Genomic DNA, 144,179 nt, shown 5'->3' with positions numbered 1-144,179 from the left:
AAATCTAGAGGAGGGATAGCTCTTCCTATCCCTTTAACGAGCTGGAAGGCCAAGGACTCGGCAATCTTTTCATATTTTACGAGTCAGTTGAAAAGAGCTTAAAGAAGACTCGTCTTTTGAGGAACGAGTGATAAACAGGGTTAGCAGCTGATTCCAGGTACAGGTTGGAATTTTCCAATCACGGCAGTGTCACAAGGATGGCTAGATGAAATCACTCTTCGCAGCTGTTCCTCAAAATGGGTAAACAATCATATGGAGGTGAACGATCGGCCAAATAAAAAGTGGAGGTGACGGTGCAAACACGACCAAGGCTTTAATGGCCGATAAGGTTACATTCACAGTGGTTATTTACCGGGATAGTTCATTTTTTAACGAGCTTAAACGTGGGTGGAAACATTTGCTCGATCTTATGTTTATTTTTTAACGAGCATGAACTATGCGCTAAAACTGCTCAGATCTTGCGTTTATTTTTTAACGAGCATGAACTGTGTGCTAAAACTGCTCGATTACCCAGTCATATGATAAGAGTGTCTTATTGAAGATGCTATTTTTTATGGAGCTTCATCTCACTAAGCTTTGCTCTGGATCCTTTCTTTATGCAAGTTTGGAAACGACTAATCCTACGAGTTTAAAGGGTTAGAGGTCCTAAAAATTTAAAAAATAAATAGCCGCCCCTTGCTTGCACTCCAAAAGGTTTGCATGCCCCCATGCATAAAGTACGATTTCAAGGTTACCTCTACTTCATTTCCATCAAAACATTCGTTTCACCGAGAGAGGCCTACCTCTTTCAGGTTACCCAAAGATTGTCTCGTTAATCTTTCAAACAAAACACTTCCTCAACAATGTCTACCGAAATAGACAAAGGTGAGCGACGGGTCCCGCCCTCTCACATAACTTTGACAAAAGAATCTTATTCTAGAACAACCCCTCTTCCTAGACGGACGGGGTACGGACTAGTCATATTCTCCCGCGGAAACCTACCCTATACCCATAGTTTTCCTGCCGAAGCAGACCAGGACGCATGCCCCCTGGGTTCCAGTCATATCCTCACGGATTACTCGCGCTCATCAAGAGGACGGACCGTGGGTTGAGACACTTCTTGCGTGAATAGACCATTTAGGGTTGGTACATGACTATTTGCGATGCGTGATCTGGGAAATGAAAGTTGGTCCACGAGCTTGACCACTCTTCCTTCATGTGGAAAACACATTACTCTAAAGAGTGAGGAGACGATGGCTCCCATGCAATATATATAGTCTCGTCCAAGGAGTAGGTTATAATCCAAGGGTCCTTGAACGACCATCACGTTCATTTGAATGGTCTTCCCTTTCAATGTAATGGGCACATTGGGGAGGATCCCTAAAGGTCGACTGGTTACTTTATCAAAGCCTGATAGATTTCTCATTTCAGGCAAAAGTGCTGGCGAACCAAGCGCTTTCCAAGCAATAGAGGAAAGGATACTCACAGATGCCCCCTCATCAATGATAGTGCCAACCATTACCATTCTGTATATTTGAACGATAATCCTGAATGGTATGCTTGCTGGCAACCGGGGTCTGCCTAGTTGGTTCTAGTCGAAGGACACAACCAGGTTGCTTGGTGGTGGGACCAAATAGACGGCCGGATATCGCTCTGATGAACTTCCTTCCTACGATAAAGGAATGGGGGCATTGCCCCCTTGTTCATCAGAGTCAGTGTTGATGAAGAGAATTTGGACGGTGTCGTCTTTATTCTCCTCTGTGATGGTATCATTCGAAGATAGAGCCTCTGAAGGCAAAACCGGGTCAACTGCCGTCTCAACCTTTTGACTTTCGTCAGGCATGGATCCAGACAGTTCATCTTCAATGATAGGTGCTTCGGTTGACCACCTGGGTGGGCCAGCCGAGTTCTCAACTAGTGAAGGACTTGGCAGGAGTTTTTGATATCCAGGAGGAAGTTGCGCTCGTAGAATCGGGTGATCTTCCAGAACTCTTTTAGCCTCGTCTAAGAAGGGACAACAGTGGATGGCATGATCGCCTTCACACAGTTTGCAGGGAAATCTAGCTTTCCCTCTCTGTCCTGGGACTTCACTTTCACTAGTCGACGGTGAGCAGTCAACATGGTTATCAGAGGTTGATGCTACCGAATTGTGCAAACGGGGAGACCAGTCCCTTAGTATTCGAGGGATACAGGGACAATCTCTATGGAAATGGTCTCCCTTGCATATGACACATGGCGATTTAGGCCTGGTCAGTGCTGTGTGTGGATTTTTGTCAGATGACACTTGTTTGCCCCTAGTCGCTTTTGGCTCCTTCTTCTTCTTTTCCTTCTTCTCCTTAGGAACTTGGTTTTTTGTTTTACCAGTTCCGTCAAGCGAAGAGGAAGGAGGAGAGGAAGAATTAGATGAAGTATAAGGCTGGTTGGCAACTCTGGTCTGGTCTAACTGTTGACTCGACTGTTCAGGGATGGTGGTGTTCTGAACGACATTGGTTGAAAAGAGCTAGACTGGCAGGCCAATTGTCAGTCCTGGAAGTGACAATGTGGCCATGTGGGGCGCACCAACATCTCCCCAAGAGGAGAAGGGACTAGGATTTCCACCAAGGGGAATTCCTTGGTTGGTGTGCTCCATTTTTTCAACCTAAAGATCAATGCAGGAATTAAAGGGTTATTGTTCCGTTTAAAATAAATTTTAACGACACTTTAGACACAACTTGCTTTTTCAATTTTAAAGAGTCGAGAAAAAGCTAAAGATGACTCTAGTCTCCTTCGATGTTTTAACGAGCCTGAAGTGACAAATGCTCGGATGGACTTTTTCCGTTATAGAGTCTGAAAAAGGCCAAAAGGAACTGCTCTGGAGTTCTAGGCAGAGGGTGTGCCAAACTTTTCGCAAAACCGCAGAATACTTTTTAAGGTACGGGCGGTCGATCTTCCTGAATGCTGTGTTCAGTGCATTGCGATCAGTAGGGCGGCCGACACGGCTTCCTAAGGATAAAGGTTATATGCCTATAGGGGTCTCCCAATATATACGCGACGGTACGTGGGAGCACAATCCGTACTGGCGCTATTGTCCCTCAGGAGGAATCACCCACCATCCACGAGATCGACAGTCACCAGGCTTAACGACGCCGGAACACGTCTCTAGCCTAGACCTCTATGTTGTGCGTTATGTTGCAAAGCGTTGTTAAGTTCATTCAATTTATTTTAGGTTGATCTTTTTAAAGTTTGCCTTTCAAGGTTCACCATGAGACGTATGATACAAATTCCTAAATGCAGTCTAAAGATGATAAGCAAGCTTTATATCTTTTCAACTTTGAAAATCCTAGCTACTAAGGGAAAAGAAAGACACCATCTTTTCTCAAAGAGAAATCAGCACACTCTAATGCACTTTTCCTAAATCCAACATGCAAACTATCAAATGCAAATGCACATTGCAGGTGTTTGTTTTCCGCTTTCTTAGTATTGATGCCTACAAAGAAAGCTTTTTGTACAATTTTGAATTTTCTTTTAAATGATCAATACAAACAAGTTTACTTTTTCGAAATCAGAGAGGGTAGAAGAGATTATAACACTTAACGATTTTCGAAATAAAGACTTGTTTAGACACTTAAAAGAGACAAATTCAAACCAATAAGCAAAAGTAAATGTATAATCAATCTGCAAACAGCCAATGAACTCTCTTCTAAGATCACAATCAACAGATCTGAATCAAGGGCTACAGGATGACTATTTCACTCATGCAAAGGAAAACTGTAAATGACGCCACAAACACATAAAAACACTCACAGTCTTTTTGTACAAAAGGAGGCGGAATCTAAGCAGAGAAAAGGAGTTATCAGACTGGTACCTATGCTAGTTATAGGCTGCAAAAATCAGAGATCAAAACAAGGCAGAACAGAGCAGAGAACCCCAGCTGCACAAGGACAAACTGGTTCAGCGCAACCTCAACACAGGGGTTTTGACATTCAGCGCAGGTAGCCTTCACGGGACCTGCGTTGAAATGCAGAATCCCTTCACTGGGTCTGCGCTGAAGGAGAAACTCTCGTTTCCCTTAGGTTCTGGGTCACAGATTGCTCTTTAATTCACTGTTTTAGGCCAAATAAAAGCAACAAGCAAGGTGTAATCAAAGGGATGCTTTGAAGGGCTTCTAAGATCTATCACAAGGATCATCAAATCATTTGTGAATCCATTGTTCAGATCATAGACAAGTCCAGCAATTGGATCAAAGCAGCAACTGTCTACTTTGCATCCGGGAAAGATGCAGTTCGATTGTTGCTGTCAAGTCTATGAAATAAGCAATGATATAAACACAAATAAAATGACTAAAAAAATCTCCCTAGTGGAGTCGCCAATTTGTTGTGGGGAAAAATGCCTATGCAGGACGATCCTATCCACCTAAGGTGTGACAGTGCCTTAGCAACAAACGAGTACAACTATTCTGGTTTCTTCCTTTATGAAATGTGAAAGAAGAGAGATCAATAGACTTACCGGTGTCTTCTGTTTGTCCCTCGATCCGGTCTCTCTTCTCTTTGGGAGTTCACAACTACTTGCCTTCTTGCTTGTCCAGCTTCAACGGGTTCCTGCAAGATCACAAGAGAACAGCTACTTGCGAAAAGAGAAGAACTCTACTCAAAGACAGATGTTCACATTCATAACTAGTTTAGGATTAGAAATAAACTAAACATGCTAATACATTCATACATCAAAAATACATCAACATATAGGAGAAACCAAGATAGCTTTATTGATGAATAACAAGGTTTAGGAAGAGATACAACCCAGAGGGCTCCAATCTAGCATCTCCTTCCCAGCAAATGGAATTCCTCTCTTTTCCCCCTTCAAAGCATTAAGCACCCAATGATTCCAGTCTCAAACCAACAACAATTCTTTGCAATAACAAAATTCCAGCCTCTAGATCTCATGGAGGAGAGATCCATATATAGATGTTTGGAGAGAGGATGAGCCAGCTTGAGATCTGACTAGTGTCCTCTCCCTCTGTCAGTTCTTGAGTCCACTTGGAGGTTCTTGCTTCCACTTGGAGATTTGGAACCTCTTACTCATCACCAGTCGAATTCCCTGAGGCAAGTGTCATTTTGGAAGCTTCCTGGGTTTTGACACCTTGAGAAATGAGCCTGCCACATGTCCATTCTCGTTTAGCGCAGGTAGCCAGTGTTCCCTTTGACATTCAACACAGGTAGCCAGTGTTGGCTTTGACATTCAGCGCAAACAGCTAGTGTAGCCACTAAAATGATCCTGAATTGACTTGTTTTTGAGCAGTTTCTGGTGGAGAACTTCTTTGAATTGCTGTGGTTTGTTAGCCTTGTTCCTCTAGGGGTAGGAACAACATGTTTAGGGACTTTGGATCCCTTAGATTATGGACATTTCATGCTCAATGCTGTAAGGCACAAAAATTTCTATAACAAGTATATAAAAGCTTCCTCAGTCAATCTTTATTCAGTATTAATTCTCATATAGTTCTGCTTTAGCTGAATAGTCCTTGTCAAAGGATCACTACCTCCTTAGAAATTCTCAAAAAGAAAGTTATAGAAGCTGGCTCCTAAGAAGAAAACTCATCACACAAGATCAAACCCAGATCCTGATCCAGCACTTGAGTTTCAAAATCCAAACTTGATTACAAGAAACCTCAAGAGACACAAATCAGAAGGCACCTTATCAGATTCAAGTTTGGAAGCAGGTCTCCAAACTGACATTCCAACCCCTGCTAAGGCTTCTCTACATCCTCATACAACTGGCCCACAATCTCCTAGTTCTTCATCCACTTCACAAGGTATCCTTTCAACCACTCCATCAAATACACACACCCTTTCCATCCCATTCCCTCCACTAGTCCCAATCATCCCTGTTATCCCTGTTGTCCCACCAAACATGGCTAATAGATATGCACCACTATAGTTACAGGCCAATCCAGCTCCTCTGCCTCAAGAGTACCAAAGAAAAATCTCATACTTTGATGGTACTGGCTCATATCCAGCCCTTCAGCATACTAAGAAAATGCAGGACTACTTTGAAAAATATGAAATAGATGATGATGGGGTTAGGATGAAAATTTTTGTGCAAAGCTTAACGGGGGATGTAAGAACATGGTTTAGGTCACTTACACCAAATTCCATAGCTGACCCTGAAGCCCTCTATCAAACATTTATTAACAGATGGGAGAAGAAGAAGGATCCACTCCATATATTATCTGAATACAATACTATCAAAAGGGGTCCCCAAGAAACTGTCCTGGACTACTGTGCCCGGTTTAACAATGTCTACAATGCTATTCCCCAAAATCTTAGACCCCCACTAGATCTAGCTCTATATACCTCCCCTGATGGGTTTGATTCAGATATGGCATATCAATTAAGGGAAAGGGCTCCCAGAACTTTAGCTGAAATGCAAGATATAGCAGTAAATGTGGAAGCCAATCTGATAGCCAAGAGAAATAGGACAAGAACTGAGAGAAAGACCACCTTCAAAGAAGAGCCTTCAGGCTGGGATCAAAAACTGGATGCAATAATCACTGGTATGCAAAGATTAGGTGACGGAGTAGAATCAGTTGAGAGGAAGTCATCATGGGAAGCACCACAGAATAACCCTGTTAGGAATCCTAATTTCAGAAGAAACCAAAATCCTAATGTTGGTAAAGCCAATTCTGAACCAGAAATTAGACCTCCATTCCAAGAAAACTATACAGAAGCATCCACTTCTAATGAACAAATAGATGACACCCACATTAACCTAATGGGCCTGAATGATGATCAACAAGTTTTCCTAAGTCAAGAAGATCATAAGGATGATGATACTAAACAGTTTCAAACCAAGTCAGGGGAGTCATTTGACTTTAAACAAGGCTATGACACAGCTGTTTATGAAGTTCATAAACAATACAAGCTAAGGAGCAGAACTATAAATATGACACAGCCAGAGAAAACAAAGGACACTCCTCTGCCTAAGAAAACCATGGGCACAGAGCCAATTGAAAAAACTGATTCCATTACAAAGGAAGTAACAGTTGAAGAAATAACTGAAACATCTTCCCCAAAACAACAAGCAATGGCTACATCACCCTTACAACCTAATCCAAGCATGACTCCGCAGAAGATGAGTAAGAAGGACAAGCCTCAAGATCAGAGTGAAAACCAAGAAGAAAATTTGAACAACAAAGAAAGGGTTGTCAACCACAACACCAAGGTACAATCTGAAAAACCCTTTGACTTAGAAGCTGAAATAGGAAAATTGAAGATATCCATTCCTCTTTTAGAGCTAACCAAGCATGACATTTACAAACAACAAATCAAAAAGTCCCTTCAACTTACTCATAATAAAGATGATGTCAATGTGTTGGATGATACCCCAGAACTACTTTTCGGTCCAGAGGTTGATGGAAAGACAACAGTTACAGGGATCTTACCTTTTTATGTCAGCTTGCATGTTCATGACAAAATATTACACAATGCAATGTTTGATTCGGGTGCATCTCAAAACCTTATGCCTAAATCAGTGATGGAGAGACTCAACTTAGACATTACAAGACCCTATAAGGACCTATTTTCATTTGACTCCAGCCAAGTTAAGTGTTTAGGATTGATAAAATATCTATGTGTATCCCTGGTCCAGTATCCAAACAAAACAATCTTAATGGATGTTGTAGTTGTTGATATCCCACCCAAATATGGAATGTTGTTATCAAGATCATGGGGGGATAAACTCCAAGGTTCCCTGCAATTAGACATGTCATATGCCACTATCTCAGTGTTTGGTCAACCCAAGAGGCTATATAGAGAGTCACTTATGAAATACATGGTGAGCAGTGAAGAAAAGCCTCAGAATTTCCCCATTTATGCAATCCATTCAGAAATAGATTCTTTTATTATGTTCAATGATGATACAAGCCCTAAGAGTGATAATAAATCAGTCACACTTGAACAAAACATGCATGAGAGTAAGCAACCAAGTCCCCAAGAGATCCAAATTGAGAAACCAATTGATGAGTCTCTCCTAAAAGATAAACCAGATGAAAAACAAGAACTCCAGCTTATAATCCCAAGTTATAGAAAGAATGTTGAAAATCCCTTAAAACAGGAGATCTTATGATTCCTTGAGTTTGATGGATCAGTCAACAAATTAGGGGCAGGATCGGGGGTTTGGATACATAACAAACAAAACAGTCATGTAGAAGGCCGAGCTTATAGGCTAAACTTCAGGTGCACCAACAATATGGCAGAATATGAAGCCCTCTTACTAGGCCTTAAGATAGTAAAATCCTTACAAGCCATAAAAGTTTCAATCCTAGGAGACTCAGACCTAATTATCCAACAAGTAAAGGGAAATTTTGTCACTAATGACAAAAGACTAAGATCTTATAGGTTTGCTGCTACTGAAATGCTTAAAACTTTTACTGAATTTCAAATTACCAAAATTCCTAGAACCAATAATCTTCATGCTCATAGTTTGGCTACATTTGCAAGCACTTGTAAACTACCTTTTGAACCCCACCATTTCTTTACAGCTGAGATAAAACACAGACCTTCTGTCCCAAACAATGTCAAGGATTGGCAAGTGTTTGAGGATGATACCCAAATAAACAATTTCTTGACCTTGCAGCAAGAATTTTTAGGACTAAACATTGATACTGAGGCTGCAAGAGATTCACAAATACCAGGTGAACAACACCAAACAAATATCTCACTCAAAACAGCAAATCGAATGCTTCGTCCAACAAACTTTGACCAGGAGAAAATACAAGAACTTGAACAATTACATTCTGAGGAAATAGCTGATGCTGAAGATGAAGTTATACAATGGAAAGACAATTTTCTTCCAACAGGTCTGGCTCCATTAGAGGACATTTTTGACTCAAATGATGTCCCTAGAAAACCGAAATTGCAGCCCCTTAATGCTGCCATTGAAGAGTGCAACATTGGAACTATTGAAAAACCCAAGATAATTAAGTTGTCTGCATCTTTACCACCTGATCAGAAGCCTAAATACATTGACCTCTTTAAAGAATTCCAAGATGTCTTTGCATGGAGTTATGAGGATTTAAAATCCTATGACACCTCTATGATCCAACACACAATCCCTCTCAAGCCTAATCAAAATCCATTTAAGCAGAAATTGAGGAGAATCAATCCTATGCTTCTCCCTTCAATTGAAAAAGAGGTACAAAAGATGTTTAAAGCTGGCATCATAGCACCAATCAGGTTTTCTGATTGGATTTCAAATTTGGTCCCTACAAGAAAGAAAATTGGTGAAATAAGGCTTTGTGTTGATCTAAGGACAGGTTTCAACCAGATCTTAGTTCACCCTGATGATAAGGGCAAAACGGCATTCACGACCCCATGGGGAACCTTCAAATATGTCAAAATGCCTTTTGGGTTAAAAAATGGAGGAGCTACCTTTCAAAGAGCAATGGATATTGCTTTTGCCAAAGAAATTCATGATTTTCTGGTCATCTATTTAGATGACCTAACACCTTTCTCAAAATCTGACCAAGAACATTTGAAACATCTAAGGCAGATATTCATAACTTGTAGGAAATATGGAATTTCCTTAAATCCCAAGAAATCCCTGTTTGGGTTGGAAGAAGGCAAGTTATTGGGTCATATTATTTCAAAGGATGGCATTAGGATTGACCCAGACAGAATACAGGCCATCTTGCAAATGCCCCACCCAAGAAACATCAAAGAATTACAAGCATTCTTGGGGAAGATCAACTTCCTAAGGAGATTTATCCCAAATTTGGCAGAATTGAGTAGATTACTCAATAACATGCTTAAAAAGGATTCAAAAGTAAAATGGACAGTAGAAACAAATCAAGCTTTTGAAGGAATAAAATTGGCCCTTACCCAAACTCAAGTCTTAACAAATCCACAATTTGAAAAGGAGTTTACCATTTTCTCTTTTGCCTCCCAGCATACTATTGCTGCTGTCTTGTTACAGAAAGATGACCAAGGAAATGAGAGACCTATTGCTTTCTTTAGTAGAGCTCTCAGAGATGCACCCCTGAAATATCAGATCATGGAAAAGCAAGCATATGCTTTGGTCAAAGCTATCAAAGACTTTAGGATTTATATCCTATACTCCCATGTTATAGCTTATGTACCAAGTCCCATTGTGAAAGATATACTTACTCAAGAGAACTTAGAGGGCAGAAGAGGAAAATGGATTGCCAACATTTTAGAATTTGACATTGAAATAAAACCTACAAAACTGATAAAAGGGCAAGGTTTAGCCAAATTAATGTCTGAAACAAATTTCCAAGCCTTGGACATCAACCAACTGGACAGTGAACCAGAGCTGGCGACTCCAAAGATCAATGTAGCCTTTGAACAATATCTGTGGTATTCTGACATCTGTTATATATTTCAAAACCTGTGTGCTCCCCCAGGATTGTCCAGAACTAAATGTAGGTCCCTAAAAATGAAAGCTTCAAGATTTTATGTCATGGATGGCAATTTGCTTTGGAAAAACCATGAGGGTATATTGTTAAACTGCTTAATTGAGAATGAGACTGACAATGTCATGAAAGAATTTCATGCAGGTGATTGTGGTGGACACTTGTATTGGAAGTCCACTGTGGATAAGATATTGAAGGCTGGTTACTATTGGCCCACTGTGTTCTTTGATGCCAAAAAATTTACCGCTTCATGTCATAAATGTCAATTGTTTGAGGGAAAGAGAAAATTACTGCCACTTCCTTTGAGGCCTATTGCAACAGAGAGACCTTTTCAACAATGGGGCTTGGATTTCATTGGGGAAATTCATCCCTCATCTTTAGGCCAACATAGATGGATCCTCACAGCCACAGACTACTTCACCAAATGGATTGAGGACATCCCATGTAGACAGGAAAATGATTCAACAATCATTCAGTTTTTGGAAAATAATATATTGTCTAGATTTGGTTGTCCTGATAAGATCATAACAGACAATGCTGCTGCCTTTAGATCCAAGAAAATGGTGAACTTCTGCCACAAATTTCATATCACCTTGGGCCATTCTACTGCATACTATCCCCAAGGAAATGGCCTTGCTGAATCATCAAATAAAAGCCTTGTAAACATCATAAAGAAGGTGTTGGAAGAAAATAAGAAGAATTGGCATAAGAAGCTCGTCAATGCCTTGTGGGCAGATAGACTAACAACCAAGAGATCCATTGGGGTCAGCCCATATGAGTTAGTTTATGGATTAGAAGCCAAATTTCCTTCATCACTAGGGATCCCTGTCATGAAACTTCTTCAAGAAAGCCAGGCTGAACCAAATGATGTGCAAAGAAGGGTAAATCAAATTATATGTTTGCAGCAAACTAGAGACCAAGTTTATAGCAGAGTTCAAGTTTTGCAAGAAAAGTTAAAGAAAGCTTTTGATAGAAGAACTAAGGCTGAAGATTTCAACATGGGTGACAAAGTCCTTAAGTGGGATTCAAGAAGGGAAGATAAAGGAAAACATGGAAAATTTGATTCCCTTTGGAGAGGACCATTTGTCATCCAAGCAGTGCAAGGAAACAACACTTATTTCCTAAAAAATCTGGATGAAACTGACTTGGATGAAGGTCCTGTGAATGGCAGGATGTTGAAGCACTATTTTGACTACTTTCCATGAACATAGCATGGTTGTTCCCCTGTACATAATCTGTTGTATATAATGTTTTCTTTCAGCATGTGAATAGCTCACTTTGAAAGGTGTTGCAGAATCAGGAAAGGACTTTTAGTTCAGCAAGTTCCACAAGTATGACAGAGCACAATTTTGAGAGTTCAAAGGAGGAAAACTCCAAGTTTTGGTGAAAGAAGTCAAGGGCCAAGGCATTCTGACCTGCTGTTCTTGGTCTTTCAAAGGGAAAAACCATCCCCATGTGGAGCCACTGTTAGATACCTATACCAATAGGTTTCATATCTCATGATTGGAAAAGGAAGTTCCAAATATGCTCTGCTTTGGTGATGCAAAGATCCCATATTTTCAAGAGAAGGTAATATGTGTACATAGCTTGATGTTGACTCAATTTTGGATGGATGGTCCAACAGCCTAATCTGGATCATGCCATGTTTCAATTTCTTGTTGTAGAATAGAGAAAGAAGTCTGTCCAAACTGTTTAATCTTGGCAGACCAGTAGTTAGGTAGAGAAATAAGGTTCCCAACTGCTTAATCTGGGACCTTGGAAGCAATAAGGGTAGTTCTAGATAGAAAATCAAAAGAAAAATCCAAAAGAAAATAAAAGGCACATGAGGGTCTGCAAGTCTAAGTGCACCCTCCATGAAGAGACAAAAAATGCTAGGCAAAGTTAATGGGTAGGTAGAGGGGGTTGCAGAAATGTCATTCCTTTCAATTGAATTTTGCTGGTTTAAAATAAAGGAAACATCAGTGGATAGAGAAGTTCCTCTTCTCCATCATCTTGCAGTAATACAAAGGAGCATGTCTAACTTCCTGTTTCCCCCCTTCACTTTCATTGCTAACATCCCTACACCAGTTGTGTTCATGAAAGAAGGTCAAAGTCTTTGGTTGGTTCTTGTCTCTTTAAAAGCCACATTTCTTGTGTAAAAATCTTTTCATTTTGATCTACTCCCTAAACTAAGTTGATTCCATATAAAACTTAGTGTTTCCACTCCTCATCCACCTCTTCCACTCATATTAACCCCTAACTTCTATTATTTAACTCCCAATACCCCCTATTCCCCTTATTACTATGTAAATTGTACAAAAAACCCCAAAAATACCTATGTATCCCCTTCCCCGAGCATTATAGCTCTATAATTGCTTTCAAATGTTTTTAAGCGCTAAAAACATTAGAGCGTGACCCACAGAGCGCCATAAATTAATCCTGGGATTAATCCAAAATCTGTTTGGATTAATAACCTTAATCCGGCTTTATTAATAAACCTGTGCATAACCCATTTGTCCCGTAACACAGTTGAAAACCCACATTTCTAATGTTTCCGCCGGGCACGAATTTCACAAAAAACATTATTTTATTGGCCCCGTCTGACCGTATCGTCCGGCCACCTTTGCCTCCCGCCAGCCGTCGGATCTGGGTTTTCCCATCCGACGGCCCTTATCAATTTCGGAGCGGCCCCGATGTACTACAGTTAGCTTCCGAAATTTGTCAGAGGGTGACGTCAGGCCTCTGCCACGCGTCGCCCCCACATTGTATCGGGCCGCCCTCTGACAATCCCGCTTCCGTATAAAGAGCGGTGCGATATTATACCGCTTACCGTTTCCAGTTTTCCGCTGACCGGTCATGCCAGTGTCACGCCACCTCACCACCGCGTCAGCACCCCCGCCCACCATCGCTCTGATATGTCCTCCACCTATGCAGTCCTCGTGGACCACTCACAGGCCGCCACGTCACCCGATGACGTCATGCTGACGTCATCCGACCCTGACCCCACCTGATGATGTCATGCTGATGTCATCCAAAAAAAGCGCCAAAATCCCAAAAAGTCCATATTTTCGCCGAAAATCATGTTTTTTTCACTTTTGTTAAAACAACTATTCCTCTGCTTTGCATGCGTTTTACGACCAATCCATCGCCAACCTGCAGAAATCGACCCAGAGACCGTGGGCGCATCCAATCCACCTGCATTTGTAGCCATTGCCGGCAATTGAAGAGTTATTTATCGATATCATTCCCTCCGCACCTGGTTTTGTCCATTATTGTCCAAAGATAGCATAAACAGAGTGAGAAAACACTGTATTTACCAGAAAACCTCCAGTAACCTGTGTCCATTTCCAACTGTTGGGTCAGAATTCCTCTCCAGAACCTGCATTTAAACAAATTCCTCGAAATTCACAGTTAGTTCGCGCATTCGTGAACTAAGAACCCGAGCTGCACTAATTCACCGTGAAGAGAGTTTTTCAGGCCAAGCATTTGCTCTATCAGTGCTCTGTGCAGTATTTCAATTGTTGTCACTGCCATTTACCCTCTGTTCCTTTGTAATTCACCTCTCTGTTCCAAGAAATACTCCTCTGTGTTGCTCTGTTTAGTAACACCAGTTCTAATACAAATCATAATACTAATTAACCATGGATGCACCAGTAGCACCTGTGGCTCTGAATATTGCTCCATTGAATGCCCCTCAGAGAGAGTTGGAGTGGAAAGCATTAGCAGATCTAGATTATCAAATATCAGAGGAAATGCTAATGCACAGCAAGTACCACATTCACTTGCTAAATGAATTAAAGATCAAGCATGAGAGTGGAATGGATGTATTAGGCATTTGGGACTCTTTCCTCCCTATCTTCAAGCTCCCTCAGGTCAACCAGTTTCCTGACCTAATCCACCGATGTGCTGACTGCTATGACCCCACTCAGAGGGCTATGCTTGACCCTTCAGGCTCAGTTGTTTTTTATATCACCCCTGAAGCCATCAAAGAGATGCTACACTTCAATACTGATAAGAAATTAGTTCCTTTATCACTGGTAGATCTGATAAAGCAAGGAGCTAAGCTGACAGATGCTCAGGTCACCAAGATGAATCAATTGTACATTGACTCTGACACTGTGCAGTACCCTCCCATTTCTCATGTATACCTCAACCAATTGGGCAGAGACCTTGTAGACATGATTAGTCCCATATTGGGCTATAATTCAATAGAATTTGTTGATGAAACTGTGCTGGTGATGATGCTCATGTTTTCCCCTGGCAAATCCCCAATCTGTTATGACTATGCCACTTACATATCCAATAAAATACATGAGCAATTGATGAACTTGGCAAGGGAAAGGGTGTTCAGATACACCTCCTATATCTACCACTTAATCTTATATTATCAGCATGAGAAATTTCCTTTCGTTGTGAAAAGAGTCGATGCACAAGGCAATCCAAGGTCAGTGGTTTATTGGTCCTCTGCTTTCCGCTGCAGATCTTGTTCTCCATACACTTATTGTGAGTTTATAGACCTCTTCATCCACCCAGCCATGTCTCTGCTTCTGAGCTCACCCCCTCCAAGACTAACCGATGAGATGCAGAGGATTCTTCAGTTGTCTAAGGTATACAGCATTGGGGATTGGTATTATTACCAAAACCACACAGTTATCAGAATATATGGGTGTGAGTTGCCCCCATACAGATTACCCAAATATGTGCCTATGAGATTGTTTGCCCTCGAGTACTTCAGGCAATTTGGGAATGCTGATGTACTCCATTTTTCAGGCAAGGGCAAGAAAGCACAACTCAAAGTCAGAAACCAATTAGGCCACTTCATTTACAATAAAAGGGAGGAAGGTTGGCAAGAGGCAGATAGAATGCTAGAAGCCCTTGGCTTGCAGACCAGCTTCCTTTGGAAACCATATGACCCCAATCATTTCATAAGTTTAAGAAGGGTCAAATATAGGCTGGCCAGTTATGACCACATAAGGTTGCCTCACATAGAAAAATATGCAAATCAACTAAAGTGGAGGGAAGGCACCTTAGAGGAGGCTGCCACACAAGAAGAACTAGGTCAAAGAGCAGTAAAAAATTTCCAAAAGTTGGCTGACTTAGAGCTTTGTTCACAGGTATTTTCTCTCCCAGGCACTCAAGTGGGAGCAGCTGCCTCATCTTCTACAGCACATCAGCAAGCAGCCAAAGTTACTGATCAGGCTTCTAGCAAAGGCAAAGAGAAAGAGATGGAGCTAGAACAGCCACCTCATGAAGAAGTACAGCAACAAAAAGAACAACATAAAGAGGGGCATCCAATACAGCAGCAAGAACAAACAGCTGAACCCCCAATATCCACCGAGCAACAAGCTCAAGAGAATGTGCCTCCTAGGCAAGAAAAGACAGTGGAGGCCTCAGTGCTACAAACTCCACAAAAAGAAGAAAAGGGAAAAAAGAGGGATAGAGAGCAGGAGACTCCCCTCACCACCTCCACAACTCATGGGGAGAAAAGACACAGAATGAATCCCCTCTTTGAGGAAGAAATGCCTATTGGGCAATCTTTGGGCATGGGCCCACCAAGTATGGAGGCATCTGCAAGTTCCTTTCAGCAGGAACAGGAAAGAACAGTTGGAGGAGAAGTCAGCTCCTCAAGCCAGCAAAGGGGAGCTGAAATAGGCATCAAACAACAGTTTATTGATATTAAAAAGAGGAATGAGCCAATAAGGATACAGCTGTACAACCACTTATTGAAGATGGCCCCTACAAACCAGCAGAGATTAATGTCTGCATATGATGTACATGAGGGCAAAATGGTAATGAGTCATTTCATGCCAACCATGTTGCAGCCACAGTCTGCAGCTGATTACATAAGGACCAACCTTGAGGTCCTTGCAAAGGACATCCACCCTATGGATCAAATAGAATTGCACAAGCAAACAGGTGAGATGGTATATGCTACCCTAGCAGACAAAACATTGGTGAATTATAGGCTGGAAAATAGCCTAAATAACACAGCTGCCCAACTTGAGTTGGAGAAAGCATCCTCCCAGGCAAAGGACAACAGAATCAAAGCATTGGAGGATATCATTATAGAGCTTGGGCATGATCCCAAGGACACCAAAGCTATACAAGCGCTGTTGAAATTAAGAGATGCGGATATGGCAGCGTTAAGAAAAATGGTTAAGATCCCAGCAACTCTTCATCCTCAAACAGGAGAAGTGGCCCAGCTAAGGCATGACCAAGATGCAGCAGCTATGCTGGTATCATTATACAAACAGCTGATCCAGACACAAGAGAAATTGGGAGAGTCAGAGGCTGCACTGCAGGCAGCCCTGCAACAGAAGGAAGGAGGCCAAACATCTCAGCCCCCTCCACAAATAATCAACCTTGAGGAACCTCCTCAAACTACTGCTCCTCCAACAGAACAGACAGCTCAGACAGCGCCATCTACATCAGCACCAGCACCAACAACAGAGCAGGCTCCAAGCCTTGACATGCAGAAGCTAAAGAATGAAATTCAGGCCTTAGAAGCCCAAATGGCAGAGCTAAATGAAGCCAGGGAGAATTTGGCTAAGCTCAATGAAAAATATGACAAGTCAAAGCAAAGCATAGCTGAAAAGGGAAGAGAAGTCAAGGCTCTCAAAGAGAAGATAAAGGAGCTGGAGAAAGAGCTCACCCTTGACAAAGTGGTGGCTCAGCTCAAGACAGTCTTATGGGCCAACATTGGTCAATCGATCACAGACCAGTGGCAGTATATTGAGACCATTCATGAGAAAACAGAACTCATAGCCAAAGCACACAAGGAAGTCCAAAGATCAAGGGCATCTCTAGGCAATATGCCTGAGATAGCCAACAAAATGATCAATGTGCTCCATAACCGCACAGGTCCTCAACTGGCAGCAATGGGAATCTCCAATAGAACTAAAACCATCCAGCTGATAAAGAGGGTCCTCACATTGAAAAGCCTGGTACAAACATTAGACAGAAGAAGCCAGGACATGCAAACAGAAGTCAACAGGTTCATGGAAAAGTTTGTAGCATTACAGAGCAGAGGTCTTCCTGGCTTACTGAACAGTGCAGGGAGACTACTATCACATGAGAACTATGCAAAAAGGGTGAACACATTTGCCACCAATCAGATCACTCAAGGATCAAGTACCTCAGAGGTAACAGGGCCAGCAACTGGGCAAAGTCTCTACGACAGAGTAGAGAACTTATTTTTCATTATGAATGAGATTAGACATTTATTTGAAGTGCCTCCAAACTTCTACAAATACACAGAGGCAGATGAAACCTTAGATGCAATTTTGAGGCATCAATTGCCTACACAGGAGTGGTGGACCAAAATGATACAGATGTTGCTGTAAACAGGGAGGTTTTTTCATCAAAAGACATAAGTCATCACCTTCAGAAAAAGTGATGCACACAGTATGATTAGAGAAGAAGTAGACTGAGCCAACTCAGCAGAAAGATTCGGCCACTAAAGCAACACTGACAGCTGCAAATAACAGGGCCGAGAAAGCTACAGCATGACAAAGCATAAAGACACATCATTCAGCATTTATGCAGAATGCTCAAACCGACTCAGTGGCCTCCAAAGGTCAAAAGGATTTCTGACAGAATTAAAGAGCATTCATTTTGTATTTACAGCAGTAATAACTTCTTTATCTGCTATTTTGTAAAGTTGGTGAGCGTATTTAATTACCAGATGACTCAGCGGTTCAGATATTTTTGTAGAACCGATTGTATATATTCCCCCTCGCATAAGCTTGCAGGGGTTGTTGTTACTTGTTCAGAAAGAGAACTCGGCTGGATTTTGAGAAAAAATAATACAAAGAAGCTTTGGGATCTCAGAGATTGTCTTTTCTGATGTATGCTGTGTTGGAACCATTGAATGCTGTGGAATTCTAGTGCTATAGTTTGATACAATAAGTTTCTCTATCTCTGTCTGTGTTAAATTTTTTGTTTATTTTGTTTCTCATGTATGTGATCTAATCTTAACAAGAAAGTAGAAGAATAACTCAGGATTTGTCCATGGAGACACCCTGAATTCAATCTTTCCTTGTTATAAATGTTTTCCTCAGGTTTATCTGTTAAATTGGAATTCTTAAATGCTCCAAATTACTATAAATCTTTAACAGTTTCTGTGCAGTAATTCTTAGATGCTACTGAATAGAATCTGCTCTTTTCAACTTGTAGTCAGACTGTGTATAAGTTTTAATCTCACTCTGTTTCATTTATAAACCAAAAATTGTATCATGAATAGCTGCCTAGCTCTGCAGTAAATCTTTCTCCATCACAGACATTAGGACCTACTCAATTTCTGACTCCATATGCCCAATGGACTAAAAAATCTCTCAAACATTTCATGCCCTTCTCAAAACAACAGTTCACAACCAAAACCTTAAAAACAAAAGCTGAATTCACAACTAGCCTAAAATCTTCACAAACAGAGTTAAAACTCAAAGAGAGAGCCCTCTCTGATTATAGGTAGGCTAGGACCTATAATCCAAAGTTTGGTTAGTGGTTACCCCGGCCGTATTCCCTTGGGAGTCAAAGGGAACAACCTGGGTGTTAACAGATCCCTCTAAGTAGATGCAATTATGAAGTGGCTCAAGCCCACAAATGTTACAAAGGTCCGAAACTTTTTGGGTGCAGTACATTATTGGAGAAGGTTCATTGCAAACTTCTCTTTTATCGCATCCCCCTTACACACATTAACAAGTGTGAAGCAAGCCTTTTAGTGGGGAGGAAAGCAACATAAATCCTTCAACACACTGAAAGAGAAGATTAGCACAACAATAGTGCTAGCCTTACTAGACCTTCAAAAACCTTTTGAGATTGAAACAGATGCCAATGGATATGCCATGGGCGTTGTATTGATGTAACAAAGGAAGCATGTATGTTACCATTCAGAGACTTTCTCCCAGGGTGTTGTGAATTATCCCATGTATGACAGGTAGTTGTACACCTTGGTTCAGAGTGTAGAGAAGTGGAAACACTACCTGATCGACAAGGAGACCATCATCCATACAGATCATCAGCCTTTGCAGTACCTTCAGTCATTGACCAAGCTTCAACAAGCCCGTCATTTCATATGGATGGGATTCCTCCAATAGTTTCATCTAGTAATAAAATACAAGAAGGGCGCCAACAACAAAGTAGTAGATATTCTTTCTCGCCCTCCTATTTCTATATCTGTAGTTTTTCAAAATGCTTCTTTATTGTTAGAAAGTTATGCTGAACAATATGCTAAGGATGATGATTTTAAATAAATCTATGCAAAACTTACTCGTGGATCGTAGGTGAATAATAATATTTGCAAGAAAAACTATTATACCACCTTGGAAAACTATGCATACCCATTGTTGAAAGGGTACATGTAATTTGAGAGGCTCATACCTCTCTTGTGTCTGGTCATTTTGGGGTTGAAAATTTTTTATGTCATTTACAAAGGTTTTGTTTTTGGCCTCATATGAAAAACATTGTGACTCACTTTGTAAAGGGTTGTGTGTTGTGTTTTGTTTCAAAGCCCTCTAATAGAAAACATGGGCTCTACACACCACTCCCCATTCCAAGTCGACCATGGGAAAGTGTGTCCATGGATTTTGTAGGAGGTTTGCCTATGTCTATGAAAGGTCATGACTATTTGTATGTCATCGTGGACCATTTTAGTAAAATGTGTATTTTAATGCCTTGTAAAAAGTAGGTCACTGCTGAGTAGGCTGCTTATCTTTTCTTTCAGCATGTTTGGGTCCATTTTGGGTTGCCCACATCTATTGTGTCAGATCGATACTCTCACTTTCTTGGAGAGTTCTGGACCATCTTGTGGAGAATGATGGACACTAAGATGAAAAGAAGTAAGACATTTCATCCACAGATCGATGGGTAGATAGATGTCATCAACCGCACCGTGGTACACTTGTTACAAGGCTATTGTGGAAAACATCCCAAGTCGTGTGATGAACAAATTCCTTATGTGTAGCATGCATACAATCGAGCAACACATTCATCCACACAAAGTTCACTATTCGAGACATGTTTTGGTTATCTACCAAGGGATCCCTTAGACATGGCCTTTGGGAAAGATGAGGATGGAAATGGAAGAGATGATAGGGACAAAGCGCAGAAGTAGTTGATACAGGTGATTCATTAGGAAGTACAGGAGCAATTGGAGAAGAGTCAGGGTCGGTATAAAGCTCGACATGATAAGCACCGAGTTTACCATCAATTTCAAGTTAGGGACAAGGTATGGATCCACAATAGCAAGGATAGAATGAAGGGAGAAGGGAATAAATTGAGACCCATTCGATATGGTCCCTTCACCATATTTGAATAGATTGGAGACAATTTTTTTTGTCCTAACTTGCCTGCTTATATGCAAATGTACTCTGTAGTAAATTTTGAAAACTTGAAGCTTTATGAACCTCCATTGATTATGGATACCGAAGAGGTTGCACAGATTCCTAAAGTGGACAGTTTTGCACCAGAGTATCTAGACAAGTTGCCTGAGGATATCATTCTCGACAAGAAAACTAGAACTTCAGGATGGGGGATGTGGAGTACATTCATGTTGGCTTCAAAGGAATGCATCCGAGTAAATTTTGATGGATGGAGAAAGAGAAAGTGAGGGAGCAATTTCCTCACTTTCCAATTGACTGAAAATGCTTTTGGTGGTCCAAAAGCTCTTAGTGGGGAGGATTGATCTAGGTGGATCTTTAAAAAGTATTGGTGGCATGGTAAGAAGGCTCAAAACTCAAAGTGGTAGAAACTCTATAATCTTCGCATCATATCGAAGTGTTCGTCATCTTGATTCCAACGGTGTGAACGAAACTCAAATTTGAGTTCATATGAAGAAGATAGAGCAAGTCAAATTTCATGTTTGACTTGGACAAGTGGCAGGAGAAGATGACATGGCAAACAATCTCAGCGAATGGGGAAGCACCAAGTGGTAGGCCACCATTGGCCCCACATATCATAGAAGGAAAAGGCTACTACTTAAAGAAAATCAGCCCTAGGCAAGAAAAGTTGTGATGTGATAATCACATATCGCAATCACAAAAGGGGAAGTGCTTAAAGAATCAGCCTCGATAGGATCTAGGTTGCGGTTGTGATATCGAATATCAGGGATCGGAGGTGGATCAAGTGTTTACGAATCGGCCCCCAACAGTCAGGGTTATGATTGTGATATCGCAATCACATATCGCACACGCCGCATTCATAGACCGTAAGACCTAAAGGTTCCATCGATTTGCGATTTGCGATGAGGCTTTGGGCCTGATATATTATTAACTATGTTTAATAAGCTCATTGGGTCTGCTGTTATTGTAGGGCAGCTGTTCTAAAGGCTTGTGATGAGGCTAACTGTACGGATGGATTATTCCTTCGTTTGAGGTTTAATGCGAAAAAAGTCCATGGACTGTTTTTCTATGTTTAATAGGGTTGTTACCGTGTACTATTCAGAGGCCAAAGAATCTTTGCCTAAAACAAACCCACAATCTAATACTTGTCATTTGTTTGGAACTGTCCAGGAATTGAGGGGTTAGCCATCAAGTTATATATATGGGACGGTCCACACAGGAAGGAGGAGGAGATCAGCTGATAGTTCAGAACCTTATACGCAGCAATAACCCAACCTAGTAGTAGGGGCTGGAACCTCACCTTGAGCAGCAGGGAGGTTCCGAGAGGGTGTAGAAAGCCCAATTATCGGAATTGGGTATTCAGATAGGTGTATTTGCACGATTTCGGTGGTACTGTCTGTTTCTGAAGTTGGGATCTTCATTCTTCATCCATCTTCTAGCTTGGAGGTATAAGGATTGTAATTGCATGTTGCTTGTACTTTTATCTCTTTTTATGCCACTTAATGAAAGAAGGCCTCCCCATTATTGAGTAGGGCCTGGATACGTAGTCCAAATTGGATGAACTCCGTAATCAAATCTTTGTGTCATGGTTTATTGCTTATCGTGTTATTTTTGCATTGTTTTATGTGCTTTTAAGTTCCATGGTTAAGAAGCTCTCTTTCATGTAATTCTGATGCATCTATAAGTAAAAGATCTTGGATCATGTTGAGGCCTAATCACAAGTTAGTTGTGCGCTCTTGTTGGATCTACAAGATCAAGTACGTTGTAGATGGCAGTGTGGATAAATATAAGGCTAGGTTCGTGGAAAATGGGTATGTGTAGAAAGAAGGGACAGATTACGAGAATACCTTCACCCTAGTTTCCAAAGATACTTCTATTAGGTCAATCATATCCCTAGAAGCACAAATGGGGTGGTAGATTCACTAGATGAATGTCAAGAAAACCTTCTTGAACAAGGTGATAGAGGAAGAAGTATACATCAAATAGCCAGAGGAATTTGAAACTTTGGGAGACGCACACATGTGTGCAGGCTGAAGAAATCTCTATACCGGCCCAAACAGGGTCCCAGGGCATGGTATTGTCAGATAGGAAACTACTTGCAATAGATGAGATTATTCAAGGGTGATACAAATCCCAACCTTTACTATTTGGTGGTAGAGGATGAGCCACTCATCCTAGTATTGTATGTGGATTATCTCTTCTTGATAGGGTCATCAAGGCTCATAGAGGACTGCAAGAGAAACCTAGCAACAGAGTTTGACATGAAGGACTTGGGGTTGATGCATTATTTCCTAGGATTGGAAATGTTGTAGAAGGACGGTGAGATCTTCCTTGGTCAAGGGAGATATACTATAGAGATTCTGAAGAGATTCAGGATGCAGGATTGTAGACCCATGTCTATGCCTATGGTCACCAACTGGAAGAAGATAGATGCATCAAAGGACAAGGATGTTGATCCCAACTTGTATAGATAACTCATCGGTTCTCTCATGTATCTAATTAACATTAGGCCATATATCTTCTTTGCGGTCAACACTCTCAGTTGGTTTATGGTGGAATCGAAGAGAGTGCATTGGACAACAATGAGGCACATTTTGAGGTATTTTCATGGCACAATAGATTATGGGTTGAAATAAACCCAAGGGAATGATGTCAGACTATGTGGATTCACAGATGCAAATTGGGCAAGAAGTTCAGTGGATAGGAAATGTACCTCTAGGTATTGTTTCAGTGTTGGATCAGGGATGGTTTCTTGGTGCAGCAAGAAGTAGAAGTTAGTAGCATTGAACTCCGTAGAAACATAGTATATGGAAGCAAGCATAGATACATGCGAGACTATATGGCTTCAAAAACTGTTGTTGAGTTTGTTCAGGCAGAGGATGGAGGTGACCAATGCTTACTGTGATAATAATAGTTGCATCAATATATTTAAAAATACAGTGTTTCATGACATGTTGAAACACATAGATATTTGATGTCATTTCATCAAATATTGTGTGTGGCGTGGAGCAGTCCTGCTATAGTACATTTCCATATAAGAGCAGGTGGCATGTATACTCATAAAATCTCTGTGATGAGCTAAGTTCATATATTTCATAGAGCAAATAGGTACAGTGGAGAATATGTATTAATAGCAGGGACACAATATTTGGATGCTTCTCAGTTGTAGTAGTAGCAGCAATAGTGAGATGGATGTTAGTTGGGTTTCAGTGCAGATGCAAATTTGGCAGTGGTACAAGATGTATATTGTAGTGTCAGTAGCTACACAAATGCAACATTTTTCAGCTAGAGTCAGTGGCAGATGAATCAGAGTTAATGTAATGGTTGATGGACAATGGCATATAACTATAGTTGCCAGACCTCAACAATGTGTATGGAGGATGGTTATGGGAGAGAACACCTTTGTTGCTAAGAGGGAGTGTTAGTTTTTGTAGCATCCGGTGGTGTTCTAGTCTAGAAACTTTGTGGAGAAGCTAAAACACAAGAGTTCTCCAAAATCCAAAAAAATGTTTCTGAAAATTCCACCTAGTGATAACTCAATTAAATTAATTAATCATCATTTAAATTTTTCCTAAGTATAACTTAGGAAAACTGGTTAATTAATAGTAATTAATTAAGAAATGTGAGAATTATTTAGAAATTGACACAGATCAACTTGGAGATGATCTCAATCATAAATTAAGTTTTAATCTTGGTTGTTGGAGTCCCAACTTGATATTATAAGAGGAGCTTGATGGGTGGATGGAGAAGACACTAGTGGCAGATACTCAGTGATCAAGGCAATTTGATTTCCCAGTGGTAGGTGATTCAACAAAGATATCAAGCTAGTGATCAAGTAGCAGGTGGAAGAGGGGAAACATATATATTTTCTAAAGGATTTTCTAGTTTTGGAGGAGTTCAAAATTATTCTTTAAGAGGTTGCAAAGGGGCTGAGAAGAACCTCAAGAGCGAAGGCTTGATTTGGCTATGGAGCAGGTCGGTTTAGGTGTTGGAAGCTCGGAAAATTTCCAGTGGGCCTGGTCAAAGACTTATAGCAACAAAGATAGGTAGGATGTTTGATTCAGAGGGAGTTCCAAGCGGAGCATATAAGAGACTGCGTAGGGCCTGCACAAAGGTGGACACAGATCATTCTAGGGATCAATTTTTGAGTTCAGACTAAGCTAGGATTGCTTGAGGAGGATGATAAATTCCCTTAGATGTTTTTTATAGTATTTATCATAGATAGAAATGGCAATTTTTCATAATTATATTGTACTCAAAATTTCTGTTGTTGCATACTAATAAAATCCTCAACTGCTACACTGATTTTCCTGCATTGGTTTTTTGGTGACAATTGTCCAAATAACAATGTCATACTTTTTATGTGGTGTGTGCTAGAATTTCTTAGTTCCTATTTTTTCTTCCGCAATATTTTTTATGGTGAAGAAATTGCACTGTGAATAATTCATTATTTTGCCGTAAACAAAATAAACTGCATAATTAATTTTTTAGTTAGAGGAATTATTTCTAGTTGCTGCATTTCAAGGAATTTTCACAAGACATTTGGATTGTGGGCTGCTATAGTGCAAAACCCCTCTCTGTATCCACTCTCATCTAATATTCTCATATATGGAACAAAATGCACTCGAATAGAATGTAAACCCTTTTCCTCCTAGTGGCCTAGTTATAACATAACATGATAGCCAATTAGGGATTAAATTTGACCCATTCAACCCTTAATATGAGTTACAACTCGACTCTTTGTTATGAAACCAGCTCAAGAAAAAGATAGAAAATATAGATCAACGCCTTAGAATTAACCCTCTTCGAGGGGGCAACCTCCTTTACATTACATAAATGAACAATTCTTCGATGATTCAAATGACAAAACCTCCTTTCTATATATAGGAGTCTAAAGAGTCACAATATAACCCAGCCGACCTAACAATAATAATATAAAGCCACAAAAATAACAATAGAGGGATTCTATGGGGCACAATACTAACAATATGGGGACAATAGGGGCACAAAAATATTAATAAGGGGTACAACTACAATAGTAATGGGGTAATCATTAGTATTATAGGGACCCAACATGCCCCTCTCCTTCAAAAAAGTGTTGTCCTCAACGCTTGAGTAGTTATGGATGCTTCTGTATAAAATTCTCATCCTCCCATGTGGAATCTTCAGCGGATAAGTTCTTCCACTTGATAAGATACTCCGAAATTGATCGATTTCATAGCTGTCGAGTTCTTGTTTCTGTGACTGCTTCCGGTTCCAATATAATTTTTCCTTCCTCGTCAAGTTCTGGAAATATCGTTTGAACTGGGAGCTTGTCACCTATAACCTTCTTTAAACATGAAACATGGAAAACTGGGTGCAATCAAGAAGCTGCAGGAAGCTCCAATTTGTATGCCATAGTACCAATCTTTTGCAACACCTTGTACGAACCATAATACTTTGGTGATAATTTATTATCCTTCTTAGCTTGCTTGAGGGACATTTGCTTATATGGTTGTAGCCATAGGAATACCCAATCACCTACATCAAAACTTCTTTCACTGCGATGTTGATCTACCTGTTGTTTCATTCTATTTTGTGCCAACACGAGGTTATCCTTTAAGAGTTGGAGGACTTGTTGTTGATGTTTGATGTGATGTTCCACTGCTTGAAACTTAGAATTTTCTCTTAAATATGATGTGATGGATGGTGGCTGATACCCATAAAGTGCCATAAATGGGGTCATTTTTGTTGCTATATGGAAGGAAGTGTTATACCACCATTCAGCCAGAGGCAACCATTTGACCCATTATGTCTGTTTATCAGATACAAAGCAACAAAGATATCCTTCCAAACATTTTTTTACTATCTCAGTTTTCCCATCAGATTGAGGATGATAAGATGAGCTATGAGCTAACTGAGTACCAAGACAAGAAAATAATTTTGTCCAAAAATTTCCAGTGAAAATGGGATCTCCGTCACTTACAATAATATTTGGGTTTCCATGTAGCTTTTGAATTTTTTCCATAAATGCAGTAGAAACTGTACTGGCTTTAAATGGATGTGATAATGCACAAAGTGTGCATACTTGGTAATTCTATCAACTACCACCATGATGACACTCTTTCCCTCAGACTTCGGTAAACCTGTGATAAAATCCATTGAAACCTCCTCCCAACGTTGGCTTGGAATGGATAAAGGTTGTAATAGACCCGGTGTCTTAACTGTTTCAACTTTATTTTGTTGGCAAACCAAACATTCCGCCACAAACTTTTGAATATCTGATTTAAGGCCATCCCAAAAAAATTCCTTCTTAACCCTGTGGTAAGTTTTTAAAAATCCTGAGTGCCCTCCTAAGGGAGAAGTGTGCAATTACATAAGAATATTTTGTTTTAGCTGGGAGTTCTTATAGAGGTATAAGCGATCTTTGTACCATAACGAATCATGTTGCCAGCTAAATGTATCAGACGTACTGGAATCTTGTTGTAACTTTCGAATAAGTGCCCACACTTCTTCGTCATTCTTCCATTCCTCCCTTGCTTCGTTTATCCAATTTGGTTGGATAATATAAATGGCGCACAACAATGCTTCCACATCCTCATCCTTTCTTGAGAGTGCATTTGCCACCACATTTTGCTTCCCTTTTTTGTAGATGATTTCAAAGTCATAACCCAACATCTTTGTGACCCGCTTTTGTTGCTCTTCAGAGGATAATCTTTGTTCTAAAAAGTATTTAAGGCTATCATGATCCGTTTTTACCTTGAAGTGTCTTCCCATTAGGTAGGGTCGCCATTTCTTAAGTGCATGGAGTATTTCCAACATTTCCTTCTCATAAATAGCTTTGTGTAAAAACTTTCCCTTGATTGGATGACTTTCAAAAGCAATGGGTCTTTCATCTTGCATTAAAACGACACCAATTCCATTTCCTAAAGCATCACATTCCACAATAAAGGTTTTTGTGAAGTTCGGTGTAGCTAAGACCGGTGCTTGGCACATTGCCTCTTTAAGATGTTCAAAGGCCTTTTTTGCTTCTAGAGCCATGAAAATGCATCTTTCTTCAATAATGTCATTAGAGGTGCTGCTATTCTCCCATAATTCTTAAAAAACTTGTGATAATACCCTGTCAACCTAAGAAATCCTCACAGATGCTTTATGGATGTGGGGATTTTCCTTTCCTTAATGGCTTTAATTTTTCTAGGGTCTACCTTAACTCCTTCATGAGATACAATATGACCCAGATATTCTGCCTCTTGTACTCCAAAGAAACATTTGGATCTTTTTGCATATAGTTGTTTCTCCTCCAATAGTTGTAGCACCCTGTCAACATGTTCAACATGATCCTTCCAAGACTTGTTGTAGATTAGTATATCATCAAAAAATACTATCACAAATTTTCTAAGGAATGGTTTAAAAATTGAATTCATCAAACCATGAAATGTTGAAGGTGCATTGGTAAGGCCAAAAGGCATGACCAAAAATTCATAATGACCCTCATGAGTTCTAAATGTTGTTTTCGGAATGTCTTCAGTCTTCATTCTGATTTGATGATATCCTGAACGAAGATCCAACTTGGTGAAGTAAATTGATCCATGCAATTCATCCAGTAATTCATCAATGACAAGAATGGGAAAGTTATCTTTAATAGTGAGCTTATTGAGCTCCCTATAATCCGGACACATGCGCCATGATCCATCCTTCTTGTGCACTAATACTACTAGAGCATAGAAATAACTTTGACTCGGTTGAATTATACTAGCCTCTAGCATTTCTGCAACCATACGTTCAATTTCACTCTTTTGGGCATAGGAATATCTGTACAGCCTGATGTTTGGAGGAACACTTCCTGGAATCAGATGAATAGCATGATCATGATCACGAATAGGTGGGAGACCTTTGGGAGTCTCAAATACCTTGGAATGATTTTCCAAGAATTTTTGGAGATCTGGAGAAATAGATGATTCCAATGTGGAAATATCTAGCGAACATAATTGTGCAATTACACCTCTTTGTTCCTTTTTTAGAAGCTTTGTCATACCGTGGAGCTGATTATCTTTCCTGGTTTCCCTACAATACCCCTTAATTCAACTTCCTTTCCTTCCATAGAAAATTTCATGAAAAGTTCTTGAAAATTGAAAGCTATTGTACCCAAGGATTGTAGCCATTGGACTCCTAGTACAACATCAGCACCTCCCATTGGAATGGAAAGAATTGGGCTAGTCAATACATATTCTCCCATGGATAGCTTGATATTATGGAACTTTCCGGAGCAATTTATTGTTCCTCCATTTGCAACCATCACTTGACACTCTGGTGTTGGATATAAGAAGCAATTCAATTCTTTTGCTACCTTACAATGAATAAAATTGTGGGTACTTCCTGAATCAATCAACACTATTACCCTTTTCTTCTTGACTTGTCCTTCTATCTTGATGGTTTGAGGAGTGGTAATTCCCACCAATGCATTACAAGATATGGTCGAATTCATTTCTTCTTTATCTAGGCTTTGTTCCTGGAGTATATCCTCTTCTTTTGACCTTTCTTGCTCCTTTTCTTCTTCCTCTTCACAATTTATGTAGAATAATTTCTTCTCAGCACACTTATGACCTTTAGTGTATTTTCTATCACAACTGTAACAAGGCCCTTTTGCTCTTTTTTCTTCCAATTGTTGTGGTGTCAACCTTATAGGTTGTGGAAGACTAGGGGCAACAACACTTCCATCTTTATAGTTGTGAGTGGTATGCTTCCTGGTTGCCATAATTTTTCTTTCCATTTTTCTTGCTAACCTGAATGCCTTCTCTAATGAATCAGGTTCCCAAAGGCGAACATCATGTTGGATATTATCCTTTAAAGTCCCTATGAACACATCAATCCTATGCTCCTCTGGAATATTTTTTACCCTTATGTTCAATTTGTGGAACTCCTAAATGTGCTCCATTATTGAACCCTTTTGTTTGAGACTTATCAATTGGCTAAAAAAAGTGTTGCTTTTTGTATCCTCATAATGTGTTGTCAATTCTTCCGTAAAAATTTCCCAAGTGATAATTTGTTTACGAGAGAAAAGCCATTGATACCATACAAACTGATTTGGTTCCAAATATAAAGTTGCAATACATACCTTTTGTGTGTTTTACACATTATTGAGATCAAAAAATTGCTCCATCTGTAATATCCATGTTGTGGTATCCTTGCCATCAAACTTCCTCCTATTGATTTTTGGAATATGGTGGGTCTTTGGTCCCACATTATAGTCTATGAAATCATGATTAACATTTCTTTTGTTCGCATCATGAGTTTCCTTTACTACCTTTTCACCATTAGTAAGTATTTCTTGTAGAAAATTTGTCAAATCTGTCTTCAAATCTATCTTCAAATCGTCCATCTTAGCTTCCACGCCCTTTATCTTAGCTTCTATTAGCTTTTCTGAGAGTGACATTTGTTGCACCTGGTCTTGTAATTTTGATATATCATATAGCATTTCTTCCTCTTCTTCATGAGTCATGCTAGAGCTTTCAGGTTGCTTACTAGGTGTTTACATTTTCTTTCCTCGGGGCATCAGTTACCAATAATAATGCTCTACTAAGCCCTTTTAATTCCTTCAAAGTAAATTTTCAAACCAAGCTTAAGCAAAAATTTAAAAAAATCTACACAACTTTTTTCACTTGGAAGGAGCTCGATATTGCCTCTGATGTATCTCTGTACTTTCGAATCATCCAGTTATGAAATTGTGACCTATAGTAGCCCTCTGTGTCTTCTTCCAATGCCACCAGTGTGATCTAAATTGGATTCTCCAAGGAAGATTTATGCGAAATATCCCACAGTGACCTTCTTACGAAATTTCAATTCGATGCTCAGAGAGAAAGTTATGATGATTTTCCCCAGGTCACCTGTTTGGAATGTAATTTAGGAGTTTGCAAAAAGACCAACTTCCTTAGATCATATCTCCACAAATATAGTGCGAAAAGCTCTGAAATTCGGACTCGAGATTCAGCACAATGTCTTCTCAAATGGGTTTTCTTTTTAGCTTCTAAAACATCGCAGAAATAAAGTTATAGTGAAAATACCACAATGACCTGTTTGGAGCAGTGAAACCCTAGAATCCAAAGCTCTGATACCAAATGTTATGAAACCAGCTCAAGTAAAGGATAGAAAAGATAGATCAACGCCTTAGAATTCAGCCTCTTCGAGGAGGCAACCTCCTTTACATTACATAAATGAACAATTCTTCGATGATTCAAATGACAAAACCACCTTTCTATATATAGGAGTCTAAGGAGTCACAATATAACCCAGCCAACCTAACAATAATAATATAAAGCCACAAAAATAACAATAGAGGGATTCTATGGGGCATAGTAATAACAATAGGGGCACAAAAATATTAATAAGGTGTACAACTACAATAGTAATGGGGTAATCACTAGTATTATAGGGACCCAACACACTTCTAGAGTATTATTAATAGTTCCCACATGGATATCCCCTTTTCCATGAGTAACGAGGGATTATGTGGCATCCTCTCGAATTATGGTGGTCAATTTCGATGAGTCAACTTGTGAGAGGCATAACATTCTGATATGAGCTCCAATTTAGGTGATTCGTACGCCATTGGAAAGGTACTTGTGTGTATATTATGGAATATAGGTCCATAGTAAGGTTGGCACTCCAAAAAGTGGTATTTTAATAACTCAAAATGGATCCTAAATTTGTTCACCTAAAATTTTCCAAACTGGGACCGTCAATAAAAGTGACCTTGCAAGATTATTCTTCTAAAATTTCCACTCTAAAAGCATTGAGACCATAAAAGTGATCTTATAAGGCCTTAAAATGGATCCTAATTTTTTTCACTTGAAATTTTCCAAATTGGTATCATTGGTAAAAATGACCTTGCAAGATAATTCCTCCAAATTTTCCACTCTAAAAGAATTGAGATGGATGGAAAATCATATATTGATCCAATCAAGATCATACCTCCCCATTTTGGGAGGATTTTTGCCTCCAAAATATTTTATTGCATGAGGTGAGGAAAATTTTCATCTACCTTCTCCTTGGAGTACCATTTAACCTTGGTTGGACTCTATCATTTTAAACTAATTTTCCAAAGGTCATGTTGCCCCTGTCTTGTAGTTCTAAACCTCTTATGCAAAATTGTATCTGATGTCAACTTTTCTTAAGCATCTAGTGATAATTCCTTTATAGAAGGTAAGACTTATTACTCTTCCTGATCTAGCATAGAAGGATAGAGTTTCATATTATCTACATCAGCCATTGAGTAAATTCACATGTATGGGGGTAGTTTGCGTCTATAGATGTTATATCCCACCTTTTCTAGTATCCTAAAGAGACCATATCATAGAGTCTTTATTTTCTTACCAAGAGCCTCCTTGTTCAATTGTAACCATACTCTGTCTCCCACTTTAAATGAATTCTCAATTTTGTGCTAATCATGCTTGGTCTTGTGTTTTCCCTATGACTTGTAAAACATCTCATGTACGTGTAGATGGATTTGTCTTATCTTCTCAACAAATTTTTCTCTACCGTAAGGAATCACATATAATACCCTCCCTCACTCCTCTTTATTTCCCATATGAAAAATATAAAGGTGAGGGTCGAAAATATTCAAAACAAGTTTTAAATAGGGACTTACCAATATAAATGTGTATTGATATGTTATAAGAACGTTATATGTATACCATATTTTCATCCCAAGTCTTCATATATTGCTGATTATAAGAACCAAAACGATAAACCAAAATACTATTGACTACTTTTGTTTTCCCATCAATCTTTGGATGGAATGTTGTAGACCCCTTCAACTTCATGTCCATATTCTCCCATAATTTAGTTCAAAATGCAGTGAGAAATCTCATGTCCCTATCTCAAAGGGTGCTCCTTGGTATCCTAAAGCACACCCAGGCCTATCCAAAGAACAATTTTGTTGCTTCTTTCTATCTTATGGTCTTTTTATAGGGTGTTAAGACAAAAATTTTACTACACATTTCAACTACCATGTGTTGATAGTCATTTACCTTCCTAGTTTTTGGTAAACCTCCCACAAATTCCATGAGATACTTTCCCAAGTATGATTCGGTGCAGGAAAGGATGTTATGAACCTTGTTTCTTGTTACTAGGGATGTTTGTACAAATCCTATTATGAACCTAGCTACTTCTTCTTGCATCCTAGGCCAATATACATACCTATGCAAGTTGGTCATTATCTTCTCTATACCAAAGTTCCCTGCAAACTTGGAGGTGTGAGCCTCTCTAATCAGTCACATTCCCTCACCTTTAGGAATACATAACTTATCCAACTTGTAGAGTAACCCATTTTGGAGATGGTAGTCAATTGTGCTATCACCATTTTGCATATGACTTTGGATCTAAAACTATTGAAACACCTCCTTGATGTCCTCATCCTCTATATATGCCTCTTTATATGCCTCATGGATGAAAGGCTCCATGTACATCAAAGTTCCCAAAGTTGTTATCATTGATGTGGGTGGCCTTGAAAGCAAGTCCACCAAGTTATTTATGCTTCCCTTCTTGTAATTGATCACTAAATCAAAATGTTATAGAAACCCAACCCACTATTAGTGCCTAGTATAAGCTTACTCTAGTCTTGTAAGTACTATAGTGGTAGGTGATCAATGTGGATTACTCTCTACTTTCCCATCATATTGTGTTTCCAATTCTTAATAGCTTGTACCAGGGTATAAAGCTCCCTGTCATAGGTAGGTTAGTTAAGAATCACCCCATGAAATACTTCAAAATGGTAGCATATTTGCCTTTCTCCCTGCATCTCGACCACTCCCACAACATATCGCTCACATATGTTTCCACTTTGAAGGATTATTGCAAGTTTGATAATGCTACAATCTGTTCTTGACTGATCTTCTTCTTTAACTCCACAAAGGACCTCTATTGACCCTTTCCCCACTAAAAACTCTTACCACTCACTGTTATGGCATGGAAAGGTGATGCTACTACTAGAAATGAGGCTATTAATTTCCTCTAGTATTGTGCTACCCTAATGGAATTCTTGACCTCAAAAAAATTAGTAGACACTAGCCAATGTAACCAAATAAAAAAAGGACACATAGTTTTCATAAAATTTATCTCTTTAAGAGGTGTAATTAAAAGTATGAGAGGTGGGTGAGATTCAATTATCTGTGCTAGAGAGAAAATTGATTCCCTAGATCGATAATCTATTATACCTCGGTGCTTCAATTGTAAATAGACGCCAACATAGAACTATAGTTACTTCACCAAATGTCATTGACAGTATCCCACCACAATGGCACCTAATGGAAGAGTGGCATTCATTAGATTGCAATGAATTATATTGCACCAAGTAGCAATAATGCACATATCTTATTAACATCATCCTTGCTACAAGGGGAAAGTTTAACCTGCACCTTACCATATGCCTTAATGATTTGTTGTTAATTTGATTGATATTCATCTTATTGGAAGATTGTTGATAATCCCGGTCATTCATGATTAATTTCCCATCTCTTTTCATGGTGGCTAGATTAGTTTGTGCATGAACCATGGAGTTACGCTCTTTAAGGACATGATACCATTCTACTGGTTCAAATGAGATACAAATATATTTGATCCCAGATAAACCCACAGAAATGGATAAATAGAGTCAATAAGCAATGTACATTCTATGAAGAACGATTCATTCCTTATGAACAACAAGAAGATTCTATATTTGCAACTGTGATGGAACCTTCTTTGGGACTACTTTAGAAAATGAACAAATGTTAGTATGGATGCTAATTGGAAATATGATGTAAGGGTGGCTGAGGGCATGTGTTTTATGAGAATGTTTGAGTCACCAATCACAATTAAATTCCTTATATTTATATTGGTGAACAACTTTAGTCCTTGCAATAAAGTATAGACTTTATACATGTTGTTGGTTGTGACTCCAAGACCATATGTGAAGTTATAGAATATTATTCTCCAAGGGATATAAATAGCCCCTCCCACCCCTATCACCTTAGTGCCTCAAAAAAGCCATATATGTGTGTGTGTGTGTGTGGGTAAATGGGTGGAGTGGCCACAAAGAAATTGATATATTTCAAATCTTAATAAAAGGTTTTGATACCAAATATTAATATATAAAATACACCATCTAACAAAATGGGCACAATCTAAGTAATAAATGAAATAACTTTTTTGGTGGCAATGCAATTTTTTTTTTGAATGTGGATTTCCAAAGTTGTAATTCATAGTGAGAATAGTAGTTCCTGGAGAAAAATGTGTTATAACTAAGAATATAAATTTAAACTTAGTCGGTCATGGCAACCCACTATCCATTGTATCTCATATTCCTCCCACGCTTAACCTAATCCTTTAATGGTTCCCCTTCCCCTTCTTGTTTTTTCTCCATTCCTTCCTCGTTTCCTTCCTTTATATTCTTTCTATGATCATCCACCTTTTTTCCTTTATTATTTTTTCTTGACATCACTATCTTTAATTTTAAATTAGAGTAATAATTTGATTATTAATAACATTATTAACATTGTTACTTTTTAAACATTAGAATTATAATTTGTTATTAATAATATTAATAAAATTACCATCAATATTATTCTTTTGACATTATTCTTTTTAGTCTTATTTTTATTTAAAGTTTATTATTATAGTGATCATTATTTTTACATTAAATATTATTTTTCTAATATCTTAAAAATAATAATATGATACTAATTCCTTACATTAATACTATTATTTCTTATTTTATCTTTATATTATCAATATTATTAATGATAATACATTTAGTAATAACAATATTATTATAATTATTTTTTGAAATAAAAATTCTCCCCTCTCCTTCTCTTCAAATAAATTAAAATCAATCCTTCCCTTCCTCTCCCCTCCCCTTTTTATCCAATCTCACCTTTCTCTATAACCCTAACTTAATAGTTAATTTATGTTAATTCTAATAATAATTTTAGTATTATTAATTTTAATAATTTCATTATTCTAATTATATTATTAATTTCTTAGAAATATTAACAATTGATTTTAAAAAGTATAATAACATTATCACTAACGGTATTAACTTTACCTTAATTTTAATTTTAACTATAGAGAATCCATTTATTTGCAAAAGCTTTATAGTCAAAATTTTCATTCTATTCTTGCACAATGCAGCCTTTGGGCCAGTTTTCGAACTGGTGGTTATGCTACCATCATTTATGCTTCAAGGTCTTGATTTCTCAGGCATCTCTTTCAATTGCCCAAAATTAGTGCGCAGGGTCTGGTATCCAGGTAATTTTTCCATTTGGTTTTAATTGTGTCTCTTTGTTTGCTTCTCTAAAATTACAAAGGGGTTGACTTTCTTTCCCAAGATGTCGATTTGGGGAGTCTTTTATTTTATTCATGTTTACACAAGATTTTTCATTAACACGGTATAACACAAGTTGCGAAGTAATTGGCCTCGCTATAACTATCGTTTCTAGTTTACCCTCCTCCTCACGAACATTGGTCCCTCGCATCACTGTTCATTAGGGGAATTTTGAGGTCTAAAATGGGCCTCATAAGGAAATTATTAAATAATAGTGGAAATAATAATATAAGATTACATTGCATCATCAAATTTTAGAGGGAAAAAATAAAAAAAACTATTTTTTCAACTCGTATTTTCAGCTTATCTCCCTATGTGTTTACTCAAATTTCGAGTGACAACACTCATTGGATGTAGAATTTGATTTCTCATCCAAGGAGTACCCATGTTACATACTTTTGATGGACCCTGCTACACAAAAATGAGAAATACATGAAAAAACGTGATAGAATTAAATTTTGCATCCAACGAGTACTCCCGCTCGAAATTTGGGTAAAACCTTAGGGAGATAAGTTGAAAATATGAGTTGAAAAAGTAGTTTTATTATTTTATTATTTTTTATTATTTTTACTTTTTTACTCCAAAAATAGTGAATCATCCCCCATAGTTGACATCATCATCTTGAATCATATTGGTTCTTATAATGTTTGTTTTGGTTGTACATTTTTCTTAGGAGGCCCATTTTAGACGTCAAAAATTGCTCTTTGCTTCCCTTTCTTGGTTATTGCACTCGACAACATGGCAACATCGAAGTGTCAAGGAAGCTTAACATATGTTTCATCCTCCTGGTCATGTCGTTTTCAACCCCCTTTGAATTAGTGGTGAAAGGAGTCTTTGGAGGGTATGGGTTTTCTCCATCTTGATGCATTTCCTATTATTTTCGTGATGTAACCTTTTGTCGAAATACCTCACATATGCTCTTTGTCAATTTGGTTTTGCATTTGTTTCAAGGCAATCAGGGAAATATTGTAGTGAATTTACATTTTCCTTTTGGTGCACCTCTCCAATCGATTATGCCACCTCAATAGAGAATGAAAATCCGTAGGGGAGGTTCTATCAGCGGGTATATTTCTCATTCTAGGTGTTTGTTTGGGCCGAACTTCATTGCAACTGTGTTTGACACAATCCCCCTAAAAATCAAAAGGGAGATTCAACAACTTGAGTCTCAGGAATTTGGAGACAAAGCTTACTTTTAAGATTTTGAAGTGGGTAATTCAGAATTCAATTGGATTCTAGACCCTAGAAAATTCTGTAAGAGAAAATTGCATTTTCTACATTATGTTGCAGGCTATCAGTAGTTAGATTCTCTACTTCGTTTCGTCACTTGGGACAAACAAGTGGACCACTACAAGATATTTGCAGGACAAGAGGATTTGAAAGGCCTTCTCATAAGCATACAGTACTATTTAGATGATATTCTAATACGTCTATAAAGGGTGGAGAAGTACATTGTGTCAGATTTTGATTTTGATTCAGGGAATACCTCTGACACTCCAACAGTGATTAACGCTTCACATGTCAACATTGCACCACCTATTCCACTGGTCAACCCTGCACCATCTATTTCCATTATTCCTTCAGCAAATGGGGCTCCTTTTTCCATGGTAGTTATTATAACAACCCTGGTGAAAATTTCATGTAATAAAAGTTAATAAAGGCAAAATAATAACCATGATTGATGGGACACTTATTCCAAGATGAATGTTGGGGAAGACATCTTAGTGTAGGTGTTCATTTGGTTATTAATGGCTAAGGAAATTGGCAAAGACAATGGCTAAGGCTTTGGGAAGGCAAAATGGAATTTTTGGCAAATTTATTTATGAAAATTAGGAGAAAAGGGAGGTGAAAGGCCACAGGTTTCATGTGAGGAGGAAATTCAAGGAAAATAATGGAAAATGAAGAAACTAGAGGCCTCATTAATAAAAAGGTTTCTAAGGATTAGTTGGTAACCTTTTGTTAGTTTAGTTTTGGAACTATCGCATTATTCTCTCTCTCTCATACTCTTGGATACTTAGAGTTTCCTTGGAGCACTCTTGGAGGGTGTGGCAGACTTGAATTTTGGAGCAAGAAGGCAAAGGAAGAGCTAGAAAGCACAAGAGGATATCAGGATCAAAATCTACAACAAGATTTGTTTGTAGGTACCAAGTTGCATGTATGTTTTCCTCACTAGTTTTGGCATGCATGACATATGCATGTGGATTATTGGTCATGTTCTATCACTGGCACGGAGGATTTCCTTGATTGACAGTGGATTGCCTAGCCTTGCCATTTCTTGGACAACCATGGAGATTGTGGGTTTATTTCCTTTTTTTTGTTTTGGTTGGTTGTCATGTTTCCTTAGCTTAGGTTGAGTTATTAGTTCTTAGAAGCCCTAGTTGGAAAAACGCTCTAGAAGCCCTATAACAACTTGGGTTGAATTACTAGTCCTGGAAGCCTTGGTTGGATAAACGCTCTAAAAGTCCGACAACATCTATGGGTTGAATTACTAGTCCTAGAAGCCTTGGAAGGAAAAAACGATTTGGAAACCATGGAAGGATTGGACAGAGACCAATTTGACGATGGTTTTCTGATGTCCAACCATGAGGTGGAATCAATGTTTGATGGGTTGAGGTGGATGGCCTCTGGACTCCCTGTATGGTTTTGGATTGATGTGTTATATGAGATCCCAAATTCATGCTTGGAATATGGCATAGGGGTGAATGGATGAAGAGAGATTTGGCTCAGCCATTCTAGGGTTAGGTGGAACGTGGAAGTCCCATCCCGGGTTTGGATTTTGCATCGTCAATAAGAGGTTATTTCTCCTTGTATTTCTATTATTATCATACTATATTATATGTGGTTTATATGGCTATGATTTCCTTGGTATTTCTGCTGCTATTATGCTGGTTATATACGTGTTTTATGATAGTAGTTATGTATGGATTTCATCATGTTTTTACATGTAAATGAATGATCAATGTATATATGACTTACTGGATGAAATGGAGGTTGATGTGTTGAGGCATCAATTCTACTTAGCGATTCTGAACTAACTATGAGACCCCTATGATCAAATCTATTATTTACACTTGTATTACATATTCATGATATGTTTGATGAAATTATTTTCATGGCTAGTAGGGGTCCAGTCAAAGTCTCATTCAAGTGATTGCATTTATATTGTGATTTCCTTGTTATTTCATTGTTCTGAAGATGTGATTCAATTTTGGGCAATGACCTGGGCTCTCGGCCTAAAAAAGTGGCTTAAATTCCAGGGACGCTAGCATGAAATTGAAAAAAGGGTCCCTTGACACTGGCTTGCAGGCTTGTGAGAGTTTCTAGAGATCCCTGGACGCTGACATGCCCATAACATGAAAGCCTCCAATGGTCAAGTTGTTGAGAAGCTCAGTGGGATCAAGGGGTTGGTTGATAGAAAGGTTGGATTGGTTCCTAAGGATCCTAATGCTAATTTTGGATGTTTGTATGGTGTGTTTCCATTGGTTCCACTTCCTTAACATGATTTAGGAGGTTGAATAATATCATAGTGGCCTCTTGTTGCATGTTTACCCTGGCTGGCCGGTTGCTTCAGTAGATGTGGGAGGAGGGTGTTACATAGTGGTATCAGAGCATGATTCACCCCCTGGACTGGATGGGATATGTGTTGGTCATGCATGCATGTCAATTGCATGCGTGTCTCTTACACTTGTAGTCCATGTGATTGTTGCATTGCATAATGTTGATCATGGTCGTAGTAATTTTTTCATGAGGAACTTGTTGTTGTTATTGTGGAGTGCATTGTCATGAGTGTATGACTGGTTACATGTTGTTATATGTCACTTACTTGTATCATTATTGTATGTTTGGTTACATTCTTGTATGCTTGGTTGCATGTATCATTCTTGTAGGTTTGGTTACAAGTATTGTTCATTCATGCTTGATCATATGTGTTTATGCATTTGTATGGTTAGTTACACATTTCTTATGCATGTTATTGTTTACATGTGGTCAAGTGTACATTGATGTAATGATTGTTGTCATGCATGAGGTCATGATGTGTGTTGTTGATGAGGTCATGCATTGATGACTAGACCCTAGATAGAATGATGGTTGCATGGTTATATGCTTATGTGTTATGTTTCTATATGTTGTCATGATTATGTTATACATGTATCACATTTATTTGTTGATATTACAGACAAGTTATCCTCTCGAGCTATACTAAGGTACGTTGCTTTATTTTGATTTGGTTTAGCTGACATGATATACCTTGTAGGAAGAAATATCAATTGGCTAGCAAGATGCTAGACTACAAAGACTCCCTATGAATCAAGTGAGCAGTATGGTGTTGGGAACTCTTCCAATTTGGAAGATACACTAAGAAGCTTAAAGGAAGAAATAAGGAGTTGTAAGGTAGATAATGACAGAAGCATGCAGGCACAAGAGAAATAAGAAAAAGTAAATTTAGTGATACTTCACAGTTTTTTAGTTTTGCAGCGATAGGGACCACGTCAGATCAACTATGAGCAGGAGGCCAAAACTAATGTGGCATATGGTAGTAGTTCGCATGGAGGTGACAGGTCAGATAGAGATGACATAGTTAGAGATGGAAGATTGTTGGACACTTCGAAGAGGAGAGGGGATAGACACAGGTATTATTCTAATTCTGATTCAGATAGGCACTATGATTGTCATCATTATCACCCTTACAAGAGGAGTGATATGGGATACTTTTTGGATGAGTTTAAGAAAGCAAAGCCACCTATTTTTGATGGAGAGATGAAGAAACCATAGGATGCAGAGGCATGGTCGGTTGGAACGAAGGATTTCTTTAGGTTGCATGACTATTCGGAGAACATGAAATCCATAGTAGCTACATTCAGCCTCAAAGGTAAAGCAGAAATTTGGTCAGAAGATGTGAAGAATTTTGGGTGTATTCATGAGGAAGACTTGAATTGGAGTGAGTTTGAGTAGCTATTTAAGAAGCAGTATTTTTTAGAGAGATACTTTGATGACAAGGAAAAATAATTCTATGAGCTAAAGATGGGATCCATGATAGCTGATGAGTACACTAGCAGGTTCTTGGAGTTACTGAGGTATGTGCCTTATCTCACGGAGGAGAAGGCCAAGATTCAGAGGTTCATTAGTGTATTGTTAGTTGCATTCAAAGAAATGATTGAGTTTGATGAGCCTTGATCATTAGAGGATGCCATTTGAAATTTAACGCATTTCTATGAAAAATCAAAGCACATATATGAGACTAAGCCAAATTGGAAACGTAATGCAAGGAACAAAGGAAAATGGTTCTAGAAAATAGCAAGACCTCAGGGTACAACTAATAAAGAGAATGTTGCATCATCTAAGAAGTTCAATGCATTAGATAGAGGACATGGGCATCAATCTGAGGAGAAGAATAAGGTTGCAAGCTGGAAGCCTATAAAGTGTTGGACTTGTGGCAAAGATAATCACCAGATAGATTGTCCACAGAATCAGGGTGGTAGGCCTCAGATATATATTGCATAGGACACACAAACTGTTGGGGATGTTGGTCAGATCTTTCCTCATATTTATGAAACACTGGATAACAAATAAGTAGACCATTAGGCATCTATTATTGAGATGGATGGTAATCTTTGTGATCAAGTTATTTCTATTTTGATTAACCCTGGATCTAATTATAGCTTGTTAGTCCCGACTTGGTTGATAAGTGTGGTTTGAGTAAGGAATTGCATGTAGAATCTTGGTTAGTGTAGTTGGCTATAGGTACAAAGAAGCGAGTGCATCATTGGGTAAGAGCTTGTGCATTTGATTTGAATGGGATGTGTATCGTAGCACATTTAAATGTATTGCCATTGGGATCATACAATATGTTGTTGGACATGGATTGATTGTAACTTCACAGAACTAAGGTAGATTTTTATGAAAAATATATTGAGTGCTTGGATGACAATGAGGAACCAAGAGTCTTACAGGGTAAGAGATAATCCACATCAGTAAGGATGGTAACAACTATGCAAGCAAAGTGCAGTCATAGAAAAGGGCGTGTGTTATTTGCAGTGCACATTTCTAGTGACAAGGTTAAGGAAGTCGAGGATGCAAATGTGTTGAGAAAGTACCCAGTCTTACAACAATACAAGGATGTATTCATTGAGGACATTACAGAGTTGCCACCTCACAGGGAGGTAGAATTTTCTATTGAGTTGGTTCCAGGGGAAGCTCCAACATTAAAAGCACCTTAGAAGTTGAGGACACATGAGTTGGTAGAGTTGAAGATACAGTTGAAGGAAATGTTGGACAAGGGGGTACATTAGGCCAACTGTATCACTTTGGGGCACACCGTATTGTTTATGAAGAAGAAAGATGGTACTGTCATATTATGCATTGAATACAGGTAGTTGAACAAAGTGACCATCAAGAACAAGTATTCATTATCGAGGATTGATGACTTGCTCAATTAGCTGAAGGGAGAAACAATGTTCTCTAAGATCGACTTAAGATTTGGATACCACCAGGTACACATCAAAGAGGAGGAAATTTTCAAGACATCTTTCAAAACCAGATATGGGCATTATGAGTTTGTTGTAGTTCCATTAGGTTTGACTAATGCTCCAGCTACATTTATATGCTTGATGAATAGTGTGTTGCATCCGTAATTGGATAAGTTTGTTATTGTATTCATTAATGACATATTGGTATATTCTAAAAATGAGGAAGAGCGTATCGAGCATTTAGCAACAATGTTGAGGTTGTTGAGAGAAAATCAATTGTATGCTAAGCTCAATACGTGTAGTTTCTTTTAGACTGAGATACACTACTTGGGGCATGTTGTCTCCAAGGAGGGCATTGCAGTAGATCAAAAAAGATAAGGGCCATCATGGAGTGGGTAGCTCCTAAGAATGTGGATGAGGTGAGATCTTTTATGGGGTTGACAAGCTATTATAGGATGTTCATCAATAACTTCTCACAGATTGCTTATCCTATCACGTCATTGCAGAGGAAAGGTAAGAAATTCGAATGGACAGAGGAGTGTGAGGCTAGTTTTGAGTAGTTTAAGCAGTTTTTGACACATGTACCAATGTTAAAGATTGTAGATTCAGATAAAGAGTTTGTGGTATGCACATATGCTTGCAAGAAGGGACTTTGTGGATTCCTTATGTAGGATGGATAGGTGGTATTCTATGAGTTGTGGAAACTGAATGAGCATGAGTAGAACTACCCCACACATGATCTTGAGTTGGCAATGATTATACATGCATTGAAGATGTGGATACACTATCTTCTAGGCAGAAGGTTTACATTGATGAGTGATCCCATTGGTTTGCGGTATCTATTTGACCAACTGAATCTGAATGGTAGGTGTTAGCTACCTATACCAATAGGTTTCATTTTTCATGATTGGCAGGGGAAGTGCCAATATGATCTACTTTGATGATGCAAAGATCTCATATTCTTGTGGAAGACACATATCTACATTTGGTTGATGTTGTCCTACTTCTGAATGGGTGATCCAACAGTCTAAGCTGGGTCATGCCATGTTTCAATTTTTGTTGTAGATTAGAGAAAGAAATCTGTCCAAACAGTTCAATCTTGGCAGATAAAGTAGTTAGGTAGAGAAAGAAGGTTCCCAACTGTTTAATCTGGGGCCTTGGAAGCAATAAGGGTAGCCTTAGATAGAAAATCAAAAGAAAAATCCAAAGGAAAAGAAAAGGCACATAAGGGTTTGCAAGTCCAAGTGCACCCCCTTTGAAGTAACAAAGAATGCTAGGCAATAGAGTGGGTAGGTAGATGGGGTTGCAGAAGCATCATTTATGACTGTTCACTGGCCTAAGCAAAGGAAAAACATGGTGTCAGTGCAGCTCTTCCTTTTTCAGCAATATTATAGCAGCAAGATGAAGCATGTCTAACTTCCCAATCATCCCCCATCACCCTCCTTGCTAACATCCCAAGACCACCTGTGTTCATGAAAGAAGTCAAACTCTTTTGTTAATTCTTGCTGCATTAAGAGCCACATTTCTTGTGTAAAATTCTTTTCATTTTGATCTACTTCCTAACTAAGTTTGTTTCCTTGAAACTTAGTATCTATCACTTCCCATTCCTATTCCCCTCCAAATACTAACTACTAACTCTATCTACACTTAATTCCCTATGTTCCCCTTTCCCTATTACTATAACACCATGGTGTATAAAACCCCAACAATATGTATATTCCCCCCCCTTTGGCACTATAGCCATATGTCCAGATATTGGACAACCATGCAGAATCTAAGTCTGGTTCCAGATGCTTTGTGAAAAATCAGGGATTAAACTAACCCCACGTTGGTTTAATAACCTAAGCCCTACCCCTTTTTCCCTGTACAACCCTTTGAAATCATTTTCCCACTTTACTCACAAAAAGGCCTTGTAAAAACCCACTATTACCCCTAACCCGCGCTATTTGCAAAAAACACTAAAAACCCATTTTTCCGCCTATCCAAAGTTTTGGGTTAAAAAGCGCATTTTGCATAAAACATTGAAAAAATCCACAAATCTGCCAAAGTTTCCAAAGTCCCGCCTGGGCGCGCATTTCAAAAAATACAATAAAATATTCCCCGCCCTGCTGCCGTATCGTCCTTCCATTTTATCGACCCGTCGACCGTCGGATCTGGGCTTTCCCATCCGACGGCCCAGATCAATATCGGGCCACCCCCGATATCCGGACATTACCTCCCGAAAATTGTCAGAGGGTGATGTCAGGCCAGTGCCACGCGTCACTCCCAAGTCGTATTGGGAGGCCGCCTGCCAATACCGCCACCGTACCATAAGCGGTCCGATAGAACCGCTTACCGCCCTCCGTATACCGTTTGCCCGCGTCAGCGCCCGACCCGCCATCATTCCGACCTGTCCGCCACCTCACCACTCCCCGTGGACCACTCACAGGCCACCACGTCACCCGTTCGTACTCGACCCCACCTGGTGACGTCATGCTGACGTCATCCAAAAAGGCGCCAATAACCCAAAAACTCCATATTTTCACCAAAATTCGCGTTGTTTGTCACTTTTGCCAAAAAGAACTATTTCTGCTCTCTGCATGCAAATTACGACCATTCCGCCACCAACCTGCAGAAATCGACTTGAAGACCGTGGGCGCCCTCAATCTACCTGCATTTGTCACCGTTGCCAGAATCCACCAGGTATTTCTCCAATTTCCCCTCCGCACCTGGTTTTGTGCACAATTCACCAAAGCAAGCGTAAAAAGAGTGAAAAAACACTGTAATCTCCAATATTTCCCCGGTGACCAGCATTTATCTTCAGTTTTAAAGTCGAAATTCACCTGCAGAAGTTCACATTGAGTCGAGTCTCCATAAATTTACAGTCAGTTCGCGCATTCGTGAACTTAAAACCTTTGCTGCACTAATTCACCGGGAAAGCCACCTGTGATATCTCAAATGTCTGCTCAGTGAACCTCTTTCAGGGGCATTGTGACCTGTTTTCGCTATAATTCCCCTGTTTTCCTCTGCAAATCGCCCTGTTCTTGCAAATTCACTGCCCTGTGTTGCTGTGCCTACAAAATCAAGCTCAAATCCATTTCCAAGTGCTAGTGAAACATGGAGACCCCAGTTGCACTGAATGTTGCACCTCTTAATGCCCCACATAGAGAGCTGGAATGGCAGGCCCTGGGTGATGTAGATTACCAGATGACGGAAACACTCTCAATGCGCACCAAATATAATATTCATATGCTCAATGAGCTGAAGGCCCCTCACCTTAGTGGGACTGATATTCTAGGGATTTGGGACTCCAATTTGCCCATTTACAACCTCCCTCAAGTCAATGTCCTCCCAGATTTAATTCACAGATGCAGTGCCAACTATGACCCATGTCAAAGAGCTGTCCTCAATACCTCAGGTGCAGTCTTGTTCAATGTCACCCCTGAGGCTATAAATCGGATGCTGAACTTTCATTCTACAAGGCCATTGACTCCCCTTTCCATGAAGGACTTGCTAAAGAAAGGAGGCAAGCTGTCTAGTGCCCAAATTTTAAAGATTAATCAGCTATTCATTGAATTAGGCTCTGAAACTGTGAGAACCCCTCCTATAGGAAATGTATATTTCAATGAGTTGGGCAAGTTGCTTGTAGATTTGATCAGTTATGTCCTGGGTTACAGATCAGCTGAGGATGCTGATGAAACCATTATGGCAATGATGTCTATCTTCTCCCTGGAATGCCTCCTGCTGTGCACTATGAATATGCTGCATACATTGCCGATAAGATTCATGAACAATTAATGAATCTAGAGAGGGAAAGGGTGTTTAGATACACTTCATACATCTATCACTTGTTACTATTTTATCAACTTGATGGCTTCCCTATTCCTCTCAAGAAGTTTGATGCTCAGGGAAACCCAAGGTCTGTGGTATTTTGGACTTCAGTTTTTCACCACACATCTTATTCACCATACAACTACTGTGAGTTCATAGACCTCTTTATCCATCCAGCTATGTCCTTGCTGTTGGGTACCCCTCCTCCAAGATTGACAGATGAGATGCAAAGGATTCTCTAGCTCTCAAAGACCTACAGCATTGGGGATTGGTACTTTTACCAAAACCATACAATAATCAGAATATATGGCTGTGAATTGGCCCCATATAGACTGCCAAGGTATGTCCCTATGAGACTCTTTGCCTTAGAATATTTCAGGCAATTTGGAAATGCAGACATGGTCCATTTCCACAGCAAAAACAAGAAAGTACAGCTCAAAACAGAAACCAGCTAGGCCCATTCCTTTATAATAAAAGAGAAGAAGGATGGAAAGAAGCATATAGGATCCTATAGGGCCTCCAATTGAAAACCAGTTTCCTCTGGTCACCTTATGACCCCAATCATTTCATTAGTCTTAGAAGGGTCAAGCATAAATTGGCTAGTTATGATCATATAAGGCTGCCTCACATTGAAAAATATGCTAATTTGTTAGGATGGAAAGAGGGCACTTTAGAGGAAGCAAGTCCTGGAGAAGAAATACTACAAAGAGAAGCTAAGAATCTTGAGAAAGAAGCTGACTTGGAAACTTGTGGGCAGGTTTCCCCTTCTGGTCAAAGGCAACTTGGAGCAGCTGCCTCATCCTCTATAGCCCACTAGCAAGCAGCTAAAACTACTCATCAGGCAGCCAGCAAGGGTAAAAAAAAGGAGATGGAACAGGAACAGCCACCCCCTACAGCAGAACAGCAAAAAGAGCAGCCAAAACAGCAAGAACAAGTGGCTGAAGCTCCTATTTCTACAGAGCAACAGGTTCAACAAAGTGTGCCTTCCAGGAAGGAAACAATAGTGGAGACCTCAGTGCTCCAAACACCAGCAAATGAAGAAAGAGGCAAGAAGAGGAACAGAGAGCAAGAGACTCCCCTCACCACATCCACAACTCAAGGGGAGAAAAGGCAGAGATTAAATCCCCTCTCTGAAGAAGAAATGCCTATTGGGCAATCCTTGGGCATGGGCCCTCCTAGCATGGAGGCATCTGCCAGTCCCTTTCAGCAGGAACAAGAACGAACCCTTGGAGGAGAGGTCAGCTCCTCGAGCCAGCAAAAGAGAGATGAATCAGGCATAAAGCAACAATTCATTGACATCAAGAAGAGAAATGAGCCGGTCAGGCTCCAACTCTATAATCGCCTACTTAAAATGGCCCCTACAAACCAGCAGAGGCTTATGTCAGCATATGACATAACGAAAGGGAAAATAACCATGATTCATTTCATGCCTACCATGCTGCAGCCACAGTCAGCTGTAGATTATATAAGGACCAACCTTGAGGTTCTTACCAAAGATATCCACCCTATGGACCAGATAGAGCTTCACAAGCAAATGGGTGAGATGGTCTATTCAACGCTTGCAGACAAGACCTTCCTGGCACATAAGTTGCAAAACAGTCTGCACAATACAACTGCTCAACTTGAGTTGGAGAAAGCATCCTCTCAGGCCAAAGACAACAGGATCAGGTCTTTGGAAGACATCATTATAGAGCTTGGGCATGACCCAAAGGATCCCAAAGCTATAAAGGAGCTGCTAAAGATAAGAGATTCAGACATTGCAGCTTTAAGAAAGATGGTGAAGATCCCAGCAACCCTTCACCCTCAAACGGAAGAGGTTGCTCAACAGAGAAAAGACCATGATGTAGCAGCCATGCTGCTAACACTACATAAGCAACTGGTCCAAACAGAAGGAAAGCTGGTAGAGACAGAGGCTGCATTACAGGAAGCACTAAAGCAGAAAGAGGGTGGCCAGACATCTCAGCCCCCTCAAAAAGTCATAAACCTTGAGGATCCCCCTCAAACTATCACTCCTCCCACAGGGCAGACAGCTGAAACAACCCCATCAACAACATCACCAGCAACGACATCAGAACAGGCCCAAAGCCTTGACATGCAGAAGATGATGAAAGAAATTCATGTTCTAGAGGCACAGATGGCAGAGCTGAGTGAAGCCAAGGAGAAATTGGCCACACTCAATGAGAAATATGACAAATCAAAGCAAATTGTAGCTGAAAAGGCAAGAGAGGTGAAAGCTCTTAAGGAGAAAATAAAAGAGCTAGAGAAAGAACTCACCCTTGAGAAAATAGTGGCCGAGATCAAGAAAGTCCTATGGGCCAATATTGGCCAATCAATAACAGATCAATGGCAGTACATAGAGACCATTCATGAGCATATGGAGCTCATAAACAGAGCACACAAGGAAAGCCAAAGAGCAAGGGCATCTCTAGGCAATATGCTTGAGATAGCCAACAGAATGATAAATGTCCTTAATAACCGCACAGGCCCTCAGCTGGCAGCAATAGGGATCACCAATAGAACTGACACCATCCTGATGATAAAGAGGGTCCTAACTTTGAGAAATCTGGTGCAGACATTGGATAGAAGGTGCCAGGAGATGCAAACAGAAGTAAATAAGTTCACAGTTAAATTCACAGCATTGCATAGCAGAGGCCTTCCCAGCTTACTGAACAGCGCAGGAAGGCTCCTATCACATGAAAATTATGCTAAAAGGGTAAACACATTTGCCGCCAATCAAATCACTGCAGGATCAAGCATCCCAGAGGAAGCAGGGCCTGCATCTGGGCAGAGCCTCTATGAGAAAGTGGAAAACTTGTTTTTTATTATGAATGAAATCAGACATTTGTTTGAAGTACCTCCAAATTACTTCAAATATACAGAGGCGGATGAAACATTAGGCTCAATTTTGAGGCATCAATTGCCTACACAGGAATGGTGGACCAGCACGATACAGCTATTGCTGTGAACCAACAGGTATCCATCAAGTTTTTGCATAAAAATATATAATCAGCAGGTTCAGAAAGTTAATGCATTCAGTATGACTGAAAAGAATGGACTGAGCCAACTCAGAAAACCAATTCGTCCACTAAAGAAACACTGACAGCTACATATTACAGGGCCGAGAAAGCTACAGCATGACAAAGCCATAAAGACATATCATTCAGCATTAATGCAGAAACGCTCAACCGACTCAGTGGCCTCTAAAGGTCAAAATATTTCTGACAGAAGTAAAGGGTATTCAATACAAATTTAAGACATCAATAACTTTCATATCTGCTATTTTGAAAGTTGGTGAACGCATTTATTTATCAAATGACTCAGCGATTCAGATATTTTGTAAAACCAATTGTATATATTCCCCCTCGCATAAGATAGCAGGGGTTGTTGATTTTCTCTTCAGAAGAGCCTATGTTGTAAATTTCAGAGTCTAATACAAGGAGCTAATGGAATTTCCAAAGTTCTGTGTTGTTTGATGCGTTGTGATGTGTTTGCTAACTGCTCCAGGATTCCTGCATATTTCGTGGCACAATAAGTTTTCTTTAACCTTCTTGTTATGTATGTCATTCTTTCATAATCCGTTCATGCTCTATGTTTCACAGTTTAATAGCACAAAAAAAGAATAGTTTCAGGATTTATTCACTGAGTACCCTGAACTCAATCTATGCTGTTATGAATGTTTTTCTCCAGGTTATAGTTGTAAAAGTGCAATTCTTAATTGCTGCACCTTCAGACTAGAACTTTTCACACGGACTATTATTCAGGACTTCAAATCCGCTCCTGGGTGATATGCCTGTTTCTCATGTCATCAGCTTAGTGAAAAACTCTTAATTGCCTTTCACTGGCTATTCATACTTCATCACCACAACCTTAAGTTTGTTTCATGACATATCCAAACGCCCTGCAGTTTTCTGAGCAATCTCACTCAACACCTCAAGCAACCCACAATTACCGACTCCATTGCCCAATGGACTGAAACTATATGAAGATCTCATCTTAGGCACTGAAAGACATCATTCAACCAAAATTTAAATCAAAACCCATACCTCATAACTAGCCTAAGATCCTCAAGAAGTAAAAACTAAAAGAGAGAGCCCTCTCTGATTGCAGGTTGGCTAGAACCTGTAATCCAAAGCTTGGTTAGTGGTTACCCCGGCCGTATTCCCTCAGGAGTCAAAGGGAACAACCTGGGTGTTAACAGTAGGCAGGCTCAATGGTTTGCTACGATCAGTGAGTTCGATTTCGAGGTCAGATATATCAAAGGTAAAGAGAACAGGGTGGTAGATGCTCTTAGCATGTGGGTACAGGTAAGTCACTTAGAAACTGTGAGCTTGTATGGGATGGACTTACATGATAGGATCTTGCAGGGAGGTCAGTAGGATGTAAGACATATGGAGATTATGCATAGGTTATAGCATAGTACAAGTACAGGTGCAAGTGGTAGTATAGGTACAAGTACATGTACAGGTATAGGTGACAACACAGGTACAAGTATAGGTGACAGCATAGGTACATATATAGGTACTGGTACATGTACTGGTATAGGTGCACAGGATGTGAATTATTGCCTTACAGTAGATGGATTGGTTATATTCAGAGACACGATATATGTGGCGATAGTAGTGAGCTCAAGAAGGTGATCTTGAGAGAGTTTCATGCAAAATCATATTCAGGTCACCTATGTTATTAGAAGACATTGACTACAGTAAAGAAGTTTCATTATTGGCTGAACCTGAAGAGGGATGTAGCAGAGTTTGTGGCTAGGTGATTTGATTGTCAGCATGTGAAGGAAAAGTGTAAGCATCCAGGTGGACTGTTACAGCTGATTACGATTCTAGAACGGAAATGGGAAGTCATTTTCATGGACTTCATCACAGGATTTGCAAGGAAAGTGAGACAACACGATTCCATTATGGTTCTTGTGGACAGGTTGAAAAAGGTCACACACTTCATTCTGGTGAAGTCTATATTCTCAGCTAGCGATGTGGAACAAGTATTCATCAGACATGTGGTTAGATTGCATGGTGTTTTGAAGAAGATTGTGTCAGACAGGGATGCAAAGTTCACTTCCAAGTTTTGGAAGGAGTTATTTGCAGGTTTGGGCACAGAGTTGGCTTTCAGTACAACTTATATTCCGTAGATAGATGGAAAAACATAGAGGGTGAAAAAGATATTGGAGGACATGTAGAGGATGTATGTGATGCATTAACAGTGAAAGTGGGAATAATACCTTCCATTGGTAGAGTTCACTTACAAAAATGGGTATCGGGAATCTTTAAGTACTTGAGGCATTGTATGGGTAGAGTTACAATACTCCTATAGTTGGAGTGATCTAGTTAACAAGGTGTTAATTAGACTAGATATGTTGGCTAACATGGAACAGGAAATGCAGGTTATAAAGAAAAATCTAAAGGCAGCAAAGGATAGGCAGAAGAGCTATGCAGAGCGGAACAGGTTGTTTAAGGAGTTCCAGGTTGGAGAACATGTGTACTTGTGCATCAAACATAAGAAGAGCTCCTTACAGATTGGATCATGTGCCATGCTGGCACCATAGTTTTGTTGATCCTTTAGTATCTTTGAGAGGATTGGGCCAGTATCCTATTAAATTGCACTGCCTCTGATAGTGAATGTCCATGATATTTTCCATGTGTCATTGCTTAAGAAGTATGTTAAATATGTTGATCATGTGATTGATTCTTCTGTATTGTAGGTGGACCAGATGGAGAATTACAGTTGGATCCTAAGTGTATATTGAAGAAAAATATTCTCATGCTCTGAAATCGAGAAATTTAGCAAGTTAAAGTAAAATGGAAGCTCTTTAGGCCCGATGAAGCTACATGGGAGATGGTGGATCATATGCGGGCTATCTATCCTTCCTTGTTTTCTAGTTGAGGCAAAGAAGTTTTGGCATGGTGTTTTGGTATATGTTTGGTGATTTGGTATATGTACATTTGTATATGGATGTAAATACCGCCATGAGCTATGCTATAAAGATCGAATAAGCGGTATCAGTGTCATGTTGTTATGATGTTATGTTTTCATGTTGGTTGCTTCTCAGCAGGATGATCATTATAAATACTGTAACGAGATAAGTTATAAAGCTCCATCGACAATATATTCTTATTACAACAATTTTGTGGTTATAGGTGTTGTTGAACACTGAGGATCGTGTTCCCCCAAGGGGGAGGGTTTTGTAACAACTCTGGTGAAAATTCCATGTAATAAAAGTTAATAAAGACAAAATAATAACCATGATTGATGGGACACTTATTCCAAGTTGAATGTTGGGAAATACATCCTAGTGTGGGTGTTCATTTGGTTATTAATGGCTAAGGAAATTGGCAAAGGCAATTGCTAAGGATTTGGGAAGGAAAAACAATATTTTTGGCACATTTATTTATGAAAATAATGGAAATTAGGATAAAAGGGAGGTGAAAGGTCACAGGTTGCATCTGAGGAAGAAATTGAAGGAAAATAATGGAAAATGAAGAAAATAGAGGCCTTATTCATAAAAAGGATTCTAAGGATCAGTTGGTAACCTTTTGTCAGTTCAGTTTTGGAGCACCCTTGGAGCTCTCTCATTATTCTCTCCCTCTCATACTCTTGGATACTTAGATTTTTCTTGGAGCACTCTTGGAGGGTGTGTCATACTTGGATTTTGGAGTAAGAAGGAAAAGGAAGAGCAAGAAAGCGTAAGAGTACATCAGGATCAACATCTACAACATGATTTTCTTGCAGGTACCGAATTGCATGTATCTTTTCCTCACTAGTTTTGACATGCATGGAATATGCACATGGATTATTAGTCATAACCTGTCACTGGCATGGAGGATTTCCTGGATTAACAGTGGATTGCCTAGCCTTGCCATTTCCTAGATAACCATGGAGATTGTGGGTTTATTTCCTTATTTTGTTTTGGTTGGTTCTCATGTTTCCTTAGCTTGGGTTGAGTTATTAGTTCCTGGAAGCCCTGGTTGGAAAAACACTGTCATAGCCCTGTAACAACTTGGTTTGAGTTACTAATCCTGGAAGCCTTGGTTGGAAAAACGCTATGGAAGCCTTTGGTGGGTTGAGTTACTAGTCTTAGAAGCCTTGGTTGGAAAAACACTATGGAAGCCTGACGATAACTATGAGTTGAATTACTAGTCCTAGAAGCCTTGGGAGGAACAAACGATTTGGAAACGATGGAAGGATTGGACAGAGGCCAATATGATGATGGTTTTATGATGTTCTACCATGAGGTGGAATCAATGTTTGGTAGGTTGATGTGGATGGCCTCTGGAATCCCTGTATGGTTTTGGATTGATGTGTTATATGAGATCCCACATTCATGCTTGTAATATAGCACATGGGTGAATGGGTGAAGAGAGATTTGGCTCAGCCATTCTATGGTCGAGTGGAACGTGGAAGTCCCATCCCGCATTTGGATTTTGCATCATCAATAAGAGGTTATTTCTCCTTGTATTTTTATGAGTATTATATTGGATTATATGTGGTTTATATGGTTATGATTCCCTTGGTATTTTTGCTGTTATTATACTTGTTATATATGTGTTTATGACAATATCTATGTATGGCTCTCATCATGTTTTTATGTGTAAATGAATGATCAATGTATTTATGACCTAATGGATGAAATGGAAGTTGATGTGTTGAGGCACCAATGCTACTTAGCGATTCTCAGCTAAGTATGAGACCCCTATGCTCAGATATATTATTTACACCTGTAGATTACATATTCGTGATATGTTTGACAAAATTTCTGTCATGGCTAGTAGGGGTCCAGTCAAGGTCTCATTCAAGTGATTGCATTTATACTGTCATTTCCTTGTTATTTCATTATTCTGAAGATGTGATTCAATTCTGGGTAGTGACCTGGGCTCCAAGCTTGAAAAAGTGGTTCAAATACCCGGGATGCTGGCATAGAACTGACAAAGAGAGTCCTTGGATGCTGGCTTGTAGGCCCGTGAGAGCGGTCAGAGGTCCTTGGATGCTGGCATGCCCATAGCATGAGAGCTTCTAGAGGTCAAGTTGTCCAAAATCTTAGTGGGACCCAGGGGCTGGATGATAGAAAGGTTGGATTGGTTCCTTAGGATCCTAATGCTGATGTTGGATGTTTGTATGTTTCCATTTCCTTAACGTGACTTAGGAGGCCAAATCATATCATAGTGGCCTCTCATCGCATGTTTACCCTAGTTGGACTGTTGATTGGGTATATGTGGGAGGAGGGTGTTACAATTATCTCTGACTAGAGGTATCAACTCTCTAGTTGTTAGAACTTTTGGTTGTTCTTAGGTTGCTTGTGAAATTTTGGATGAGGGCTTACCAACATCCTCATCGCAAATTAAAAAGACTATTTACTTCCCTTCATGGTTTTTCCTTGGTTATTGTGTGCTCTCTATGAGGCTTTATATTTGGTTCCTTTTATACTTAATGACTCGTTACTATGCTTTGCATATTCTCCTGAATTTTTGGAGTAACATATATTTTGATGTTGTTAAAGGAGAATATAGTCAAGTTCTGTGAGAAAAAATTCACTCCAGTAGGTTACAGATGGTTCATATTAAGAATTTTGTAAATTTTCAGATGATGCCAATGATATCTATGTACTCTCTGTAAACACTTTTTGATTAATCAAATATTTTTGTGCTGATTTACCAAAAAAATAACTTTACCCTAACACTGATTTCAATATTATTAATATTAATAATAATACTAACAAATAGTCTAACTAATTGATGAAACTATCTTTTTCCGAACATTTTTCGTAGTCATCTTTCTTCAAAATCCAGTACATATTTTTAAAAATCATAAGTTTAAGTTGTTTAATTTGCAAATATCAAGTGCATCGGGGGTTTTTAGGTGGAAAATCCATTTATGCATTCAAAAGTGTATTTTGAACAAGAAGAAATCACAATCTCTCTAGAATTTATATTGTTTGATTTTGACCAAAAATCCCTTTCATCTAATAGTTAGACTATGCCATAATAATAATAGCAATATTATTCGAGTTATATTATTAATATCTTAATATTAATATTAAAATTTATTAAATTAATTTACATAATTATTTCAATAATATATTAATTTATTAAACATATTAATATAAAATATATTAATATTAAACATTAATAATATCTTAATTACAAAATCATTATTTAATAATGTTACCCCAATAATATTCTTTGGATTCAATATTAATAAAAGTTTTTGTTTTTTCAATCATGCTTCTTCTTCTTCTTCTTCTTATTATTATTATTATTATACTTAAATCATTTTGGCAAGCCTTGTGTACATCCAGGTGATTGAAGTTTAATCTCATGACAAGTCTCGCAAAAGGAACCTAAAAAAACAATCTTTATATACTTTTACAAATAATTAAATTGTTATTTATTTGACATCATCAACTTTAATTCCTCAATATTAAGATAAATCAAAATTACACAACATTTAAAGATCCTCGAGCATTTATTAACTTAATCAAATATGATTATTAATAAAATTATTTGTGGATGTGACACATCAAAAGTGTTATTGTGACTTTTATCTTAAATTATTTTTTGTATGATCCATCTGAACTCCAGATCTATCAAGCCATGAGAGAAATCAAATCTCTTTTGCACTCAAAAATAGGTTTTCACCTTGAGAGATTTGATGCCTTGGGGGCTTGATAGATCTAGACATAAGATGGATCTAGGCTAGTTTAATTTCTTAAATATATGATATGAAAAAAATTAATATGATAATTTTTAAAATATTTCCCACCAAAAAACATAACAATAGGTACAAATTTTTATTTTTCACCCAACATTGACTTGGAGTCTTTCACCCTTTAAATAGGCTATATTTTGCATGAATATCATGGGTCAATACCATGAGTTCTCATAAACATGTAGCTCAATACCAACTGTACAATAAAAAATAATTAAAAATGATGATGATGATTGATGCCCACTAAGGCCAATGTGGTCTATCTAAATTTTTTATCCTAGAGGAACCCAATAGCTGGCACTAGCTACTAGTAAACCTATAGGGGTCTATGACCTGTCCTGGAGATTTGAACCTTGGATCACTTAGAATTTTTATTTTATTATTTATGATTGAAGTTAATATTATTTTAACATAGGGTTAGACACAAAATGAAGTTAAAAATTTAAATTACGATACAAAATTATAAAATTATTCCTTGTTATCAAGTTTATTGGAAAAAATTCTTAATATTTTAAGTCAAAAGCCTATTATAATATATTTTTTAATTAAAAAAAATTACTATTGAAAAATATATATGTATTTTTATATTTATAAAATATGGTAAGAAAATATAAATTAATATAAAAGAAAATAAAAATATATATTAATTGAGTTTATTGTAGGTAAGTAGAAAGAATGACTATTATTATTTTATTCAAATTCAATTAATATAAGTGATTTGATAATATTAAATTTCCATAACGTCTTAATGTTATGAATTGGATTATGGGTTCTATTTCCTTGGTGAACTTTGCAATTTTGATAAATGGTAGACCTTCACAATTTTTCAAAGCTTCGAGAGGTGTAAGGCAGGGATGTCCATTATCTCCATTACTCTTCATTCTTGCAAGGGACTTAACTTACTGTTATTAAAGGCTGCAAACAATGGATATATGAAAGTTATACCTTTTAGTGCACAACATTCACTTACTCATCTACTCTCCATAGATGATGTACTTATGTTTGGCTTAGCAATTATAAGGGAACAAAGAAATATGCACAGGATCCTAAAAATAATTGTACTATGTCCGATATGTTGGTCAATAATGATAAGTCTTTTTGTATGTTTTCAAATATTGATCAAGAAAGAACAAAGCTTCTTAAATAAGTTCTTATAATTTTTAGATTTTGGATGAAGGGTTTAAATATTTGGGTTCCTTCCTTACACCCAATGGATATTGAGTAGCTTAGTAGTAGTGGTTGATTTAAAAGATGGAGGATAGACTTTGTTTTTGGTGCAATTGATGGTTGAATCTTGGGAGTAGATGGGTCCTAGTGAAATCATTTTTAGAGGTTATACCAGTTAACTGGATGACCTTGTTGAGATTTCCTAGAAGTGTTCTTAGAGGTCTTCAAAAAATCTGCAGAATATTTCTATGGGTAAGTAAAAATTCCAAAAAATTTAATGCATTAGTTAAATGGAGCAAAATTTCAACACTAGGTGTTTTGGTGGATGAGGATTTCATGATCTAGCTATATTTGGTAATACATTAGCAGCAACGAGTTGTTGGCGAGTTATTTTCTATCTTGGTTTGTGGAACGAAATCTTTTTTACAACATGCATTAAACATGACTCCATGGTTGATTGGATGAGGTTATCACGTAAATGTGTTAAGGAATCCTCCATTATTTGGTCAAATCTTGTCCATAAAATAAGGTTGAGAGTTGCATTGCATGGTATGTGAGATCAGGGCGTCAAGTATTACTTGGAAATGATCCTTGGATAGGAGGCGAAGGACATTTTAGATTGTCTGAATATTTATTGCCTTTCCTTCATAGAAAACGTATGTTTACTTTACCTGATGTTTTGGTTCAATATTATCATGTCTCAAATTCTAAAATTTAAGTAGACACAACAAGTTTAATACTTGATAAGACATGACAGGTAGAATGGGAGAATTATATTTATATGGTTAAATGCTTTGGGATTATATTATGGGAGCAAGAGGATGATAAAGTGATACAGTCTTATAATTTATAGACAAGAGATATTACAACCAAATTAGCGTATCAATCTTTTGTGGAGACCTCTATTCATTATATATCTTCTCAGTGGAAACATTTTATATGGAAAGGCCAATGACAACTTAAAGTTGGGATTTTTATGTGGCTTATATTGTCAAGCAAAAATATGACGTGAGATGTTTGTAGAAAAAGAGGATGGAAAGGGCCCAACATATGTATGTTGTGTAAGAGAGATGAAGAAACCATTCAAAACCTTTTTATACACTACCCTATCACATGATTTATCAAGTGAAGAATGAGTTGAGTTGTTGGGGAACTTGGAAGGGTTTTACAGTGGAAGAATGTCTTCGGTTTTGGATAAAAAGTTTTGCATGTTCTAGGCTAAAATTCCTTCCTTTATTTATTTTATGGGGATTATGGTTTTCCATAAATGAAATTTTATTTCAGAATGCTTATATTAATTTTAAATTGCTAGCTCACAAAATAAGCAAATCACTTCTGGAAAAATTTGAGCCAAAGAAGAAAAATAAAATAAGATAGGTACAAGCTTTTCAACATGAAGAAATTTTTCATTATGGACTTTTTGATGGAGCATATTCTCAAGGTCATTGCGGAGTAGGGATGAGTCTTTATCTTTCTTCTTCTCATTATCTTTTAATAAAATTGGGTTAGGGAAGGGAACAAATCAAAAGGCATAATTGATTAGTCTTTGGGGTCTCTTGTATTTAGCTAGGATGAAGAAGTTAAAGAAGATTAACATTTTTGGAGATTCAAAGACAAATGTGGAATGGGCCAACAAAAGATTTAAGTTACATTGTTTGCATTTAGAAGCTTGGCAACTTAAAATCCAAGCCTTTGAAAAGGAATTTGATGATGTCCAACTTTTTCTTCTTTTTAGGGAATCAAATGCTTTAGTTGATTTCTTATGAAAATAGGTAATTTTGTTAGGAAATGGGTTTGTGGAGATTGCAGAATTAAGGGATCATCAAGTGATATCCCGATCTTCTCCTTTTTTTGTTTGTTTTAATCTCTTCCTCTCTTTCTGTTTTTTTATTCTTAAGCCTTTTTTTTTTGTATTTGTCTAAATTGTTAGGATATTCCTACACATAGGAAATAGTTAAGTATAGCTTGGTTTAGTGTAGAGTTAGGTAAAATGTGTTTATTTACTATGTAATTTTGTAACTTACAATCCGAAGGTCATGAAATGTTCTAAACACGAAGTGATTTGACGGTTCATTCTCTCCTCCGTATTACCGACACTTGATCCGTGGCCTAACACCCGATTGGTCCATGATCTCTATTTAAAGAGCATGGAGGGTCATTTGTAGGGGGGTCATTCATGAGAGAAGCTTATGTAAATTTTCCTTCTTTTACATTAATAAATTGCCTGAAGTTTCCGCGTTGGCTTAGACCATTGATTGTTTCCCTCTTTGAGGGTTTTAACCACACCAAGAATACTAGTGTATTGATCTGTGATATGTTTGTGAGTGGTGTCCTTTGGTGTTCTATCTGAAGAAATTAACCTGTAAATTCCTATATGGTATCAGAGCTATATGAAGGCCACATCCGTTGGTGATCCAAATCCAAAGCCAATACAGCTACATCCAATTGTCATTTCCTAGATTTGCTATTTCTGACCACTTTCAGCACGAGAGGACTGCTCTATTGTGTTAGGAGCATCCGTTCTATTGAGGAACCCCTTTCGTTTCACACGAAAAGATTTCCAGTAGCCCTAGCTATGTCATTTTTAAGATCTGGAGGTATAGTGTCTTTATTTGCAGTTTTAGTTATTTAGCTCTCTGTTTGTTTCGGTTTATTTATCTCTTTATTTTTTTATTACGGGATCTATACCTTTCATTTCTGTGCATGATCTTTGCCCCACGACTCTGGACGATCTGGGAAAATCAGAAACAAAAAGGAATGATTTTTGTCATGCGTATGCTCTTTTCCGCCATGCCTTAGTGTGATCTTGGAAAATCAGAAACATTGAAGAAAATATTTAGTTTTCGGCAAAAGCTAACTTAAAGCCATAAGGTTTGGTTTTTTTCATGTTCGTGTTGGGTTGTGTGATTTTTTTTTTGTAAGCAAAAATGGATTTTTCAAGTAAGCACACACCCCAAAGCTTCAGTGACTAAAAAGAAAAAAAAAACTTCATCTTTTCCAAAATTGCTAACCTTTTGAACTAGCTCTCTTGGTCCAAAGTTACTTCATGAGAATAGAGGTTTTGAGTTCAAGTCTTTCTTTTTGTTGAGTTACTTTTTCAAAAAGCACATGTAGCTTATGTTTTAAAATTACTTTATGTAAAAATGTTCTCACCCATTATACAAAGTGAGTCACTTATAATTCTAAAGTCTCCTTATCTTTTATTTAAGTTACAATTTAGTGGGTAGCTCATAAAGTACCATTGTAAAAGTGAATTTCAATTATTTATAAAAGTGGGTCACATATTTTTTTTTTTTAAAGTGAGATAATTAGATAAAGTTTGGAAAGGGAGGGGATTTTTTTTAAATATAACATTATCATTCATTTCCACACATTCACGCACTTCGTCGGCATCTTCAACAACTTTTCTTCAGAAATACATAACTTCTTCATTCGGAAGTCGTTTTCAGAGCCAATTTTTTTTAATCGGCCTAATTTTTCGAGATCTGTCCATTGGAACACTTAGTTTTAGAATCTTCAACTTCACTTTCTATTAAAATAGAAGGTCCATTCCAGGTTATTCTTGACAACACCAACTACTTTCAATGGGTGTCCTACATGGAGGATTTACTTAGAAGTAAAGGACTTTATAGGATAGCCTCAGGCCAAGAGTCTAAACTTGAAGATGAAGATAAGCAAGCTAAATGGGAAAATAGGCAAGATCAATCACGTAGGTTGATAGGGATTTCCATTTCTACAGACCTTAGATTCCATATCACAAAACTTGATACCCTTGATGAAGCAATGAAACAACTCAATAAAGTTTTTGGAATTAAAAATGAAATTAGAGCCCATCAACTCGAAAATGAGTTGCTTACGTTGGACCCTAATAATTTTTCTTCCGTTGAATATTTTTTGTCCAAGTTCAAGACCTATAGACTTCTCTTGGAAGGTGTTAAGGTTAAGAAAGAAGATGATAGCCTTATTTATTCCATTCTTACTAAGTTGGGACCAACCTACTCTGTGTTTGTTTCCACCTTCCATTCTACTAGAGAAGACTTTATTTCTCAAGGACAAGACTACAAGTCCCCCTCTTTTGATGCCTTTTGTGATTCTTTAATAAGAGAATAAGAAAAACTCTTACAGATTGGCCTTCTTAATCTTGGAAACTATTCTAAGAAAGTCTTAGCCACCCAAAAATAACTAAGTTCAAAGAATACTAGGAAGCAACATCCTAAAAAGAATGGTCCTAAACAAACCAAGGGTAGCACTTTCAGTCTCAAAATTGAAAAATCAATTAAACAAAATGATAAGGCAAATAAAAACAAAGGGAAGAAGATTGATAGACATTGAAACTTTTGTAATCGAGATGGCCACTTAGAATCCAAATGCTTTATGAAGATGGAAGCCTTAGAAGCAGAAATGAAGAAGCATAACATCCATTTGGAGCACTCTTCAACTTCAACTTCATCTTTAGGAATAACACTTTCTACATGTATTTGTCAAGCATCTCGGTTTGGTTATGCACTAAATGTATCTTCTTCTTCTCATTCTCATGAGTGGCTCATTGATTCTGGAGCTTCTTATCACATGGCCAAAAACAAAGCTATGTTTTCTTATTTAAATTATTGTAACACCAAAAATATCTATGTTGGTGATGATAGATCTCTTAGTGTTGTATGGACTGGAGCTATTCATCTAGACAATGGTCAATTTAATGATGTATTATGTGTTCCAACCTTATCCTGCAACCTTCTATTTGTATATCAGATAACTCATTCAGGTGAAGGTAAAATCGTTGAATTTTCACTTCACGATGCTATAATTAAGGACCTAAGAGATTCTAGACAGATATTAGCTACTAGAATTGCTAATGATTCTACAAGGTTGTATAATTTTAACAACTTTGGGTCATCAAATATTCCCTCGGTATTTTTTGCTCATAATGATGAAGTGAGAAAAATTTGGCATGAGAGATTTTGTCACTTAAACTATTTCTCCCTTCAAAATCTATGTAAAGAAAATATGGTGACAGGTCTTCCTATGGTATCTTGCAGAGATGGTGTTTGTTCCAGATGTGTACTCAGAAAACATCATTAGGATAGTTTTGAAAAACGTGCCTCTTGGCACGCCTCAGCCCCTTTACATCTTGGGCATAGTGATTTATGTGGTCCACTTCCAGTTGTTTCATTCTTTGGATACAAGTATTTCTTAACTTTCATTGATGATTTCTCTAGATGCACTTGGGTATACTTCTTAAAACTCAAGAGTGAAGTCTTTAACATGTTCTTGGTCTTTAAGGCCTTTGTTGAGAAACAATCTGGACATCAAATTCTTAAGCTAAGATTTGAGAATGGCGGAGAATATATTAACAACAAATTCATCAACTTCTACACTGAGCATGGAATTAAAATGCAACATAGTATTCCATATACTCCACAACAAAATGGTGTAGCTGAAAGGAAGAATCACACCTTAAAGGAAATGGATAATTGTATGCTTCAATCTAAAGGACTTGGTCTTAATTTTTGGGCATAAGCAATTAACTATGCAAATTACATAGTAAATCGCACTCCTACTAAGGTTTTAAAGAATATCACTCCAGAAGAAGCATGGAGCTCAATTAAACCAGATGTAAGTCACTTTCGCATTTTTGGAAGTGAAGCATGGGCCCATATTCTAGCTGAGAAACATAAAACCTTAGAACCTAAGAGTGAAAAATGTATTTTTGTTGGATATTCTGAAGATGTCAAAGGATATAAACTTCTTTCATCTAAGTCCAAAAATGTTGTCAATAGAAGAGATGTAAATTTTGCTAAAAATATATCGACCTACGAGCTTAGTTCGGCGGATGTGCCACCTCTCTCTATCCCTTCTACTTCTGAAAATATTTCTTCTTCATATGATGACAGTAAGGATGAAAATCCTCCCCCATCTTCACAAGATCCTCCTTTAGCTCCTCATCTTCCAAAATGGGTCCATGCTACTCGAGATGCAGCAGGTGCTCTTGCAGGTGATCCTACATATTAGAGACGTACACGTTCTCAATTCGATAGAGCCTCTTCTTTACTGGTTCAAGCTTCAGAGAACTATGAAATTGAAACCTTTGCAAAAGCTTCAGGCCATCCAAATTGGGACGTAGCTATGAATGAAGAATATTGTTCATTATTGGCAAATGATATGTGGGATATTGTTCCTCTTCCAAAGGGATGAAAACTTTTTAGATGCAAATGGGTTTACAAAACCAAGTTTGGACCAGATGTAAAAGTTGATAAACATAAAGCTCGTCTTGTTGCTAAGGGTTTTTCACAAGTTGAAGGAATTGACTATACTAAAACCTTCTCCCCTGTTGCCAAAATGAACTCTATCTACCTTGTTCTTTCCCTTGCTGCCTCTTTCAAATGGGAAATCCATCAAATGGATGTTAAATCTGCCTTCTTACATGAAGAAATCTATATGGAAAAACCTCCTGGATTTATACAAACATAATCCAACCTTGTATGTCAGCTTAAGAAATCCCTTTATGGTCTCAAGCAAGCCCCTTGGGCTTGGTATGCCAAAATGGATAGCTTTCTTTTAGATACTGGCTTTTCTAGGTGTCATTCTGACAATACTGTCTACACCAAGAAAGTGGGTAAGTCTCTTATCATTCTTGTTCTTTATGTTGACGATCTTATCCTTACTGGTAGTGATCCCAACCTTATAAACCATGTGAAGTCTAGCCTTAAAAAGCAATCTGAAATGATAGACTTAGGACACTTGCATTATTTTCTTGGTCTTCAAGTCTTGCAATCCAAGGAAGGTATTTCCCTTTCCCAGTCCAAGTATGCCTATGATATTCTATGCCACTTTCACATGGAAGACTGTAAGCCAACCCCTTCTCCCTTTCAGTTTGGAGCCAAAATTCAGTCACTTTTACTTCCCTCGAAGTTAATGCTACCTTATACTATCAGCTTGTAGGAAAAATTTTGTATCTGACCCATAGCCGTCCTTGCATTTCCTTTACTATTGGCCTTATTGATAGGTTTATGCAAAACCCACATGAAAGTCATTGGAAAGGAGCTAAAACAATACTTCATTATGTTCAAGGTACAATTTAGTTTGGGATTCATTATAGTGCAGAAGCATCTCCTCTATTGGTTGGTTTCACTGATTCCTATTGGGCTGGTGACCCTGATGATCGGAAGTCTACTATAGGTTATGTCTTCACTCTTGGTTCTGGACCCATTACATGGGCTTCAAAGAAACGAAGTGCCATTTCTCTTTCTTCAGTAGAGGAAGAGTATCATGGCATTGTAGAAGCTAGTAAGGAAGCCTTGTGGCTTCGTCAGATCTTGTCAGAGTTGGCTTTCAGCAGCAGCATCCGACTACACTTTGGTGTGATAATCAAAGTACCATTCAACTATGCAAAGATCCAGTCCAACATCAGCGTAGGAAACACATTGAAATACACATGCACTTCATCAGAAATCTCATTCATGACCATGTTCTTGAAGTGCGATATTGTTCAACCGATGATCAAGTTGTAGACATCTTTACAAAGGCTCTCATAGAGGCGAAGTTTACTAAAATTCGATTTATGGTTGGAGTTCAGGAAGTTGTCACTAAGGGGGGATAGGCTCTAATGCCTCCTTCCTCCTCCTATTTTGTCATATTTTAATATCCTTCAATCCTATTCCAAGTTGTTCTTAAGGGGGGATGTTAGGATTTTCCAACACATAGGAAATATTGTTATGAGGCTTTTGCGATTTGTACTGTGTATAGAGTTTTCTTCCAGAATCATCGCATCCATAGTTGTTAGAACCGACATTTTGAGCCATCCACCATGGCTCATCATGAAGATAGATCTGTAAGTGTGTAGGACAGATCTTGTGGGAATTGAATAAATAATGGCATGATCGGCTAACAACATTCCCTTTCCACATAGCTCATTCCTCTATTTATTCAATTCCCATGAGATCTGTCCTACACACTTATAGATATATCCTGATAATGAGCCATGGTGGATGGCTCGAAATGTCAATTCTAGCAGCTATGGATGCGATGATTCCGGAAGAAAACTCTACACGCATAGGAAATAGTTAAGTATAACTTGGTCTAGTGTGGAGTTAGGTAAATTGTGTTTCTTTACTATGTACTTTTGCAACTTACAATTCGACGGTCACGATATGTTCTAGACATAAAGTGATCTGACGATTCATTCTCTCCTCAGTATTACTGACACTTGATCTGTGGCTTAACACCCAATTGGTCCATGATCTCTATTTAAAGAGCACGGAGGGTCATTTGTAGGGGGACTGTTCATAAGAGAATCTTATGTAAATTTGCCTTCTTTTACATTAATAAATTTCCTGAAGTGGCCGCGTTGGCTTAGGTCGTGGACTATCTCCCTCTTTGAGAGTTTTAACCACGGTGAATTATCGGCTAAAATAGAGTGGAGGTGATGATGAGAACACGACCAAGGCTCAAAAGCTGATAATAATGCATTCACAATGGTTATTTACCGAAAATTGGTTCATTTTTTAATGAGCTTAAACTCTGGGGAAAACATTTGCTCATTGCTTAGGTTTAATTTTTAATGAGCTTGAACTTCACATAAAAACTGCTTGTGATAGTCGTATAATAAGGATGTCTCATCGATAGATTCCATTTTTATGGAGCTTGCACCTTTCGAAGCTTTGCTCTGTATCCTTCTTTTATGTAAGCTAGGAACGACCAATCCTACGAGTTTAAAGGGTTTGAGAATCTACAAACTAAGAAAATAAATGGTTGCTCCTCACTTGCACGCAAAAAGGTTTGCATGCCCCCACGTATAGTGAAGTAGAGTTTCGCGGTTGCCCCTGAATAGGAAAACAAAACATTTTCTTTGTCAGGAAAAGCGTACCTTTTATAGGTTACCCCTCAATTTGCAAACAAAACATTTTTTCTATCAGGAAAGGCATACCTTCTAATGGAGGTATCTTATCCAGTCTAATCCCATTTTCCTATACGGGCGGGTGTCAGACTAGTCATATATCCTTTGCAGAAACCTACCCTATACCCAGAGTTTTCCCACCGAAGTAGACCAGGGTGCATGCCCCCTGGGTTTCAGTCACGACCCCTCGAATTACTCGCGTTCTTCAGGTGGACAGACTAGAGATTGATGAGACATTCCTTGCATGAAAAGACCATTTAGGGATGGTATTTGACTATTTTCGATGTGTGAGCCGGGAAATGAAAGTTGGTCTATGAGTTGGACCACTCTGCCTTCATGCGGAAAACACATTACTCGAAAGAGTGAGGAGACAATGGCTCCCATGCAATAAATATATTTACATCCAAGGAGTAGATTATAATCTAAAGGCCCTTGGACTACTATTACGTTCATATACACGGTTTTCCTTCTCAAATTTATAGGCACATTTGGAAGGATCCCTAACGGTCGACTGGTTCCTTTGTCGAAGCTTGTCAGATTTCTCATCTCAGGCATAAGTGATGGCGAGCTAAGCGCTTTCCAAGCAGTCGAGGAAAGGATACTCACAAAAGCCCCTTCATCTATGATAGTACCAACCATGACCATTCTGTAAGCTTGTACAATGATTCAGAATGGTACATTAGACGGTAGACGGGGTCTTCCTAGTAGATTCCAATCGAAGGAAACTAATAGGTTGCTTGGAGGTGGGACCGAATAAACAGCCGGATATGACTCTGACGAACTTCCTTCCTGCGGTAAAGGAAAGGGTAGATTGCCCCCATGTTCATCGGAGTCTATGTTTACGAAAAGAATTTGAATGGTGTCGTTCTCATTCTCTTCGGTGATTGTATCATATGAAGATGGACCTTCCAAAGACAAGACCAGGTCGACTGCCACCTCAACCTTTTGACTTTTTTCTGGTATGGATTCAGTGAGTTTATCTTCAATGATAGATGCTTCAATTGACCACAAAGTTGTGTCGGTCATATTTTCAACTAGCGATGGACTCGGCATGAGTTTCATGTATCTAGGAGGAAGCCACAGTGGTGAAGCAGGACGGTTATCCAAGAATCTTTTTGCTTCGTCTAGGAAGGGACAACGGTGGACGACGTGATCGCCTTCACATAGTTTACAAGGAAATTTACATTTCTTTTTCTGTCCAAGTGCTTCACTTTCACTAGTTGATGGTATACTTTCAACATGATTTTCAAAGGTTGATGACACTGGATTGTGCAAACGAGGAGACCAATCCCTTAAGATCCGAGGGATATAAGGAAAATCTCGATGATAGTGGTCTCCTTTGCAAATGACACATGGAGATTTAGGTTTGGACGGTGCAATGTGTGGATTTTCGCTAGACGATGCATGGTTACCCATTTTTGCCTTTGGCTCCTTCTTCTTCTTTTATTTCTTCTCCTTCTCCTTCTTCTCCTTCTTAGTTACTTGATTTTTGGCTTTACCAGCTTCATCAAGCGAAGAGGAAGGAGGAGATGAAGAATCGAACGAAGTAGAAGGTTGGGGGCTAACTTTAGTATCATCTAGTTGCTGACTTGATTGTTTAGGAATCACGGTGTTCTGAACGACAGAGGTCGAGAAGAGCCATATTGGCAAGCCAATCGTCAATCCTAGAAGCGACAATGTGGCCATATGAGGTGCACCAACATCTCCCCAAGAGGAGAAAGGACTAGGATTTCCTTCAAGGGGAAATCCTTGGTTGGTGGACTCCATTTTCCTCAACCTAAGACCAACATGGAAATAGTGATATTATTCCGATTAAAATAAATTTTAGATGCTTTGACACAACTTGTTTTTTCAATTTTTAAGATTCGAGAAAAAACAAAAGATGACTCTAGTCACCTTTGATTTTTAATGAGCCTAAAGTGACAAGTGCTCAGATGGACCTTTTCCTTTAAGGAGTCTAAAAAGGAACGAAAGAGACTACTCTGGAAATCTAGACAGAGGGATTACCAAACCAATTGAAAAAATGTAGAATACTTTTTATGGTACGACAGTCAATCTTCCCGAATGCTGTGTTCAGTGCATTACGATTGATAGGGCGACAGACACGGCTTCCTATGGATAAAGGATATAGCCTATTGTGGTCTCCCAATATATACTCGACAGTACGTGGGAGCACAAGTCCGTATTGGCACTTGTCATCTCAAAGAGGAGGAATCACCCAACCAACAATGAAAGCAATAGTTACCAAGATTTACGACGCCGAAATATGTCTCTAGCCTAGACTTCTAAATGTTGTGCGTTAGGTTCCAAAGCGTTTTTATGTTCATTGAATTTATTTTACAGTTGATCTTTCTTAAGAAATTTTCCTTTCAGGTTCACCGCGTGATGTAGATATACAATTCCTAAAATGCAATCTAAGATGATAAACAATCATTTAATCTTCTTTTTGCAATGAAAATCCTAGCTACTAAAGAAAGAGAGATGATATTCTTTCAACATAGAGTAGAGAGCACACACTAGATGCACTGTCCTAAATCAAACCAACAAGCAGTCTAAATGCAAATGCACATGCATGTATTTGTTTTCAGCTTTCTTAATGTGTGAATGACAAGAAGAATGCTAAGTACAAATCTGAATTATATTTTCAAAGCGACAGTAATAACAAATTTCTCTTCAAAAATGAAAGGAAGATAAGGATGACACTTTGCGACTTTGAATTGAAAACTACTTTCGACACTTGAAAAACTACTAATTCAAATCAAATACAAGAGTAACTGTATAATCGACCATCAAGAACAATAGAATTCTTTTCTTTGATTGAAAACGACACTTGCGACACTTCCAAATCAAAAGACGACAGTTTGATTACGCTACTTTTTGTAAAAGAGAACTGTAAATGGCGCACAATACATAAAAAAACATTCACAATTCTTTGTACAATGGAGGTGGAATCATGCAAAGGAAGGGATTTTCCAGAAGGTATACTGATCACAGACAACAAAACTCCTGAATAAAGCTAAAGAGAGTGAACAAAGAAACCAAAATCTGGAAGCAGAAGAGGTCTTATTTGATCATCGCACCTACAACACAGGGAAAGTGCGATGCAGCGCACCTACTGCACATGGGAGGTGCGATGCATCCAGATTCCCATGCGGAGAAGGTACGATGGTCCAGGGATGAGACTTCAACTTGGTTCTTGGTCACAGTTTGCAGCTTAGTTCAGGGATTTAGGCCGAGCTAATGATAGTCAGTAAATAGAAATCACAGGGGTTGATCTAATGAGGTTACTAGAGCCACCACTAGGGCAATTAGGATGTTTTCAAATTGATTGTTCAGTTTATAAACAAAACTCAGAGATAGATTGAAGTAGCATTGATCTACTTTGCACTTGCATAGAAAATGCAGTTCAAAGGCTAGCTGGCTTAACTTTAGGCTCCATCTGTAAGTTTATAAAGCAAAAAAGTATAAACAAGCAAACAAGCTATTCGCTCCCTAGCAGAGTCGCCATTTTTTTATCGGGAAATCTAGTGTCTATGTAGAGTTGCTAGTCGCACTAAGACGGGTAGCTATCTTAGAAACAAACAGATTAAAGTTACTTTTGCTTTCCTTTATGAGAAGTAGATAGGAGAAGATCAAAGAATTCCAACCTCAATCCTTCACTCGGTTCTTTGCTTGTTCCTTCTCCTCACCGACTGGTCTTTGCCGCTTCTCCCTTGACCACTCCGCTTCAAAGAGTACCTGTAAAGTCAAAGCAGCATAATACCTTCAAAGTGCAGAGATCTAAAATCATAAACAATATAGGACCAGATATATATTGACCACACAAATGCATATACTATCAAGCATACAAGAATGTGGAGGAAAACTTGAATAGCTTTATTAATATAAAGATTAGAAGAGAGGATTACAACCCATTGTTCTGACCTAGTGTCATCCTCCCAGCATGAAAGCCCTTCTTCACCTCATGAAAATCTTAGATCACCCAACACTATAATATTCCACTAGGAAACCAACAACACTTCCTTACAAGATACAAAATTCCAGCCTCCTTGGATCTTTGGGATGAGGGATCCATATATAGATGATTGCAGGGAGGTGAGTCAGCTTCTGGGATTTTGATTAGTGTCTTGTCTTTGATAGTTCTTGATTCCACTTGGAGATTGATGATCTCTTACTCATCCCTAGGTGAATTTAGAGAGGCAAGTGTCACAGGAGAAGTTTCTGGAAGATTCCATGATCATCCACCTTGCAAACTGTCTCTGCCATTTGTCCATTCTCGCCCATTGCACCTTACAGAAGGGATTTCCAGTATGCATCGCACCTTTTACACTGGGCAGGTGAGATGCATCGCACCCTTAGCACTGAGCAACCTATATGGTCCAATTTTGACCAGTTCTGAGCAGTTTCCTGTGGAGAACTTCTGGGAGATGATGTAATCAACTGACCTTATTCCTTTAGGGCATGAAAAACCACTTTTAGGGACTTAGAAGCCCTTGGTTTATGGACATATATGATTGGGGTTGCAGTGCCAAAAAATGCCTATAACAATGAGGGTAGATGAACAGTCACAAAGGGGAATTTCAAGAGTCACCCCATCCTTTGCTATATATAGTACCTCATAACTCATTGTAGAGGCTTTTGGTCAGCCAAGCTTCCGATAGAAGTATCTTAGAGAAAGCTTCGAAAGTATTGTAATGAGCCTTGGCTTCTCCACACTACAGAGCTAGTACATCTCTTTGGAGGAGTAGGCGGTAGTGACTATAAGGTTCCGTTATCGGGACTAGTGTTTGGTCATGGTTGTACCGTATGATTGGAACTTTTACATCTTAATATGACAGAGCCAACATGTTTCATGCATAGGTTTTTATTGTATTTCAGTTAACTTGTTTACTCTAATGATATATGTATCTGTTTTCTTACACATGTATGTATAGACTCTTTGATTATTAAAATGTGTTGTTGGTTTAATAATCACTTTGGATTATTGCTTCACCTTCCTTCTAGCTTGTGATGCATATTTTCTCATGTGTTCCCTTTCAAGCTGCGTGTTTACATAGGTTTCTAAGGGGCACACTCATTCCACCCTCCGTGTGTTAGAACCATTCATGAACCTTCCTTGGCTTGCTATGCATGTCACACCCTTGCTACCAATAGGGACACCATACTTTCCTCTATGCACAACCGTGATCAAGGCGATACTGTACGACCCACTGCTAGGACTCCTAAACCAAATGGTTTGATATCTAGTTGGGACATTTTACCAGGGAGATCCCCTAACATGTTGGTAGGTCCAACATCGTCAAAATTTTTGGTGCTATGTTATAGACATATTTGGGCACTGCAACCCCAATCTTATATGTCAATAAACCAAGGGCTCTTTAACCCATAAAATTTTTGTTTCATACCCTAAAGGATCATGGTCAACTGATTACATCATTCCCCAAACGTTCCACCTGAAAACCACTCAGAACTAGCCAAAACTGGACCATACTAACTGCTCCACTGTTAGGGTGCGATGCATATTGACTTCTACACTAGCCAGGTGCAATGCATACTGAAGAGGCCTTCTGTGGGGTGCGATGAGCAAGGATGGACAAATGTCTAAGACAATTTGCTAAGTGGATGCTCATGGAATCTTCTAGAAACTTCTCCTATGACACTGGCCTCTCTGAATTTGCCCAGGGATGAGTAAGAGATCCAAGAAATATCCAAGTGGAACCAAGAACAACAAGTGGAATGACACTAATAAAAAACCTAGAGATGACTCACACCCTTGCAGACATCTATAAATGGATCTCTCATCTGAGAGATCTGGGGGCTGGAATTTTGTAATTTGTAAGGAAGTGCTGATAGTTTGTCTTTGAGAAAGAGCATTGTATTGTTGGGTGATTTTTCTTTTCATGAGGTGAAGAGGGATTTGATGCTGGGAGGATGATGCTGGATCAGACAGTTGGGTTGTAATTCTCCCTTCTATTTTAATAAATTTCTTTGAGTTTTCCTCCATACAATCGTGTATTTGTGAATGATATTGTATGTTCAATATATTTCTGATTCTGCATTGTTTATGATATAATAGATCGAGATGCTTTGATGGTGTTTTTTTTACTTTGTTTCTATAGATATTCTCTAAGCGAGACAAGTAGGAAAGGAGTTGAAAACTATATCAAGGGGGAGAGAAATCAAGAAAGGAGTCAAGCGGAAGATCCAAGTTGGTCCCTTTGCTTCTCTCTTATCTATCATACATAGAGGAAATCGAAAATTACTTTGATTGTTTTGGTTCTAGGATAGCTGCCAATCCTAGTGGGACTCGTAGATCGAAAAGACACTAGTTTTCCCAGAAACAAAATGACGACTCTGCTAGGGATCAAATATTTTGTTTGTTTGTTGTTGATTTTTTGTTTTATAAACTATAGACGAAGCCTGAAGTTAGCTAGATAGCCTTCGAATTGCTCTTGCTCTGCAATTGCAAAGTAGATGAATGCTACTTCAGTCAATCTCCGGTTTAGTTTATGATTTGAACATATGAATTACAAGCATTCTATATGCCCTTTCGGTAGCTCAATAACCTCCCAAGATCATACCCCTATACTTTTTTCTTTACTGTCCTTAATAGCTCAACTTAACTCACTGAAATCAACTGCAAATTTGAGCCAAAACCCATCTTAGTTGTTCTCCCTGGCCCATCGTACTGTCTGTCATTGGAAGTAATTATGAATCACACTTCCCAAGTGTAGCAAGTGAGATGCATCCCTGGTTCCGTGAAGAACAGGTGCGATGACTGAGTAATCCTATTTCTTTCCTTGAAATCTGGGTTTTTTGTCCTTGTTTTAACTCTCTTTAATTGTTTTGATGCTTATGAACAGTATCTCATTACTAAAGCCTCCTTGCATTACATATACCAGCCTCCATTGATTAGGATTAGTAAATGTTTTTATGTATGTTTCCATCATTTAAAATCCTTTGTCGAAAAGTTGTTTAAATTGATCTGTCGTTTTGGTGCAAAAAGTGTTGTAACTGTCGTTTTGTGTCAAAAAGAGGAGTGTCATAAAGTCTTCCTTATCTAGATAGTTAATTGAACTTTTTGTCATGTATTTGATTTGATTTGTTGATATTTGAAGTGTCGAAAGCATCTTCTATTCGAAATTGAAAAGTGTCGTCTAAGTCTTCCTTTCATTTTGAAAAAGAAATTGTCAAAATGTCGCTTTGAAGAAAATATTTCAGATCTATACCTAGTTTTACTTTTTTACATTTCTCACATTAAGGGAATGAAAAACAAATACATGCATTTGCATTTGCATTTAGATTGTGTGCGAAAAATGATTTAGGAAAAGTGCATTTAGTGTTTGCTCTTTGCTCTTTGTTTGAAATAATCGTAATCTTCTTTCCTTAGTAGCTAGGATTTTCATTGCAAAATAAACAACGATTGTTTATCATTGTAGATTGCATTTTTAGGAATTTTACATATACATCACATGGTGAACCATTGAAAGGAAAACTTCTAAGCAAGATCAACTCTAAAATAAATTTCAATGAACTTAATAATGCTTTGGAACCTAACGCAACACATCTAGAGGTCTAGGCTAGAGACATGTTCCGATGTCGTAAAATATAGTAACTATTATTTTCATCGAAGGTTGGGTGATTACTCCTCTTCGATATGACAAGTGCTAGCATGGACTTGTGCTCCCCGTGCCGTCGAGTATATATTGGGAGACCACAATAGGCTTATATCCTTTATCCATAGGAAGCCATGTCTGCGCCCTATCGATCGCAATGCATTGAACACAACATTCAGAAGATTGACTGCTGTACATAAGTCCTTGGGAATTTCTCTTTAATTTATCACGAAGGTGTATTTTGCAGTTTTGTGATTGGTTTGGTAATCCCTTTGTCTAGAGTTCCAGAGTAGTCACTTTCATTCCTTTTTGACTCCTTAAAAGAAAAGGTCCATCTGAGCACTTGTCACTTCAGGCTCATTAAAAATTGAAGGGGACTAGAGTCATCTTTAGATTTTTCTCGACTCTTTGTTGGACACCTAATCTTCAATGGGTTAGTGTGAAAGCGGAATAGACAAAAGGAAGTCCAAGAGACCTTGGGATGTGAAACCCAACGGTCAAACCATGTACTATAAATGCATATCTCTTGTTAATAAAAATGTATTCTCATGTTTTATCTTTCCTATTTGTTGCTTCCCATGTGTGTTTTACATGGTATTAGAGCAGGCGTATTCCCACCCTACATAATTACTTTGAGCCATTTGTTTTATGGCCTTTATGTGCAGATCATTTCTGCCATCACTTATGAATATTTTCTCAGTAAAATTCTAGTTGCCATCTCTGTCTATCAGGTCTGCTACTTACATGCACCAAGCTGTTTCATCTAATTATGTCTCTGCCATTCTGAATCTTCTCAGTCATAATAATCTGCTCTTTGAGTGATAATATGGGTAACACTTGGTATTCCCTTTGAGTACCTGCTCCTGCAATGTTGTCAGCGTTCCATTAGCATTTCTTTGCCAGCTACTCTACTCAACGTCTCTCTGAATTCTGTTGCTCGGACAACACCGAAATTCTCCTGCCCAGCTGCCATCATCTCTTTTTCATCCACTATGTTATTCTGTAGAGCATAATAATGCCTCCCATATTTGAAATGGTTTATTTGTGCCTAGTGTTGTCTACGTCACGCTGCCCGACTCTGTAATCCAGTCCTCTGTGTATATTGATATCTAAATAGAGACTTTACCGAGTTGAATATAACTATATTAATTGCATTGGTTGTGAAATTTGATTGGTGACATCCGACATGGAATGAATTAGTCACTTAGTTTAACCTTTGTTGAATGGAGTTGTATACATGTGAGTTAGCAGGCGTCCCTTTGAAGCAGTACAAAGTCCCCAATTTTGTTGTATACGATGTGCCTCCACCTCCATACCATATATACCATTGTTTGGTAATATGATGTGTTTTTACATTGCTTGTGAATTTGTTGTGGTATATGCCACCACAAACTGTGATTTGAATCGATATTCAAAACCACACCCATTGTAATACCACTTTTCGTCTAGTCAAAACGCTGCTCCCTCTGCACACTATATTCTCCCTCCATACATAGTCAACCTCCATATATTACCTAAATTGATGATGAATATCCTGTCATAATGCCTCTTGTACACATAACACTCTATCTAAAAATCATAGCTTAGCTTCATCGGCCTCTCTGTAGAAGAACAAATCAACCATGATGTCCCATTTATGACTAGGAAGGATGGTTCCTCGCATCTGCAGAACCACTCTTGCAAGCATCCAAAACAGGCATCCAATGCTATGTCTTCCCTTGTTGTTGGAAGTGAGGATCAAAAAACGAGGTTCATTAAACAAAGTCTGCATCTGATTTGTAAACTTTCTAGGAGTGTGCCTGCTGACTATTGCATATGCTCTAGTGTATTGTGCTCTAGCATATCTCCTTGCTTCTACCCACGATTGATATTTCATTAAGAGAAAATGCAGTGGAGGAAAATAGTGACAACTGTATCAAGCATCACAAACCAACATTTTTTTGAACATATAGCAAGCCCTATCGAAATTTTGATTGAGAAACGAGATTTTCCCTTTACAAAAACTGCGTTACTACCTGCTGCTAGAGTTGGAAAACTCAGCTTCTTTTCAGTGAGTTTGGGTTCGACTGTTGAAATTCCCGACAAATTGACGAAATTTGGGGTTATTTTATAAGTTATAGTGTGATCTCAAATTTTAGATGTGTGGCAACCAACATCTAATATATATATATATTTGTTGGTTTATTCATTTATCTGTGTTTAACATGGTCTACCTACCGTAGACTGTAAGTCTCAATTCAAGGTGCATTTGGTAGAGAAATTGAAGCAACGCCGTGCTTTCTATGGAAGCCCCCATGGATGCGAATATGGGTAAGATTGTCGTTCTCCAGCAATGGAATGTGGATTTCAACCAAGAGATTTAATAAATGGTTGCATTCCATGCTTAGAAATATTTTGTGCAGAAAGAGGTGGCATGGTAACCGACCTTGAAATATGACAATCACGCCCACTTCCAGAGAAATGCTGTAAATTTTATGGCTCCAAAAATCTCTTCGGATGATTGTGAAAAATCGCTTGTTAGATAGCGTTGAAAGCATTTGCATTGAAATTTAGCTATTGGACAAATCAATTAGAAATAAATCTCGACTTAGATTCAGGGTTGTGATTCAAAGCGAATGAATTATTAATACTTAATAGTGGATATCCACAGAAGTATCCTAGACGAGAATGATCAAGAGTGTTTGTTAAATTTAAACCTGATAAAGGTAAATTTCATTGCAAATTCTTTCTCCTCAATTTTGATGAGTGTTAGAGTCTTCTTAGAGCAAGCGAACTCCAACGTTCATGTACATGTCAGCCTCGAATACTCAAAGAACATGTCCTTCATCTGCGATGCGATTGGGAAAAACACAAACCTGTCCTTCGGATTCATGCCCTCCATTAAATCTTCACCAAGATGCTCATCTTCTTCGTGGATTCTCATAACCTGGATGTGAACAGCACAGGCTTTCTTGATAGAAATCTACCTGTCTACCTGGATGTGAACAGTGTGGGCTTTCTTGATAGAAATCTACCCATCTATTGATCATGAATCTTCCGTCACCAGAACCAGAAATATTGACACTCATTTTCACTAGAGGCTCAGGCTCCATCTATTAATACTTTTGAAATATTGTGAAAATGCACTTGAAATAACTATTCGTGGACAAAAGATCAATAGTTTCATTTCATGGAGAAAATATGATTATTTCTTGTAAGGGCTGATAGAGACACCACAAGAGGCACCTATCAGTGTTGTCCTCCTGATTGTGTTAAGTTTTTGCGTGTTTTTTTGAGTGTTGTCATTCACTGCAATCTTGCTTATTATATATCAAGAAATTGATGATGTTGTAAGCATGTTTATAAAGGATATTGTTGTGTACTGTGAGTGGGTATTAATTTTCTGCATTGAGTAGTAGTTGTGATCAGTTTTTAAGGTGTAATTTTGACATCGAAGAAAAAAATGGCCAGAATCAATGAAGTATTAGAGTTCCTAAAAACTTTGATATTGTCTACTACTCATGATACATTAAAAGTCAGCAAAGTTTCTCTCACAGACATTCAGGTATGTCTACAAAATGCACAAGAGAAAATTGATTTTTTGTAGCTCGAATCTCAGCTACAACAAGAAGAATTAAAACAGAGGAGTCATTCTGAACATGTTTCTGTTCAGAACATTGAGACTGCAACCCAGCAGAAGCAAGTCAATAATGTTATAGTTGGTTCAGGTTTAGTACCCAATAAAGCAGCAGTTGTACATGCAGATGCAGAAACTCAGTCTGCACTTCCCAAGCCCATCATCGGACCTTGGGAACAACTTGTCCACAACAAGCACAGAACTGGTCTTGGATATGAAAAGGACCTGTCCTTTCATATTCCAGACTACTCAAAGCCCATTCAGTTTCAAAGTGCTGGATTCATTCATGACAGTTCATCGCCAGTTGTTCCAGATTCTACTCCTCTTCCACGACAACAACAACAACAACAGATTGTGAAATGCCAACACCGTGACCGAGTTGGCCATTTGAGAGATCACTGTTTTGATCTTCATCCATGTAAGCAATGTCATAAAACCACCCATTCTTCACACAGATGCTTAAGAAACAAATATCCTGCAAGAACAAAGATTCATCTTGGATGGATCGCTTCTTGGCAATGGGTATCAACAACCAAGAAGATATTCCAATCACATGTCAGAACTTGTTCTAGAGTATTGAACAGTCTTGCAGTTGAGTTTTCTCCATCATCTCACCTTGTATCTGACAAGGCGAAATGATGGTCATCTACAAGCTTCAAAGTCACATCAAGCAATCCTGAGCCACAACTTGCCATACAAGATTCAGAGTTGCAGCCAAAAACAAAGATGCCCCTGAGCATGCCTTCAGTTGGTAATCTAGGACACTTCCTCTAGAAGAAGACTTCAACTTCTTGCCAGTTTCGGAAGAACTCCAAGAACAAAATTTGGGAGCACTTCCTCTAGCAGAAGACTTCAGCTTCTTGCCAGTTTTGGAAGAGTTCCGGGAACTGCACTCAGCGTTCCAGTGTTGGTGGTCATCCTTAAACCACTACCCTTTATACCAACATTTCAGAGAGCACATTCAGCCTAGTGTTTCCATGCATTTTTTCACATTTTGTATTACAACTCTCTTCTTGGACTCATACAAAGCCCTTCGGATTAAGGGGGGGAATGTTCGACACCTAATCCTCAATGGGTTAGTGTGAAAGCAGAATAGACAAAAGGAAGTCCAAGAGACCTTGGGATGTGAAACTCGACGGTCAAATCATGTACTATAAATGTATATCTCTTGTTAATAAAAATGTATTCTCATGTTTTATCTTTCCTATTTGTTGCTTCCCATGTGTGTTTAACACTCTTAAAAATTGAAAAAGCAAAGCTGTGTCAAAGCGTCATTAAAAATTTATTAAATTCAGAATAACGTCCCTGCTTCCTTCGTTGATCTTAGGTTTGAGATAATGGAGTCCACCAATCAAGGAATCCCTCTCGAGGGGAATCCTAGTCCCTTTACTTCTTGGGGAAATATTGGTGCTCCTCTTATGGCCACATTGTCTCTGTTGGTCCAAAATAACATGATTCCTCAACAACCGAATCAGCAACCAGTTAATACTGAAGTTGACCCTTCACCTCCTTCATTGTTTGCTTCTCCCTCCCCTTCTTCCTCTTCACTTGGTGAAAATAGTGATAGTGGTAACCAAGTAGCTGAGAAGAAGAAGAAAGGGAAGGAGAAGAAGAAGTCAGTTAAGCAAGGGGGCAACCATGAATCATCTGGTGAAAATCCAAACACTAAGTCTCCAAAATATCCTTGTGTAATTTGCAAAGGAAACCATTTTCATTGAGATTTTCCTTGCCTTTCATGGATCTTGAGAGAATGGTCTCCCCGTTCACATCGTTCGGTGTCATCAACCTCTGGTGATCATGTTGACAACACACCATCAACTAGTGAAAATGAAATTCCTGGACAGAGAGGAAAGTTAAAAAATCCATGTGGATTATGTGAAGGGGACCATCACCTTCCCCATTGTCCTATTTTGGATGACGCCAAAAGAGTCTTGCGTAACCATCCTGCTTCACCACAACAAATTCCATCTAGATACAAGAAACTCACCTCAAGTCCTTTACTAGTTGAAAATATGACTGACATAACTCAACCGTCGGTCGAAGCACCTATCATTGAAAGTGAATCTTCTGAGTCCATACCAGAACAAAGTCAGCGGGCCGAGATGGCAGTCAACCTAGTCTTGCCTTCAGAAGGTCCACCTTTAGATGATATCATTCCCAAAAAGAGCGAGAAAGATACTGTTCAAATTCTTTTTGTTACTTCAGAGTCCGATGAACTCGGGGGCAATCCACCTGTTCCTTCACAACAGGCAGAGAATCCCCCAGTTCCCGCTACCCAAGGGGTTAATTCGACCATTTATTCGGTACCCCCTTCGAGCAGTCTGGTTACTTCCCTTGATTGGAATCGACTAGCAAGATCCCACCTTCCTTCTAATTTACCATTCCAGATCATAATACAAGTTTACAAAATGATTGTGTCTGACACTATCATAGATGAAAGGGCTTTAGTGAGTATCCTTTTGTCAACTGCTTGGAAAGTGCTTGGTTCGCCATCGCTTATGCCTGTTACACAGAATTTTTCAATCTTTAACAAAGGAACTAGTCAACCATTAGGGATCCTTCCTAAGTTACCGATAACTTTGGGAAGGAAAACCGTTCGCTTGAACGTGATGGTAGTCCAAGGACTATTAGATTACAATCTCCTCTTTGGACGTGACTATGTTTATAGCATGGAAGCTATTGTTTCCACACTCTTTCAAGTGATTTGTTTCCCGCATGAAGGCAAAATTGTCACTGTTGACCAGCTTTCATTTCCTGGTTCAAACACAGCTTCAAGTCAAACATCATCTCTAAATGGTCCTTTTGCGTCAAGAGTGTCTCTTCAACCTTCATTCCATCCACCTGAATGTAACGAAGCTTAGGGGGAATGCACCCTTGTCTATTTTGTGGAAAAACCCAGCTGTAGAGATAAGTTTCCCTATAGGTTATGTGATTGGTTTGGGTGACCTTTCACCTTTGTCTATTTGGCGGACGAAGTGTAGGAAGCGTTTTGTCTATTTTGTGGACGAAACCATCCTGCTTAACCATAGTAAGTTTCCATATGGTTATTGGAGACTCTCCTTTTCATCATGCTAGGGGCATGCAAACCTTTTTATGCAAGCTATAAACGACCATTTTCATTTTTTTTTAGCTTTTTAGCTTTTTAGCTTCTTAGTCTTTTAGCTTTTTAGTTTTTTAACTCCTTAGGTTAGGTGATTGGCCTGACACACCATTCACCTTTGTCTATTCTGCGGACGAAGAAAAGGAAGTGTTTTGTCTAAACTGCTGACAAAAAATCATCCTACCTAACCTCAGTGGTTCCTCAGCTTTTTAGTTTTTTTTTAGCTTTTTAGTTTGGTCATTTCTAGTTCACACAAAAAGGAAATCTAAAACATGAGAAATGCTTCCGCAAGGTTCAAGCTCGTTAAAAAATAAATCTACCAACTGAGCATATGTTCCCCTAGAGTTCAAGCTCGTTAAAAAATGAACCCACCTCTGGTAAATAACCTTTGGGATTGCCATTATATTAGCCTTTTGAACATTGGTTTTGTTCCTTCCATCACCACCATCCATTTGGCCGATCATACGCTTCCACTTGATTGTTTACCATTTTTAGGAACAACTGCAATGAGTGGTTCTGTTAGCCACCATCTTCACATCACCATGTTTTGAGAAGTTCCAAGATTATCTAGAACCAGTTGCTACCCTAAACGCCACTCGTTCCTAAAAAACAAGTCTCCTTTAAACTCTTTTCAGACTCAATAAATATGAAAAGATTGTTGAGCTATTCACCTCTCTTGTTCGCTAAAGTGATTGGAAGCACCATCCCTCCTATATATTTTAATCTTTTTCGGACCTGAGGGATTATCTCACAAAAAAGATTGTGCACTTGTCTTTTTCGGCTCGCTAAAGTGATCGAAAAATCATCCCTTTTGTATTATTTTAATCTTTTTTGGACTTAAGGGATTATGATACGAAAAAGAACTTCTGGAGTTTCCTTTTCGTCCCTTTTCAAACTCTCTAAACATGAAAAGGACCGAGTTATCTTTGTCGTTAAACTCATTAAAACAATAGCGACAAAATTGTCCATCCAGACAAGAATGAGTTTCACTGTTGCTAGGCTCGCTAAAACATAGCGACAGGTTTGCTCGAAGGGAAAATTATAGAACAATCATATGTTGTCCTCCTCAAGCTTGAAAAAAATAAAGAGGTATTGGTCAACAATGACTGGGGAAAAAGGGAAGAAAACTTGAAGAATTTTATTGGTAGCAGGTCGCTCTTGAACATGACACTTTCACTCCATCACCATGATTGAGTCGGGTTGGGTTATTCCTTTCACCGGTCATATTGCCATTGGTCTTCCATACCATCCATATTTTGGGGTTAACGCTATCAATCCATCTCAGTGTCGCCGATATGTTCAAGAGAAGTCATTCAGAGAATTCACCATCCAGTTAATGCCTCATCCACTGCAATACCTTCACCCTCCATTTTTCATGACCACCATTCCTGAACCTTGTATCATCAGATCGTTTTCACCTCCAGAAAATCATTTGCTTCGTTTTGTGTCGTAGATGTGGGATACATTAAGGCCCTCCTATGACGGGTCACTTCTTGTCAACATCAGCTCATTATCCAAGAAGTTGACTTAGAAACAACCCTTTCAGTACTTTGAAGCTTGCATGCCTCAATGGCAAGTTTCTCACTTTCGGCGACAGGTTTACATCAATGGCCTTCGACCGAAAGATTTTACGTGGTGTTCGACATCAGATCATATATTCACACCATGTGAATTGTATTGTAGTACCTTGAGGGTCATTATCATTATCAGTGATTCCTCTTGTGCCTGTTAACAACTTACGTTATTGGCTGGTAATCAGGCGATGTCTTTCCATGTTCCACTCCAGGACATCTTTTCACATGGATCAACTTGTACATCTGGAAAAGATTGAACGAGTTTTGAAGACCCTGGATCTAGTTTCATCCATCCGTGTTGTGATATATTCAGGAATATAAAGACATCAAATGTACACAAAAGCTGCACAGATAATCATCTAAGCCAGGGAAGATGACTCTTCATATGAAGAATCACCACTCTGCAACTGCAGACGATTATCTGTCCTATGTACATGAAAACGAATTTATAAAGCTGACCATGGGAATGCCTGCCTTAGTTAGATCACGAAAATAATATGATGATAATGTATTGTATTGTATCTTATACAGGTCACCTTCCAATTCGAATACCTCGGATCCTCATGATAAAGCATTTCACTTGACATCAAAAGATTTACGACTTCATGCTTTAGGGGGCAACTATTATAGACATATTTGGGCACTGCAACCCCAATCTTATATGTTGATAAACCAAGGGATCTTTAACCCCTAAAAGTGTTGTTTCATACCCTAAAGGATCATGGTCAACTGATTACATCATTCCCCAAACGTTCCACTTGAAAAACCACTCAGAATTGGCCAAAACTGGACCATACTGACTGCTCCACTATCAGGGTGCAATGCATACTGACTTCTACACTAGCTGGGTGTGATGCATACTGAAGAGGCCTTTTGTGGGGTGCGATGAGCGAGGATGGAAAAATGTCTAAGACAATTTGCTAAGTGGATGCTCATGGAATCTTCCAGAAACTTCTCCTATGACACTTGCCTCTCTGAATTCGCCCAAGGATGAGTAAGAGATCCAAGAAATCTCCAAGTGGAACCAAGAACAACAAGTGGAATGACATTAATAAAAAACCCAGCGATGATTCACACCCTTGCAGACATCTATAAATGGATCCCTCATCTACGAGATCTTGGGGCTGGAATTTTGTAATTTGTAAGGAAGTGTTGATAGTTTGTCTTTGAAAAATAGCATTGTATTGTTGGGTGATTTTTCTTTTCATGAGGTGAAGAGGGCTTTGATGCTGGGAGGATGATGTTGGATCAAATAGCTGGGTTGTAATTCTCCCTTCTATTTTAATAAAGTTCTTTGAGTTTTCCTCCATACAATCGTGTATTTGTGAATCTTGTTATTTGTGAATGATATTGTATGTTCAATGTATTTTTGATTTTGCATTGTTTATGATATAATAGATCGAGATGCTTTGATGGTGTTTTGTTACTTTGTTTCTACAGATATTCTCTAAGCGGGACAAGTAGGAGAGGAGTTGCAAACTCTATCAAGGGGGAGAGAAATCAAGAAAGGAGTCAAGTGGAAGATTCATGTTGGTCCCTTTGCTTCTCTCTTATCTATCATACATAGAGGAAATCATAAATTACTTTGATTGTTTGTTTCTAGGATAGTTGCCAATCCTAGTGGGACTAGTAGATCGAAAAGACGCTAGTTTTCCTGAAAAATGCTAGAAGGAGGGCCATTTGACAAGCTGTGTCCTCTGATCCTATTTTGAATCTTCACACATCTATCATGGATTTTATCACACTCATCCCTCCTTGATTTTTTTCGCATGATGAACCTCTCAACATCACGAGGGAGTTTTCTAATCTTTTGTTCAAATTCATGTATGATGGTGAAGGTGAAGTGGCCTGATCTGTGTACCTACAAGAATTCCTTGCCATGCTTGAAAAGTAAGATGAATGCTCTGATAAAGAGGCCAGCCTATTCCTTTCATACACACTTCGCAAATCCCCACTATGGTGGTGCTGGATTCTGCCTCCTGGCAGCATGCACTCACCTGAGCAGTTTTGTGATCTCATTGAATATAATTTCCACCATTTTGATCCATAAACTCTTGACAAAAAATTGTTACAACAATGGAAGCCCTCACATGAATCAACTATGGCTTTTTGGGACCGCTTCCATGTGTTGCAATTTCAAGCTCCGAAAAGTCAGATGAAATTCCAATATCTCATGGGCAGATTTGAGTATTTCCTTATGAAATTTATCAATCCTAAGAATAATTTCAAGCCCAAGCCCTGCTCAACATACTTTGGTGATGGAGTTGCACAGTCATAGACACACATGGTCGCTGTCACAGGTTACTATCCACCATCCCAAACAAATCCACCACCACAGAGTGATGTGGGAGAACAGACGCACACATCTGTTCAACTATCAAAACCTCCCAACTTCACTACTCTCAATTGTCATGTAGATTAGGTTTCTAATCCCATGGGTTGTCACATGTATTTAGTACCTCAACCTCCGTCTTCATATTATGATGATCCTCCAGATTGCACTGTCTTGTGCTCTTCCGTTCGAGACTCTACACCTGTTGTGAACTAGGATCAAGCCATTGATGGAGTTGGTGTTGCACAACCAACTTGCGCTTTCATTCATGAAGAGTATGACTGGGAGCTTGAGCATTAACCCTAAGTGAAGGATGACTCTTCTGTCTGAACCTCCTCTATGTTTTCCTGACATCTTTTTCGATTCTTCCATCCTTGATTTCGCATGTGTATCTCTATCTATGGATGCACCCATTATTGATCATTCATAGGACACATTGAATGTTAGTCCATCATCCATAAACAGAGAGGACAAATCATTCATTGAAGATCCACTTAATTTTTCATCTACCTTTTCTGGAAATAGAGAGGGTGAATTTTTCCACTTCTCATATACCCCTTTATTTTATTCATCAGACCATGAGGATGCCGATGAAATCGTTGATTTTGATGATCATAGCTATCATGATCTATTTACCCCTGTATACAATCACGATGAAGATTCTATCGCAGTTGATTTTTCCAAGCCACCTATTTATGATGATGTATCTGTCGATGAAGTTGAAACCCCACAGACTGTCGAGGTACTTTAGGCTGACCTGATGGTTATGTCAGGCCCACGCTGTCTTGAGGTTGGTTTCACTTCCGATCAGGAAATTGTTGAAACACCCAAGGCTCCTCATCACTCATTTGTATGCATTGAAGATCAATCTCACACACAAATTATGCTTCCTCCGCTCAAACTACACGATCCCATCGCTCATGCATTGGAGGAATATTACATAGCAAGAACATGTGTAGGCCACAATTTGTCTTTGTTTCTTTCATTTTATTGCATGTCACAGTCAAGAGTATGCGTATGCTTAATGGTTGCATGTTGTGTCACACAACTTCATGGTAAGTCCACAGATTGCATGTCATGTGCTTGCACTCACTTATGTTTTGTGGACGCATTCCAACTCGGAGTGTGTTTGTATTCATTGTTATATCTTTCATGTTTGCTGGTTCGCACAACTATGTTGTTCGAGAACCATGGATTCACCAACATGGGTCGACCAATGCGTTGGTGGCCATATTGGAAGTATCACTTCACGTGAGCCCACCCATGCACCATTATCTTAGGAGTAGGAGTAGTGTTTACTTTTGTTTTGTTTACTTGCATGATTGTTTGCTTCCTACTTTATTCATTTGCTTGCTTTTTTGCTTACTTGCTTTGCTTACACATTTACTTCTGCTTTTGCTTTGTTTTGTGTTCTTTTGCTGGTTTTACTTTCGTAGGTTAGTTTCGCATGAACCATGTACGACTCTTGAAACAAGCTGGGTAAAGTACAAGAGGACTTATTCAGTTACCAATACTTGGTTATCTGTCATCCTACCTCTGCATGAATAAGTTGTTGTCTTCAATCTATGATACGTTGATGGAAAATATGTACTGTTTGAAGTGAACTTTGGTGAAAACACAACGCTTGCGCAGTAACTAGTGTCACCTACTCTAGTCATTTTTTTGGGTTAATCCTTGTCATCTCAGTCAAGTAGAGTAAGGTGAGACTTAAACAAGCACGTCAAAGGTATATATAAGCTACTTCTCTGAAGCAACAATTTATTCTTCTCTCAATAAGCTGGGATCCCTCTTCCACCTCTCAAATGAATAAGTACTATACACTGTTACGAAGAAAGAAAAATGAAAAACAATGAAAAAGTGAAAAATTTCGAAAAATGAATGAGGAGAAATAAGAGAAAGGCTTCCTTCATAGAGAGGTGATGCAAGTAACTCTGCCGAGGTATTGACCGGGATCGCTGGCAGAGGAGCGATGCTTGTGTTCCTGCATGACTCCGACGGGGTACTGTCCAGGCCTGCTCACAATGGAGCAACACCAGAGATGAAACTAAAACTCTGATGACCACACGGCTTGTGCACCAATATACGCATCATCACCAATCGAAACAACTATGTTGGCTTGGCTTGGATTATGTGTCGACTAACCAAGAGCTTGGAAAATGCTACATCTTACAATCAGGCAAGTGTGGAAACCAAGATGAACAAAGAATTGAATAATACTTCTGGAGGTGTTAGAATTTTTTTCATGAACAATGTCCATTCAGAGAGCTAGAGTTCTACCAATGTGTCACCAAGTGTTGTAGAAGCTACAACCACCCTCCAAATTTTTTCCTTAGCTTCATTTTGGAGCCTCCCTACCAACCATCCTAGTAGCATGTCTTGCATTGTCAAGTACATAGGCTTCATTTGTTTTTAGCAGCTTGCCAGCCTGTGCATGATAGCTTGCTTCAATCCCCTCATAGGTTGCCATTCCAGACTTGAGCCAGCTGCTCGTTGATCACCTCCCTCAGAAAATTTCACAATTCTGGAGGGGAACCAACCTTCCCTTAAGAAATTGCACAAATCTACTAGGCATCCTTCTAGGCTTAGAAATTGCACAATGCAGTCAAACAACCTTCCTTAGGAAAATTGCGCAATCTAGCCCAACACTCTAGCTTAGCCTAGAAATTGTGCAATTCTGGGTAGCAATCACATACTCCTCCCAGAAATTTCACAATCCCTCTGAGATAGCCAACCCAAATCCTCCTAGAAATTGTGCAAAATTCCCTATCAGTCAAGCAGGCTGTTGCATGTGCCTTAAGGTTGATTGGTTCCACCCGGGACTGTGAAAACTTGAATTGCATGCATGGGCTACATTTTCTTGAAATAGCAAAAAGAAACATGCAAAAAGCATCCTTAGATATTAGGGAGTTATTTTTAGTAGTTGGAGGTTACATGCTTTTTCCTAGATTTGTGGCATGCGCATCATGAGCCTCAAAATTATTTATTCAACGCTTCAGAGCTCATTCTTCCATCGATCTTGGAGCTCTCACATCCCACAAGACATCTAGGAGCCTTCGACACATCCAACTCAACTATTTTCAGGTAAGTCCGCTTTACTTGTATTTTGTAGCATTTATGTCACTTTTGTGTTTTGGCTTGTGTGAGTGATGTCTACTTGATTTCTATGAACACTTGTTGTCATTTACATTCATGTATCTCACTACTGTCACATGCATGACATTATTTTGCACGAACGATCACTGATTCGGCGACTCGTTTCATACACATGCATGTTTTTCCATTTTTTGAATCTTTCATTCGTTGTTTGCATGCATGATCATTCACTCATGCTTACAATCAATATCACCATGCATTCACATCTTCATATGCTTTCAGTTACCCGTTGATGGGTCTGGGCAACCTTGGCCCAGACTCTGCCTTACCCCGATAGAATTACACAATTATGAGGGGGAAGGCTCTACCTTCCTCCAATAAAATGCACAAATATGGCCAGATAGTGTCCTCGAGTCTTACTTTGCGCAATTATAAGAGACAATGAAAATTGTGCAATGCAGTCACTGGGCCTGCATCACTTGCCAGTTGAAATTTCACATTGTGCAATCTCAACACTTAGTAGGCCAGTATGGATTATGCATTACACAATTCTAGTAATCAACCAACCTCCCTACTATCCAGAATGCCTTTTGCACAGTTCCTACAGTCAGTCTCCTAGTCTCCGAGTGAAATTTGCGTAATCCTTGCCAGCAGTCTCTCGAGTATGTTGCATGCTAGTCCTCAAGCTTGCTTTGGTTTTAAATGACATATTTCTTGCCATGCATGTCCCCATGTCTCCATATATAGCAGGTGTTTGTCTATCTCTCAACAGTTCAGGATCAACGGCCTCCGAGAGAGCAGGGTCAAAGTACGCCGACGGAAGTGCAACTAAAGATGTAGTTGAGTGAGTGTCTACGAGTTTGTTGATATACGAAGACCCCAAGCTGATCGTAGATAAAGACATTGAGCTAAAATGGTAGGAGGTCAATGATGCATTCTCAGGCACATTTGGGGAAGATCTTGAAGACCACAATGTCTATGTGATTATTCACAAGTCCAGCTTGTACTAAATTGCATGCAAGTATCCCACGTTCACATGCGCGGACATTATACATTGGATCATCTCACACATTGATCCCGAGATGATGGTATTGAGCAGTGTTAGAGGGACAAATACTGCTACCTTCAGGGCATAGGACTATCAGTAGATGTACCACTTTCCAAATCCAGTGATCATTATGGAGACACCGTTCAACATACCTAGCAACAATGCTAACTCTAGGGATATCATGAAGAACTAGGTGAAAGAGCCAGCCAAATTGAGGATGACACGCAACCAGATTTACAAGATGATGATATTGTGGAAGGAATATCAATACTTTGTCATATTTTCATTTCTCTTGTACGACCAAGAGAGCACATAAACCTTCCCATAGAGTTGTGTGATCGATTTGGACCAACTGGCCAGTGAAGGCAAAGCATGAAACTGGTTTGACATGTTGGCTTAGAGGGTGAAGGAACAAGTAACAAGAGCTTGACATCTGCCCAAAGGTTAGTGAGCACAAATCTACATGTCCGCTTACATCTTGGATGCAATATGTACTCGTCAGGAATTCCCAGGCCTTAAGTGGGCATGGACATAAACGAAACCTCTGTGAACACTTATTGTAAACTATTTTCCGAATGCATCTTCCATGGAGTCATCACACACCTATAAGACCATTTTGTCACCCCAGCATAAAAGATGATATTTGAGTAGGATCCACCTTACATTTCGAAGGTAGCAATGGAGGCACTGATTGACATAGCGGATTGGAATGCCTCACCTTTTTGCATCTTCATACGGATGTACAATGTGGAGAAGCCTCCACATGTTTTGCTGAAGTTTGCCATGGACAAGCTCGTCATGCAAGAAGTATTCTACCACATCTCGGCAGGACTGTTAGCTAGAATACACTGGAAGAAGAAGGCACCTTGTCCCACTCTTATATTGCAGATCGAGTTGTACGAGATACAAAATCTGAAGCATGCAGATGCCGAAACAGAAGAGTTCAAGAAATTTACTTTCAGCACTTGAAGCTTCAATCCGTATGACCTGCATTGCTTTATGAACGATCACTGTGCGACAGTGAAATTTCCGTGGATCCATGGGGTGTGTCAATGGGCTGAGGAAGACCCATGGAGATATTGTCACAACTTCTCTAGGCCGAATGAACTGGTCAACATCACTATGGAATGGTTAGCGAAGCAACATCCTGGAGAGCACCAGCAACAACACTAGTAGAGGTAAACATACTAGCGCGCGACAAAGGAAAGAGGAAGATTTTCGACAATGTAGAGGCAGAACAAAGCTACAAGTTCAGAGCGGACCTACTTGTGTAGAAAGAAGGTTTGGCAATAGAGGCGAAGAGGCAATAGCGCGATAAGAGGACTGCGTAAAGTCATATAGAAAAGTAGAGGATGGAGGAAATAGTGGAGCTGTAAGAGTTGAAGGAGAAACTCCAGAAGGAATAGGAGCTGTGCAAACAGGAGAAGGAAGCACAACAGGGACATATACAACAGGGGGAAAAACATGCACAGATTGATGAAATTGTGCCCATATAGGTGGTAGACTCATCCGAGTAGCTGGTGCATAGCAGACATGGTGAGAAGTCGTAGGAGCAGGACTTCACTCAAGAGATTGAATGAGTACTTGAGCTGATGGATACTGAGATGGAGTAGACAGAGTTAGAGAAAGACATTGACCTCATGCCTTACCACTAAGAGGTTGATCCACTGGCTTCACCGAATCTAAAAGAAGAGCAGGTCCCAAGTGACCAAGGAGATACTAAGATCCTTGGAGACAATCTAGAAGAAGAGATGCACACCATATCATTCGACGAGTCGCAACATAGAGTTGTGAAATCATGTAGAGTGTCTACTCCGGATGACCGCACATCTCCTGCAAAGTTTGAGGAAAGAGTGATTGTATTTGACATGCAGAAGCCTCCAGCAGCATTGGCTAATGCTACCATAGCATATGCCAAAGCCACTAGCTCGAGTGTTCGCTTCTTGATAGTAGAGAACGAGTGAATGGCCGAGGAGTTATGGATGACCAAGCAGGGTGGAGAACTGGTTACAGCATCCACCCGAGTAGATTTGAAGAAGGTGATACTGGATGAGGTATCGCCCCTTGAGACAGTCATGCAGGCATTGTATTCCAGATTTGGTATCGCGCATAAGGAAGTTGTCCATCTCAACGGTTGGCAGCAACGGTGTGCTAGGAGAGCACATATTTTGTAAACTTGCATACTTCTGTTGACCACATGAAAACATGGAAAATGAGACACAAGGGAGCCCCATTACACTTCCCCAAGATGGTGAAGCACAAAGTGGTTGAGTTGAAGGCACACATCCAGAGTGATATCTGTAACTATGAAGAACTCCCACATCTCGTCACTAGCTTGCAGGCTTCCCATGCACGGGTGTTCATAAGCTTGGATTTTTTTGTGCGCACACATGCGATCTCGTCTATTGGGGGACTCACCAAGGCAAAGACAAAGGTACAAGTCTGACTGGCACTAGACTCGTACTTTGATGAGTTGATGTGCATAGCCACTAGCACAGACTTGGCTATCAGTGTAGACACTATGCATCAATATGTCGTTGGTCCAACCTCACTCAAGAAAATGATGTGCGTGTTATCAGGAAAGAGTTTGTTTCCAGAAAGATGTCACCACAAAGTACACGGACACCATCATAGACTACCAAGCTTGGCATCAGTTCGCCATCGTCAACCATCATGAGGATGTCAAAGAATTGGTCTTCCGACAGTTGTACGAGTCATAGTGATGTCTTGCATGGCTTACTTAAGCCTATTTTGTCTCACATGGGTACATGTGCAGATTGTATGTAAGATCTTGTCAAGTGGAAGTTCAAGTGTCGATAGTTGAATGTAATAGTCGTAGAGTAGTTAAAGAGTCATGAGGGTAGATGAACAGTCACAAAGGGGAATGTCAAGGGTCACCCCACCCTTTTCTTTATATAGTAGTTGTCAATCAAGCTTCAGATAGGAGTATATTAGAGAAATCTTGGAAAGTATTGTAACGATCCTTGACTTCTCCACAGTGTAGAGCTAGTACATCTCTTTGGAGGAGCAGGTGGCAGTGACTGTAATGTTCCATTATCGGGATAAGTGGTTGGTCATGGTTGTACTGTATGATTTGAACTTTCACTTCTTAATATAATAGAGCTAACATGTTTCATGCATATGTTGTTATTGTATTTCAATTAACTTGTTTACTCTAACGATATATGTATCTATTTGCTTATGCATGTATGTATAGACTCTTTTTGTATATGTATGTATGAATCTTACTGAAATATGTTGTTGGTTTAACCATCACTTTGGATTGTTGGTTTCACCTTCCTTCTATCTTATGATGCATCTTTGCTCGTGTGTTCCATTTCAAGTTGCGTGTTTGCATAAGTTTCTAAGGGGCACACTCATTCCACCCTCCGCGTGTTAGAACCATTCATGCACATTCCTTGGCTTGCTACGCATGTCACATGGTTGCTACCAACAGGGACACCTTACTTTCCTCTATGTGCAACCATGGTCAAGGTGATATCGTACGACCCACATTTGAGACTCCTTCACCAAATTGTCTGAGGTCTAGTTGGGCCTTCTTACTAGGGAGATCTCCTGTCATGTTGGTGGGTCTATAACTGTCAATAAAATCTGAAGGCATCGAATATCAGTTTGGTTTTGTGATCTTGGGATTGATTTAGGTGAGATCACAATATGATGAGGGTGGAGGTGGCTTAACCTCTAGATTCCCTTGGTTTTTATGGATTGGTTTGTCCCATGAGATCCCTCATTCATGCATAAAATATGGCACGAGGGTGATTGGATGAAATAAATATCATGTTCAACCAATATATGGTCGGGTTGTTCATAGAAGTCCCAAATCTGGTTGACTTTTGCTTATGTTCAATAAAATCTAAGTTTCTCTTGATTTTATGAGTAAATGTACTTGTTATTATGTGGCTTTAATGTTTGTCTTTCATTGTTATTTATCTGGTTATATGCTGGCTGTAAGCATGGTTATATGACTGATCTTAGTCATGGCTGTATTCATGTTTTTACTTGTAACTGAAAGAATAATGGATGCAAGACCTCATTGATGTAATGACAGATAATGTGAGAAGGTAGAGACCCTTCTTGTTAAATCTCAGATAAGTTTTCAATCCCTTATGTTCAGATTTGCATTCATGACCTGTAGGTTGCATATCTACCAAGTGCTTGATAGAATGTCGATCTTGATTGGGGATGGTCAGGTCAAGTCTTGGTTCTAGTCTTTGGTTTACAAGAATTGTAGTCATGTATTTTATGAGTTTTAGAAGATTCATAGTTTTCTAGGAAAATTCTAAGCCCCATCCTTAGAAAACAACCTTAATTTGCTTAGTTTCTAGCACAACAATGGTAGAAAAAGGCCACAGCCACATTGATGCAGGTCTACGGGAGTGATTGAGAACCCATAGTTGCATGAAGGCTTTGGTAATAGAGTGACTGGGACTTTAGGTTAGGGAAAAAGTGATTTGTCTCAGGGGTTGGAAACCTGGAGGGGTTGGGTTACTCTTGGAGGTCCTATGGCACATGAGGGAAGTTAGTAAGGTATTGTTGTGTCGACTCCATTTCCTGAAGGTCATCTAGGAGGTTGATTCATATCATAGTAGCCCCTCATCTCATGTTTACCTCGGGTAAGCTGGTGAAGGTGGGTAGATGTGAGAGGATGCATGTTAAGGGTGGTATAAGAGCAGGTTGTGATCTCTTGGGTAAATTATTTGTCAAGTTTATGGTTGTTAAGCATGGGATTATGGTATACAATTGGTATGGTCATGCATTATGTTGTTATATGGATATGCTTATGATTATACATGTGCATGCTAATGTGGAATGATCTTGCAGATGAGATAAACCTCCTTTGAACATCACTAAGGGATGGATTTGATTTTGGTACATATTTGATTTATCTAACATGGTACACTTGCAGGAAGAAGAGAATCAAATATGACGAGAAAAATGGTAGACTAAAGTTCTTGTGACTCTCCCTACAAATCAGTTGGGAAGGAAGGAGAAAAATATTCTCCTAGTATAGTAGATACATTAAGGAGCTTGAGGGTAGAGATCAAAAGTTGCAAAAAGGACAGTGACAGGTTGGTAGAGGCTAAGGAAAGACTTGCAATGGCTCAAGAAAGGAAGGTATAGGTTAATGCAACAATCCTTTAGAGCTTTTTAGAGTTACAGAGACAGAGACAACTCATGATTAGTCAAGAGTAAGAAGAGAAAACTAATGGTGCCTATGGTAGCAGGTCTTGGTCCAAATATAGGTTGGATAGATGAGACACAGCTATAGGTGGAAGTTCATTGGATACATCTGACAGGAGGAATGGTGTTGAGGAAAATTAATTACCTATCATTTAATTGTCAACCCGAGCGTTTCTTAAAACTTGTGAATCATGCGTGCACTATATATGATAGAAATTAACTTTAAATTTAGATCAATATAACTATGAAATCAAATAATGAAAAACCAAATTCACCTATTCTAATTCAACAATCAACTCAAAATAAATTATAGTAAAATTATAGTATAGTGCGCGAAATTGAAATCTTAATCTTTAAATCTTGCAGGAATTGAAAAGCACACCACTCTTTCAGAAATGAAAGAAAAAACAATCATTCTTAACCTCTCACATAGGAAAAGATATGAAAGAAAATAAAAACAAATGCTCTTAACTTCTAGGTAGAAAGAAAATAAAAACAATCACTCTTAACCTCTCACACAGGAAAAGATATGAAAGAAAATAAAAACAATTGCTCTTAACTTCTAGGTAGAAAGCAAATAGAAACAATCACTCTTAACCTCTCACATAGGAAAATATATGAATGAAAAAAATCTTAATCTATGAAAACAATAAATCTAAACCTATGAAAAACAATAAATCTCACACATTTTTGGTGGCCAATCCAAAAGCATGAGAGATGGCAAGTTGAGAGGCTCCAAATGCAAGCATAACCAAATCAAGGTGAACATCACTCATGAGCATGGTGCCAAATCCAAATTCTATATCCAAAAGATGAGCATTTCCCCAACTTTACACATGCCTTTGAAAGGAGAAGGCTCTCCTATTTATAGAAAAACATAAGAAGCTACCTCATTAATGGCGGTCCACTATTCTCTCCCTAGATCCCTAGAAAATCTCATAGAGTTACAACTCATAGGTAATGATGAGACACATATCCTCTTTGACCTTTATCCAAATATTCTTCCATATCTTGAAGATAATTCGAATTTGAGTATTGGAGGCCACATAAGGGTGCCTTGGAAGCTTCCAAATGACCTACACATGTCATGAAACTCAAGCCACTTTTAAGTATGAACAAGTATATGTCATTTTTCTAAGTTTTAATAATTTAATTCACTTATAATACTAGAAATAATTAACTTTTGGAAAACACTAATGGAACCCATATAATTATGAAAATGGAGGCTAATGAAAGATTATATTGCTATGGAGTTCTGACATGTGAGTGAAATGGTGACGATAAAGGTGAAAGTGAATGATATTTTAAAGACATTTTGGAGGCTGTACATACCCCCAAAATGATGTTATTGCATGTCCTCATGCAATCTACTGCATTGCTTAATGATGATTTGATTTTGAATGAGCTTGGCTTATCATATGTCCTTAAACTTTGCATTTGATGGTATTTGACAATTTTATTTCGTTTTGCAAAGTATTCCTTGTCATAAATTGAATTGCAACATGTTTGGTTGGTTCTTGTGTGGCAACCAAATCTTAATTGGCATTGGTTCTTATGCTTCAATACCTTGTTTCTTTTTGTTGCAGCAAGATTCATTGAACATATTTAAGAATGGATCTTTAAATCAACCATATAATATGCTCATCATTTAGGAATTTATTTGCAAATCACATAACTTTTTAACCATAATGCAATCATAATTTATTAGGACAAGTATGTTAGGATGAAATGAAGTGATATGGATGTGATAATAAATGGATGTCCCTTCGCCCCAACTAAAGGTGTTTACGATTTTTTTCAAATGAGAAAGGAAATATGGTGAAGTATTTTCCAAAAATTATAACTTTAGTATTCAAGGAATTGTATGATTAAAAGCTAGAAAATAACATACCTTTACTTACGTAGGAATTGGGCAAACTATGCATATATAGAGAAGTTGTAGCTGCTGCTGGATCATGGAATAGAATGTAGAGTTTCATCTACTTCTTGGTTGCATAAATATTGGATGAGGTGGTGAAAGTGGATTCATTATTTCTGTTGCTAAATCTATTGTACCTGCTGCAAAATGTTGAAATGATATAGTCCTCACCTGCTACAAAACTCGATGGTACAATTCTAGTCATGCGAGTAAATGTGTTGTTGTCAAGCATGAAGAGAAGTCATTGGATTACCGGCCATTGATGAATGTCGTTAACCAATGCGAGGCAAACTCGCCATTAATGTCAAAGAGTGCCAAGGTACCTAAGTACATCTTGAAAAGTGTGAATAGATGAGTTGACGTCGAGCCACTTGCAAGATCCAACGATCAAGGGACATTGATGTATTCCCATGATTGTTAGCGAGAGAACTTGTCATTGATGCATACAAGCTTCAAGGTACTAATAAAGACTCTAGCCCTGAACCTAGATAATGTGCTGATGTCAATAGGACAAGACTTGTTAGAAGGGAGGCCTTAATGAATCCTCCATCATCTAACACGAGTATGAAATGATGATTTTGGAAGGACTATGAATGAAAAATTTTGCAGTGGATCAAGGTTTATTTAATGGAAATGAAAATGACAAGAGGGTAAACAAGCGAACGGAAAGAAAAATGACAAATCAACATGTAAGCGAGCTGAATGTCTCTATTAATGGGTTAATGAATGGAAATTATGGAAAACGTGAATGGAAAATGTAAATGGAAAATGTGAAGGAAACATGAGAGTCTTTGCAAGGAAAATGGTGATGACTATGCTTACCAAAAATGCTTGGATAGCTTGTGAGTTTGGAGAGGAAAAATGATGGCATTTATGGGTGATAGAAATGGATTCAATTGGTTTATGTTTCTTGAAATTGGTCATAGAAAACCAACCATGCATAAAGTGGCTTCCTTCAATTCTTCGATTGCCCTGGAACCTAAAGACAACATGGCACCAATATGGAAACAAACGTAAGTGCGTTCAAAGAGAAGTGAACAATTTCTCTAGGTACATACAAAAAATTTTCATAGTTGATAGGTTCATGACGTGTTTTCGTTTCAAATGGTTAGTCCAATTTCACAATCATGATAATAAATCCAATTTCTAAAATAAATGACGATATGCATAGGTAAATAATTTCCTCCATTTATGTTTGAATCATAGCATTTTATAAAGATAAAGAAATATTATTTGTGAATGCTTGATGATTCCTGCAAAACAATCTTTGATAAAAAATTTATCAATCGATCTTGCAGATAAAGCGTACTCATAGTTCTTCTTCTTTTTTGCATCATGCTTGAAAACATAATCATTAGACAAAACCAATAAATTTTTATCATGATTTTCTGATTAGAATGCATTGTTGACAAGTAGATCATTGAGTTAAATACATAGCTGCATAATTGTGGTTTAGTTGCAGAATTGTGCAGTTTCTATAGTTAAATCCTAAACAGACAATTAAGTACACAAAATTATGCATTTTTTTTTTTATGAACAAATAACCAGTCCAATCTTCAAATTGATCAATACCTCCTCCAGAAAAATTAGCAAATAAAACGATTTGTTTTTTCATTTTTTAATTGTTTTAATTTTTAATTTTTTTATTTCTTGCTTCGACAGGTGTGTAAGTGAATCATCTCAAAAGTTCCTTTTTTTTTTTTTTTACTTTGCTCCAATCATGAATTGAATTTCACATCAATTTTTATGACAATTTTCCATCGCAATTTTCTTAAAAAAAAAAAAGCTAATGAAATATTTACAAAATATAAAAAGTGAAATACATATACACAAAAGAAAAACATAACAAGAAAACATATATACAAACTAAAATATACATACAAACGTAACAAAACCTATAAATGTACAAATGTTATAAAAACACTTTAAAAAAAATGATAAAAACAAATATTACACAAAACATACAAAAATTATACACATAAAACACTAAAACAATATTCCACTAACATCAAAATATGCATATGCGAAAAATATTAATATGAAATTTTCCATGGTTAAAAATGAAAATTCAAAGCATTGCAAGTGAATATGTGAACTGATATGAACTGATACGTGGTTTTGACTCGGTAACAACACTGATATGTGGTTTTGATTGTAGCAGCAACCTATTCCAGAGCACAAGTGCTGGCACTGTGCATAAAATTCATAACCGTTTTCTTTGCTGAAGCTGCTCTCCTTTCAACACCACGACATCTTTCTAATGGGCTTAATCAAATTGGATTTGTTTCAATGATTTGCAGGATCAAGGCAGTAAGTAAAAACTGTTCTTTCCAAGTAACCTGGAAAATAAGGCTCTAAAGAACCTGGAATATCACTCAATCTGTTTCGAATATGAGAAAATCACTCATGGGTATTGTAACTGACCCCGTTTTGAAGAAAACCCACGTTTTAGTTTTTTGAAATTCGTTTTCTATTGGCTAAAAAACACATTTTAAAAAATATGTTTTGGAGCCCTTACGCATTCTCGCAAATGCTCGGGTAAAAAATAAATTCACTTGCTGGATCTTTCATGTACACCGCTAAGCATGGATAAGGAACGTATTAAATGAGGAACCATCGAAGATCTAAGTAATCTTGATAAGTATCAGGAAAAGTTATTTGGTCAAAATAAGAAGAGGGATTTTGTATACCTTCAAGACTGGATTTAAATAATGGTTGTTGCTTCTCCTGCAAGAAAATTTCCAACCTCACGTTGCTTTCGATTTCTTCTTTTTTTGAATTGGGTTCTGAAAATGATGATGGCTTGGAACAACTGGAATCAGTATGCAATCCTGAAATTAATTCTGTTGAATTGCAATTTTTCCAATGGTGGTTGATGGAGGAAATTGGGTTGAATTGCATTGTAGCTTGTTGTCGAAGGTCCCAATTTGTTCAAATCGTCATAAGATGGTTTTCTCTCCAGTGCCGCTGTGCTCAATTGAAGTTGAGGTGTGCTGATTCTTGATCTCCTTTTCATCAAATATTTCCATTTGTACATCATTGGAGCTTTCCTTATGCTCTCGTCCTAATTTCTAGCATTAATCTTTTTGCTATATATTCGACAGAGAACCCAATAGTCCAATCTTTGACCTATGGCTTCAAACAGCAGTGGGATAGAACTAAAGAAAGAGAAATTCGTCCTCAGATTTGATCCTTAACGCCTACTACTACCAACAATTACAGAAAAAGATGCCAAAACATTAGATATGCAGCAAATTCATGCTCTCTCTCTCTCTCTCTCTCTCTCTCTATATATATATATATATATAATGATGAATTTTGGATTTGGATTCCAAGCTAATGCAATTTTTTTCTTTGCAAGTCGCATGAGAGCCAGTTATTGATTTGTCAATTTGTCAATTCTCTAAAAAAATTGATAATTTTTATTAAAAAAAATTACATTTTCCTTATTCAAAAACATGAAGATTTTTTATTTTATTTTATTTTAATTAATTTATTTATTAAAAACATAACATGATTTTTTTATTTTTTTAATTATCAAAACACGAATTTTTTATTGAAAATATTTGTGATGTTAATGAAAAAAATGCAAGAAAAAAAATAAAAATCTAAAAATTTTAAAGTCTAAAAATTTAAAAAATTGCAATCAAGAACTTAAAAAAAAATGCAATCAAGCTTGATTTTATTTTCCTATTTTATCCACTTGAAAGATTTTTTTTTTTTTTTTTTTTTAAGTATATGAATATTTCCAATGGAGCCATTTACGGATTAGACCATCTAAAATGTTCATATCCAAATTTGAAAAATGTACCTGATTGTGTATGAAGACATGCGAAATCGTTTTAACCTTTAGATTTGCCGCAAAGATCTCTTGAAGAACGTATGAATGTCATGGCACAATAGTGTTTCGACACCATTCTTCAATGTAGTCCTTGTGCTCCAAAGAATGTTTGATCGTCATTCTAGATCCTTTGTTTATAAATGGTTAATATCAATTTTTTTTTATATTTTCTTTGTTTATAAAAATGACATGCAGCTAAATGATTTATGCATGTACCTGATTTAATCATGCATCTAGAAAAAACTGAAAAATGAACTCTAGACTGAAAGCTAGTTCCTATGCACACTTCCCCGGCAATGACGCCAAAATGTTGAGGCAAATTAATTACCTATCATTTAATTGTCAACCCGAGGGTTTCGTAAAACTTGCAAAGCATGTGTGCACTATATATGCTAGAAATTAACTTTCAATTTAGATCAATATAACTATGAAACCAAATAATGAAAAACCAAATTCACCTATTACAATTCAACAATCAACTCAAAATAAATTATAGTACAATTATAGTACAGTGCGCGGAATTGAATTCTTAATCTTTAAACCTTGCAGGAATTGAAAAGCACACCACTCTTTTAGAAATGAAAGAGAAAACAATCATTCTTAACCTTTCACATAGGAAAATATATGAAAGAAAATAAAACCAAATGCTCTTAACTTCTAGGTAGAAAGAAAATAGAAACAATCACTCTTAACCTCTCACACAGGAAAATATATGAAAGAAAATAAAAACAATTACTCTTAACTTCTAGGTAGAAAGCAGATAGAAACAATCACTCTTAACCTCTCACACAGGAAAAGATATGAAAGAAATAAATCTTAATCTATGAAAGAAATAAATCTAAATATATGAAAAAAAATAAATCTCACACGTTGTTGGTAGCCAGTCCAAAAGCATGAGAGATGGCAAGTTGAGAGGCTCCAAATGCAAGCATAACCAAACCAAGGTGAACATCACTCATGAGCATGGTGCCAAATCAAAATTCTATATTCAAAACATGAGCATTTCCCCAACTTTACACATGCCTTTGGAAGGAGAAGGTTCTCCTATTTATAGAAAAACATAAGAAGCTACCTCATTAATGGAGGTCCACTATTCTCTCCCTAGATCCCTAGAAAATCTCATAGAGTTACAACTCATAGGTAATGACGAGAGACATATCCTCTTTGAATTTTATCCAAATCTTGTTCCATATCTTGAAGATAATTAGAATTTGAGTATTGGAGGCCACATAAGGGTGCCTTGGAAGCTTCCAAATGACCTACACATGTCATGAAACTCAAGCCACTTTTAAGTATTAGCAAGTATATGCCATTTTTCTAATTTTTAATCATTTAATTCACTTATAATACTAGAAATCATTAACTTTTGGAAACCACAAATGGAACCCATATAATTATGAAAATGGAGGCTAATGAAAGATTATATGGCTATGGAGTTGTGACATGTGAGTTAAATGGTGGTGATAAAGGTGAGAGTGGATGATATTTGAAGACATTTTGGAGGCTCTACAATTGTTATGTATGGGCATCATTCTAGTTCCTCATCCAGAAGACATCATCACAATCATCACCATCATCATCCTTATAGGAGGGGTGAGTATTTTCCTGAGGAGTTCAAGAAATTCAAGCCTCCTACATTTGATGGAGAAATTTATAATTCAGAAGATACAAAGGCATGGTTTCTTTGGATGAAGAAATTATTCATATTGCACAACTATTCAAAGAGCATGAAAGCTAAGATAACCACTTTCAGTCTTAAAGGGAAAGAAAATATATGGAGGGAGGATGTAAATAATGTCAAAGGTATTCAAGAGGATGACTTGATTTTGGATGAGTTCGATAGGATCTTCAAGAATAAGTACTTTTCAAAGAGGTACTATGATGACATAGTTAATGAGTTTTATGAGTTACAGATGGGTTCCATGACAAATGATGAGTATACTAGCAGGTTCCTATATTTGTTGAGTTATGTTCCTTATCTCAAGGATGACACAAGGCATATTTCAAATTGTGATTTTAGTTATGATTCAATGATATATGATGACAATGGATCCAATTTGAAAATTATATGAAATATAGGTCCATAACGAAGTTAAATAAGGAGGTGGGTGCCTCCACTAAGATTTTAGTGTTAATAAGGTTGGAACCTAGAGTAGGTTGGAGCTTGTTCATTATTCAGGTTGGAGCCTGTTGGGTAAAATAATTTTTCTTTTAAATTACACATTAAAATGCCAATATAGGTTTGTATACTTATGAAGTACACTACATTATATGTGCTAGGAAATCAACTTTCAATTTTAATAGTAAAAGAAGAATTCTAATTTATGAATAGCAAGAAATGAATGGTAAACCTATGCAAATGAATCAAGAAGAATGCAATGGAGTGAAAATGAAATCTTAATCTAAAAAGAAAGTGAATTTTAAAGATTGTGAGAAATCTATGAGGTGAAATCTAGTCAAAGAAAAAAAACATACTTAACTTTGATGAAAGAAATGAAGCTATTTTGTAAGGTAGTAAAAGCAAAGGAAACTATTCTAAAGACTGGATTGAGTTTGATGAGCCTAGATCGTTGGAGGAGGCCATCCGAAAGTTGAGCATTGTTATGAGTAGTTCAAGCACAAATCTGAGCCTAAGCATGAGTTGAAAGGAAATGAGAAAGTCAAAGGAAAATAGCCACCAAAGTGGGGAAGAGCTTAGAATGTAGGTGAGAATGAAAATGTGGTTCCATACAAGAATTTCAACATAATTGAGAAGGGGCATGGGTCACAATCTAGAGAGAAATAGGCTAGAGGTGATGGTAGTTTACCATTGCAGTGTTGAATATGTGGCAAAGATCATCATAAGAAGGATTGTCCACTATACCAGGGAGGTAGGCCTCAAATATATAGTACTGAGGAGGTGTGGAGAATTAGGGATGATGGTCATAGTATTCCTTGGATCTATGTAGCTGTGGAAAACAAGCAGGAAGATCACCAGGCATCCATTATCAAGATGGATGGTAATATTTGTGATCAAGTTGTTTCTATTTTGATTGATCATGGATCTAATTATAGTTATGTTAATCCTGACCTGGTGGATAAGTGTGGCTTGAGAAAAGAAGTGCATGCAGAGTCTTGGTTGGTGCAGTTGGCTACAAGTACTAAGAAGAGAGTGCATCATTGGGTAAGAGCTTGTGCATTTGAGTTGAATGGTATGCCTACAACAAAACATTTGAATGTACTACCATTGGGATCATATAGTATGATTTTGGGTATGGATTGGCTATATCTTCACAGGACCAAAGTATATTTTTATGATAAGGCTATTGAGTTTTTCGATGATAATGGGAAAAAGAGAATCTTGCAAGGAAAGAAGAAGCCTACATCAGTGAGGATCGTTATCGTTGTCAATCTAAGCATAGTTGCACGAAAGGGTGTGTGATGTTTGCAGTGCATATCTCCAATGAAAATGGTAAATAGTTGAGGATGTAAAAATATTCAATAGGTACCCTATATTGCAACAGTTCCATGATGTTTTTCCACCAAATATTATAGAGTTACTTCATCACAAGGAAGTGAAATTTTCTATTGAGTTGGTACTAGGGGAAACACCAGCATCAAAATCACCTTGTAGGATGAGAACACCAGAGATAGTGGAGTTGACGTTGCAGTTGAAGGAAATTCTTGATAAGGGGTACGTTATGCCAAGTGTATCACCTTGGGGTGCACCAGTTTTGTTCGTAAAGAAGAAATATGGTATTCTCAGGTTGTGCATTGAATACAAGTAGATGAACAAGGTGACGATCAATAATAGACATCCATTTCCAAGGATTGATTAATTGTTTGATCAGTCAAAGGGAGCAACAATGTTCTCAAAGGTTGACATGAGATCAGGATACCATCAGGTATGCATCAAAGAAGAGGACATCTACAAGACTTCCTTTAGGACCAGGTATGGGAATTATGAGTTTGTTGTAGTTCCATTCAGTTTGAATAATGCTCCAACTACTTTTGTGTGTTTGATGAATAGTGTGTTATGTCCTTATGTAGACAAGTTTTTTTTATTGTAGTCATTAATGACATCTTGATATATTCTAAGAATGAGGAAGAGCATGCTGAGCATTTAGCAGCTATGTTGAGGTTTCTGAGAGAAAATTAGCTGTATGACAAGCATAGAAAGTGCAATTTCTTTCAGGCATAAGTGCACTACTTAGGACATGTTGCCTCCAAGGAAGACATAGAAGTAGATCTAGAAAAGATAAGAGTTATCATGGATTGGGCAGCTCCTAGCAACGTGGACGAAGTCATATCATTCATGGAGTTAGAAGGTTACTATAAGAGGTTCATCAGGAACTTATCATGCATTGAATATCATATTACATCCTTGCAGAGGAAAGGTAAGAATTTTGAATGGACAAAAGAATGTGTAGCTAGTTTTGAACAGTTAAAGCAATTGTTAACGAATGCTCCAGTGCTAAAGATTATGGATCTAGATAAAGAGAGTGTAGTGTGCAAAAATTCTTGAAAGATAGGGCTTGGTGGAGTCCTTATGCAAGAGGGATAGATGATATGCTATGATTCCAAGAAACTGAATGAGCACAAGTAGAATTATCTGAATCATGAAGTTGAGTTAGCGGCTATTATTCATGCCTTGAAGATGTCGAAACATTATATTCTTGGCAAGAGGTTTGTGTTGATGAGTGATCAAAGTGGGTTGAGATATCTATTTGACCAACCAAATCTGGTTGACCACCCTTAGTGAGTTTGAATTTGAGATTAGATACATCAAGTGCAAGGACAACATGTTTGCAGATGCTCTCAGCAGGAAAGTATAGTTGAACCATGTTGCAACAGTGAGCTCATATGGGGTAGATTTAGAAGATCAAATCTTACAGGTAGTACAACATAATGACAGGTACATGGAGCTTATGCACATGCTACAATAAGATACAACTGATTAGGATTTAGATTATTGTCTCATGGAAAATGGTTTGGTGAGATTTAGGGACATGATCTATGTGTCAGATGACAATGAACTCAAGAAGCTAATTTTGAGGGAGTTTAATGCCAAGCCATACTCGGGTCACCTAGGATACCAGAAGACATTGACAAGAGTGAACAAGTTCTACTATTTGCTGAATCTGAGGAAGGAAGTGGCAAAATTTGTGGCTAGATGTTTTGACTCTGAGTAGGTGAAAGAAGAGAGTAAACATCCAGGGGGATTTCTTCAACATATTCCGATTACATAATGGAAATAGTGGGTCATTTACATGGATTTCATTACAGGTTTTCTGAGGACATCGAGGTAGCATGATTATATCATGGTTGTGGTAGACAGGTTGAGCAAGGTAGCTCACTTCATTCTAATAAAAAATATTTATTTGGCCAGTGAGGTAGCACAAGTGTTCATAAAGGATATCATTATATTGCATGGTGTTCCAAAGAATATTATGTTGGACATGGATGCCAAGTTCACTTCAAAGTTTTGGAAGGAGTTGTTTCCAAGTTTGGGGACAAAGTTGGCCTTTAGTACAACTTATCATCTAGACAGATAGACAAACAAAGATTGTCAACAGGATCTTGGAGGATATGCTGAGGATGTATGTAACGTACCAGTAGAGGAGATGGGAGGAGTACCTTCTATTGGTTGAGTTTGCATACAACAATGTTATTAGGAGTCACTAAGGATGAGTCCTTTTGAGGCACTTTATGAGTGGAGTTGTAACACTCCCATGAGCTAGAGTCATCCAGTCAATATGGTACTTACTAGACTGGACATGTTGGAAAAAATGGAGTAGGAAATGCAGGTTATAAGGAAGAATATAAAGGCAGCATAGGACAGGAAAAAGAGTTATGCAGACCAACACAGGGCATTTGAGAAGTTTTAGGTTGGGGAGCATGTGTATTTGTGCATCAAGCCTAAGAAGATCTCCTTCAGGATTGGATCATGTGCCAAGTTGGCACCACGGTATTTTTGGCCTTTTGATATCCTTGAGAGGATTGGACTAATGACCTACAGACTTGCACTACCTTTGACAATGAAAGTCCATGATGTTTTTCATGTTTCATTGCTTAAAAAATATGTAAAGGATGTTGGTCACGTTATTGATTGGTTTGTACTGTAGGTGGATAAATAAGGTGAATTATAGCCAGAACCTCAGTGCATATTGCAGTGGAAATAAGTCATGCTCCAAAATAGATAAATTAAGTAGGTTAAAGTGCAGTGGAAGCACTTTGGGCCCGATGAAGCTACATGGGAGATGACTGATCAAATGCGGGCTATGTATCCTTCATGGTTTTCTAGTGGAGGAAAATGGGTTTTTGGTATTGTACATATTTATGTATAGTTACCATTGTAAATACTGCCATGAGATAAGATATAAAGTTCCAATAAGCAGTATGGTTTTTATATTTTCATGATGGTTTTTTCTTTTGACTAGATTATTCATTGTAAACATTACAATGAGCTAAGTTATAAAGCTCAATGGGAAGTATATTTTATTTTTAGCAGTTTTGCTGGGTATAGGTGTGGTTTAACACTGAGGATGGTGTTCCCCCAATGGGCAGGGTTCTGTAACAAACCCGGGTTAAAATTTCATGTAATGAAAGTTAATAAAGTCAAAATAAGACCATGATTAAGGGACACTTATTCTGAGATGAATGTTGGGAAAAATATCCTAGTGGGCATCACTTGATATGTTTGTGGTTAAGGGGAAAGTGTTGGAAAGGAAAAGAGGCATTAATTGGCATTTATTTTATGAAAATAAAGGAAATTAGGAGAAAAGGGAGGCGAAAGGTCATGTGTTGCATGTGAGGAGGAAAATGAAGGAAAATAATGGAAATTGAAGAAAATAGAGGCATGAATAATAGAAAGACATCAAAGGATTAGTTGGGAGCCTTTTTTTAGTTCAATTTTGGAGTTAGTTTCAGAAAGGAGAAGAGCACCAAGAGGAGAAGGAAAGAAAAAAAGCAAAGGAAGGACAAGGAAAGCAAAGGAAACTAAGGATCAAGCAAGGAAAAGTTGGATCAAGTAGATTCAACAAGAATACTTGTAGGTAATATGTTGCATGTATGATTTCCTAGCATGTTTTGATATGTATGGTATGTGCATGTTGGTATTTGGTTCTTTTGTTGTCTTTGGCATCGATTTTTCTAGGTTTTGACAGTGGATTTGAGCCTAGCCTTACCATTTTCGGATAGTCATGGTGTGATGGGATTCTTTATTGGTTTGAGATTTGGATTCTTGTATGGTTTTAGCATCTGGGGTGACGTGGTCTCAAGAAAATTCCCAGAGACCTATGAATCCCTTGACCGGTAATGACTGGATACACATAAAGCCTGAGGGTGCAGATGAGAAAATTCCTCAAGAATGGTGAAGAAATTCAGAGGCATCCAAGCTTGGTTTGGTTTTGTGATCTTGAGACCAGTTTAGGTGATATCACAATATGGTGAAGGTGGAGGTGTTTTAACCTCTCGATTCTCTTGGTTGTTTATGGGTTGGTTTATCCCATGAGATCCCACATTCATGCTTGGAATATAACACGAGGGTGACTGGTTGAAAGAAAGATGCAGTTCAGCCAATGTATGGTCAGGTGGTGCATGGATGTCCCGAACTTGGTTGGATTTTTCCTATTTATAAAAAAAAATAAGTTTCTCTTGATTTGATGAGTAAATGTACTCGTTATTATGTGGCTTTAAGGGTTGTTCTCTCATTATTATTTATCTAGTTATATGATGGTTATTAGCATGGTTATATGATAGATCTCAGTCATGACTCTATTCATGTTTTTACTTGTAACTAAATGAATAATGGATGCAAGACCTAATTGATGTTATGATAGCTAATGTGAGAAGGTAGAGACAATTCTTGTTAAACCCAAAATAAGTTTTCAGTCCCTTATGTTTAGACTTGCATTCATGACTTGTAAGTTGCATATCTACCAAGTGTTTGACAAAATATCAATCCGGGTTGGGGATGGTTAGGTCAAGTCTTGGTTCTAGTTTTTGGTTTACAAGCATTGCATTCATGTCTTTTATGAGTTCTAGAAGTTTGACAGTGTTCTATGCAGAAGCTAAGTCCCAACCCTAGAAGATAGCCTTAATTCACGTAGTCGATGGCACAACACTGGTATAAAAAGGCAACAATCACAATGATGCATGCCTATGGGAGCGACTAAGAACCCATATGTTGGCATTATGAATTATGTGTTGTCCTTGATGGAAACATATCTGATGTTTTTTCCCTGATGAAAACCTAATTAATGGGCTTTTCTTTGATGGAAACCAACTCGATACAAATGTCAATAAGATGTTTCTACAAATGTGACAGAGAGTTTTGAAAAAGGCATACTAGTTCAGAGGTAGAAGAATGACAAAGTTGAAATTGCAAGAAATATATGCAGGTTTTGTTAATCAAAGCCACGTACACATGCAGGTATCAAGAAGAAAAGGCACGTACAGTTTCCACACCATGGTATTCTAAATAGTAAGGATCCTTACCATAGTATTGAGCCCTGTAATGGATGTTCCGATCCCGTCTAAGAAAACCATCAAGTGGAGTATGTTTTTGACCTGTGGTGTTGGATAAGTTCTAAGCTATATAAGGAGATGAAGATCAAAGTGGTAGTGGGTATGGAAGTGATGAATATATTATGAATAGTTAGATCTGAAACAAATATGCATGTAATGGGTTATTGGTGTTTTGCTTAATCTAAAACTAAGTATGCACCTCAGAATTTGATGATGGGTCAGATCCAATAGATCTGCAATGAAAATCTCGTTTATGATTTGATTTGGTTTATGTTGATAGAGTCTTAATGTGTGATTTTTCCGTGTATGCCAAGATCTAGGTATGTCTGAAGTTTTGTGTTACAATGAAGGTCTGAATCAGAAATTGCAGATTCGTATGCGAGTTTTATAGTCTCCAAGGGGCATACACATGCTAGTGTGATACTGGCAAGTTGCGTACACGTGGTTTATGTTAGCAAATTAATCAGGACATCAATCCAATCATAGTACTATACATCTAAGGTTTCAATAATATTCTTTTAGAATTTCATGAAAGATTATACTAGGGTTTTTTTATATATCCTAGATTTCATTAATAACACTAAATCACCAATAATCAAGTTAGCATACTTGCATATACATATGTAGGGTCTCATTGTCATGCAATAGCATCTCATATCAATATCTTATAGTTAAAATCTAGATACAAACATAAAGACATCAAAATTAGATATCAACAAGTTAATTAGGCTAGGATTGAGATCATACAAAAGAATATACATCTAGGGTTTCATTCCTAAGATCTTACAATAACTATCACAAGGGTTTTGTTCATAAACCCTAATTCACCAAACTCTAAAAATATAGGGTTTCATTATATAACAAACATTAATAGCAAAAATTATGGGAATTTTGAGGTTCAAAATGGGTCTCCTAAGGAGATTATAAAATAATAGTGGAAATAATAAAATAAGATTAGATTACATCATCAAATTTTAGAGGGAAAAAAGAAAAAATTATTTTTTCAACTCGTATTTTCAACTTATCCCCTATGGGTTTACTCAAATTTCGAGCAGCAACATCCATTAGATGCAGAATTTGATTCCTCATCCAAGGATTACCCATGTTGCATACTTTCGATGGACCCTGCTATCAGGTATTTCATGTATTTATCATTTTTTGTGTAGCAGGGTCCATTGAAAGTATGCAACATGGGTACTCCTTGGATTAGGAATTAAATTTTGCATCCAATGGGTACTCTCGCTCGAAATTCGAGTAAAACATTAGGGAGATAATTTGAAAATATGAGTTGAAAAAGTAGTTTTATTATTTTATTATTTTTTAATCTTTTTACTTTTTCACTCCAAAAATGGTGAATCATCCCCCAAGGTTGACATCATCATATTGAATCCTATTGGTTCTTACAAAGTTATTTTGGTTGTACATTTTTCTTAGGAGGCCCATTTTAGACCTCAGAATTCCCCTAATGCCCTAAATAGCTTGGGTTTTTACCAAAAACCCAAACTTCAAAAGAATATGATTTAATTATATGTTCTAGACTTTATAAACAACCCAAAATTAGATTGGGTTTCATTATTAACATTGACATACCCTAGCATCAAGATTCTAGGGTTTTACAGTGAACCCTAAAGGTTAGGGTTTCATAAAACTGATCAAATAACAAGAGATAGTATAACAAGGGCAAATTCAATCTAATGATTAATCACCCTAACAAAAATCTTTATGATTCAAAACTCTACACGTAAGAATGTTAGTAATATAAAGAAAATTTCAAATGAGAATGATCATAACCTTTTGTATGAAGAGAATCTTGCAACAAATATTTTTCCCTAAGACATATCATTGTTCTTTAACAAACCTTGTAGGTCATCATTTTTCTCTAAAGGGGATTCCTTTTCAACAAATCTTATTTCATGACTCAAATATTTCCTTTGAAGTTTCCTCCATAACCTTTGTATATTCTGCAAGCTTTCCTACCAAGGAAAATATAAAGAAAAGGTTATTAGTATATAACAGAAACAAAATTTATTGTGTGGAGGAAATAAAACATAGAAGAGGAAAATAAAGAACAAGATACTTATATTTTGGTGGAATGGTGAAGGATCCCTCTTAATCCAATCTTTATGGGGGATACTTACAACTTATCAAATAAATTCAAAAGTTATAAAAATATATATTAGATAAAAAAACTCTAGAAACATAAAAGAAAAACATTACAAAACTTGAAATAGTAGACTTAGAGGGATATGTAAAAGAAGACTTAATAGTGTAATTATTTGACTTCATGTTCTTCAGTCTTATTTTTCTTTGGTGGAGCTTCATAAAAAAAATTGCATGTTATCTTTCTCTCTTCTTATCTCTTGGATTCTCAGGACATTGACTTTTGTAGTGTCCCATATTATAACAATTGTAGCATTCAAACTTTGATTGATAAACCTTATTCTTTGGTCCTTTGAACTTCTTGTACACCCCCTTCTTCTTGTGATGGGTAGAGTAATCATCTGAAGTGTTTTTTTCTTCATCCTCCTTTTTTTCACATATTAATGAGATGTGTGCTTCTTCTTGACCACATGCATTCCACATTTGTTCAAAGGTTGGTGCATATTTCCAGTTGTTAATTCCTAGTGCAAAAGAGATCCAATATTTTGGTATACCTAGTATTACAAAAATCACAAATTCTTTCTCTTGTACAACTTCATTAATAGCTTGGAGTTCATCTCTTATTCTAGAGATCCTTACAAAATAGGATGATACATTATCATTCTTGAGACTAACTATATGCCTAATGTTCTTGATGGTAGACAACTTAGAGAGGGCTTCATACATTTCTTGTGTAGAGTCTATATTGGATATGTATGGGATTAGATTATACTTAACCCCATATACTATTAGATTCATGGCCAATGTTTCATTTTCCTTGTAATTTTCCTTTCCTACATCATCTGTATCTTTCTTAACTTTTCCTTGAGAAAAATATAAAAATTTATGCTTCGCAAGAATAAGATCCATCCTCTTCTTCCCCGCCTTGTAGTTGGAGGTTCCTTCTAACTTATTTTTTTCTTCATTAAGGTTTCCATAGATTTTAGAATACCTCCTTTACTTGATATAGATAGTAGGATTTTATTCTTATATGGTCCTTTCCTTAATGACCTTCTTTTGTTCCTTTATTTTTAACCCTTATTTCAATATGCCTTCAAGTTTATTTTTTCTTTCCTCTTTCACCTTAGCTCCGGTACCATGTTAGAAAATGATAAAGGCAGAAATATTCTCTTATGTTTATAATTACTTTTGATATTATTTGTAATGTTAATAACATTATTTAGGTTCTTCCTTTTTCTTATTTTCATCAAGAAATCATCAAATCAAATCATGAATATCAATGACACTAGATATAGGCATGCAGTCAAGGCTAAAACACCTCTATAGGGGAAAACCCAGTAAAACTCTTCCACTAATAAACTCAAATCAAATTGAGACCAACCAAGACGTTACAAGAGACCCAAATACCTTCCTCCTCCACCAAGTCAACTTTCTAAGATGATTATGCAAACTTCAGTAGTCTCCTCTTGCCTTCTAGCTTCAACCTAGCAACAACAAAGATTTTTTGGCCCCTAACATCTAGAATTTTGGCCCTACACTAGATCTGAAATTTAAGCCTCCCAAGTAGATTCAGAATTCACATGTGTGAGTAAAAGAGAGAAAAATCTTATTTTTCTCGACAAATACTTTCTTCTCCTTTGATAGGATTTTCTCCTCCTTCTTAGGGATTTCACCCTCTTTTCTTCTTCCATCTACTATGGATCGAACTTACTTAATATGTGCTACAAATGAGGTCGATTTTTTGCCTTTATATAGTGGATTTTGCCTCTTAATTAGGTCGACTTTTCCAGGTTAAGGCTAACTTGGTGGAGTAAGCCTAAATAACTTATTTGACACTAAAATAAATTTCTTTCTTGACTGATAGAGCCTAAGAAGGGTATTTTACATGATGACAAGGATAAAAACTCTTGACATAAACCCTAGAAGCCAACAATGGAGGCTTTGACCTAAAAATCATTGACCCAAGCATGAAGCCCATGCTTTAGTAAGTCAATTTCTTTTACATTAAAATTTATTTTATTTCTTTTGACAAACTCATTACATTATGACTCAAATACAATTATGAAGACTACCACTAGCTACATTCTTTAATAGAAACTATGCATTTATGGTGTACATGTACCTTGACCACAAAGTGTTTGTCTAAATGATTTCCATGTATTTGAAAATTTTGAGTAGGAATTGACTCAATAAAAGTGAATAATGACTCTTCTTGGTGATAAGATGATTCCATAGAATTTTGGGCAGTTCTGGGCAGTTGGCCTGGAATTGGTCCTAAAAATCCAGATTAGGGTTTCTAGTTGCACCCTTTCAACTGGGAAACTTCAGCTATAATCACAAGGAGGAAGGCTTGTTTGTGTGGCTATATCTTTCTGTCCACATGCATAGCTTGGCATGTGTGCAGTTGGGCTATGAAGTCAGGTAAAACAAAAGTTCCAACTTAAGGTTAGATCACTAGTGGGTGTTGTCGGATATTTGGGTGATTAGGTGTCCCTCAAAGGTTTCAATGAGTTTCTGGTTAGTAGAACCCATCTCCATAACTAGAATTTGGATGTCGGGTCATTCCATAGTAACTATGAGCTCATGTTTACGTTGGAGAGCTTGTGAAAGAAAGTAAATGTGGGGTGGGGTCTTTCTTGGTTGTAAAAGATTTGTTCTATCCATGCATACCCTAGATTAATAAGTAAATTGAGTTATTCGAAATAACAATTGTATACATTCATGGGATTCCATGTAAGGTTTGAGAACCCCATCTATTCACCCAATAATTATAGTTCTCTAACGGAAATAAATTTAGAGGAAGATGGCCATGTGGCACACCATCATTGGTCTAAGCCATAATCTTCTGCCCCATAAGAGAGGGTTTCCTTCATATACAATGATTTTTAATCTTAAATGAGATACAAATTAAAGATGGGGAATTACTCATATAGAAATAACTATTTAATTAATCATATGAAGAGATATATAGAATATGGCATATAATTCCCTCACATTTGTGTGGGTCGTGAACCTACATGATGGGCAGAGGTATCCCTTATCAACAATAGAGATTTGTACTATTGTATTGAATCAATATTTGTAGTAGTATTTTAACAATTAATATAATAGTAAGATAACTTAACAAAGTTAGGTATCATAGGGCTCTAAACACTTGGCACCCTCTTGTTAGTGTGGTTCATAAATTGGTGACTAGGAAGTTGGGGCCTTTACAACTTTCAGATATCCTAAGAACTTGATGGATTCAAGATTGATAATGAGGATCTAATGAAGGGTTTGAATAATTATCTTGTAAAAATGCATTCCAAGATAGAAGGGTCCCTTAGACCTATAGTGATTTTAACCATTATCAATATTTATATCAATGTTTAAGGTTAATAATGTAGTAAAGAGAATTTTGGGGTTTAGATAAAGGAGTATATATGTTTTTTTTCCAACTGAAGAATGCCACATGGAAGGTTACACAGGGATAACAAGAAATAATGTTGGGAAAGAGAAAAAGAAAGGATGAAAGAAGGAAAAAAAAAGGAGAGAAGGAAAAGAAAAGAAGGAAGAGTACACACCAATCAATGCAATTTAAAAAATAAATTGACTAGGTACCCAAACAATAATAAGAATTAAGTTAGGAACTATATAAAGGGATTTAGGGGTTCAATTAAACCATGAAATTTAAATAAATGCTTCTAGGTACATGACAATGGTATAAGAGTATAATTTGAGAGGGAAAATATACCCCATCTCCCCAATATTATATAGAAGGGGTAGGGTATTACATTAGCCACCAAGGATCTCAGGATCTTATCGAAGTTCATTAACAGAATCTAAGCCTATAATTATACTTCTAAGTTACAATTATATATTTTGAAAACAAAATGATTACACATTATAAACTTGAAAACAACAATGACTTTTGTCCTCCACTATACATTCAAAAACAATTTACTATTCCAAACCAAGAATTTCAATCCTTTTGATGTTTTACTTGAGGTTAAGTTAGTCAAATTGCTCCTCTAGGGCTAGAAATGAAGATTATCTTGAAAAATAAAAATAACATCTTCTTTATGCATTTAATAACAACATGTATAAAGAGTGATAGGTTGAGAAGTCTTTGAATAAAGAAGGTGAACCTCAAATAGGGAACAAAATGACCAAATTGTTCACCAAATGGGCTTCTCAAATTTGATTGATGATTTCACTTATAACATAGCCAAAATTTTCAAAAAGAGACACATTTTTTACCTCCTTCATGATTGTTAATAACATTAAGCAAATCATGATATTTATTGAGGACCTAACATATCTTCATCATTGTAAGTTTTCCTACAATATATCATGCTCTTACAGAAAAACGTATGTACACTAGATGGGTTGCTCCATCGAAGCAAGCAGGGATAAAGGAAAATGGGTTTGACATTAATAATAACCATGTTTTTACCTAAGGTCATGTAATACACTCTAAAAAGAAAAAAATAATATCTTTATCTTAAACATGCTAAAGTAATGGAAGAAACTAAACATTATTTAAAACGCCATCTAAGTGATGTGACACAAATAGGTAGGAATCCTAAAAAGCTAAATAAAATCTTTAAATTGGAGATCAATACACATTAATTCCCCTTAAACCAACATTAGAGATTTATTAATATTACAGACAATAATTCTTAAAATGAAGTGTCTATTATAGCTCTTATAGCCATTATATTCCCTTGCTAGTTTTTTTAAGTAATAAAATGATTGGTGGTACTAAATAAATTGATAAATACTCTTGAAGATAAATCCATGATATGAAGACTTGAAAATATGCACAAATGAGTATCACTACATTTTTTTTTTTAAATAATAATGACAAAAACGTATAAATTCATATAAAATTTCAAGTCTTAAAAAATTATTAATTTAAATAAACAACTCAAGTATCTATCAACTTTGATGTACAACTCAATACTCCATAAACTTTTATCAATAAAAACAAAGTCTTGTTAATAATTTATATTTTATATGCTCTAACATCATATTGTATAGATTATTGTACTAAACAAAATATGACTAAATGACCAAACTATCATTATCATTTATTCATGTTGAGAGGGATATTTTAAAACCAAATTTTACCTAATTTGATATTGATAGATAATCCCTAATAATAAAAGTAAACATAAAACCACTAATATTACTATTAAATTAGTCAATTAAATTTAGTTAGAATAATTATTTCAAAAAGTTGAGAAAAAAGATAATTATCTTGTTCATACAGATTTAATTCATAAAATTAACCTAATAAATTTTATTATAATAACTTCACCTTATTATTAAACTTAAATACTCCTTATATATATATATATATATATATATATAATTTTATTTTTATTTTAAAAAATTATTAATATATAAAAATCATAATAATAACCGCACCATAGGGTCAAAATTTTAATATTCAAGTGAAAAATGACCATATATATTAAGCTTAAAATATATAAGTACTGAATCACAATGCATGACATTGACAATATTGGAAATGATAATTTCCATTGAAGAGAACACACGCCTACGTCTATATTATTATAAATATATTATAAAAAGTGAGGTTCAAGCAAGAGAGGACGTGCAATTGGAACTCAATATTAATGTTTGAGAAATTTTGTTATTACATAAGTGTTAAAGATATACGGATAAGTTTTATTTAAAAAAATAATTATTAATAAAAACAATTATGTGAAGGAAATTTGGAATTTATATTATTTTTAAAATTGAATTTTTAAAACTTTTGAATGTAAAATAATAAGTAGTTTTGATTAATAAAAATCACTTTTTTTAATAATGTTGGATAATATATCAAAAAAATATATGAGAATCAATAAAATTAATAAATAAAGGTGATTTTAGTCATGTTTAAGTTAAATAAGAAAAAATGAAATTTTAAATTATCAAATTTAAATTTTGTCACAAATTTTAATAGGATAATACAAGGTAATTATTGCAAATGTATATATAGGGGAACTATTTAAAAATTGCTAAGAATATATATGACATTAGAGGAAAGTTATACATGATCAAATAAGTATACATTAATTACTCACAATCTATAAGTTTGAAAAATAAAAATAAAAAAATGATATATTTAAAGTCAAGAAAAAATCTTAGCTAATTTTTCCTAATTAGAAAAGTGTTCTTTCCCTTAAAGAGATATCACTTCATTATACTTCTTATATGAAGAGATGCATATCCAATGACTATTGAATAAAAATTTGAAAAAATATTCTAATCAAAACAAAATAGCTAAAGATGAAATAAAATATATTAAATGGTTGAAGAGTATCATCTATAATATTCCATTGATTTAGTTTTGAAAATGATACACAAAAATCTTGAAAGCAATAAGATGTCAAGTTAACTAATCTACATTTTACATCTCATCAAGAATAAAAAATCACTCAAAAACTATCTCCACAGAGTAAAATGGAAAACACACTAATCCAATGCAAAAAGAATTTTAGTTAATTGACATTAAAAATAATAATTTTGGTGATCAAAAGATTCAATCTCTCCCTCCAACACAATTTTATTTATTGAAATGAAAAATAAATAATATATATCCATAATCAAAACAAAGTACAATCCCAAACATAATCTAAGTGAAAATAATGTTATAAAAAATAATTTAGAATTAGATAAAAGAATCTTTACATAATAATAATGTAATAGCAAAATACTTTGATTAGATAAAAGAATCTTTACATAATAATAGTGTAATAGCAAAATACTTTGATTCGATATAGATAATATATGCCCATAATAATTTCTTTTTTGCAATAGATGTCCACTCCCAAGTAAATTTCAATTTAACTAAGAAAGATGAAATACATATATATATATATATATATATATATATATATATCTATATTCATAATCAAAATAAAATTTATCATAAATTTAAATATCTACATTCAAATACAATTTTAGTGGAAAGGAGGTGATGGAAAACATACAAGAGGAAATAAAATTTGCAATAAACTTGAATATCTACTTCCCAACACAATTTCAGTGAAAAGGAGGCAATAGAAAATATATAAGAAGAAGATAATTTGGGATGGATAGTAGGTGGGTCTTATAAGTGTAAGAGGAAGATCATTTGGGATTAGTATGAGATGGTCTAACATGATGAGCAATATGAGTATTCTCATCTAACTTGATTGGAAATATGGGTTTTACATATAAATAATTTGGGTTGTTTCTATTAATTATAAGTTGGATAGTTAACTCCAAAAAAATTATAAGGTAGATAATTATTATTAAATATGTGAGAATAGCTAAAATTATTTTTGTTAAATGTGAGTTGGATAGTTATCACCAAATACGTATTTCATAGATTAGTATCGAGCTCAGAAGTTGAGTAATACTCTACCATCATCAAAGTTGAAATTTTACTCATATCAACTACAATAAAAAAATCTAAAAATCTAAAAAAAAATTTAAATATACAAAACATTTAAATAATATCCACTCATAAAAAATAATTACATATGACTGGATATGGATCCCTCCCTCCCTGCTAATATTAAATCCGTAACTAAAATAAATATTTTAAAATAGACACTTTACCTAACGAACATGGTTACTATTTATAACCCATTCGAAATGGCCACTCCACCTATCGAACATGAATAGTCCTTCACATAGATGAGTGATGTAAACCGTGAATAATGTTAACATTAGATTGTGAACATATGAGGAAGATGAATACATGGTCGGCCACTACCCACAGAGGGGACCAACTCGGATGGTGTATAGTGGGGTGGGCACATGTGGCTAAGCACAAGGGGCCACCTCTCAAATACCTCGAACTTCCGAGTGTCTACCAACAAAGTAAAGTGGGGCCAAGAGTGCCTATTGCTACATTAGCCACTAAAATATCAACCCCAGGTCACATCACGTAACTTCCAATGCAATTTAATTAATTGACCACCACGGGTATCCAGTCTCCCACTGAAATTTTTGTGCTCAGAAACAACAACGACTCGCCATTGCGTGCAGATCAAGAAATTATTTGGACCCTGTTGGTCTTTAATATAAAAACAACGGCCACAGCGCAAGCAATTATTCCTTGCATTAATTTAAAAAAACAGAATGAAACCACCATTATTATTATTATTTGTACCAGGAATTTCCTGGCAGAAACTAAACGTTTGAATAATTTAGTTTAGACGATCAGTGGCCAAGCAAATCCCACCATCTCTTTCTCGAAGACTTCACAGAACATTCCGCCAGCAATGGCGTCAGATGTTACTGTAGTCCAATCCACTGGTATAGAAAACAGAAAAGAATTTTTGCGCACACAGTATTGTCTGTGATTGTTCAGTTAAGCGCATAGAAACGCAAACTTGTCACTGTTTTCCATGTGCAACCATTAAGAAAAATTAACCGGTTCCGAGTGACGTAGAAAACATGATTGAAAGAGACGGCCTCTCTTTGGTCAATTACAGACTCCATCATTGGACATAAATTGATGATAACTATGTGTATATGGTATCCGAAATAGGGGAAAAAATAAATAAATATTAATATTATGATAAGATGTATCTGAAATTACTACATTAGAATTCCTTTACAGATTATTCTGAGGATGATGTTGTTGTGTGAGCATTAATACTATTACATTGAGGAATAATTAAAAAAAAAAATTAATAAAGAAATCTTAGAAAATAAAATTTCAATTATATGTATATACATGTGCTTGTTTAATGGATGGGAAGGTTTCTTGATATTTGATGACATAGAAACTGTGGAGAGAGATATTGGGGATTATTGAAGTGGAATTATAAAATGAAATCATGTGAAGATTTAGGAATGAAATAATATTTGTATATATGGGTATTGAATATTATAGTTTGAGTATGTATTTTACATCTTAAGTTAATTTTTTTGCATTTTATTTATTTATTTATTTTTTATGTTATGAATTATTGTTTTTTATTTTTTTGGATTTTATTTATTTATTTATTTTTTATGTTATGAATTATTGTTTTTTATAATTGAAAGAATGGTTGAATCACTTTGTTCATGATAAGTTTAGTTAATTGTGTTATTTATTATTATTATTATTATTATTTATGATGATTTTTTTTAGAAATATAAATGCTTAACAATGATTATCGTGACTCTTAATCTCCCAATTATGATTATTGTGACTCTTAATCTCCCAATTATGTAGTTAATCTCTTAATTCTAATTACAAAAGTGTGAAAATTGTAATGTATAAGTTAATTCTTTCATGCTTTCTTCCTAATTCTTCCTAATTATACATTGTGAAGCAAGGGATATTTAAATATTAAAAAAATAATAATTCTAGAATATCGATAGATATCATTCCTAGGGCACTCTTTCTACTAATTAATTGCATAAAATAGAATAATGAAAAGTTTAAATTCTTATAGTTCTTAAGAAAATATTTTTAATAAATTATTTTAATTGTGGTTTTTGATGTCAAAGAGAAAAAAAAAATTAAAAAGTAAAATTACATTTTACTTTAGTGAATATTCTATCTATCACAACTTAAATGATCAAATACTATTCAAGAATAAAGTATTATAATATTACAATTTATTTATTTCATAAATGTAATTTAAGAAAAATAAAAGAAAACAAATAAAGAACATTATAACAACCTATAGTTAAATATACAAAGTAGCTTAAATCCATCTTAATCCACATCTATGAAGTGTTTAAAAAAACCAAATCCTTAAAAGTGTAAACCTAACATGGAAGTGTGTTAAAGGATTAAATTTCTACAAATGCAAAATGTTTACAACCAATATGAGGAGGATGTTGTTATGCTATTATTAGATAATATTAGGCTAAAAAAATGTAAAATTGTTAAATAATAATAATATAAGTCTTCTCATATACACATATTAACCATATTTGTTTTTGTAGAGATCATGTACCAGATATCTCTCCATATTAAGCAACCTAGAAGGAAGATTTATCCTATGTAGTGACATAGAATTCCTTTTGACAAAGCTTGGGATCCCTCAAGTGAGTTGATGAAAGGAAAATACCAACACACAACATATACATTACACATGTTAAGTTCTCTTTGGATACTTCCTAGTATGTATTTTAGAAATAAGTTAAAGAGATAACTATTTTTGGATTTTTTCATAGGTTATAAATAGTTGTTTTTTCTACAACTAAAAAATTATACAAAGCATGAGCTTCTTTCTAGTTGAATTAAAGCATAAGTTTCTTTATAGTTGAATTAGTCATAGAAAAGGGAACAATTAAAATCTTGAATTCTTAACATTCAAAAAAAAATTATTGTAAGATAATCATAATAAAAAAATAAAGTCAAACCCTCTTTTACTAATATGGGTGTACTCTTTAATACAATTAAAAATATAAAATAACATTTCAAAAATAAAATACTACAATATTATAATTTATTGACTACATAATTTTAATTCAAGAAAAAAAACAAAAAAAACATTAATTGTTACTTATCTTACATTTACAATACATGTATTAATTTTTCACGGTTACTTTCTAATTTATATGTTAGAGCAAGGGATATTGAAAAATTAAAATACAAATGATGATAGAAGATTGATAAATATAATTGAGAGTCTTTTTTTCATGGAGAGATAGTTACATAGTAGAATGAAACGTTTGATTCTTACCATTATTCTTAGCGAATTTATTTGAAGTAAAAATGTTTTTTGCTCCCATGGACATAATTGTTTTGAGAGGCTCTCTACAACTCAATATGGGGGAGATGTGTAGGTATAATATAAAAAAAATTAAGAAAGTATGTATGTACACATTTTTTTTATCATATTTATAAATGGGTTAAAATTATAATATTCTTAATATAATATTTTATAATTCACAAGTGTCTTACTGTTAATCTAATTTAACAATGTTAGAGTTAAAACATTATAAGTTTGATTTAAGACACCGATATAACCATAATAATATATTTCTTAATATATTATTTTATAATTTATAACTATGGTTAATAAAATCTAATATACATAACATTTTTTAATATGATTTATATATCTATTAATTAGAGTTAAAGCATAAGGAACTATATAATATATTTCTTAATCTAATGTTTTATAATTTACAACTATAGTAGGGTGAATGTCATTTAATATATAAAACACTTGTTATGATATATAATTCATACCTATGAATTAGGGTTAAAGCACTATAAATTAGGTTTAGAGCATCAACACAGTCCAAAAGGAGAGGCAAGGCAATGAGCTCAGTCAAGTTGGAAAGGATACAGAAAATGAACATAGTTTGCAAGTCATTGAGAGGAAAGGATTGCACATAGACAAATCCAATAGCAATCAACCATACCTTTGTTGACCATGCTTTTAATCTCTTTTTAGAATTCTTCTCCCGAATATTTGTGGGTATTTGGAATAAGATTTAGGGTTCAATTTTGGGCATATTTGTGGAATGTTCTCTTGGGTTTAGTTTGTATGTGTTATTTCATTTTGCCCGATATATCAATTTCAGTAATGCATCATAAGTAATGACTATTTAATTTTCTTGGACTATGTATCTAGGCTCATAATCAAGTTTTAAATCAATGATGACTATGTTGACATTCAAAGTGACAACAATTAATTCTATATTACCAATATGTGAAAACAATTTAAGGTTAAGCATTTTTGTCTTTTTATATGTTTTATAATTGACTTAGTTATGCATTGTAAGCAATTTTGTTTATAAATTTAAACATAAGATTCAAGAGTGGGAAAATTATTTTCTTACTTATTAATGTAAATAAGATATTATAGTATATTACTATGCTTAGGATATTAATGTTTTCAAAGAGTTTTATAGATATTAATTGAGCCATTAAATTTTAAATATAAACTCTTTACCACATTATTTCACTTTTTCGTTATGCTTTTTACTCTCCTATTAAACTTATTCTCTAAGATTTTTGGGCATATTTGGAATATGATTCAGATTTTATGTTAGCCTTACTCTCACATTAAAAACAATTCTAAGTTCAAATAATTAAATTACTTAAAATCATGAAAGTTAGGATTTAATCCTACCTTTCTAGATTGAGTTTGTTCCTCATGGTTAGGAGTCAGTTTAGGCTTAGTTGGTTGAGAGATTCTCTCCAACTAGTTAGGCTCCTAGATTAGTGTGTTGTTGAGATATTTTCTCAACCATAGTGTCCAAGATAGATGTACTATCTTGAGACCAACTTCCTCATGTATTTATATGTATCATAAACATTATTAAATTTATGAGAATGAGAGACTACAGGAAAGTCTCTCATGCCTCTTCTGCCATGTTTGGTTTTTCTATATTTTTAATATTTATTTTATGAGTGACTGTGTTATTATTAGTTTGTTAGTTTTCTTCATGTGGTATTAGAGCTCAGGTTGGAGCTATATATGAGGAACAACTAAGGGGTGAGGATGGCAATGGTGTACTGGTTGAATTTGGCTCAGTTTGGTGTAAATTACATGTGCAATGCACCCTTGGTGAATCTGAGAGAGCCCATTTGAGAATGCGCTAAGAAGTAGTGCCACATCAGCAGAAATTGCATAGAAATTGGCGCTGCTGCAGACTCTTCATCTCCTCCCAGCTTAAGTAAATCATTATAATAGTTCTCTATCCTCTGTGTTCGCATTCCAACAAATGCTTGCCAAAGCTCTTTTCTAAGAGCCATAGGGACACCTCCACGAACAAGGCTCTCCAATTCTTCTTTCCAAGCACATGATCGTCGGCTTCCCAAGTAGTCCTAGTCCACTGGACTGTGAAGCATTATTGACCGACATTGCGGAGTTTTTTAAAGATGAAGGATTTCCAAACGATAGTGCACACAGTTTGTGGCAATTTGAAATGATATTTCCATGATAGAATGAAATGCCTCTAGAGCTTCTTCCACCATTGTAGTTTTGTTGGGTATGGGGAAAAGGAAGAAAAAAAGCAATTTGAAATGAGGGTAAAGCCTTGCTCATTCTCAACATCATTTTGTTTCCTCTTTCATGAACGCATGTTCCCTTTACTTGACTCTACTCTGCTGCCATGGCATCTGGCATGTTTCCAAAGCGTTCCTGCTAATCAACTCTGCTGTCATCATGTCTGACTTGCATGGAGAATGATGCACAGAGCTGCTGCTTGAAGGCATGGAGGCATGAAGCACAGTGTGTGGATAATCAAGTGGACCTCAAGAGATTTTGTAGGAAGTTTGAAAGTAGAAAAATCCACAATAGAATCCTCATGTTTCAATTGGAAATTTCAGATGCTCAGAAGCTAAAAAAAAAAAAAACATAGATGTCGATGATTTCCTTTTCTTCCTGCGTAAAGATGGTGTGTGGATCACTGCAAATTTTTAATCCAGCGGGCAGATCTGTATAGCACCATGAGGAGCTTGAGACCATCGTGGAGATCTGTAATGTTAAGGATGTCAACGTAAATCCCCGGCTACTCAAGATTTTGTATGGTGAAAAGCATCCAACTGAAGAAAGTCGTAGCACTTCTTTGAACACCTATGGTGCATACTAGTTTCTCCAACGAAAATACTTGCATAAAGTATGGCTTTATATTTTTACATGCATAAGACTTTTGAAAACAAACGTCAATTCACTTTTGATTTTTAATGGAATTTTAGAAGGGGATGATTTTGAAGTGTTTTCATAAATCATTTTAAAAGGAAACGTTACATCACTTTGGAGTGTTTTCTTAAAGTTAAAAATTTAATGGGATGAATGTAAAAGAATTTTTATAGGGATCATAAAATAATTCTTTTGGAGGAATAAGGTGGATTATAAAAATATTTTTTCAAGTATTTTGAAATTTGGAGCGATAAGGTGTGACTTATAAATCTTTGGAGTGATAAGGTTGTAACTTGTGGTTTGAAAAGTTCCTTTTATTTTTGAAGACAAGTTGCTTCAAGAATTTGTGAGTTTGGCATTCTCATTGTTGGAGAAATTTCATTCATGATGTTGTGAAGGTGAAGATTGATGTACTCCCATACTTAAATAAAAACATATATTTTTGGTGGTGATTGTGTCCTAGATCCTCCCAAAATTGAATAAGGGGATCTTAGGTACACCATGTGTAATGAATGAGTGTGCATGACTTGTGTTCAGATTACCAAAATGTTCTCTTTGTATTATGCTTAAACAAATACATGCACATAAGCAAGCATAAATATAAGAACGCTTAATCAAGATCCTGTAATCAAGCTTAAGTACACAAGCACAAAGCGTCACATCATCAACTTGTTAAGATGATATTCCAAGCAAGCACATTTCACATCATGTAATCAAAGAAATCAAGTTAAGGATGCTACAAAATCAAGCATTTCAAGCCAAGACGACATCAACATCATCGACACTTTTTTTTTCACTTGCAGATAAACATTTTTTAACTAAATTGTACAGGTGCATTCTCAGTTGTAACTAACACCCTAATTTCAATTGTTAAGGTGAATACATTAAGTCAAGTAAGTCTTCAAATGAGTCATCGAGATTGAACTTGTCATTTATCTCTTGGGTGCATTTTCGACAGTGTTCGACACCCTTCCTTTTTTAAAAATCAACACTTTTAGTGAGTACATTCAAGAAAGCACAAAGAGTCAGTAATCAATCAAGCAAGTTCAAGTAAGCCATCCATCAAGCAATCATCATCAACAAGTGTATTCTATTCTTAAAGTGAGCATCAAATCAAGCTAGTGTTTAATGCAAGTGCAATAAGCAATAAATCAAGGGAGCATGTCATTAAAACAAAAAAGCAAGTGAGTGTGTCAAAATCAAGTGTGAAAGTTCACAGCACAACATCTAGAACAAATGAGCCAGTGTGAAGTTGATTGAAGCATTCAAGCAAAGCGATCGTCATCAAGCGAGCGTGAAATCAAGAGTTCAAGCAACCAAGTTATAAAACTCTAGCAAGTGTTTAACACATAAGAAATAAGCAACAGTACATGTGAGCCCGAATTCAAAGTGAGCAAGCTAACATGGCGACACACATTCAACTATCCCAAATTCTTAACAATTTGATTTTATCATTAGCTGGCGACATGGTGAACATCAACAAAACAACTATTGCTAATATTCAAGTGCATCTTCAACATGCACATGAAATGATTAAGTTTCTTCAACTAGAGTCGCAACTTAAAAGAGATGAGTTGCAATTGAAGAGTGATGTTTCCAAATCTTTCATCCGTACAGATGAATATATAGATGTTAATTTCAAGTCACTGATCCAACGAACATCAAGTGTCGAAGTGGTCCCTGATCTAGTTCAACTTTCTTCCAAACGAATCATCAAGCGATGGGAAGAACTTCAAAGTAACAAAAATCGACGAGGATTAGGATATGATAGATGAAGACAACTTGCATATTCCCGATTATTCTAAGCCAATCAAGTTCATCAGTGCATGATTTCTTAATCCAATAACATGAACAAGCCATGAGACAGTTGCAGACAAACAAAAATACATGCAAACTGAAGTTGCAGTCAAACCAAACTGCCTTCATTGTCAAAGAACCGGTCATCTCGAAGATCAATGTTTTGATCTCCATCCTTGTCAGCACTGTTGCAAGTCAAATAATTCATCAACACAATGCAACACACAACAACAATCAAGCAGATTGAAGATCTATTATTCATGGATTGATCCTTGGGAATGGTCATCCACGGTAAGAAGATTGTATAAGTTTTACAATCGAATTCACTCACACATATTGTAGCCAACAGTAAAAATGAAGGTGGTACTCTCGTGTAGTTGAATGGGGGAGTACACCAGTGAAACACTCCTACACCTGAAGGGGGGGAGTTAAGAATTCAGAAATCAAGTGAAAGATTGTCTCTCCTTTCAACTAACGAAGGGGGGAAAATGTCAATGAAATTGACAGTGTTTGTCAGACTAAAAGTCTTGACAAAATCAACAAAGCAATGAGTAGGTGTTCTCAATATTTTGTCAGTGGACACAGGATGCTGATTTCAAACAAAGGACAGTTGGATCCTTTTGCAGCTTGGCACTGAAGGAGTTATCAAGTGACATTTAGAGATGAATCAAACATGCAACTGACTCATGGTCTCTTCATATCGCAGTTTCTTCAGCATCCAGCTTTGGTGGTTTTTCAGGCAGTGTTTTTTGAGGATCAACTTGAGAACTTGGAAGAGGGTTCCTTGTTCTTATTTTGGAATTATCTGTTGGGGGGGGGGGGGGGGAAATGTTAGCCTCACTCTCACATTAAAAACAATTCCAAGTCCAAATAATTAAATTAATTAAAATCATGAAAGTTAGGATTTAATCCTACCTTTCTAGATTGAGTTTGTTCCTCACAGTTAGGAGTCAGTTGAGGCTTAGTTGGTTGAGAGATTCTCTCCAACTAGTTAGGCTCCTAGATTAGTGTGTTGTTAAGATATTTTATCAACCATAGTTTCCAAGATAGATGTACTATCTTGAGAAAACTTCCTCATGTATTTATATGTCTCATAAACATTATTCTAATAATGAAATTTATGAGAATGAGAGACTACAGCAAAGTCTCTCATGCCTTTTCCGACATGTCTGGTTTTTCTATATTTCTCATATTTATTTTATGAGTGAGTGTGTTATTATTAGTTTGTTAGTTTTCTTAAGTTTAGTTTTGGACATATTTGTGGAATGGTTTTTTGGGTTTAGTTTGTATTATTTCACTTTACCCAAAAACAAAATAGATCAACTTCGACAATGGATCATAAGTAATGGCTATTTTTTTGGAATTACTATGTTTGCATTCAAAGTGTAATTCAATAGTGTTATCCAAATATGATTTTTTTTCTTCTAATTGACACTATTTTGTTGGTTGCATTGTATCCTACAAAAAAATTATAAATAAAAAATTATAAATTTAAAAATAAAATTAGATTGAGAATTTTTTATTTTGAATTAAATTAATGTAAATAAGATTTTATAATATTTTTTTGTTTAGGTTATGTTTTCAAAGAGTTCTATAATGGAGCTATTAAAATTTAAAATGTAAACTATTTGCCACATTGTTTTACTTTTACTGCAATACTCTATTATATTATGTTTGCAAATTTTGATATATTAATTCCTAAAAAATAAATATTATGTATATTTATAATATATTTTATTAAAATAAAATATATGAATAAGAATAAAATATTCATAGTTGTAATATGTATTATTCACATATTATCATTTATAAATAAAAATTAATAATTTGAAAAAAGAGACTAGATGGACTTAATACTAGAGGGGTTTTAATTTTATTTTATAATCATGAGAGTAATAAATAAAAATATAATAATAATAAAAATATATAAAGGTCACAATATATAGATATTATAAACTGGTATAGAACCATCTTAACTTTGGACCTATCAAGCCCCAAGAGTGACCAAATCTTTAAAGAGATTTGAACCTCCAGGGATTTGATTCCATCTTAACTTTTGATCTATAAAGCCCCAAGAGGGATCAAATCGTTAAACAGATTTGAACCTTGGAAGATTGAATTCCACTGGAGGCTTAATATTTATTTATTACATAGTTGCAATTTAAAATATCTAAAATAACACAAATATTAATTGTTACATAACTTACATTTACAATACATATTTGTCATTATGTTGAGAGGTACATTCTACAACCAACATTAGGGGATGTGTAATACCTTCCATGCTCCCTTTTAAAATAAAAATTAAATATTTTCTAAATAAAAAAATACGTCCTCAATAATAAAAACAAAAATTAATATACATGTTTCGTTAGTTTAAATTTTGTTTTTTAACCAGTGACATTTTTGGAAATAATGCATTAATAGTACACTCATTCACAATCAATTCAAAGCCCAATATATATTTAATTAGTTTTAGTTAAAAGTATTATAAAACATCAATATTATCACTCTTTGTGTTCCTTGGCTCTTTATAATATGAAGGAAATTGCTAAAAATATTTCAATCTATTGATATTACAACCAAGAATGAAGGAGATATATATGTGTTCCTTGAAGGAAATTGCTAAAAATATTTCACTCTATTGATATTACAACCGAGTATGAAAGAGACAAGGAATCATATTTCTCTCACTATCTCTCATAACAAAATATTTTGATGCCCATGTGAAATAACTTAATTTTATGTCATCTTTAGACATATAAATAATTAAATCTAATTAAATTTTAGCTTTTTAGTGAGAAGATATATGGTTCTTATACTTCGTAAAAGTATTTCAATGCACAACTTATATAAACTATTCACATATCCATGTTAACTAATTTAATTCAATTAATTTATAATAAGATTAACAAGACCGAGATGCTTAATTAGACCGAGATGTATAATTCAATGGAAATGAGTAAATAATTAAATTCTTAATATAAAATTGATATATAGCATGTAAATAATAATAATAATTTAATTTGGATTATAAATTAAATATTTTAATGTCTATATTAAGTAAACTATTTCAATCTCAAGTGTATATATTATTAGGTATTGTTAAAAATTTGAGAAAAATAAATTCTTATGGTTAAAACATTTCAAATAGTCTTATTTTACCATCAATTTTGTCTAAAATCTAGTAAATAATTGTTGGAATTGTAAGTTTAAGTTTTGTAATAGTAAGTCTAAGTTTTTAAGTCTACACACTATAAGTTTCCATGGTAGTGTAAAAGAGTTTTGCATCTCAAGAGATTTGGTACCTCTCTATGATTGTTGATGCATTTATACTAGTTGTTATGTTGAGAGGTGCATTATATACCCCAGTATTAGGGAGATTTATAATACCTTTTGTGCTCCCCTTTTAAATAAATTGAATTAGATTTTTATTTATTTATAAAACATTAATAATCACACTCTCATTGTGTTTTTCTGTTTGAAATGTGGTAAAAATATTTCACTCTTGATTTATTATTGTGATGAGAGATGCTCTACAACCGAGTATGAGGAAGATCTATAGGTGCAATGTAAGAAAGAATGTATGTAAATATTTTATATCATCTTTCTAAGTGAGTTAAAATTATAATATTCTTAATATAATATTTAATAAATTACAAGTGTCTTACTATTAATCTAACTTAATATACATAAGATTTATTATAATATATAACTTATAACCACAAGATAAGGTTAAAGCACTATAAGTTTGATTTAAAACACATAATAATACATTTATTAATATATTAATTTATAATTTATAACTACTATTAATAGAAAATATACATAACATTTTTTAATATGAATTCCAGTTTCCTTTGATATTTTATCCTTTTTTTTAACATCATATACTCTTTAATAAATAAAATACATTCATAAAACTAATACAATAACAATATTTATTAATTATTAATATTAATATCCCTATCATACTAGATTAACTTACTTTCATCATCATTATTTTATATATATATATATATATATATAAGGTAGGGTTATTAATTAATCAATATATTATATAATTAATCCTTAGTATTAATATTAGATATTTATAATAAAATATAAGACCTACTCTCTCTCTCTCTCTCTCTCTCTCTCTCTCTCTCTATATATATATATATATATATATATATAGATATATATATATATAGTGTGGCCTCAACCTCTCTCAATCCATTTAATGTTTTGAGAAATCAGAATGAAAATGGAACATCGGTTCCTATAGCTGCAGTAAAAAATCTAGAGGAAAATCAGGAAGAGGGACACGAGGAAGCAAAGGAAGGGGAGATCAATGAAGAAAACCCAATCCAAGCTTTAGATTTGTCCATATTTGCATCCCCAAAAGGATCTCTAGGTCTCTTCCGACCCCGAATCTCAAAATCCCCAAGTGAAAGTGTCACAGAGGAAATAGTAGGAGTGATAAAGTGGCATATGGCTCAGAATGATGTGTGGGAAGATCAGGGTAGTAGTCAAGAAACTGAAAGAACCAAGAAAAAATTAGGAAGACCACAGAGGAAGGTAGTCCATGAAAAAGAAGTAGAGAAAAATAAAAAACTCAATAATTTATTAATCCTTCTGATATTTAAAGGAAAAGGGAATAAAGGAACAAATAGATCGGAGGAAGGAGGGCTCCATAATCCCACTTCCAAATGATTGTGCATAGGGCCCTCATTGGGGGAGAAATACCATGCCACGTGCATTCATATTGGGGGATATATATTAAGGAAAAGATGACATAATATATTGGGTATATATTAGGGGGTAAAGGGTTTTTATATTGGTAGGTATAAAAATTGGAGCTCAAAGTTAATTAAAAAGTATAAAGTGGTATAAAAAATGTTAATGAAAAAATGGATAACTACAATATCTAGTGAAAGTAGGGATTTTTTTAAATTAGGAAGGTGTATTGGGTTCCTATTAGCAAGGGGCTAAATAATATGATTTTTATTGGTATTTTCCAATATGTTGTCAAATTAAGGGTATTGTTTAGTATGCCATGAATGCACGTGATACATTATAGGTTCATTGAGTGAATCCCCATGCGATTGTGCTCTCATGGAATATAAGGGATTTGGGGAGCCCTAAAATCCCTAGAAATAAAATATTTGTTGAATCAGGATAAACCATGGATATTACTTGCTGAAGAAATGAAATTGGAAGAAGGAGAGGCATTGAAGATGATAGAAGAAAAATTGAAAGGGAGAGCAACAATTCCCCAAAGCTCCAAAGGAGTGTCAGGAGGTTTGGGTACCTTCTAGTCAGAGAAAAAATTCTCATGTATTGAGAGCTTCAAGACACCGAATTAGATAGTGGTCCATCTTGAAAATAAGGAAATAGGAGAATGAATACGGGTGGTAAATGTATATGCCTCTATTTTGTATAGTGAGAAAATTGAATTCTGGGGCTCTCTAGAAGTAATCAAAGTTAAAGGTATGCACCAAAATGCAGTGAATGTTGGTGATTTCAATGTATCTCTAAATTCATCAGAGAAAAAAGGGGGGTAGTATTGTAAGTGGCTCATTCAAAGAAATAATGGAGGAAGTAATATACGATTGGGACTTATTTGGTGTAGTTCGTAAAATTGGAAAGTATAATTGGACCAATCAAAGGTCAGGAGATAATCACATAGCAACTAGATTGGACAGATTTATGGTGCATAGTAGCTAGTTACTAAAAGGCCTAGACTGCTCGTATTTTATTAAATCTTAAGGTGAATAAGATCATAGGCTATAACCCTCCATTTGAAAAAAACTAAAAGCCTAGGTGCAATCCCATTTAAATTTAACCTAGTGTGGATTCAAGAGGAAGGGTTTCCAGAGTTAATAAAGCAAGCCTGGCTATATTTAATCAAAGGATTACCATCCTTTGTCTGGGAAAGTAAACTCTAGTCTGTTAAAGAAGCTATGAGAAAATGGCTGAAATAAAAATTCAAACCTTCGGGGCATTTAAGGAAGGAGCTAGTAAACAAATTAGAGGAGCATCACAAGATGATGGAAAATGTTGTAGTGGAAGAAGCACATATAAGAAAGGAAAATGAACTTACTAAGAGTATATTCAAAGAAATAAGGAAAGAAGAGGAAGTATGGAGACTAAAATCAATAAGTTTATGCTTGAATGCTGGCTATCAGAATACCACCTTTTGACATAAACAATCCCAAGCCTGAGAAAATTGGAATAAAGTTAAATAAATAGCTCCCAAAGGGAGACCATGAATCAAATCCTTTGAATATATCACAATAGAAGCATTTAAATCATTTAAAAACCTTGTATGCAACTGAGGAAATTCTAATGGATGAGGCTGACGAATTTCTCTAGAACATCATTTCGGTAATCTCACTAGCGATGAATTCGAAGATCATCAAACCAATAGAAGAGCAGGAGGTGATGAAGGTAATATGGACTATAGACCCAGATAAGGCACTCGATCCTAACGGATTTACAATTATGTTTTTTAGAACCTTCTGATCTCTTATTAAGAAAAACCTCATGTGAATGTTAAATAACTCTAGAATTACAAAATAGTTGGGAGGTGGTATAAATTCATCTTTTCTTTCCATCATTCCCAAAGATTTCAACCCTGTCCATTTATTAATATTTTACCCAATTTTTCTCTGTAATACAGCATACAAAATTTTAACAAAGGTGTTGGAAAATCGGTTAAAGAATATGCTCTCATCCACCAATGTTTAGAACCAAGGAGGTTTCGTGAAGCATAGGAACATCCTAGATAACATTTTTCTGGTGCAGGAAACAATTCATTCGAGCATGAAAGAGGCAGGAGAGGCAGGGATGGTAATTAAGATTGATATGGCTAACGTTTTTGACAAGGTAAATCATTCCTTTCTATATCTAATTCCAATTTAGGATTTTGCATGGAATTCGTTCACTTGATTTGAACATGCATTGGTTCCCCTTGGGTTGCTCCACTTGTTAATGGATGACCAACTCCCTTCTTTGCAGCATTGAGATGGATGTGAAAAGGTTTCCCCCTTTCCCCCCTTCTTTATATTATAATGGAAAAAAATTTAAGCAAGAAATTAGAAGCGACAAGAGTAGATGGAAGTCTTCCGAGATTGAGTATCGCAAGAAATGTCAAAGAGATCAATCACTCCCAATTTGTAGATCATACTATTTTTTGGAGTGGAGCATCTAAAATTATAGTGTTGAGGTTTAAAAAGATATTGGATAAATGCTTATCTCTATCGGCAGGCTTGTGAACAAGAAAAAGAGTCAACTCTTTGGATGGAATTTCTCTGGGATAAACCTTCAATAGATATCTCACGCATTGGGATTTATAGTTGCTAAAATTTGGAAATCATTCTCTTGTTTAGGTGTTCCAATGTCTCTTGATTTGTCATTTGGTGATGAATGGGAACTGTTCATCAAGAAAATAATGATAATAATATTTTCATGGGGTGATCAATGGTTAAATGTGGTGGGGAAAGTTATGCTTATAAAATCAGTATTATCGTGTCTTTCGATATATATTGGTTTTGGACTTATATCCCAAAAATACATCTCCATGAATAAGAAATATGATTTAGAAATTCCACTCTCCTCATGTATTTGTGACATAATTGATTGTAGAGGATGACATCATGGATGGAAGAGAATTTGAAACACACTAGTGGATATTTCTGAATGGGATCTAGGTGGTACGTTAGTCCACTTCTCATCTCAGTCGAAAGATCTAACTAAATATCTTAAAGGGTCAATGCCTATTGTGACCAATAAGAAGGATAACATAATATGGACAAGAGGGAAAAAACCATACTACATAGTTAAAGAAGGATATGATATAATTATCTCATATTCCTCGTCTGGTATCATCTAGCATCTAAGGGAAGATATGGTGAAAAGATGGACTTCCTAAAATCAACAAATTCTATTGGCAACTAATTCATGGGAAAATAATGACAGTGAAGAATCTGAAGAAAAGGTCAATCCAAGTACCATCAAGGTGTGTACTGTGTAAAGAGGAGGAGGGAAATATCTAGCATGTTTTCTTAAGATGCCATTTTCTTGTTGCAATTTTGACCTAAGAAATAAGCCATCTCAAAACCATCCCATCCATCCCATAGTCTTGCAATGAGATGTTTGAAAGATGGAATCTCCAATATCCATGGAAAATAAATAATAATTATGTAAGTATGTGGAGCTGGGTAGCTCTACCAAAATTCATTTGTTAGTCAATTTGGTTAAATCACGTAATCAAGCCATATTCCAAAGTATTTCCATTGACTTGATCATCACTGCATCAAAAGCAACCCAATTTCTGTTTGAAAATATTTTAGCAAAAGGCTTTGACCCGACAGTCCTGGAAGATCTCATTTCTATGGAAAAGGAATAGTCCCAATTAATCAAACCTAATGATTAGGCTGGAAGCTTCAGGAAACAAAAGCTTCTTCCATTGTATGTCATAAGGCTCAAAGGAGAACAATTCAGGAAGTGGTGAAGTTCCTTGGGAAGGCACCAACTATTTTTTAATGGAGCATCGAAAGGAAATTCGGGGTAGGCAGGAGCAAGAAGGGAAATTTGTTTCCTTGGTGGAGAAATAGAGACTAAATATACCCGGGACTAAGAATTTCCACCAATAATCAAGAAGAAACGTTGGCTCCATGACTTGGTATGAAGCTAGCCATAAAAAAAGGTATTCATCAGTTAATTGTTCTAGGAGATCTAATGTTAAATATTAAAAAAAATATAAGGAAAAGGAGCCTATTGAGAATGTTTGACATCCCATGGATTTGAGGATTAGAGAACAAATAAAAAAGTTTGACTCCATTCTTTTATATCACATAAGAAAAGAAAATAATGGATTTGCTGATGAGAAGACAAACATTGGTGTTGGCCTAGAACAAGGTGATTTATTACTTAATCAGGATGAAAAAAACTATTATCATATATCATGATTCCTATTAATTTTAATAAAGTCATAATATGAATTATTCAGCGTTGGAGGAATAGACAAAGTGATATGGATCATAGGCAAGTCTAGGAAGATATTAAATATCTAGTAATTAATTCAATGAAGGACATGAAATGGCATCCTTCGGGATAAGATCACATGATAGGTAAGGTGTACAAATGTTCAAAGGTGATAGCACTTGGCTTCACAAGGTGCATGCAAACATTTCTCGTGCATAAAACCTAACATTCCTCTAGCGAGACCTATATTCCTTTGTAGTTGGAGTAAATATGGAAATATGGATTGTTGGAATGTGGTAAGGATGAAGGAAAAAGATAATCTCACAGAGTGAGGGATCTGTAAAGGAATTAAATGCTCAGGAGGGAAAACAAAGATATATAAGAGGAGTGAGCTTTGTTATGAATGGCCAAAATTTGGAGAGGACCTTCATCATGTCTCTAGTACAATGAGCTTGAAGCTGATACCAGTACCCTTTGATTCTGTAAGTGCAGTGGGGCTGGGAGCATCTCAGGTTGTGGTAATAATGATAGAGAATTCAATCAATCATGATGGTGTTGGGGCTCAGGTTCTGGAGGAGGAAGGATCCCACTTCTCGTTGTTCATGAGAGAAGTTTAAATTATGAGGGAAGACATGGATACGCTTCAACTTCTGGTGTAAATTTGGCAACGAAGGTTGATACTCTTTGAGGCAAGGTAGAAGGCATCAACGTTACGGTGGAAGTGGTTACAACCGAGGTTCTCAAGGAAGTTTTCAGTTTTGCAGGACCTCCCGCCTCCTAACTTGGACAATGCAAGTGATCCTGAGGAGTTGGAAGCTAAAGAGATTCCAATACATGTAAAGGTAGGACATGACACAATGATAGCTAGTTGAGAACCTATAGGAAATTAGTCCTTATGAGTCTAAATTTTTATTTTTCCTAATGTTATGTAAAAAAATGTGTTATAATGGTTTGTTCTGGATACTGTATAAGTTTAATATAGTTAACAAGTATAGTATATAGGCATGGTAGAAATAAAATGTATTTAGATCATTTTTGGTGTCCAACAGAAAATGAACAGTATGTGAATGTAAGCGTTCTAGCTCGTTCTCTAGTTTGATAATATAAAGCTACATGTTTTATTTATATATATATATAGATATAGATATATATTACTTTTATTTATATTAATTAATAGTATTATTATTATCATTATTAATTATAATTATAAATATTAATATCCTTTTGTTTGTTATCTCTCTCTCTCTCTCTCTCTCTCTCTCTCTCTCTCTCTCTCTCTATATATATATATATATATTCAACTTGAAACAACGAAATTACATTCTATAGATGTTGAAAGCATTTGATCATATAATCCTTTCAGCGTATGAGAAATAATAAAAGAGAACTATAATATTTACATGAAATATGTCAAAGTTAAGTGTGATAAAAATCACTTAACTTCTTTTCTCTAACCCCTTTTTCTAAACCCTAAGGGTTGAGAGTAATAGGTACCATTGCCAAATAATTTCCAACTATTTGCAAACGAGCTTCTTTTCTGAGCTTTAGCTCTCAGATATATGAGTTCTCTTTATACCCCCCATGGCCTTTTTGTTGTGTGTTTCCTCTTTCTATAGATCTTATGCTTGGATCTCTACTGATTAAGTACCCCATTTAACGTATGTATGTATGTATGTATGTATGTATATATATATATACATACATACATACATACATATACATACATACATACATACATACATACATACATATATATATATAAACATTAGATATTCCTCCATATTATAGGGTTTCTTATGCGTCAATTTTTCTACCTAACCCATTTCCATTTCCTACATATTACTACTTCACATGAACAATTTCTTTCAACATTCTCATCCTGATGATGAACCTAAAAATATCACAGGATCTACTGAGAAGAAAATTCTCAACAAAACTCACATCACAAAAGCCTCAAATATTCAATGATTTATATCTATTGGTTAGGATTAAAGCATGAGACATAGGATAATATATTTCTTAATCTAATATTTCATAATTTAAAACTATCTTAGAGTTAATCATATTTAATATTATATAAAATAATTATTATGATATATAATTTATATCTATAATTTAGGGTTAAAACACCATAATTTAATATGATTTATATACTAATATGTTGTCACTGCTACAACACCCTCCAAAATTTCACTACATTCAAATTTTGGAGTGTACTTCGTTGTTGTAGAGAGTGTCACCTCAATCATCAAGTGTCATTTTGTGTTGTTCTTGAATGTTCTCAAGTGTTGTCACATTGATTGGAACATATCTACATGAATTTCATGGTCATAATGCCTTTGTTGTTGTAAATGACATTTTCAGGTTGTAGTCACACACACTTCACTTGTTATACTTAGGGAATGTGCATAAAGTGGCATTTTGATGTATATTCATTGTTGATCAAGTTTTTCTAAGTTTCCTCAACGAGTTAGTGTGTGTCACACATGCTTTTCTATCTATAACTCATCTTGCTCACTCTTGACCAATCATCCAGACTTAGACAGATTTCAATTCTAAAATTAGCCCATTAAGGCCAAGAGCATATGAGTGCACTCTAAATCCTTTATGGGAGACCCTTCGTTGTTCAGAATTGCACCCAAAGCTCTCCTTCAGAGTTGGTCGCACTCCAAAAACATGAATCTCCTTCCTTGTTCCAAATTGCACCCTCCAAAATGACTAAGCCTTCCTTGAGCACACTCCTGCGACTCAAATAAGTGAACCCTCCTTGAGCGCACTAGCGCACCCTGAAGACTCGAATCTCAATCCTTCAGCCTTCTCCAATGTGCCATGCACCGTCCCAAACTCCTTAGTCACACTAGTGCACAATAAAGGCACAAAGTATCAACCTTTAGCCTTCAAGAGTGTGCCTTTCGCCCTTACTGAGGCCTCTTGAGCACATGAGTACAACCTGAAGTCATGAAGCCTCAGCCTTTAGCATTCGTGAGTGCACCGTGCACCCTCCCTCTCTCCGTTGAGAACATTGTGCACTTGGGAAGTTCAAAGCCTTCCCTTCATCCTTTTGACTTACGACATGCTTTGTGCCCTAACTTCCTTTTTCCTCTTGAGCGCACAATGAAGCCTTGAAGCCTCCCCTCTTCAGTCCTCCATCCTTTCAAAATGCACCCTTGCACACTGAATATCCTATGACCATTTTGAGTGCATCGAAAAGGCATGAACAAAAAAATCTGCATAAAATATGGTAAAGTAGAAGACTTTTAGACTAATAGTTTCTTGTCATAAGTGATTATAGAAATAGGTATTATAGGGACCTCATGGCAAGAACACACAAGAAAAAATAGGTAAAGAGGATAATTAAAGGAAGCACAAAAAGAACCAAGAACACACCTGAGATTTGATGATCGAAGCACCCTAAAGAATCTAAGATTGAAGACCCTTTGGAGGGTGAACACGTTATGGTAAAAAGATGAATTAAGAGCAGATATAGTGGCATTTTTGTCACCACTGAAGAAATTCCATGTCATCAGTCACTGGCAGTCCCAGTTATCCAAGATAGTGATGTGTCTAGTTTCCTCATATGATGACATGGAAGTCAAGATGTCTTATTTTAGTAATTGTAAAATACAAAAAAGTAGAAGTCCAAGTGTCATGCACGAACTCAAGAGTCACGAAATTCCAAAGGAAATGTAATACCAAAGTCATATGTAATTTCAAATGTCATTTGGAACTCCAAAGGTTGCAGAAGTTTAAAGGTCATTAGAAGATAGAAAGTCAAGAGTCATGAAGATGTGAAAGTTCACTCCTCGACTTATAAATAGATCCTTATTTACCATATAATGGAATTTTAACCTTGTCTTCTCCCATAAGGCATTAAAGAGACAAAGATAGGAATTTTGGGGAGCAAGAAGTGGCTCTAATGCTCCACTATTGGAGCTAGTGTTGTCCATTGTATTTATGTATCATTGGACTTTTACTTAATATTGAAGCCTTCCAAGCCAACATGTTTCCAAACATGAATTGTGAATGTCTCTGAGACTATTATTTTGATGTTTATGGTTCATGGTTTCTTTCATCCATATTTAATTAGTTGAGCTATTTCGATTATTTCAATGCTTCTTGTTGAAAATGTGTTGTAATGATAATAATGATCACCACATCTATGTGAACTATTTTTCTTGATGCTAAGCGAATATTTCCATTTATGCATGTGCCTCTATTAAGGTAGTACTTTTACTTCACTCTAATAGGCTCACTTTATTTCTCCTTTGTAGTGAAAGGATTAGATACACCTGCAATTGGACTCTCACAAGGCACACTTGCTTGTTTTTTGAAGGCACATATATGATTCTCTTTCTTGCTGACAGCTAAAGACAAGGAATATATTGAAGATAATGAAAGTCATGTTGTATCTCGTATGGGGCTCCTATACCAAATGGTGTGAGGTATAATTGGGACTATTGGCAAGTCAAACACTATCAACATTTTTGGCGCTAGAAGGAGGGAAACCAGATTTTTATGACTGATAACTCCACCCACACACATCATACTTTTTCTGGACAAGGCATCAAAATTTCTAGAACCTCTTTGACTCATATTCCTGAAGTAGGTGAATATTCTCAGTCTGATTCAAAGCCAACTTGCAAAGTTACTTATGAGCAGATCTAAGCAGTTTGACCTATAACTTGTTAGTTTACGTAGGTTATTAGACTTATTTCTGGAGCACAAAATCTTCCTCATTTTCTGAAGAGAAAATAAAAACCTCCTATTGGTATAATGGTTACTACAGTGGAAGATATTGTTTTTTCTACTTTTGAAGAGTTAGTGAAATATGAAAAATACATAGAACAACCAAAGCAACCTCCACCTTAAAACGAACAATACGAGGATAATGTTGTGCTCTAAGATGACATTTTCCATGGGGTAGGTGGTCACAAAGAATATTCCTCAAATTATGAAGAGGAGGAGGAGCACATAGATGAGAACATGGCAAACCAAGATCTGGATTGGATGACTTAGAGCCCACTTGATCTATAAGGTATTTTACACAACATGTCAAGACACCCAGAAAAGTTGTTAACAAAATATAATCATGACAATTCAATCAAAGCAGAATACCATTTGGATAACTTCTACCTGCAATTGCAGACGTTGGAGTTATGTTATGATGATGTTTCTTGTAGACCCTTTCCTTGTACCTTAGATGGTAGATAAGTTGTTTGGTATCATATTATTCCTGCAAATTTAATTTTGAATTGGAGGGGCTTTAAGAGGTTGTTCCTGGAAAATTTAGCTTATGATAAAAACCCAGCCATGTTATTAAAGGATTTAGGGAATATAAAGATTGAGCAGAAAGGAAAGGTCAAGGTTTTTAATCAGAGGTTCAATCAAATATTGAAAACATTTCCCACAGATGCGAAGCCTCATGACTCCATCACAATTGATTACTACACTTCTACCTTGCCAACAAGCATTGCACAATTCATAACTATGACGACGAAAGAAACTTTGGCGCAAAATTTTGAAGAAGTAATCTTTGTTGAAAAGGAATTGCATGTGATTGGAGTAATTTTTGGCGATGAACCATCCAAAGAATCCAAGGAGATTGGAAAAAGTTCTCAGGCCTCTTCGAATAAGGCCAAGAATAAAGAAGTTATTGATCATCTTGACCTGGACTATCAATACTTTGTCTAATGAGTTGAAATAGTTAAAATAAAGGACAAGTGAGACCATCATCAGTAGCAAGCCCTCGAAGTTCAACTTCCTGAGAAGGACTAATAAAAACAAGAAAAGGAGTAATCAGCTGGCTAAGTCTACACATAGCTCAAATGTCATTCTGAATGTTAAAAGCATGGGCATGTACCAATAATGTTATTTTCATCAAGAATATCATTTAGAAAAGACATGCCCATAGTGGAATCACAACATGAACACTCCAGCTATGCACATTATTGATGCAGTACTTTCATATGAGCAAAAAAAAGAAAAGTAAGAATCGGATGCGGCTGAAGAGACTGTGGGTGTCGAACATGTAGTAAATACTTTTAGTTGTGTGTTCAATACTAAGAAGAAAAATGTTGAAGAATGACCATTGAATGAGGCCCTAGCTTAGGAAAAAAATAGTTGGCATAATTTAAGAAGTCAAGGGCCTATTCTTAAACAAGAGCCGATGAGGAAGAAATTGAAGGAACATTTGTTAAGAAAAATTACACTACCTCCCAACCCGACTCAGAACACTCAGGGAAAGTATGGAGATGTCGCCACAACAAAGAACACTTCTTCCAACAACAAAATAAAGTATACAATTCTAGAAGTGTCAAACAAAGTCAATCCTCTAGACACCTTTGCAATGCCTACTATGCTAGATTGCAACATAGTGGAAGACATGGGGAAAGCTTGTGTGGATATTTCAATCTTCGAGCTTAAAAGAATATCAAGCTAGGATGAATTTCTTGTTTGAGCCCTTGCCCAACCTTCATTAGGTAATAATTCTTGCTCTTCCTAGAAGGTGTATGGTAAGTCTTTTGGTCCCCTAGAATCAATTGTTAATGTTGTAACATTAGAATCTAATACTCTCTACCCTCCATTTTTGTTGACTTTTTTAATTTTCAATTGCAATTTTCACAGTTGTTTAGTCGATTCTGGTGCATCATAAACATAATTTCATTGTTTGTCACCAATAAAACAAATGCCGAATTGGATAAGACCAACACACAAATTATTCAGCTGGACAAATCTATTGTCCAAGTTATTGGGGAACTCAAAAATGTTCTTATTCTCTTATCATCTTATCACTAATTTCATCAATTCATAAACATATTTATTGGGGACATCTTGGAAGCCTATGGTGTATTTCTAAGTAGATACTGGTCTAGAAAATTACAGGGGTATTTTGCTACCAATTGGTCACATTTATGGCTTTTGTACAAGGGCAAGAATAACTAAATCTCAGTGGAATTAGAACCTTACATGAAACACACAGTTACACCCATCAAAGGGTAAAATGAGTTTGTTGCTTTCACAAACTTAATTTCGAAAATTTTTTTTTGGACACTGACCTTGTGCGCTACCTTGCACAACCATCACCCATTCCACCAGATACACAGTTGGAACTCCTTCCTTTTTCTCTAGCTAGTGCAAATGAATCATGTAATATAGATGTACATAATAGTAGTAATACTAGTATTAGTAAGAATAATAATACAGGAAATAACTTAGTAGCTCGCAATTTTTAGACTCTTTATTTTGATGGCTCTAAGAGGAAAGAAAACTTTGAAGCCGATTTTGTACCTACACTCCCACATAACAAGAAACATGCACTTTCATGCCATCTGGAGTTTAGGTGCACTAATAATATTGCAGAATATGAAGCACGCGTACTTGGATTGAAGAAAGCTATTGACCTAAAGGTATAACTACTATAGGTAATTAGTGACTCACAGGTGGTCACTCATAATGTATGGGATACTATACCTATGTTTCAACTCATCTCAAGAACTACCAACAAGAGGTATGGCATTTGATAAATCATTTTAAAGATTTCAATATTGTTTTCATTCCTAGATTTAGAAATGTGCCAGAAGACGTATTGTCTATTGTTGCTACTAGGATGTCACCATTGAAAAATGGTTTTTCTATTGAAATTTTATATAAACTATCTGTACCTGAAATGTTTACTAATTTATGTATTTTCAATGACGACCAAAATATACTAAACTTTATGGAAAATGTTGACGTATTCAATGATGCTACCATAGAGGAGGGCGAGCACAAGAAGGCTCTGTAAGAAGCATACAAATCACCAAAAGGAAACACAATTTCAAAAGGTTTGGTGTCTCTGGAAAACTTATATGACTTGTAGAACTAGTTTAGAGGACCAACTAACATGAAGACTCAGAGTTCAAATCTTCCATCTGAATAAATCAACCTTGGAACCCCACAAGATCTGAAATATGTGAACTTTAGTACTTGTTTTCCCCCATAGGAATGAAAAGCATTTATTTTCCTAGTCAAGAAGTATCAAGATGTGTTATCATGGACATACAATTATTTCAATACTTATGACACACATATTCTCTAACATGTAATTCTTATAAAAGAAGGGGTGAAACCATTCTAGTAGAAACTACAGAAAGTCCAACCAAAACTAGAACTCCTTATTCAAATGGAATTAAGAAAGTTGATGGATACTTGAATTATCTTCAAAGTTATACATTCCACATGGGTTTCCAACTTGGTCCCAGTTAGAAAGAAGAATGGTGAAATATGTTTATGTGTTGATTTTCAGAATCTCAAATGAGATTCTACCAAATGTAACTATCTAGTGCTATCCATGGAGCAGATACTCCATATAGTATCTAGGTCTAAAATATTTTCTCTGCTAGATGGATTTTCAAGTTATAATCAATTTCTAGTAGCGGAACCAAACAAATTGAAAAGTACTTTCCAAACTAAATGGGGAACGTCCAATTTCAAGAGAATGCCATTTGGACTAATCAATGTCACTGAAACTTTTGAAAGAGCGATGGACATCACCTTTTGTGGCCGTATAGATCAAAGCATTATTTTTTATTTAGATGATGTTACCTTGTTTTCAAATAAAAGTTTGGATCATATACATCATCTAAGGCAGATATTTGAGCGGTGTCGGAAGTATGGGATTTCCCTTCATCCCAAGAAAAGTGTCTTTGGTGTGTCCAAAGTGATTCTACCACAACACATAATTGAAAAGAGTAGAATCAATATTGATCCTAAGAGGGTCAAGGATATCACACAGATCTTGTTTCCATTGAACAAGAAAGTTATGTAGTCTTTCTTAGGGAAAATTAATTTCCTTAGGAAATTCATCTCTGATTACACTTAGGTAGTCAAACCTATATAGGAGATGATCAAGAAAGATTCAGTATAGAGATGGGACAAATAGGAGAAAGGTGCTTTCACTCAGATCAAGATGGCTATAGCTGATGCACCCACATTATTCATTCTAGACTATGAAAAGGTTTTCCAGCTCTATACATTCACCTCATATTTATCGATTGTGAGCGTGTTGACTGAGAAGGACAATGAAGGAAATGAGCGACCTATTTCTTTTATGAGCGCTAGTCTACAAGGGCAATAATTAAACTACCATGCCATTGATAAACAAGCATATGAAGTATACAAGGAAGTAAATTATTTTAGGCCCAATTTCCTCAAATCTCATAAAACCATATTTGTAACTCACCCAGCGGTAAGAACATTGCTCATACATCAAGAGTTGGGTGAGAAAAAGGAAAACTGGATGACCTATCTTCAAGAATATGACCTAGAATTCAAACGAGTTCATACCATAAGGGGTCATGATCTATGCAGACTATCAGTTGAGATAAGATATGATCTTGAACAAGATCTTTCAGGATGGGAGCATGAGATAGAAATGTACAATATCAACCACGTTCCTAATTCCAAATCTACAATGCCCTGGTATACAGATCTATAACCTTTCCCTCACACTTATTGAATAAACAGAAAGGGGTGATTCCTTTCAAGGATATATCTTATCAATTGGTCCATGGAATGATTTTCTAGAAGCATCACAATGGAGTTTCGCTAAGGTGCCTTGAGCCGCAATATACAAAGAAGGTTCTTAAGGATTTACATGATGGAATAGAAGGTGGCCGCTATGTAGGTGACACCACAACACACAAAGTTATGAGGGTTGGTTATTATTGGCCCACTCTTTTCAGAGATGCGCACGCTTATGCCCACAAGTTCCAAGCTTGTCAAAAATGTGTTGGTCGTGATCAAAGGTTAGCTACCCCAC

This window comes from Pinus tabuliformis, chromosome X (genome assembly GCF_031772625.1).
Source record: "Pinus tabuliformis cultivar Carrire ecotype Pingquan chromosome X, CPIR1, whole genome shotgun sequence".
Taxonomy (NCBI): Eukaryota; Viridiplantae; Streptophyta; class Pinopsida; order Pinales; family Pinaceae; genus Pinus; species Pinus tabuliformis.
This window is presented reverse-complemented; position numbering follows the sequence as displayed.